Source organism: Macaca mulatta, chromosome 10 (genome assembly GCF_049350105.2).
Source record: "Macaca mulatta isolate MMU2019108-1 chromosome 10, T2T-MMU8v2.0, whole genome shotgun sequence".
NCBI lineage: Eukaryota > Metazoa > Chordata > Mammalia > Primates > Cercopithecidae > Macaca > Macaca mulatta.
In genome coordinates, this window is record NC_133415.1 from 115,679,440 (window position 1) to 115,796,392 (window position 116,953).

Genomic DNA, 116,953 nt, shown 5'->3' on the forward strand with positions numbered 1-116,953 from the left:
ACGTGCGCCCCATTACAGCCGCAGGAATGAAGACGTTGTCAAAACAGCTACCTGGACCCACAGTGCCCAGGCCATCCGCTTTATCCGCGTAAAATGCGCAGCGCATGGCCGGGCGCCGTGGCTCATACCTGTAATCCCAGTACTTTGGGAGGCTGAGGCGGGTGGATCAGGAGGTCAGGAGATCGAGACCAGCCTGGCCAACATGGTGAAACCCTGTCTCTACTAAAAATACAAAAATTAGCTGGGCGTCGAGGTGTGCGCCTGTAATCCCAGCTACTCAGGAGGCTGAGGCAGCAGAATCACTTGAACCCAGGAGGCGGAGGTTGCAGTGACTCAAGATCGCGCCACTGCACTCCAACCTGGGCGACAGAGTGAGACTCCATCTCAAAAAAGAAAAAAGCACAGCGCGATGGTAGTGGTGCATTCCCAGCGCTGGGCTCAACCCCACTGCCCCTGTCACCACGGGTCCTGTGTAGCAGTCAGCACACTGCCCCTCCCCCACCTGCAGCCACTAATCTCCTTCCTGTGTCCAGGAGTTTGCCTAGGCTGGGCCTTCCCTCTTAATGGAACCATGCAATATGTGGTCTTTAAGAGATTTATTTTTGCAATCTTGAAATAATTCCTGTACTTAACCTCTCACCCACATTCCCATCTCACACAGTAGTTGTCTGTTCTCTGTCTAGACATTAGGACACTTAAAGGCCTGTGACTTGCACATCGTCTTCTAAGCCAGGTTTTAATCTTTCGCTCATTTCATCACAGTTTAGACACAGGTCAATATATTACAATGATTCAGCGATGGGCTATGAAAGTTCAACCATGCAAAGCTAAACTCACACATGTATACGTGAAAATAATATATCAGTTTTGGGCAAAACATCAGGTTTCAGAAAACAATATCAAGGAGGAAAGCATGGACTTAAAACTCTCAGGGACATGGCAACAGAAGTCGTCTAAAGTAAAACAGAGAGAGGGAAGGCTAAGAGAGTGAGCAGAGCATCATTGAGCTATGGGGCTGTTTCAAGCAGTGTGATTTGAAGTCCCCTGGCAGTGGAAGGATGTGGAGAAAGACATTTTAAGAAGTAATGATTGCCAGGTGAGGTGGCTCACACCTGTAATCCCAGCACTTTGGGAGGCCGAAGCGGGCAGATCCCTTGAGGTCAGGAGTTCGATATCAGCTTGGCCAACATGGTGAAACCCCATCTCTACTAAAAATATAAAAAATTAGCCGGTTGTGGTGGCATGTGCCTGTAATCCCAGCTACTCAGGAGGCTGAGGCAGAAGAATTGCTGGAACCCGGGAGGTGGAGGTTTCAGTGAGTAGAGATTGCACCGCTGCACTCCAGCCTAGGAGACAGAGCAAGACTCTGTCTCAAAAAAAAACAAAAAAAAAGTAATGATTGAAAAGTTTTTTAAAACTACAAACCTACAGACCCAAGAAGTTTAACATATCTCAAACACAAGAAACACGAAGGAACTACACCAAGACGGAAAGCATTTATTTATTTATTTATTTATTGAGATGGAGTCTTGCTCTGTCTCCCAGGCTGGAGTGCAATGGCATGATCTCAACTCAGCACAACCTCTGCCTCCTGGGTTCGGGTGATTCTCCTGCCTCAGCCTCCCACGCAGCTGGGATTACAGGCATGTGCCACCATGCCTGGACAATTTTTTGTATTTTTAGTAGAGACAGGATTTTGCCATGTTGGTCAGACTGGTCTCGAACTCCTGACTTCAGGTGATCTGCCCACCTTGGTCTCCCAAATGCTGGGATTACAGGCATAAGCCACTGTGTCTGGCCTCAAATTGCTTTAAATCAGTGAAAAACCTTAAAAGCAGCTACACACACACACACACACACACACACACACACACACGAGACATTGTGTACAAAGGAACAAAGATGAGAATGATTGCAGGCCGGGCGCAGTGACTCACGCCTGTAATCCCAGCACTTTGGGAGGCTGAGGCCAGTGGATCATGAGGTCAGGAGATGGAGACCATCCTGACAAACATGGTGAAACCACGTCTCTACTAAAAATTAAAAAAAAATTAGCTGGGCATGGTGGCACATGCCTGTAATCCCAGCTAACTCGGGAGGCTGAGGCACGAGAATCACTTGAACCTGGGAGGTGGAGGTTGCCATGAGCCAAGATCACACCACTGCACTCCAGCCTTGCAACAGAGTAAGACTCCTTCTAAAAAAAAAAAGAATGATTGCAGACATTTTTTCAGGAATAATGTGAGTCGGAACACGGTGGAATCACAGCTTTGAAGTACTGAGGGAAAGGGAAAGTTCACTGACGCTGTCAGGCATCTACATTCACAAGCTCTGTGTCTGTGAATCCAACCAAGGGTCGAAATCCTCAGAACAGAAAATTCCTTCTGTACTGAAAAGCGCAGACTGCTCCTCCCTGTCATTGTTCCTGAAACAATATGGTATAACGAGTATTTATTTAGCACCTACGTTGCATCAGGTATTATAAGTAATCTCGGTATGTATATATTTTAGAAACAGGGTCTCACTCTGTCTCCCAGACTGGAGCGCAGTAGTGCAGTTACAGCTCACTGCAGCCTCGACCTCCTGAGCTCAACCAATCCTCCTGCATGACTCTCCTGAGTAGCTGGGAGCACAGGCACACACAGCCATACCCTGCTAATTTTTATTTTATTTTATTTTTTGTAGACATGGGATCTTACTATGTTGCCCAGACTGGTCTTGAACTCCTGGCCTCAAGTGATCCTCCCACCTCAGCCTACCAAAATTACGGAGATTACAGGTGTGAGTCATCATGCTCACCCCTACAGATGATTTAAAGTGTATGGAAGAATGTGCATAGGTTATATGGAAACACGATGACATTTTACATAAGGGGCTTGAACATTCATGGATTTTGGTATCCATGGGGGTACTGGAACCCATCCCCCAGGGCTACTGAGGGATAACTGTAATTCTGTACCCAGCAAAGATATTTTTCAAAAACAAAGGCAAAATAAAGACTTTTTTGAACTTACAAAAGCCAAAATAATCCATCACTAGCAGACTTGCACTACGGGACATGTTCAGGAAGTCCTTCAGACAAAAGAAAGGTGAGACTGGATAGAAGTCGCGGTCTCCACAAAAGAATGAAGAGACTGGACGAGTTAAAGCTATTTATTATGAGCCTTAGCACAACCACTGCAATACAACAACAAAGAGTGATGGCTAATAAGCCGATAAAGGAGAGAAAATGGAATCAGACTCTCAAAGGGGCAGAAAGTGAGATATGACTGTGCCACTGCGCACCAGCCGGAACAACAGAGACTTCACCTCTAAAGTAAATAAATACATGATACAAAATTTTAAAATGCAAGAGACAGGAAAAAGAAAAATAGAACAAAGAGCACATGGGACAAATAGAGAATAAATAGCAAGATAGCAGATTTAAATCCAATTTAAAAATCACATAAGATGTAAAAGGTTTAAACACATCAATGAGAAAGCAGAGACCAGAATGGATAAAAATCAGACCTTGGAGGCCGGGCGCGGCGGCTCACGCCTGTGATCTCAGCAGTCTGAGAGGCTGAGGCGGGCGGATCACGAGGTCAGGAGGTCGAGACCATCCTGGTTAACATGGTGAAACCCTGTCTCTACTGAAAAATATAAAAAATTAGCCAGGCATGGTGGTGGGTGCCTGTAGTCCCAGCTACTTGGGAGGCTGAGGCAGGAGAATGGTGTGAACCCAGGAGGCAGAGCTTGCAGTGAGCCGAGATCACACCACTGCACTCCAGCCTGGGTGACAGAGCAAGACTCCGTCTCAAAAAAAAAAAAAAAAACAAACAGCCAGACCTTGAAGTGCCCGTAAGAAACTCATTTTAAAGAGACAAATAGTGAAAGGATGGAAAATGCATACCTCCCTAGCACTGTCGAAAGGCAGCTGGAATAGGCATATAAATACTAAAGTCAATTTCAAGGAGGCAGGTCTGAAAAAAAAAGAAAAAAAAATACTGAAGTAGATTTCAGAGCCAAGAATTTTGCCTGAGATACTGGTCATTTCACAGTGAAATGGGGGGCAGAACATTTTCCTAATTAAATGCATCTAATTAGAAAGCTTAAAAATACATGGAGCAGGGCCGTGCGCGGTGGCTCACTCCTGTAATCCCAGCACTTTGGGAGGCCGAGGCGGGTGGATCACTTGATGTCAGGAGTTCGAGACCAGCCTGGCCAACATGGTGAAACCCTGTCTCTACTAAAAATACAAAAATTGGCCAGGCGTGGTGGTGGGTCTCTGTAATCCCAACTATTCGGGAGGCTGAGGCAGGAGAATCGCTTGAACCTGGGAGGCAGAGGTTGCAGTGAGCGGATATCGCACCACTGCACTCCAGCCTGGGCGACAGAACGAGACTCCATCTCAAAGAAAAAAAAAGAAAAAAAAGAAGCCGAAGGCTGGTTCTTTGAGAGAATCAATAAGATCTATCAACCTCTGGTCAGACTGAGAGCAGGAAAAAAGAGAAAAACAAATGACCAGAACCAGGAATAGGCAGTGACAGCACTAAAGATTCTAAATATATTGGATGCGTGGTGGCTCATGCCTATGCTCCCAGCACTTTGGGAGGCCAGGGTGCACAGGTCACTTAAGCTCAGAAGTTTAAAACCAGCCTGGGCAACATGGCAAAACTCCATCTCCACAAAAAATACCAACAATTAGCCAGGAGTGGTGGTGCATGTCTGTGGTTCCAGCTACTTGGGAGGCTGAGGTGGGAAGATCACCTGAGCCCGGGAGGCGGAAGCTGCAGTGAGCTGTGATCGTGCCACTGCACTCCAGCCGAGGTGACACAGTGAGACCCTGTCTCACAAATAAAATGAAGAAAAAAGGCTTCTGTAAATATTGAAAATATATTAAGAGGCTGTTATGAACAACTTTATGGCAATAAAATCAACAACTTAGACAAAATGGGCAAATTCCTTAAAATACATAAATTACAAGAGCTCACTCAAGAATAAATAGATAACTTTGATTTCTCTCTATCTGTTGATAAAATTGAATTGGTAATTAAGGATCTTCTCAGAGAGAAAACTCCCCTAACAGATGTGTTCATGAGTGAATCCTGCTAAACGTTTCAGGAAGCAGTAACACCAATTCTACCCAAACTCTTCCCAGAAACTGAACATGAGGGGTACTTTCCAGTGCATTCTATGAAACAAACATAACTCATATCAAAACCAGACAAAACAAAACTACAGAGCAATATCTGACAGGAACAAAGATGCAAAAGTTATTTTTATTTTTATTTATTACTTTAAAAAAAAATGTTTCAAGAGACAGGGTCTTGCTCTGTCACCCAGACTAGAGTGCAGTGGTGTGATCGTGGCTCACCTCAGCCTCAATCTCATGGGCTCAGGCGATCCTCCCACCTCAGCCTCCTCAGTAGCTGGGACCACAGGCATGTCAGAATACCTGGCAATTAAACAAATTTTTCTGTAGAGACAAGAGCCTTGCTATGTTGCCCAGTCTGATCTCAAATTCCTGGGCTCAAGCGATCCTTCCACCTCAGCCTCCCAAAGTGTTGGGATTACAGTTGTGAGCTACCATGCCCAAGCTGGAGTTCAGTGGCATGATCTTGGCACACTGCAACCTCCTTTTCCTGGTTCCAGCGATTCTCCTGCCTCAGCCTCCCGAGTAGCTGCGACTACAGGCACCCGCCACCACACCCGGCTAATTTTTGTTTTTTTTTTGTTTTGTTTTTTTTTTTTTGAGACGGAGTCTCACTCTGTTGCCCAGGCTGGAGTGCCGTGGCTGGATCTCAGCTCACTGCAAGCTCCGCCTCCCGGGTTCACGCCATTCTCCTGCCTCAGCCTCCTGAGTAGCTGGGACTACAGGTGCTCGCCACCTCGCCCGGCTAGTTTTTTGTATTTTTTTAGTAGAGACGGGGTTTCACCGTGTTAGCCAGGATGCTCTCGATCTCCTGACCTCATGATCCGCCCGTCTCGGCCTCCCAAAGTGCTGGGATTACAGGCTTGAGCCACCGCGCCTGGCAATTTTTGTATTTTTAGTAGAGGCAGGGTTTCAGCATATTGACCAGGGTGATCTTGAACTCCTGACCTTGTGATCCGCCTGCCTTGGCCTCCCAAAGTGCTGGGATTACAGGCATGAGCCACCACACCCAGCCCCAAATTCTTTTAAAATAATGTTAGCCCTGTAATCCCTGCACTTTGGGAGGCTAAGATGGATGGATCATTGGAGGCCAGGAGTTCGAGACCAGCCTGGCCAACGTGGTGAAATCTTGTCTCTACAAAAAAATACAAAAATTAGCCGGACATGGTGGCAGGCACCTGTAATCCCAGCTACTGGGGAGGCTGAGGCAAAAAAATGCTTGAACCCAGGAGGCAGAAGTTGCAGTGAGCCAAGATCACACGACTGCACTCCAGCCTGGGCAACAGAGCGAGACTCTGTCTCAAATAAATAAACAAGTTTGCCAAGTGTGCCAGCAGGCACCTGTCATACCGGCTGCTCAGGAGACTGAGATGAAAAGATCTCCTGAGTCAGGGAGTTCAAGGCTGCAGCGTGCTGTGATAGCATCTGTGAATAGACACTGCACTTCGGCTTGGACAGCATAGTGAGACCTCACATCTAAAACCTTTTTTTAAGTTTCAAAGATTTTAGCATTACTTTTTTTTTTTTTTTTTGAGACAGAGTCTTGCACTGTTGTCCAAGCTGGAGTGCAATGGCATGATCTTGTCTCACTGCAACCTCCGCCTCCTGGGTTCAAGCAATTCTCCTGCCTCAGCCTCCCGAGTAGCTGGGAGTGTGGGCACCCGCCACCATGCCCAGCTAATTTTTTGTATTTTTAGTAGAGACGGGGTTTCACTATGTTGGCCAGGCTGGTCTTGAACTCCTGACCTTGTAATCCGCTGGCCTCAGGCTCCCGAAGTGCTGAGATTACAGGTGTGAGCCACTGCATCCGGCCAGCATTAAAATATTTTATGTTATGACTGTCATTGTCTGTTTTCTGTAGCTCAAAATGAATGACTAAGCCTGGGTAACTTATAAAGAAAAAGAAAGTGTTTGTTTTCAGTTCTGGAGGCTGGGAAGCTCAAGGTCGAGGGGGCACACCCGGTGAGAACTTCTTGGTGCTGGGGCTCTGCAGAGTCACGAGGTGGCACAGGTGTCCCACGGCGAGCGGGCCCACGAGGAATCTGTCAGCGGTGGCCCAGGTGCCCCACGGCGAGCGGGCCCACGAGGAATCTGTCAGCAGTGGCCCAGGTGCCCCACGGCGAGCGGGCCCACGAGGAATCTGTCAGCGGTGGCCCAGGTGCCCCACGGCGAGCGGGCCCACGAGGAATATGTCAGCCTACACTTGGCACATGGCCCAGCAATGGCGGGCACTCATCCCAGAGAAATAAAATTTACATCTCCTCACACACTCACCCACAGATGTTCATAGCAGCTTTATTTGTAAGAGCCAAGAACTCGAAACAACCAATAGGTGAACAGTCAAACGAACGAACTCATCCTTACCACAGAGCTGTACTCGGCAATAAGAAGGACTGGGCACTGACACGCACAGCTCGGATGGGTCTTAAGGGCACGGAGCTGTGTGAAAAAAACACACAGTCTCAGAAGACCACATACAGTAGACGTCATGGGCTGAACCGTGAGGCCCCCCAGGTCATATATTCACGCCCTAGTCCCCAGTTCCCCAGTACCCCAGAATGTGGCTGTTTGTTTTTTGTTTTGTTTGTTTGTTTTTGAGATGGGGTCTCGCTCTGCCGCCCAGGCTGGAGTGCAGTGGCGCGATTCTCGGCTCACTGCAACCTCTACCTCCCAGGTTCAAGCGATTCTCCTGCCTCAGCCTCCCAAGTAGCTGGGATTACGGGCACCCACCACCACACTCAGCTAATTTTTGTACTTTTAGTAGAGACGGGGTTTCACCACGTTGATCAGGCTGGTCTCGATCTCTTGACCTCGTGATCTACCCGCCTTGGCCTCTCAAAGTGCTGGGAGTACAGGCGTGAGCCACGGTGCCCGGCCTGTGGCAGTATTTGGAGACAGGGCCTTCAAAGAGGTGATTAAGTTAAAACGAGGACGTGAGGGTGAGACCTAATCTGATATGACTGGGGTCCTTATTAAAAAGAGGCAGGAGGGATTCATTAAAAAGCCACGTGAGGATACAGTGGAAAGGCAGCCATCTGCGACCAGAAAGGGAGGCCTCGAGGAAGCCAGAGCTGCCACACTTAGAGCTTGCACTTCCAGCCTTCAGAACTGTGGGAAAATAAATTTCTCGTTTTTATTTTTTTTAATTAAAAACCTTTTTTATTTTTTTAAATATTTTTGAGGTGGAGTCTCCCTCTGTCACCCCGGCTGGAGGGCATTAGTGCGATCTTGGCTCACTGCAACTTCTGCCTCCCAGATTCGTGCAGTTCTCTTGCCTCAGCCTCCTGAGTAGCTGGGATTACAGGCGCCCGCCACCACACCCAGCTAATTTCTGTATTTTTAGTAGAGATAGGTTTTCACTATGTTGGCCAGGCTGCTCTCAAACTCCTGGCCTCAAGTGATCCACCCACCTTGGCCTCCCAAAGTGCTGGAATTACAGGCGTGAGCCACTGCGCCCGGCCACATTTCTTTTTAAAGCCACCCAGTGTGTGGTGGTTTGTTATGGCAGCCCCAGGAAACTTACACAGTATAATTCCATGTATATAATGGTATTGAAATAACAAAATTATAGAAATTGATAACAAATTTATGGTTGCCAAGGGGAAGGAATGGGGGATAGAAACATGGGTTGACCCTAAGGAGTAGCATGAAGGACTCTGTGGTGAGGGAGAGCTGGGTCTTGGCTGTGGCTGCGTGAATCTGCACATGTGGAAATGCCACAGAACTGGACACATGCAGCTTACCCATATCTGTTTCCAGGTGTTTTTTTTTTTTTTCTGGGGCGTCTTGCTCTGTCGCCCAGCCTGGAATTCAGTGGCGCAACCTCGGTTCACTGCAATCTCCGTCTCCCAGGTTCAGGCGATCCTCCTTCTTCAGCCTCCAGAGTAGCTGGGATTACAAGCGTCTGCTACCACACTCGGCTAATTTTTGTATTTTTAGTAGAGATGGGGTTTTGCCATGTTGACAAGGCTGGTCTCTAACCCCTGACGTCAGGTGATCCACCCGCCTCGGCCTCCCAAAGTGCTGGGATTACAGGTGTGAGCCACCGTGCTCACCCTCCAGTTTTGATATTGGGCTATAGTTATGTAAACTGTAACCACTGAGGGACACTGAGTGAGAGCTTCATGGGACCTCTCTGTACTATTTTTGCAACTTCCTGTGAATCTACAATTATTTCAAATTAAAAATTTTTTAATTCAGTTGTATTTCTATACAATAGCAACAATCAGAAACTGAATTTTTAAGAGATGGCATTTACCATGGTATTAAAAAAATATGAAAAAAGTTAGAAATAGGGCCAGGCACGGTGGTTCACGTCTGTAATCCCAGCACTTTGGGAGGCCAAGGTGGGTGGGTCACCAGAGGTCAGGAGTCGGAGACCAGCCTGACCAACATGGTGAAACCCCATCTATACTAAAAATACAAAAATTAGCCGAGGCTGGTGGCAGGCACCTGTAATTCCAGCTACTCAGGAGGCTGAAGCAGGAGAATTGCTTAAACCTGGGAGGCAGAGGTTACAGTGAGCCAAGATCGTGCCACTGCCGTCCAGCCTCAGTGACAAAGTGAGACTCAGTCTCAAAAAAAAAAAAAAAGCTTAGAAATAAATTTGACAGGCCGGGCGCGGTGGCTCAAGCCTGTAATCCCAGCACTTTGGGAGGCCGAGACGGGCGGATCACGAGTTCAGGAGATCGAGACCATCCTGGCTAACACGGTGAAACCCCGTCTCTACTAAAATACAAAAAAAAATTAGCCGGGCGAGGTGGCGGCGCCTGTAGTCCCAGCTACTCGGGAGGCTGAGGCAGGAGAATGGCGTGAACCCGGGAGGCGGGGCTTGCAGTGAGCTGAGATCCGGCCACTGCACTCCAGCCTGGGCAACAGAGCCAGACTCCGTCTCAAAAAAAAAAAAAAAAAAAAAAAAGAAATAAATTTGACAAAAGATGTAAAAGACCTGTACACTGATAACTACAAAATACTGTTGAAATAAATTAAAAAGATGGACAAATATAGAGTATACTATGTTCATGGATTAGAAGGTTTGATAGTGTTAAGATGTATGTTATTCCCAAAATTGATGTATGCAGTTCCAATAAAAATCCAGCAGTGTCTTAGTCCATTTGTGCTGTCATAACAATACACCTTAGACTAGGTCACTTATAAACAACAGAAATGTATTGCTCCTAGTTCTGGAAGCTGGAAAGTTCCAGATCAAGGCACCAGCATATATGATGACTGGTTAGGGCCTGTTCCGCTCAGATGGTGCCTTCCTGTTGCATCCTCACGTACCAGAGAGAGAAAATCAGCTCCCTCAGGCCTGTTGTCAAAGGGCACTAATCCCATTCATGATGGCTCTCCCATCATGACCTAGTCACCTCCTAAAGATCCCTCTTCTTAGTTTTTATTTTTGTTTTTGAGATGGAGTCTCAATTTATTGCCTAGGCTGGAGTGCAATGGTGTGATCTCGGCTCACTGCAACCTCTGCCTCCCAGGTTCAAGCAATTCTCCTGCCTCAGCCTCCTGAGTAGCTGGGATTACAGGCGCGTGCCACAACACCCGGCTAATTTTTTTGTACTTTTAGTAGAGACAGGGTTTCTCCATGTTGGTCAGGCTGGTCTCGAACTCCTAACCTCAGGTGATCCTCCCACCTCGGCTTCCCAAAGGGCTGGGATTACAGGCATGAGCCACCGCGCCCAGCCATTGTTTTAAAGACCCCTTTTCTTTTTTTTTTTTTTTTTGAGATGGAGTCTCGCTCTGTCGCCCAGGCTGGAGTGCAGTGGCGCGATCTTGGCTCATGGCAACCTCTGCCTCCAGGGTTCATGCCATTCTCCTGCCTCAGCCTCCTGAGTAACTGGGACTACAGGCGCCCACCACCATGCCCGGCTAATTTTTTGTATTTTTAATAGAGACGGGGTTTCACCGTGTCAGCCAGGATGGTCTCGATCTCCTGAGCTTGTGATCTGCCTGCCTCGACCTCCCAAAGTGCTGGGATTACAGGCGTGAGCCACCGCGCCCGGCCTAGACCCCTCTTCTTAATGCCACCACAGTGGAGATTAGGTTTCAGTGTGAATCTTGGAGGGATACAAACTCAGACCATAGCAAGCAGGGTGTTTTTTTGTTTTATTTTTTTCTTTTTTTAATTCTTGGAAGGTTGCGCAGGGCAGGGTCACCAGACCGGCTGGCAACTGCTCCCCCTTCCTCCCATCCTCTTGTAGCTTCTTGGACTCCTGGGCCAGTTGCTGTTTCTGTGATGTGGAGTGATCAAAGCTGGTTCTGGGTTTTCTGGAGCTGGATCTTTGATTGCCTTTGATTTAAAAGCATTCGTGACCCCGTTTCCCTCGGGAAAGAGGCGCTGATAATTCATGCGAATGGCCACCGATGGGCAGAATTCACCAAGTGCCTCTGGAACCAAGGCTGCCATTGAACATTCTAGTAAAAGCGGGTGATGCTTTCGCCCAAGTGCCCTGGATAACCTGGGAAAAGAAAATGGTGAGTCAGTGCTTTATTTATTTTTAATTAATTAATTAATTTTTTTGAGGCAGAGTCTTGCTCTGTCACCCAGGCTGGAGTGCAGTGGTGTGATCTCGGCTCACTGCCACCTCCACCTCCTGGGTTCACGCGATTCTCCTACCTCAGCCACCCGAGTAGCTGGGATTACAGGCACATGCCACGATGCCTGCCTATGTTTTGTATTTTTCTGGTAGAGACAGGGTTTCGCCATGTTGGCCAGGCTGGTCTCGAGCTCCTGACCTCAAGTGATCTGCCCCCCTCGGCCTCCCAAAGTTCTGGGATTACAGATGTAAGTCACCGTGCCCAGCCCGAATTCTTTTTTCTTTTTTTTTTTTTTTAGATGGAGTCTCTGTCACCCAGGCTGGAGTACGGTGGCACGATCTCGGTTCACTGCAACATCCGCCTCCTAGGTTCAAGTGATTTTTCCGCCTCAGCCTCCCGAGTAGCTGGGATTACAGGCACGTGCCACCACGCTGGCTAATTTTTTTAGTAGAGACGGGGTTTGGGGTTTCATCATGTTAGCCAGGATGGTCTCGATCTCCTGACCTCGTGATCCACCCACCTCAGCCTCCCAAAGTGCTGGGATTACAGGCGCGAGCCACCGCGCCTGGCCTTTTTAATTAATTAATTAATTAATTTATTTATTTATTTATTTATTTTAAATAGAGACAAGGTCCATCGTGTTGCCCAGGCTGGTCTCCAGCAAGCTCAGGGGATTCACCTCCTCCCCAACAGGGCTCCCCCAGGCGTGAGCCACCGCGCCCGCCTTATTTATTTACTTGTCTGTATTTTTAATCTCCAAGGTGGATATATTTAAAGGTTTCACAACTATGTCCAGGTTTTAAGCTTATGGGAAGTAAATGGGGACACTTTTTTCCTAAGAAGAATTTCTTTAAAACCAAGCACATTGCTAAAGAACAACATTAGATCTGGCAAACAATAATTGGCAACAAAATAAGTTTATTATTCTGCCCAAGCCAGCCCCCGATGCTGTTTCTTAACCAAGATACAAACTAATTTTGCTGTAGCAAGTGTGGATCGATTTTATCAAAACATGTCTTTGGTTAGATGTCTAGTTTCCATTTAATGTTTTGAAAACTCATTTGACAGCCAGTCAAGTCCCTCATCCACACCAGCTCTGTGTTGCACAAGTGGCTTGAACATACCATGTCCTATTAGGAAGAGACTGAAGAGCTGGCTCATCTGTCGTCGCACTGATGGCCCCAGCGCTGGGCAAACCCTGTTTGTTTGCGGAGAGCAGTGGCGCTGCGTCTCCACACTCACCTGCCCGAAGCCTTTTCTGCAGCACATCTGCCACTTCCCGAATTCTTTCATGATCGTTGCTGTCTACCAGCAAAAGAAGACCCTGGGTATTCTGGAAGTAATGCTTCCAGAGAGGCCTCATTATATCTTGACCACCAACATCCCACACTGTGAAACAAGTGTTCTCTTTTTGAGTCAGAGTCTCGGTCTGTCAACCAGCCTGGAGCGCAACGGTGTGATCTCAGCTCACTGCAACCTCCACCTCCTGGGTTCAAGCAATTCTGCTGCCTTGGCCTCCCAAGTAGCTGGGATTACAGGAGCCCACCACCACACCTGGCTAATTTTTGTATATTTAATAGAGATGGGGTTCCACCGTATTGGCCAGGCTGGTCTTGAATTCCTGACCTCGTGATCTGCCTGCCTTGGCCTCCCAAAGTGCTGGGATTATAGGCTGAGCCGCCGCGCCCAGCCCAAAACAAGTGTTCTTATATTTTACTGCTTCCATGTTAAAACCAATGGCAAGAACTGTGGTGAGTACCTGCTCTAACTTCAGTTTATACATAATGTGAAGGCAGCATCCAATGAAACCATCCAAATGTGCACGTGCTTCTTGCTGAAGAGGTGGGAGAAGTGAGAGGAGATGGTGGGGACCATAGGTTCGTGGCACTTGTGATGGGCAGAAGCAGAGGGGTTGGGGGCGGCCCTGTACTTTCTTCTTGCATGCTTCCAGGCAAATTGAACAAGGGGGAAGAGAAAGAGCTGAGGAAGAAGGAGGGAGGCAGGGATGTCACTGGCCCATGTGCTGGTGAAGCTGTAGACAGGAATTAGCAGGACAAGGACCTGCTGGTGATGGACACAGCAGCTCCAGCTCTCGGTGCTTTAAATTCCTGGCTTGGAGTCTGAAAAGGAACCTGAAAGCCTCTATGACTGTCTTAAAATAAGTCCTTATCTCCTGTAGCCACGCGGCTGAGATTTCTGCAAAACAAACCTGAAGCCTAGTCTCCTGGACGATTTAATTACAGCATAATCTACAGTTTCGACTTTGCAGTGCCTCTTTTGTTAAATTTAAGGGAAGTTGGGAAAGAACTGGAACCTGATGTTGGAATGGGGGCATGTGGGAAGATCCCAGTGAAGCTGAGGACCACAAGCCCCGCAAGTCTGTTGGGATCTGCCCGTAAACTCCACAAGTCTTCTTTGAAGGCCCATGCGGCTCTTCCACCACTGCCTGGGGAGCTGAGACTCCTTTGCCTGAAGACCCTCAAGTGTCTTCCCTAGGGAGCTGCCCTGTAAGGCGCCACCATCCTGCCCAGGACCCACCACCACCTCTGTTTTCCTTCTAGACCTAGATCCAGACTGGAGTTCCAGCAGGCCCCAAAAGAGAAGGTGTGAAGTGTGGCCCACAAATGCTTCCCTACCAAAACCTGGGGAAAATATGTGGAAATGGATGTTGAGAGTGTGGGATCTGGGTGGAAGGAATATAAGCTTGCATAAGTGAGACAGGGACTCAGATACGAGATTCTGGATTTGATGTGTTGGAGTGAACGGCTGGGAGTGACCACCCCTCCTGCCCCCACTTTCTTGATCAATCACCAAAACTGTTGCCCCACAGGTAGCCTACCCTAAACTAAGTGAAATCCAGAACTTTCCTCGTATACTGGAGAGGACAGTGGAACGCTAGGATGGATTTGTCACGCAAGACCAGCTTGATGTCCTTGGGGCTTGGAGGTCACCCCTTCACCAGGATTCTGAGGAGTGAATTCACGGGGTAGCCCCACACCCTCACCCGGACCCTCACCCGCACCCTCACCTGGACCTTCACCCGCACCTGCACCCTCACCCTCACCCGCACCCTCACCCACACTCGCACCCGATCTGTCACCCACACCTTCACTCGCACCCTCACCCACACTCGCACCCGATCTGTCACCTGCACCCACACCTGATCCCTCACCCACACCATCACCCGCACCCGCACCTCACCCTCACCCTCACCCACACCTTCACCCACACCCTCACCCACACTCGCACCCGATCTGTCACCCGCACCCGCACCCTCACCCTCACCTGCACCCTCACTCGCCCCCCGGGAAGAGCTCCATGATCATTCTTTTCTGTAGGCCAAAAACTGCGGTGGGAACTGCTGCCATGCAGCTGGACTCCCAATGCAGTGGGGATGGTGGAGCTCCGGGCTGGCGGGAGCCATGCCACCGACGTGATTCCCAGCACAGCAGTGAGGGGCAGCAGAGGCGCAGTCATCTGACCCACATAGTTCCCACGTTGCCTGATGGGTGCAGCTTCCCTACAACTGAAAAAAATGGACATCCTGCCAAAGGCGTCCCCGTTTTGTGCTGGCAGAAAGGCTATAGGTTCGAGAGCAGGAGTCCTTCGCTCTGACTGGAAGCCCCAACACAGAGTTCCGGGCCCTCGGCCAAGTTCCAGACTCTGGACAGACCCAGGCCCCTGGAATGGAGGAGAGACTGCCGTCTCCCAGAGGAAGGGGCCCTGCTAAATGCCAAAAATACGCAGCTAATTTTCCCACCACCCCTTCCCAAATGGATCTTCCTCTGTTTATCAGGAGTCTGTGCAACGGGGATGGGAAATAATCAGGCCTTCTAGGAATTTCTAGACCCTGGATCTGAAAGGAGGCCCAGATGCCAGGCAGAGCTGTGGTTTACGGAGGCGGGTGATGGAGTTGGTTCAGGTTTTCCTCTGAGTAAGCCCACTGAGCCTCCCAGCCTCCTGTGGAACAGACGTACTCAGCCAGTGGCAGGGTCCCCACATGGGTACCCTGAGCCCATGAGTGAGGTCGGCTGGAAGCAGCAGAGCAGCTGGAGGAGGAGCAAACCCCAGGCCACAGCGTGCTCCTGGAGGGACCCTGATTTTGTCAAAATTTAGATGCAGAGAGAGAAAAAGATTAAGGAAAATACCAAAATAACGACAGCGGTGACTGCTGGGTCTGACGTTTTGGGCAGGCTTGGTTCTTCTCCCTTTTGCTGTGTCCCACAGGAAGAGAGACCCAGCGTGTGGGGACCCGCACCCAGCCAGTCTCGCCCTGGCTCAGCCTGTTTACTGGCCCTGCCCTGCCACCGAGGGCTGAGCTCACTGTCCGTCTGGGCATGTCTGTTGTGGTCTTGTCTTTTCTGCCCTTCTAGTTAGGCCCCCCGAGCTCAGCCACAGCCACGGCCCCCACTGCCGCCTCCTCCCTGGGACTCACTGACGCCTGATGTGAGGGCTGGGCAGGGAAGGTGCTTGCTGCTTTGGGTGTTACCGCCTGTTGGAGGCCCCCGTGCCGAGTTCTCGAGTGAGATGGCTCTTTCCATTTTCCCCGACAGCTGCCTCGGCCTCCCTGCTGGAATAGGGAGCCACAGTTCAGTGACCCTGTGGTGACTTGTGGGCCTGTGGGTGTGCCAGGGCTCCGGGGCCTGGGCCTTTCCCTGCTTCGTGTGACCGACCGGGCCGCGGATGAGCCCAGAGGCAGACTGGAGCTGAGTCTTCCTCGCCACTTTTCCGCTCAGTGAGCCCTTTGGCTGCACGGGTCACGGTCTGGAGCTGTTGGAGAAGGCTGGTCAGCGCTGTTGCTGTCCCACCAGACACTTGGCCAAGGGGGCTGCACTGGTCTGCACGGGAACGTCCCACCAGCGTCTGCTCATGGCTGGGCTGTGGACCCGTAGGCTTGTTCAGAAGCCAAGCGCAGGCCAGGCGCCAGCTCACGGAGCCTGTCCCTGCAGCCACGCTGTGTGCAGGCACGTGGGGCACCATGTCTCCTCTATGGGCACTGCTGGGTCTGGGCCGCCAACCCCGCCTGCCCACCTGTGTCCTCAGCAGCAGCCCACGCCTGGCAGAGCCACCAGGCGCACTCTGTGCTGCAGCCCACGCCCGGCAGAGTCCGCGGGCGCACGCTCCGCTGTGGCCTGGATGGGCTGGGGCTTCGGGGCTCACTCCTCAACCATGAGACCCCTTCACCACAGCTGAGGCTGTCGCGGTGGTCTCGGGCTCCCACTCTGAAAGCCCCAGGAGAGGGTCTGAAGGGGGCGAGTCCCTCCTCCCGACCTTCCTGCCCATCGTCTCCAGAGCTGCATGGCACTGAGTCCCCACAGGCAGCGAGAGAGTTGCCCCGTGACGGAAGGATGTGGGGACCCGCACCCAGCCAGTCTCACCCTGGGCTCAGCATGAGTTCAGGGAGGGGTCCAAAGGGCACTCCTGCCCACGCCCAGGCAAACCATCAACAAGAAACTGGGTGGCCAGGGCGTCCGTGCACGACCCCAAACTTCTCGGCGTTAGAAAAAGGGTGATGAAGACCCGAGACAGAAACTTCCTGTGGCTGTTTATTCTACTGCGAGTAACAAAACCTATGTCGTTCCATGTTCTCATGTACAGTGATATAAGCCTCCGCAATATAAAATACAATTTACAGGAATCTCTATCAAGTAAACTAAAGAAACACACTTGATTTTTACATTTGTGTATTTAAATTAGAAAAATTTGCTTTATATGTTAAACAAACAAACAAAAAAACCCTTCACATCGTACTAGATGTTGGAAAGTGACACCTACTTTAATGTAATTTAACCTATGGACACTTGGCTTTCAACACCAAACATCTCAAACTGATACGTTCTCGATGTTTTCTTAACTTAAGAAATCTGTGCTATAAAGTGAAAAATCTGTAGTGACGTACAATGGAATAACAGACTCCAAAGGACAAGTGAAGTTCTTTAATTTTATATCTGTAAAAGTAACTTTATGAAAATATAAAAAATTATCAAAGTGTATTTGTACAAATAAATTAGCCAGATGTTTTTTACTTCACACTTCAGAAGTACTCAAAAAATACACAAGCAAGAGACTGTTTCACAGTGAACAGCTTCCTATCTCATTTGCAGTTCTTGAGCTAATAATCACTATTTCTCATCTCAGACTTTATACGAGTATTGTTCCACTTTCAAGGACAAACTTTTAAATGTATCATCTGACAAATACCAGTTTGAGGCTGACTGCACTTTTCTCGGGACACAGAACTGCTCAGAAGGTGAAACTGGACGAACAAAACGTTCCGATTATTCAGATCAAGGACTCCTCCCCGCCCCCAAAGTACACTTAATTGGTTTGTTACTTTTTTTTAGGCTGGTCAAACTTAACGTTTTTCAATAAATTGTTATTTAAAATGCAACAATTATACTAGGACAGATGTTGCTTTAAATCATGTTTTTGAAAAAATTGATAAGGTGACATACAAAAGCTGAGCTCGCTAAGAAATGTGTGTTTGTTTCCCAGTTGAAAATTGCAATTCAAATTTTATGACAAAAGAAAGATGCATTTGTAAGTTTTGTGTTTCTCAAGACTCCAGATACAAGCTACTAACACTTCTCCCCAGCCGCAGGGTGGACGCCTGCGGGTCACACCCACACCGGCCTCCGGGACAGCGGCTAAGACCTGTAAAAGCAGCTTCTGGAAACACAAACAGATGAGATGTCAGTGAAGGTATGGCTCTAGGGTCCAATGAAATTCCCTTAAAATTTACAATAGTCAAGTTATTGGAAAATGTAACTTTATGATCTGAAAAAGCAATATGCTCTGTAGGCAATTTCCCATTTCTTTAACTTTAAATGGAAATATTAAAGTTTAGTTTTTTTTAAAAAAGCATCAGAAGTGTAAAGATGTGAAATCTAGTAAGAAACCATTTACACAAAATTACAGTAATTTTTAAGTCCAGAATATTCTATCCTGAATCTAAGATCGTGGCTATTTCAAAAGCTATTTGTTCAACGCATGTTACGAACGTGGCTTTAAAAAGGGTCTCTGCCCGGCCGGGGCGTCTAGGCCTGCGAGGCGGTACCGGCGGCGTCGGAGGCCCTCGAGGCCTCGGGCTTCGGGTCCCGAGCGCTCTCTTTGCTCTTGCTCCGGTCTTTGCGGTCGCGGCCCCGCTCCCTGTCCCTGGCCTTGTCTCGGTCCCGCTCTCTGCTCCGGGACCGGTCCCGGTCGCGCCTCCGGTCTCGCTCGCGCTCTCGGTTCCTGCTCCGCTCCCGGCTGCGGTCCCACTCCTTGCCCCGGTCGGCCTCGCGCTCTCGGTCACGGTTGGCGCTCCTCTCCCGGTTTCTGTCCCAGTCCCGGCTGGAGTCCTTGTCCCGGTGTCGGTCCCACTCCCGGGCCCGGTCCCAGTCCCGCTCTCGGCTCCAGTTTCGGCCGCGCTCGCGCTCTCTCCTCCTGTCCTCGGACGCCCGGCCCTGGGCGTCGGGCTCCTCCAGCGGCTTCTCTTTGGGGCCCGCGTCAAAGCGCTCCCTCTGCCTCCCTTCGAAAGTCTGGTTTCTGTATTCGTGGCCTTTGCCCTCTCGGAAGTCGGGCGATGCCCACTGTCCGTCGGCCTCGGGGCCCTGTCCGGGCGCACCGGAGGAGAGCGCGGAGGGCGGGCCGGCCTCCTCCCAGCGGTCCTTCCGGTGCTGCGGGGGGTGGCTGGGGAGCTCCAGCAGGGGCCTGGGGCCCGGCTTCATCACCTGCGGGGCTTGGCCCTGGAAGTGAAATCGCGACGGGGTCTGCTCGTTTTTTTCAGAAAAGGGCGCAGACCCCCGTAGTCCACCAAACTGCAGCGGTGCTGGCGCCCTTTGGTTTGTGAATCTTGGTGGTGAATGGACCCTCTGGTCTTCGAACTGCTGAGGCTGAATGCCCCTGGGACCTGGCATAAAGTTAGGGACCTGGCCTCTGGGTCCTTCGAACTGGTTGGGATGAGGGCCCCGGGTAGCTTCAAACTGACTAGGATGGGGCCCTCTTGGGCCCACGAAATGGCCAGGGGGTGGTCCTCTCTGACCTCCAAACTGAGAGGGAGGGGGGCCGCCTCGGGGGCCTTTCAGCTGGGACAGCAGCGGCCTTCTCTGGCCTCCGAACTGGAAAGGCGCGCCGCCTCTGCCTCCCAGAAACGGGGCTTGCTCTGTCCCTTCAAACTGGGCGGGGGTGCCCGAGACCTCGTTATACGGGGCGTCCTGGAACTCCCTCTTCTCCCCATGGGGATCCTTGCGTTCTTCAAATTGGGATGGTGCCACTCCTCGTGGTCCACCAAGGTAAGAGGGTGAGGGGCCTCTGCTGTCCCCATAAGGAGGTGGCCCATGTTGCCCCGAGAATAAGGAAGGGATGGGCCCCTTCTGGGCTCCAAATCTGGCTGGCGGAGGCCCTCGTGGCCCATCGTTAGAGGCGATACTCTCTTCTGGAAACGGAGGGGCTGGCCCCCTTGGTCCCGGGAAATTGGGGCCATGAAGCCCTGACATCCCCAAAGCATGAGGTCCAGGTTCACGCTGACCTTGAAACTGGGGCTGAGCACCCCCCACTTTCTGTCCTGGTGTGGGGAGCGGGGTGGTGCCCTCGCCGGGTCTGGCCTGTGGCTCTCTGTCCCCCTCTGTTTCAACTGCAGGGCTGCTGCTCCTTCCAGCAGAAAGAAGATTTCTTGGGTCCTCATACTGAGCTGAGCCAAGAGCCTTGTCCTGCGACGCGAACCCCGGGCTGGTGAAAGGGTCCCGCTCACCGTCGTGCTGCAGCGGGAAGCTGGGCTGCAGGGCACCACAGGGTGGTGTGGGCAGCAGCACCCTCCGGGCAGGCCTGGCCGAGCTGTCTCCAGCCATGGCAGGGCGGGTGCCCTCCCCAGGCTCTGCCTTCCAGTCGTCCTGCTCGGACCCCGCTGGGGGCTTTTCACCTGAAGCCCAGGGGGAAGAGGCTGGCTCCTTTTCCTCCAGGACTGGCACGGGTGCCTGGCCCACAAGGCTGCCCCTGCAAGCATCTCTCTCAGGCAGGGCACCCTGGGCACCACGTGCCGAAAGCCTGGAGAGAGGCTCCCCCTCCCCGTCACCGGTCTCGGCGGCCAGGCGCCTTGCCTGCCGTGGGTCTCTGTGGTTTGATGCCTGGCTGGCGGGGGGCAGGGAGGTGGGCTTGTCTGCGGGCTGCTGCTCTTGCTGGAACAGCTCCGCCTTGGGCAAGGATGACTTTGGTGGTGGAGACATCAAGGCGTCCGACACTGAGAAGTGGGCCATGGAGACCCCGACTGCGGCCCTCTGCTGCCTGAGAGCTTCTTCCTGCTCCTCCAGCTGTCTCTTCTGCTCCTCGATCTGTTTGTTCAGCTCTTCTAGCATCTTCTGTTGTTCCACCAAGGAGGGCGTGGCGGCCCCAGCCACCGGCTCAGCAGGCCTGTCCACGGAGTTCCTTCTCACGTCGGCACACATCCTGTTGGGCAAGTCATCAACGGTCACTTTTGCTTCTTCTAAGATGGTCTCATCCTCGGGGTCGTAGGCCACCTCTTCCCGCTCGGCTGGAGCTGCTTCAGGAGCCCTTTCCACCTCATGGCGCCGGCCTCGCTCCACAAGCTGAGTGTCGAAAGCCCTCTCGGGGTCATACTCCTCCTCGGGGTCGTATGGCCTGTCATCCTCCTCTTCCTCTAGAGCCTTATCTTTTGAGAACTGACCGAACTGCTGGACGATCGGATCTAACAGCGGAGGCGCCGGCACCCCGTCCTCTGCTGTGGTTTTGGGCTCCTGGGGGAGACCTGCGGTGGACCCAGGCGGCTCCCGGACAGAGGGGTCGAATGATTTCTTCTTTCCAAAGAGAGTCTGCAGGATGTGCTCCAGTGGTGACGCTGTTTTGGAAGCAGAGGAAGCGGCGGAGGAAGCTGCCGTGGAGGCTGCTGCTGCTGTTGTGGCTGCTGTGGCTGGGCTGGTGGCTGCAGGTTTGAGGGATGACAACACTTTTAGCACCGGCGGTTCTGGAAGAGGGGGCGGAGGGGGAGGCGACCCAGGGGGTGTGCTGCTGACAGCCGTGTCTGCAGAGTAGAGCTGATACTTGGAGGGCTTCTTTTCGGACTGCGGGGCTGTGGTTACTTTTGGATAGGCCGGAACGTCCACTTCTTCTTGTTGAAGTCGGGTTCGCTTTTCATCCATCTTGTCTAACTCTCCAGTGTTTGCGGGACGTTTTATTTTTTGGCAGATTACTAATCCAAGAATTATATTCGGACGTGGTGACTCAAGACCTGAAAAACAAAATATTTGCAAATTTTAGAATCTAAATCCAACTTTCACCCTTTAGAGGTGAATTTTATTAAGGGCTTTCATGGGGAACGTTTAACAGACAGAAATAAGCCATTCTGTGGCAAAATAAAATCAAGTGTCAAGATAGTTGCAAAAGCCTGGATGATTCTGCCCCAGGAACGCATCGTCCCAGGAACGCACCATCCCGAGAACGCACCAAGCCAGTCTTCCCGGAGCCATGTGAAGGGGGCGACTAACCCCTCGTCACCAACCACGGAACTGAAGGCCCAATTCACGAGGGAATTCATCCCAATCGTCGGAATTTGTTACATATTTTAAAGAAATTATCTGTAATGCTAGAGCAGAAGTGTGGAGGGGAGGGAGGCTGTGGTGGGAACCTACAGGGGTGGAAAGGGCATTGTCCCAGGTGCCCTTAACACAACAGCTCAGCTATGCTCTTTTTCCCCTCGTGCCACTGCCAGGAAGGTAACAGCCCTTTTTTTTTTTTTTTTTGAGATGGAGTCTCGCTCTGTTGCCGCAACCTCGGCTCACTATAACCTCTGCCTCCCGGGTTCAAGCGAATTCTCCTGTCTCAGCCTCCTGAGTAGCTGGGATTACAGGCACACACCACCATGCCTTGCTAATTTTTGTGTGTTTAGTAGATAAGGGGTTTCACCATGTTGGCCAAGCTGGTCTTGAACTCCTGACCTCAGGTGATCCACCCGCCTCGGCCTCCCAAAGTGCTGGGCTTACAGGCATGAACCACGACACCTGGCCCCCTTTTTGTCTTTAACTTAGGAGTTGCAACACATAATTACTCTAAATATACTAATATTAAATGTTTGATTAGGTGCCAATTCAACTCAATTCAGAATTATCAATAAAGCACAAGCATGAGGTCATCCATTAGTCTCTGGTGTCAGAATTACAACTACACAGGAAAAACGGCATTAAATGAAATGGCTAAAATAAATGCTTTGGACTGGGCATGGTGGCTCACGCCTGTAATTCCAGTACTTTGGGAGGCCAAGGCAGGTGGATCATGAGGTCAAGAGTTCAAGACCAGCCTGGCCAACATGGTGAAATCCTGTCTCTACAAAGAATACAAAAATTGGGCCAGATGCGGTGGCTTACACCTGTAATCCCAGCACTTTGGGAGGCCAAGGTGGGCAGATCATGCGGTCAAGAGATCAAGACCATCCTGGCCAACATGGTGAAACCCTGTCTCTACTACAAATACAAAAATTAGCTGGGTATGGTGGTGCACACCTGTAGTCCCAGCTACTCAGGAGGCTGAGGCAGGAGAATCGCTTGAACCCGGGAGGCGGAGGCTGCAGTGAGCCAAGATCACGCCATTGCACTCCAGCCCGGGCAACACAGTGAGACTCGGTCTCAAAAAAACAAAACAAAAAACAAAAAGTAGCCAGGCGTGGTGGCGTGTGCGTGTAGTCCCAGCTACTCAGGACACTGAGGCAGGTGAATTGCTTGAACCTTGGAGGCGGAGATTGCAGTGAGCCGTGATCGTGCCACTGAACTCCAGCCTGGGTGACAGAGTGAGACTCCGTCTTGGAAAAAAAAAAATGTTTTAGGTTTAGAAAGAAATTCAGTGAGCATTCACATATCAAAGACTGCCTGAGGCTTGCGTCCTGGTAAACACAGGACACGGTGCTCACATAAAGCCCAGAGGTGCTCAGCAAATGGGTGGCAAAGAGCAGAGCAGGTGAACGACGCGCACTGGGGATTTTAGGGCACAGTATTAGTTAAAAAAAAATTCTTCAAAGAGAACTATTCCCAACGTTGTAAGTTGTGGTAACTTAGATCAGGAGTACTAATATTCCAGTAACAACCCTCCCCACACTCATAATCAATCAAGAATGCCAAAGGGGAATAGAAAAACCCACATCCCAAAACAGCAGCTGAGGGAAAAATGATACACATGGGCAGAGCATTTCGGCAGCGTAACAATATATGAAACTAAACCGTAAAAACTCAATGTACAGATAATTTAACATTACTGTGGTATACAAAAGGTGCTCACGTTACAGCTTTTTTTCCCTTACAATGACAACCAGTACGATTTCCCGTGCCTCTGGTGATGTTAAAGACCATCACAGATCGCTTCAGGTTGTTTGGACAGGCACCACCCTGTAGTTCTAAACACATTTGTTGTTAATCTCCCTAAATTCCACTAAGGAATTGATGGACAGGCTGAGCACAGAGGGTGGTGGGTGTCCATCTCACCCTTAAGGGAGGAATACCAGGCCTGCCAGACTGAGTTGGGACCAGCCTGCTCATGGGATGCTCCCTCCCTCCTGGCGAGAGGGCCAAAGGCCTCTTCCTTCACAGGCTGCCTGGCAGAGCTGAGACTCGAGCGCGGCGAGCGGGGTGAGGTATCCCAGCACCTCACCTCCACCTCCTCTTCATTCTGTTCCCCGGATGGTAGCATGGTGCCAGTGAAAGGGCTGGGTGGGCACAGAAGGAGGGAAGCAGGAAAGCCAGCCAGGCCACACCGAAGGGCACAGCTGAGCTCTGCTGCTCAGCAAATATGAAGGGCAACCTGTCAAGTTCACGTTCTGATTAACATGAGTTAAACATATTTTTAAATAGTACTTCTCTCACCACAATAGCTATCTTTTTACTGAATAAGCCGTTACATAGCTTACTCAAATCCACTTTTCGGGTATGGACAGTTGTGAAATTGGCTATTATGGCCTTCCCGGACCATACATCTGCAGAGCCCACCACGCCCTGGTGGGAAGGGCACTGAGGCTCAGGCTGAGTTCCTGTAAGCCAGGCCCTCTCCCTGTGAACCTGACACGGGGAACAGACACAGGCCTGGGCTAGGCTTCGGGAGGGACCCCAGGCAGTAGGGCTTGTGGGGCCTCGTGTGGGGAAGTCACCTGGGGGAGCCTAGTGCTGACTCATTGACACAGAGGGGACATGCCGCCCAAGGGAGACTCTCAGCTTCTAAAGGGCTGTCAGGGTGGCGGAATGATGTACAAAATCACTGTTACGTAGTCCCGTCTTGTGGTGTGTCACTCCAACTCAAACTTTTAATGGCTAACTTGCTTGTTAATGAAAAAAATAATTAGTATATCCCAGCTCTGGCAAGATTCTTTAGTCTTGAAAACAGCAACCATCTGGAGATTGGCATCAAACACGCAGCTGGCACGTGTAAATGCTCCCAGCTCTTGGTGCTATCTGCAGACACTGGTGACTGAATAAAGCTGCAGAGTCAGATGGGTGTTCATTCTGAATTTCCCCGCCATTTAAAATTTAAATTGGGCTGTCCAAAAAGGCACACCCGTTGTGAAACAAACTTGTCACCCACTCCTGTTTGTTACTATGGTTGCATGAACATGTAAAACGTGGCCGGCACCCGCTCCTGTTTGTTACTACGGTCGCGTGAATATGTGAAGAGTGGCCAGCACCTTGGAAATCACTCTTCACGGAAGCAGCAGTGCCGTTCAGCTGACCGGACCTTGGGAGCCATCTTCCCTGGAGGAGAGGGTGCCTGGCAGTGCCTGACATGTCCAGACGACCAGTAAGGTCAAAAGGTCACAGAGCCCCCACCTCAGGAGGGGCAATGAAGGTTGCCCAGGGGCTGTTCCCAGGCTCACCCCTCCCCTCGGCAACTGCCCCGTGGTGTGTGTGAACCCTGGGAGGGAGTGTGCCCCGGGAAGGTGCAGAGACTGAGGCCTGCGTGAAGCAGGCACCAGCCAGGCCGCAGGCGGCACAGGGCACGGCAGGCTTACCCACCCACCTCCCTCCTGAGGGCTACTGAGGCCCTCAGTTCATAAAGCAGGTGGCCAGGAGCAACCAGGGCCCGGGGCCCGGAGATGCAAGCTGTGGCTAAACGTGCCCCTGCACTTCCACTGAAGGGTACTGATCAGGCCTGGAACAAGGGTGTGGACGTTCCCCCAACACCCTCTGAAAGGCCAGAGGACGAAATGGTTTTCTTCTGGGCGTATCATGTGCAAGCAAACGGGCCTTTTTAGCACCACGTCTGTGTCCTTTGCATATTCACGAAGGAGGCGTCTGGACTCAGTGGTCAGAATCAGACCACACGCACAGGAAAAGAACGCAAGACACTGAAGACAGAGGGTGTATTCGAAAAGCTGTGTGGGCCAAGACCAAAACCAGGATCTGTGTCCAGGTGTGTCGGCAATAGGGACTGGGGGACAAGGCAGCTGACGAAGGAAACCACCTGCTTCGGAGGGTGCAGGAAGCGCCCTTGGTACTGAACCTGAGGCTGCAGGAAGACACGCCCTCTTACTAATGAACCACCTGAAACCTGACTCCTCCCAACCCCAAACTATCACAATGAGGCCTTTACCCCTAAACTCACCCACCGAGCACATCCTACTATCAGTTCTTAAAATGAAAACTCTCTCAATGGTCTGCTTCTGTCAAAACAAAATGTTCACACCTGCTGGAACAGAAACTGTGTGGAAGTTAATCAACAAGGGTTCTGAGTATGACTTGGATAGAAAGACTTGGCAATTAAGGTGGGAAGAAGTGACTTCCCCCAGCCCACCAAACACACCCACTCACACACACACAGACCCTCCCTCGTTCCAACTGGGAATCCCTACGACCTGCACAAAGCCGCTGGGTCCAGCACGCCTCAGGTGAGAGAGCGATGTCCATCTTCTTCTGGGTGCCGGGGTGCTGAGAAGGGCCCCAGGGCAGCACCAGCCTGCACCGCGTCAGCTCTAGCCCCTGCCAGGCGGGCTGCAGGGCTGGGGGCACCACCAGGGTGTGCTGCGCTGGCTTATGGAAAGCAAAGGGGGGCCTAGGAGAGGTGACCAGGAGCCACCAAATGGTTCCAATTCAAACAAACAAGGACCAGTTTCCACGAAATATGTTTATTGATTTAGGAGGAGAAGGCAGTACATTCCATTCAATACTGATTACAATTTCCATGCAAAGCTACTGTTACATACACACATGAAAACTGAAGAAATGCTTACCTGACAATATTTCAAGTCAGAATTTCTCAGCTAATTTAGAAAGCAGTTAAAAGTAAATACAGAAGGACACTATGGATTCATTCTTCCCAGAAGAGCTTTCTAATGTATAAAGACCTCAGAGAAAGGAGCCCTTTCCATTGGAGCAGCTACAGAGGGCGGTGTTCCTCCGGCCCTGTACTTGGGGGGAACAGACTGTGCACCCATGTTTATGGACCGAGGTCACTCGACAGGCATTTCAGACCAAGGCTCCAAGGCCTGCGGCTTCACGTGGAAATGACGGGGGCTGGGCATGGTTTATAGGCAGGCATCTTGGCTGTGGTCCAGTCCTGTAAGGGCCCCACACAGAACCCTCCACGATGAGCTTTCAACCCGACTCATCTCCCTTCCATGAACAAGGCCCTGAGACAGGCCCAGACTCTGCCACCCCAAGTCCCTGCGGGGGGCCCTGTTGGTAGAGCTGGAACTGAGTGGGGTAAATATCTAGGTGGAGAAGGTCACCCGGACCCAGGCCTCCCAGTTGCCCCCCAGTGATGCTGAGTTACGGAGAGTGCCTCCACTGCAGGGCAGAAGGGCAGAGGAAGAAAACCTGGTGTTTTTGTGGACAAATCATTAAGACATGCAAGGACAAATGTCCTCGGGGAGATCCAGCTACTGCTGTGAACTGCACGGCTCCCGAGGGTGCTGCAGGGGCAGCTCCACTCTCACTGCCCAAGAAGGGCCAAGTGTTGACGGGGCGGGTGACTTGGTTTCCCCTGAGGGCACAGCTGGGCACCTTCAGTCCTTCACTTGCTTAGATGTGAACAGCAAGCACCAACGGGGCTGGGACTAGACACCACGCTGTCAGAACCCATTAGGCCCCATGTGTGGGAGGCAGGACACCTGCAATTGTGTGGTATAAACTGAGGCACATGGATGAGTCGGTCACTCTTTTCTGTGTGAATCTCTACCCCCAACAGGACCTTCTCCTTAACACCCCCAGGGGAAGATGCTCCCACATCAGTGCCCTGATGCAGATGGGCAGCTCAAGGCTGGGGCGCCAGGTCTCCTTCAGGCCTGTGCTGCATGTGCTGCAGAGAACTGAGGCTCTGGAATGGCACTGGGCCCTGCAGACCCTCGCCCAGCACTTCCAGGGGCATGACTCTAGGCCACGCAGCACACACTCACCCCTGACCACAGCTCTGTGGAGTCACCACCATCAGTGCCCTCAGGTGTGGCCTGTGCTGTCCAAGGGCTTCTGGGCAGAGACTAGCTCCATGAGGACAGGGTCCGCTGAGACAGGAAACGTGCCAAGACCTAGCCTTACACACACACACACACACACACACGCACTACACATTTACACCACAAAGCCAGGACACACACATACATGTTTATATCTAGAAAACGCCAAGTCAAGTAATCAGTACGTGAAGTGGGCCAAGTACCCAATGGCCTGGCCTGGGGAAAAGGCTGTTTAGTGACCATGGAAGTGTGTGAAATTTCACGCACACATATTCATGTCAACAAGGACATCAGGAGAATTCAACATTATACTGAAGCCTTAAGTTAAAACATTTCTGAAGTGTATGGAAAAGTTTCACTCGCTGTTACTTCTCTAAAGTCCCTTGCCCTGTGTTACTTTACCCAGACGCCTCTGCTCTTTATGGTGCGTCAAAGTCCCCGGAGCGTTTGTGTGTCCCCGTCAGGTGGCGTTGTGGCCTCAGCGAGTGCCTTGGTGGGCGAGTGTGACGTTTCCCCAGCTGGTCGCGGAGCTGACAGTGTGGGTGGTTGGCACCATCGCACTCAACAGACAAGGTGAGTGACCCCAGCCCAGCCCTCCTTGTCCCGGTGCCATCCGGGAGGTGCCGGGAGACCTGTCCTCTCCCTCTGCCCCAGGGCTGCACCTGCCCAGCCAGCCCTTGCTGTGGGGAGAACGGGGGTGCCGCTCCTCTGGTGGCCTCCCTGGGCCCCATCACTGCCCAGTGTGGGGAACCCCATCCGAGGCCCTCCCTGGGCCCTGTCCCTGCCCAGTGTGGGGAACCCTGTGCCCGGCATGTGCCAGGGCTCGCTCAACACCCTACAACCTGTGCTCACCTGACAGCTCCAAGTTTGGAGATGGAGTAGGGAGAGGAGCTCAAAAAAGGACGAAATATCGCTTCAATTTTTTTTTTTTTTTTGAGACGGAGTCTCGCTCTGTCACCGGGGCTGGAGCGCAGTGGCCGGATCTCAGCTCACTGCAAGCTCCGCCTCCCGGGTTCACGCCATTCTCCTGCCTCAGCCTCCTGTGTAGCTGGGACTACAGGCGCCCGCCACCTCGCCCGGCTAGTTTTTTGTATTTTTTTAGTAGAGACGGGGTTTCACCGTGTTCGCCAGGATGGTCTCGATCTCCTGACCTCGTGATCCGCCCGTCTCGGCCTCCCAAAGTGCTGGGATTACAGGCTTGAGCCACCGCGCCCGGCCCGCTTCAATTTTTTTAAAAAGGGGAGGCTCGCTATCTATGAATTCACGTTTCTGTAAATAAAAAGTGCTCTTTTCACCCCAGCAGTGAGGCGCTGAGGCGCCGCAGTGTCTGCACTGACTGCACACACACTGCTGCTGCACTTGCAACTGACCAGGGGGTCTTCACAGGTGCCGGAGAGGTCAGCTTCTCGGTCTTCACCTCCAGGAGGGCCGGGCTTTTCCTCTCCCTGGTCACGTGGAGCTGGCCAGAGCTCTTCACAAGCATCACCTAGAACCTCTACCAGGGTCCTTTCTGCCACCCATTAGGTGGCATCTCTTTGTCCCAAGTAGGATTTGAGGGGACACACTAAAGCACTTTGCTTTTAAAAATGTATCTGGCACTAAAATAATTTAATGCATCATGCCAGCAAATATTTAACCCTGAAATTACTGATACCAACCAATCCCTTTATGGACATACAATTCCACAACAGAGGCACAGGCTGAGCCCACTCCAGCTGTGAAATGGGCTCCAGTAGGAACATAGGCTGTGCCTGGGGTGACAGAAGCCTCGCCCAAGATGTGGAGTGGCCCCTACAGGACCCAGCTAGCTAGGGTGCGGCGTGAGGAGTGTGGGTGGGAGCACCCTGCACAGCTGTGGCAGGAACACCTGCCGAGGCCTGGTGACAGGGACAGAGGGCACTGAGGCACAGGGTCTAGACAGCACCTGCCTTTATGACGAAGCACTTAAGAGGACACTGTGTGATTCACGCACCCACTTTTAGAGAACACTGATCCTCTGAGGACTGCATGGCCAAGGAGACACTGCAGTTGGGCAGCGGATACTCATCCCTAACTGAAGTCACATCAGCTTTTGCTAAGGGGCTATGAAAGAGCTGGTCACTGACAGAGCATGTGGCCCCTGGAACCACCCTCAACCCTTGACAAAGAAGATATATTTTAGGCTATTTGTAAATAATCGTTTAAGTACAGTACTTCCCAAGGAATGTGCAAACACAAAGTAGCTGGCCAAAGATGAATGAAGCTATTACAATTTGAGCCACAGATTTGAAAGTAATTCTTTCTAGAAATAGTTTTCTATGTCATTATTTTTAAATCTCCTGGAAATCCATCCCTGTTAGAGAAGTCACCCCTGATGGAGCCACTTCCTGGTGTGTGCTGGCTCCTGAGTCTATCTGGAGGAAAGAACAAGGCAGCTGGGAGTGTCACCTCCCTTTCTGGCTGAGCCTCGGGCTCCCGGGCACTGCGTCTTCTCTGACCTGAGGCCCGGATGAGCTGGTTGCAAGCTGTGGGTTTTTCCCTCTCTAAAAAACTCTTCTAAGACAATTTATGCTGTGAATAGGGGGCACTTCTAGTGCCACAGTCCTACGCCCTCAAAGATCAATCCTATTGCTAACCGCTGAGTCTGTGCTCCTAACTCCTGCTCCCAAAGAGCCCTGGGCTGGTCAGGACCCAGCGGGGCACGTCAGTGGGAGGAGGGGTGCAGGTGCAGGTGGGCCTCACCTCCACCCAGAAAGCCAGCGCTTACCTGGTCCCTCAAAGGGCAAGAGTTTGGATGGAACAGGGTCCTGGGCGCTCAGTGGGATCAGGTAGAGGTCCTTGACGTGCCTGTTGTTATTAGCTACAACACCAAAGCGGCCACGGCTGCTAAAATAGGAGTAGAGAGAGATATAGGCGACCTCCTCTTCCTCTGTGGCGGGGTGGAAGCGGATCAGACAGAGCTCCTGCAATGGAAGAGTGGGAAGCACTCATAAAGAAAATGCGGCTCAAGCATCACACGCCCGATTCACATCCTGCTTTCAACAGGAAACCTTGTAAAATCTCTCCTACTCACAGCCATGATCTCACAGAGCTCCTGTCTCAGTGAGGCAATTCACGTGACATGTAAGCCCAGCAGTGTCTGGAGCAGAGCTGGCTTTTCCTACATGCATGATGGCCCCGGTCACGAGGAACCAGCTGCATGATCTGCAATGGCTGGCTGTGCACCTCCCCAGAGGAGGGTTAAACTAGACGACAGGATCTAGCCCTTTTGTGAACCTGACGAAGACTAGAGCTTCCCCAGAGAAAAACCACAGACACACACAGCTGTAGCTAAATCTCAGGGGTCCCAGAAAACCAAGACCGTTTAAGAGCCCGGGTTGAGTGCCCTGAGCCTGATCACCCCCGCAAAAGACACCACCTGCTCCTTCAATCATTAAAAAAACAAGAAAATAAAGCTTATATATTTCTTACTAAAATTTAACTGCACATACATTATAATAAATTAGAAACAACCTCCTACCACTGTATACTCAAACACCTTCACATAGTAATACAACTGTATAAACTTTTTTTTTTTTGACAGTCTTGCTCTCCCAGGCTGGAGTGCAGTGGTGTGATCTCAGCTCACTGCAAAACTTAATTTTTAATATTCACCTGGAAATAGGCTAACATTTTAAGTGTTAACCCATCAAAATAAGAGGTTAAAAAAAGATGTGTTTAAATAAACACGATTTTCCATGGTTGCCGAATTTATACTATAAGCAGATACCTTAGACACAGAAGACTTGAGTTTGCCAACATAATCCCAAACTGTCTTCGGTGCAATCCTCCCACCAATGTGGATCGTGTCAGGCAAATCCTAAACAGAAAGCACTGGAGTAAATCACTTTGAACTGCAGTAGTCACAAAAAGATGAATGCAGTCATTTGAAGGCACATACTATCCAAGATTCAAGAAGACCACCACTATTCCAAGGAAAACAGTCATTCTTGTATTAAATGTTGTATTAAATCCAGGATTACAAGTTACCAAATCCGAGGGGGGGATGATGCCAACCTTCTGCCAAACAGATTATGTTTAGAAATCACTGCCCAACACTTCTATGCTGTCTTTATGTACATACACAGAGAGTAACGATTCACGTATGAGCCAGGGTGACTCCTTGCATTAAAGTCATAAATTCCAGTGCTGTTTTCTGGTTAATTCTAGAACTAAAAGGCCTGCCATGGGGTCATATGCGCCACCCCACAAGTGGCCAGGTGTGTGTAGAGCTGGCTCCGAACACCTGGCTGTGCTGGTGGCTGTGCGCACAGCCATCTGGTCAGTGCCCCAGCGAAACTGGTCACTGACAGGCCAGACTACAGGCTCACATTTCTGACCCTTTCCAAACTGCTGAACCTGTGGACTCATCATAGCCATCACCACTTTGCATTTAGAGGCATTTCTGTAACCAGATAGTCAGTTGCAAGGGTGTCAGGCATTTCTGTTTCTCTCCTACTTCTTGAAAGTCATGTGTTTGACTCTAGTTTAGAAACTCCTATGAAAGACACACACACACGCACACACATTTTCTTGGTTCTAACCTCACTGAGGTAATCAAAACACCCAGAGACAGGATACGCCTTAGTGACAAATTTTGCCACACTCTGCATGTTAATAAATCCTTTCCAAATGGTGCTGAGTCGAGACAAAAAGAGGGTCGTGTCTCCCTCTGGAGGGGACCGTGATTCTGAGGTGCTGTAAAACAAAACCATGAAAAAAAAGTCAATGTCCCTCTGTGAAATGAGAATTTCAAAAGTAGATTTTTTTTTTTTTTTTTTTTTTGAGACAGGATCTCATTCTGTCGTGCAGGCTGGAGTGCAGTGGGGCAACACGGCTGGCTGCAGTCTCCACCTCCCAGGCTCAGGTGATCCTCCCACCTCAGCCTTTCAAGTAGCTGGGACTACAGGCGTGCATTATCTCGCCTGGCTAATTTTTGTCCTTTTTGTAGAGATGGGGTTTTGCCATGTTGCTCAGGCTGGTTTCAAACTCCTGGGCTCAGGCACACCTCCCACCTCTGCCCTGCAACATGCTGGGGTGACAGGTGTGAGCCACTGTGCCTGGCTTCAAGAGTACAAAGACTTTATATGTAAAAGCAAAAGTGAACTCTTGTAAGTTTTACGTTTTTGGTAGCTTACTTTTGCCAATTACTTACTTTAATTATAATGATACAGACATTTTGGTTAAAGAAAAATAAAGTGAATAGACAACAAAACTGGATGAGCACAAATCTAAATGTAAATTTCCAAGATCTCTACTTCCAAAAGGACAATAAGGCACCCTACAACTGGAACGTTCTAAAAGATGAGAGTGAAGTTGTATTCCAGCTTAAATTTCTGAGTTCAACTATTTAGTCACCAGTTATCTTTCCTTTTGTTAATCTAAAAAAAGTCTGGCTTGTTGAGACCACACCTGAAGTACCCACCTGATATTTGGTGACGGAGTAACTGACAAGTATCTTGGGTCAGGAGATGAGGACGGCTTAGCTAGTATGGACTTGGGCACCATCACAGAAGTCAAGACAGGCTTCGGCACGTCCTGTCTGGCTTCCACCACGTGGGTGCTGTCTGGGCGGGCTGCTGCGGAGGCCACGGCTGTGCATGAACTGCTTGGAGCGGTCCTGGGGTCCCGGCCGGACACTGTGACGGTGGTGACCAACCCGCTCCCACAGGAGGCTGGGCAGGGGGACAGGTCTTCCAGCGGGGAGGGCTCGGGATGACCATCTCCTAGAGGCCCAGGGAAGTATGTTCTGTCCGCGTTTGGATGAGAAGCACTTTCCAGGCCTGGCTCAGAGGCAACTTCAGGCAGAGCCTCCGGCATCACCTCATCAGCTGGATCAGGAGCTGGGTCAGGGGCAGAGCTGTCAGGTTTCGATTTTAAGTCTTCTTTCTTAACAGAAGCTGACAATTTTTGTTTTTTTGGAGCTGGCTCATCTTCTGCAGAGGGAACCTGGCCTGAAGAAGGCAAGGAAAGGCTCTGTGAGAAACCCAGCCGGCACACAACTGTTTCTCACACCAAGCCGAAAGCAACACTCTAAAGGCAGGGCAGGAAATCATTCTGGCCTTTCTGCATGTTTAAGCTTGGCTTAAGTGTAGTTGCTTTTAGAAGGATTCAGTGATATTTAACAAAATCAAGTTTAGTCTCAGCTTCAAGGCTCCATCCCCCAAACTGTGCTCACCTGTGCAAATTTTACAGTTGAGATCGAAGAGGTGTGCGCGGTGCTGACTGGTGGTGTCTTTCAACATGCAGCTGAAGACATCGAGGAGCGGCGCTGTGCTCTTCTCAGGGACAGCACGTGCTGACTCCTGCTGTTCCTAAAAGAAAAAGAAAAAAGGTGAGGTCATTTCTTCTCCAAACTCAGCTCCAAATTAACAACACCCAAGAAAAGTGGTCTCATGGGATTGAGACCCACGGGGGAGAAAAAAGGACCACCGAGTACAAGGACTGAGGAATGCCACAATGATATACACCGAATACAAGGACTGAGGAATGCCACAATGACATACACCTGCTGTAAGCTCAGTGTCCTGCCCAATAATTTAAGACAACCTCAAAACATATGGGATGGATTAATCTATCTTGGTGAACACAAAAGCTCCCAAATGCTTACCTCTGAATCTGACACTGGTGGAGAGTCCTCCAGATCGGGGATGGCCTCCTGCCTGGGGGCCGTCTTCTTGCTTTCATTGTGCAGTTTAGTTCTGGACTCCATCACCTGAAATGAAAAAGACACAACAGAGCTTAAGCCTTGTTTTCTAGGAGGAAAGCATTGCTCATGCAGCCGTCTATGAATTTGTTTCTGTTAAACTCGAGTCCCGGGTGCCTCCGCAGGTGCCCTCTGCACTCACAGATCTCGTCGGCCTCTCTTTCCACGTGGAAAGCTCTTTAGATACAAGTTCTTCTGGCTTCAGTCTCACGAGTTTTGCCAAAGAGATTTCCTCACGCAGAACACGGTGGAAGAGTCCCTATAAACAAATATTTTTCATTTACTCAAACACTATTCCTGTATCCGTCAGTACAGAGAGCTTATGGAGAACAGAGCTGCCCAGAAGTTTAGCGGGCACAGGACAAACGCCCTCAGGGCCCACTTGCGTGTGGCACTGGGCAGACCTCTCTAACTCCCCAAATGGCCTTGTGAGAGTGCGCCCTGGGTCATCCCTGCTGTGAGCAAATGGGGGCCCAGAGAGCACAAGTCATAAGGTTAAACAGTGGGTCTCACGGCCCATGCTGCACTGGCTCTGCTAAAAAAACAACACATAACACCTCACGAAAAACAACTACGTACACAAGGTGGACACAAGTCAAAAAGGTAGTGTCAGGGACAAAGGAAGGAAGAAATCATTTTTGTTTGTGGCTGTTCAATGGTGAGATGCAAAGTCAGGGTCTTTCAATATTCTAAAATTCTAAACAGGGAGGGGTTTGGAGGCCGATGGAGAGAGAACACCAGAAGGCTGTAAGCCTGGCGGCGAGAGGCCACCAGGCAGGCAGCCTATCCCTCCCAGCTGGAGTTTCTGGCCCTGTCGCATGGGCCGAGCACCGCCCACCCCACACTGCAGTGAGGAAGGACTGATTCCACAACCTGGGCATGAGCAGCCCCTGCTCCAAGTGGTGAGAACTCACTAAAGCAGCCCAAACCGTCAGGTTCACTCAGCTGGTGAGCAATATGAGAAAATAAGGTGGAAAAGGCTGTCTGAGGCCGTAATATGGACACCCTCATATACTGGGACAAAGAATTGGGACTTTGGCTGGGCACGGTGGCTCACACCTGTAATCCCAGCACTTTGGGAGGCCGAGGCAGGTGGATCACGAGGTCAAGAGATCGAGACCATCCCGGCTAACACGGTGAAACCCCATCTCTACTAAAAATATAAAAAACTAGCCAGGCAAGGTGGTGGGCGCCTGTAGTCCCAGCTACTTGGGAGGCTGAGGCAGGAGAATGGCGGGAACCTGGGAGGCGGAGCTTGCAGTGAGCTGAGATCCGGCCACTGCACTCCAGCCTGGGTGACAGAGCGAGACTCCGTCTCAAAAAAAAAAAAAATTGGACTTTATTTTGGAGCCAGTGAAGCGACTGGCTTGTAATTTTAGAGGCAATGTTTAGAGGAGGCTAATCTGGTGATAAAACGTGGACTTCAGGGAAGCCAATAAGCAGACAGGACCCCAGTTAAGGCAGGGAAGGGAAGGACCTTCCAGGACCCTCAACACCAATACGGCAATACATGGGCTGGCGGAAGGGTCACAAAGGAGAAGGAGTTGTCTCAGCTTTCCTGGAAAGGACACAAACATCTCAAAATACTGTTTGGTTTATCCCTTTAGCATCCAGTGAACAGAACAGGAATACTCCAATGCACCGACACCAGGCACACACCTGATTTTTAGGGTCCTTCAGGTTGAACATGATGCTGCGGTATTTACTCTTGTAGCGATTATCTGTAACTTGAAACAAGTTAAACATCTCCTTCTCAATATGGAGGGCGATTTTTCCTACTTCGTTTTCTGTCATGATCAGGTCATCGCTGTCATTGACTCTGAACAGAATAAAAAAAGGAACTACGTAAGACACCTGCGTATATTAAACCTTTTGAACAGTGAGGCAATCCTGCAGCCACACTGTAATGAAAGCCCTTCCATTTTAATGGGTAAGAAATCAAGCAGAACAGCCCACCTTTTCCACAAAATCTCTTTTAAGGAGCGTCTGATATTTTGCCGAATTTGTGAATTTGGCTGCGATGGGGCAGCACTCATAGCCCCGAGGCGTCCTGGGGCTGGCGAGGCCGTTGGAACAGAAGGTACCACTGGCTTCCTTACGGCTCCCACCAAGGCAGCAGAGCCGGGGAACTTCTTGGAGGCAGCTGCAGGTGCCGGTCCTGCCTGCCTGGCAACTGAAGCACCACTCGATGGGGTAGCGGAGAGCCATGGCCTCTTGGGGATGGTGCCCTTGAAACCTGAGGGTGGCTTTTTAATGGCTGGTGTGGCTGCTGCCACATTAGCAAAAGAAGATTTCTTTGGCACGAGGTTTCTAGGTGCAGGCTGCTTGCCCACCGCAGAGCCCGGAGGGGCTGTTTTCTTTGAGGCTGCCGTGGCTGCCGCTTTCTCCTCGGACCTCCTGTCTTCCTTCGTGGCTACAAAGGAGAACACAGGCGCTGAGTGAGGGAGGACACCGCGGGGTGCTGTCACCTGACTCTAAACCTGTAAGTGCCCACCTGGCATTACTGAATAGGATACACATAGAGAAAAGGATTTGTAAAATCTTAACATTCAGAGGAGTGTAAGGGAAGACCGCCAGCAGCATTTATGACGGTGACTACATTTTATTTCAGAAAGAAAAATGCTTTATTACATCTTTTACCTTCAACCAGCAAACTCTGGTTATTAAAGGCTTGACTTGAGCACTAGCTAAGCTTCAAAACTGAAGGACAATCTCACACTATCAATTTTAAAAAGGCAGATTTAGAACAGCACATCATTAATTCAACTGCAAGCTTTTTTGTAAACTTCAGTGAAAAAGATCGTTTAGAAGGGTAAAACAGGTTCTCTTAGCCTGGTGGGTGGGGTTGACACATCTCACTTCATTGTCCTTCCAGACTGGAGTCCATTGGAGGTGATGCCATTAATAAAAATAAGGAAAGCTGGCATACACCTGCACCACGGGAAGAGCAGCCACACCTTTACACGAAGAGTGAGAAGCTGAGAACGCAGCAGTGCTGTTACAGGAGTGTTTCCATTCAAAACCCTCATGCTGTAATTCCATTAAGTATTAATCCAAACAAGGATTATAATTAAAAGCTCAAAGATGTCAAACTCCCTCAATTTGCACAAAAAGCCTTCTATGCCAGTGGAGAATCAATCACTTTATAACCCCGTGTGAGACTGTCAGAGCGCAAAGGCCCTCGAGCAGGGGACAGACGGCGTGCCAGTGGACAGGGCTCACTGGGGTGCACCGCAAGACAGGGCAGGGATCCAGCTAGTGGGGACAAAGGAGTGAAGCGCCTGGGGAATAGGGGGCCCCCGTGAGGGCCCCAGGACAGCAGAGGCCGTCTCAGCTCCACGGCAAGTGCCTGGGAGCTACCTTGGGTGATCAAGTAAACAAGGCCCCTCCTAGGGAAACGCTTTTCCAACGATCTGTGCAGCAGCAAGCCTCCCAAACTCCCAAAGGCCTAATGGGAGAACGTGACAGATGCTCTCAAGAGCGCTTCGGTTTTACCCAGGGATTGAAAACAAAACCGCGCTCCTCCACCGTCGTCTTACTGACTGCTTTCAATAAATGAGGGAAGTCTGAAAGCTCAGGAAAGAGCCAAGACTCTACAAATAGGCCTGATTCAACAGCCTGCCCCAGCTTGGTCCTGCAGGACGCCCTGCATGTGCTGCCAGGCTTGGCCATGTTGGCAGCGGGTGCCAGTCCTCCCCAGCAGCCAATCCATCAAGCAGCAGCCTCAGGGCTGTGAGTCTTCCCAACTTCCCAGATAAGTACAATTCCTTCCATGTTACAAAACTTGCAACAGTACGACATGGATCCAAAATATGGTGTCACTGTTAACAGATACCCCGACTTCCAAACAATGGTGTCACTGTTAACATATATTCACCCCGACTTTCAAGAGTTCCATGTGTTCTTTCCTAACCATCATTTTAATGGTAACTAAGTAAAGGCAAATCCTGTATTTTCATCTTAGAGCCCGTCGAACCTCATGGCCCCTGCCTACCCCTTGCTAGACGTGGTCCAGCCACAGGATGCCCTGCTTGGCAACGCTGCCAGGCCCTGCCTTGCTCACCCACAACTGCACCCCAAAACACTCATTCCTGTTGGAGCTGGATCTTCAAAGTGCACTATAAAGCAATGGTAATGTCTAACAAAACAGGAACAAAGGTGACAGCTAGTTTTTACCTGTCCTGGAAACTTTGCTTTTAATTCTACATGTACTATTTCATCAGATCAGGTCTATACACCAAAGTAGTCACTACCTTAGTGTTTGCAAATCTGTTTGTAACAACTCAGTTTAACTCAGACTTAGCTCACAGGTCTGCAGCATCTTGCCTGCAGGGTTCCAATAGGTCAGTCAGGCTAAATAAAAATCAGTGGAGGCCCTTTTTCTTGGGGGAAGCAGTGAGGGGGTGGGGTGGGGATGGAATGAAAAGGCACAGCAGGCCTAGGGCCCTGGAGGCACACAGGCAGGAAGCTGACACCAGGCAGGCACCCAGAACCAAGCCCTGGTCTCCAGAGGCGGCAAACACCTGCCAGGAAGCCAGCCCGAATCATGATTCAAACTGAAACCTCAAACCAATTCAGTGCCTGCACTAGAAAACTGTGGAGTGTTTTAATATCACGTTTAAAGAACTCTAAAAAGCTGGCTTAAGGCATTTCCAGAAACCTCAACAAAATGCCTTGGCTGTCACACAGAACGCCTGTGTGCTGTGACCTGAACGATATCTTTAGTGATGTTTAACGTTCACCTTGTTTCAAGTTAGGGTTATATGCTAACTTTAAAAACATTAACTCCATTTCTCCAGATCCTAAGTGTTGGAATGAGATGTCCATGGCCACGCTCAGTGTCTCTGCTCGTGTAACTAGAGTACTGTCTCCCTCACTTAGGGAAAACCCAAGTTGAGACACAAATTTTAGGGCATTCCCAATACACGGGATTAAAACCACCCATTACTCAAGAGTGGGGACAGCAGATGAACGTAATTTATTTGAAAAGCAGGAGATACCTTTCCTTAACCATTGCTATTTTAGAAAATTAACTGCTCCCTTTGTCATCCCTCACCTGTGCTTTAAAGAGCATGGAAATGGGCAGTCAGGTGACTGAACGGCAGAATGTTCCAAGCTGGGCCTCCGGGAGCAGTGTCCTGCAACACACAAAGCCCCATTCCTGCTCGGAAGGGACATGTTCCATCCAGCGACTGCTCCAGGGACCCGAGCACACAGCCATTCCACACCAGGTGGGACAGCATGGCTGGTGCTCAACTTGAGTCAGCTGCTGACGAAATGGGGAAACTCACTTTTTAGTAGAGCTAAAATTCGATTTGCAAGTTCATCCAAATTCACTTTTAACTATTATGGTGTATAGCATTAGAGAGGGGCAAACAGCAACTCCAAGCAACCTGGGAAAAAACCCACTGCAGATAAACAGGGCCCTGTCAGGGCATGAGCCTCCCCTACACGCTGCTGGGTTCCCTGAGGGCAGCAGTGGTGGTGACCTGGTCACACCACACAGCACTGATGCCTGAGAGCTACCAGTTCCCTGCCCCTCCCCACACCTCTCTGCCCCTTGGTTGCAGCGCTGTCTCCTTTAGCTCCCATATTCTGGGGGCCTGCCTAGGCCACTGGCCCAGATGAAACTGTTGCTGCCGGGTCTGGGTTTCAGCCAACTGCAGAATGAAGCAGGTCGTCGTCGTGCACATGGATCAGCAGCACACTCTAATTGGCCAATTTCCCCCAAAGCAGAAGGCTGGCTGGTTTGGGTGCTACTGTGCCGCTGGCCACTGGGTGGCACCAGGGCCTGAGCAGAGACGGGGAGGAGAAAACCAGGCCCCCACCGGAGGATGGTGCTATTCGGCTCCTCTCTGTAGAACCCATCCAATTGCCCCAGTGGAAGTTTTAGCAGGACAGGGATTAAAATATGGGGCAAGAGACCCAAGTCTGCTCAGTTCTGGCCTGTGCAGAGGCCCACGTGTAGCGACCTTATGTGCTGGATGGCTCCTCACAGGGAAAGGAACTGGTTATAGAAATCACTAAAAGCCACCACTCGCCCTCGCATAGGTGTTAACGACGAAGTGGCCTGCCCTGTCACAGTACTGCTGGCTGGTTTAGGGAAGCTGGGGCACTCAGACCTCCAACCGGCCTCCCGCGGTGTCCTGACGCTGCCTATCACCGTCCGCTACAGCTCTAAGGGCTGTTCCTATGCTATGCACCTGAAAATACACTCAAGAGACACAGGGAAGGACCCGTGGAAGTAAATTCTGTAAACTGTGACGTCAGGCCTATTTCCAGCCCTCAGTGAGGCGTGTGTACAACAATGTTTTACACATTTTCCCGCTTTACCTGTTTCTTCACTACCAAGATTGCCCCCAGTGGGAACAATCAAGGTGACAGTGGCAAGAGAAAATGTTCTGCTTTTGCTCTTCTCAACGTGCTAAAATGTGTTCAAATGAATTAGCCTCTTACAAGTAGTTACTAGCTTGCTTTCATGTTGGGGGGAAATGGTTAATTCCCAAATAAAGCAGGCAGACTACATCCCAGACGCTCCTCAGAGGAGACCATCACTACAGCCAGGACACCCTTGCAGGGTCCACAGCTAGACTGCCATGCTTTGGAATACTCAAAGCTTTCCTTGGTCAGTTTTCTTACTAATACCACTATTTGAGTGCCTTCCAACTTAATGGAGAGGTCATTCTCCTTAAGAAACTCGTGTGAGGGCCACGTAGACAGATGGACGTTCCACTCAACTGCAATTTCAGTTGTGCCCAGCTGCACATGGTGTGTGCCTGGCTGCCAAACCCATTCGGGAGCAGAGCTGCTGCTCTTCCCAAGATCTCCCACACCAGTAATTTAACCTTTATCTAAATTGTTTACTACTTAAACCAACATGTTAGGGGCAGGTTAAATTAGTCCACAACCCTCCCCCGTAATCCCTCCAGTCCCAAAGGGCCATACTCAGTATAAAGCCCCTAGCTGACAGCACCAAGCAGGTCAGTTGAGGATAAAGTCAGTTACCTTACGCTCTTCTTGCCGAACTCTTCCAGGTTTGCGGCAAATGAAAGTTGCCACAACCTTCATTTAAATAAGTGCAAAAATTCTTGTCAATCTTCTAAGTTACTTCTCTAACTTTTAGAAGCTAAGAATATAACGTGTATGCTGATGTGTTAGCAGACAAAAAAAGAAAAAGAAACCCAGTATTATTCCACAACTTCATAGAAATCGACCTGAAACTTGGGTACCACACTGGAGGAATCGTAGCAGGTGTCTTCAGAGCTGACCTCTACACTCTGTGACACCGATAATGCCAAGGAGGCTTTCCTGAGCATTCATCTTTAGACTATCAGAGTAGATCCATAGCTCCAAAAGGTCCTATGAAGGTCACTGAAGAGGTGGTGAATTCAGGGGGACTGATCCTGCTGGAAACTTCCATCCCTGCACCCCACCTGCCCAAGGTGGGTGAAGCATAAGCACAAAGGGGGCAGCTGAGGGACCGACAGGGGCGCCACAGGGCGGTGACGACGTGGGGCTTCACCGTGCAGGCTCACGGTTACGGAGGTGTGAAACCTTTCCCTGGTGTAATTTTCTCAACAGCAGGCTGCTTTTTAAGTTTATAAAAAGTAAAACACTTAAAAATACCAAAAGAATGTTACTACTGACAGCCCAAGAAACTTCCAGTTATATGGATAACAGAAAAAACAACTCTCAAGCTATAGCCTTTCTCAGTCCAGATTCTGATTTTTCTAATTGGGAGGAAGAGATTGGTGGACACGTAGAGTCTGATGACTCTCTCAGCCTCATTTTATTGCCGCTGACAACTCTGGAGGAGACAGACAAAAAAGAGCTCACGGGACCAGTGAACAAGCCACCCTCCTCTCCCGGCTTTAAATTCCTGCAAAACACTCTTAGATTCTAGAATCCCCCATGTATTGTTTTATTATTGAAAACTGAAAATGGATCCTCTTAGGATTTCAGTGACATGTGCTTCTGGAGCTCACACCATGAGTTATCGTTGTGAACGGTGTTCTCCGTCCATTTCACGCCACCAGGGCCATCTCTGTGGCAGCACGTGGGAACAAGAGGCAGTGCTTCCACCTGGGCACCATGCTTAACACAGCATCTGGATTTGGGTTTACAAACTGGCAAGGTTTTCCATTTTAACTCCAATGGTTAGATGAAATGAACTGTAGAATCTGCTTTGCAGTCAAAATCTGTTCAGATCCTCAGTGTTTAAGTCACTTAATGAGCCATTTAGGGAGTCCAAAATACTAGGAATTATACCCATAAATACCAGAATTCTATCTCAAAATTCTGGTCAGTCAGGTACATCTCAAAAAAATTTCCAACTGACTTCATGCCTGGACAATAATGGGAGGTGAACAGTGGAAATAAAGAGAAAAAAATGGAACAAGAATTTATAAAAACACAAAAGAAACATCATGATCTTTGAGAAGTTATGTGCCAAATGTTTACATAAGCTAAAGAAACTGTATATATAAGAAACAATTTTTAAAAACAAATGGGAGGAACAAGTTGAGGCTGTGAAGGACCTCCTGATACCTTAGTAGGGGGCATAGCCTCCTTCCAGCAGCAGCAGAACGTCTGTGCACACGAGACCTCGCCTGTTGCACAGGAGCCCCCAGGTCAACCGAGTACCATGGGAAGGACAGGAGGGTGCCTAGGTGCACTCTGGGGAGCAGCAGTGGCAGCTCCACCACGTGGGTCTTCTGACGGCATGTACGGTGAGGCAAGTGTGAATCAACTCATGGGACAGACCCACACCAGCCTCTCACTTCCAACCTCACCCCCTACCAGGGAGGGCGAGCTCTGTGGCCAGCAAGGGAGGTAGGGCGGGGGCCTCAAAGGCGGACAGTGGTGGCAGGCTCCCCAGTAGCTGTCGAGCCCGTGAAAGTGCAGAGGTTGTTTAGGAGACAGACAGAGACATGGTACCTGCTCTCACCAATGCCTCTAACTCTGCTCCAATCAATCACATTTTGGGAAGACGACATTTCTGGGATAACAAAACGAGCAGAAAGCTACTAGCTCAAAAGTGTGTCGTCCCCATTCACACCCTGTATAAATTCTGGAAATCCACCAATTTTAACTTGAGGTGATGTGTTGGGAAGGCTAACAGGCAATTTCCCCCACTTCCTGTCCCTGGAGCAAATCAGCTTCCCAGAGGAGCTGATCTGTGGCAAAGGAGGGAAGAAGGAGAAAAGGTCAGAGGACCCCGCTATGGGCAGAGCAGCAGCCTCCTGGTCGACCTCTCCCCACTCACAGTGCAGGAGGCAGGCAGGAAGCAATAACCCAGGGCTGAGAGCCCCTCCTTTCCCCATCTTCCCACCAATGCTCCCTTCCCGCAATGTACTCGGACTCTTCCAGCTACACGTGTGGAGTCTCTGGCAGCTTTTCAATTCTGGTTGACACAGATGGAAATTAATCAAGCTGAAATTATCACTGTTCTACTGTAGAGGTGCTAGAAGCTGATGAACATTTGAGACATTTGCTAGCATAAAATTCTCAGCTCAAACAATGTAAGGTATCTCAAGATTCATTATAATGCATCAATAGCATGGTTCAATTTATGTGCGGCTCAATTTCTTAGGTCTAGGCTGTTTACGTGATCAAAACGAATGACATATTTTTCTTTTATTCAGTTATTCATGCTCAATAACTGCATATTTTTCGCCAGGCACAGTGGCTCACACCTCCAATTCTAGCACTTTGGGAGGCCGAGTTGGGCGGATCACATGAGGCCGGGAGTTCAAGACCAGTCCGGCCAACATAGTGAAACCCTATCTCTATTAAAAATACAAAAATTAGTCAGGCATGGTGTCAAGGGCCTGTAATCTCAGCTACTTGGGAGGCTGAGGCAGGAGAATCGTTTGAACCTGGAGGCGGAGGTTGCAGTGAGCCGAGATCGCGCCACTGTACTCCAGCCTGGGCGACAGAGCGAGACTCTCTCTCTCTCTCTCTCTCTCTCACACACACACACACACACACACACAAGCATATTTTTGTAAAGCACACCAGACCTAGTACAGGTCTGCCCACCTGCATAAGTGCCATCCCTTAGGGAATCTGCTCAAAGTCTGACGACGGGGAAAGCAGGGCACTCTGTGATCGTCTCTGAATTGAGGCTATTTAACCTTTCAGTGCTTTTTTTAAAAAGCACAAAATGCACTATAGACAGAAGACGTTAAAGAATGAACTGAAAATAGTTTTATAGCAGAAAACTGAGAAACAAGAAAACATTAAAGTTGCACCACAGAATCTGAGGTTTCAAAGATCTGTTTGAAATATCTTCGCCTCATCAATTTGAAATTTGGGGCAGGATATGATCTTAACACTCTAAACATTTGAGAGATGAGGGCAAGAAAGCCAGTCACATGTAGAATACCAAGTCCAAGCCACGCGTCCTGCGGTCAGGACAGTGTTCTAGGTGTGAACTCACTTACCGTGGGGCCTATGAAGCAGCAATGCGTGGCCTTCGAAGTTCGAATGTGTTCATGCAGGTGTGTAGCATGTGAATCGGACATGAAAAAAAAAATCCCCTATCTGCCCAGTCAAAAATAAATGTACACCTGAAAAGCATACGTAAGTTGAGCATCGGATGCAACACTAACTTGCAAAGATTCCCACAACATAAAAAAGAAGTGATGCTTTCATGTGCTGGCTGTGGATAATGTGGAAAAACTGAAGCGTATACAGCGCCGTCGTCAAACAACTGATGGTGCAGACGGGTGGATGTGGAGTGCTGGGCAGTGTGGCTATGCAATCAGACTGGCATGAAGAGAATACGAATACTTACCAGAGCCTGACAGTGAAAATAGAGATTAAAAAATCAATCATCAAGGTGAACATTCACCAGTGAGGTTTGTACAGCTTTGGAAAACAGTGACAGCAAGTCCCGACAGACTAGGGATGGACACAGGGCAGCAGGAGGCATCCTGGACATGGGCTCTGCTTCCCGCTGATGGTGCAGCCGGTGTCTGTGATCAGCTTAACACACAGCTGCAACTCCCAGTCCTGGACAGGCCCAGGGGATGGCTATCCAGAAAGAACGGGAGGGGTCCAGGAGGCCAACCCCTAGGTGATACATACATTTATACAACAGTGACGGCGAGGGAGCAGCAGTCTTTTCTGGCTTTACTGCATTGTAATTGTGATCGCTCGCCCACGACGGCGTGCTGCTCTCACAAGCTGCTTCCTTCCCGAGTGCTTCACTCCGCGCAGGGACCACCACTGCCTTCTTCACTGTGGTCTCTTTTTTTTCTGGAGCTGGTCTCTTGTGCACAGAAGAGATTTTAATACCTGCCTGGATAATCAGTAAAACCCCAAATCATTAAGAAGGTAAGAAATTACATCTTCACTTCATTTCACTAAGAAATGAAGGTGGGGACCCAATGTCTTCTTGAGGCCATCTGAAGACCCTGCACCCATCCTGTGCCTGCTTGGCAGCCGTTCAACACACTTGCGTATCCAGTGGGCCCGCAGTGTCCCCGGGTAAAACTGAGGACTTCAGGCACTTGCGCTCCATGAAGGGCGCCTGGCATGGAGTCACCTGCAACCCTGATGAGGTGCCAGGTTGCCAAGATGACAGGCAGGAGGAGAAGCCACTGGACAGGCTGCCAAGACAGGAGGAGTGCGGCAATGAACCAAATGAGCCAAATGAGTGGAAAGGCCTGCGCGGGAGGCTGCCCAATGCCAAGGGTTCAAAAGGACCAGCCTTAAAAATTAAGTCATTCGGCCGGGCGCGGTGGCTCAAGCCTGTAATCCCAGCACTTTGGGAGGCCGAGGCGGGTGGATCACGAGGTCAGGAGATCGAGACTATCCTGCCTAACACGGTGAAACCCCGTCTCTACTAAAAATACAAAAAAATTAGCCGGGCGTGGTAGCGGGCGCCTGTAGTCCCAGCTACTTGGGAGGCTGAGTCGGGAGAATGGCGTGAACCCAGGGGGCGGAGCTTGCAGTGAGCCGAGATCGCGCCACTGCACTCCAGCCTGGGAGACACAGCAAGACTCCATCTCAAAAAAAAAAAAAAAAATTAAGTCATTCGGCCGGGCGCGGTGGCTCAAGCCTGTAATCCCAGCACTTTGGGAGGCCAAGAAGGGCGGATCACGAGGTCAGGAGATCGAGACCATCCTGGCTAACACAGTGAAACCCCGTCTCTACTAAAAAAATACAAAAAACTAGCCGGGTGAGGTGGCGGGCGCCTGTAGTCCCAGCTACTCGGGAGGCTGAGGCAGGAGAATGGTCTAAACCCGGGAGGCGGAGCTTGCAGTGAGCTGAGATCTGGCCACTGCACCCCAGCCTGGGCGACAGAGCAAGACTCTGTCTCAAAAAAAAAAAAAAAAAAAAAAAAATTAAGTCATTCAAAGGCTAAGGAATCAATTTGAAAATAATCAAGAAAACTCCTCAAACAGTGCTAGTTATGCTTTGCCGGTCACAAACATAACAGGGGCAGTGACACAGCCACAGCCACCTGAGCCTCAGAAGGGGCTTCAAGTCTAAGACAAGAGTCTGTGATTTCTGAACATCCTTGATTCTTTCCAAATCACATGGAGTACAAACATGAGACAATTCTGAGAGCCGGGTCTTAAATGAAGCCCATGGCCTTGCCCCAAACCCACCTCCCACTCCTGCCTGCCTGCAAGTCTACGCTTTACAAACTCCACCGGGTGGTTACCGACTCTTCTCGCAAGACAGCAGGATGTGTCCTGAAGTCTTATGCCCCCCGTGCAGTGCCACTGTCAGCATTTGCTTTACTGCACTTGTATTAACCCCTCAGCTAACGGGCAGAAAAGAGAAAACTGGTGGGAAGGTGGAAGACAAAGGTCAAGGCGACACCACGTGTGCGCCTCCTACACCTGCCACCCCCACGCACGCGGTCGACAAACCAACAGGTCTGCAACAAATGCTCTCGCGCCCATGCATCCACCGCCCGGGCGGTGGTCCCGGTTCACTCACCTGAACACCACATTTTGGAAGACTGGGCTTCTCTGGCTTCATCTTCATCTTTTCTTTAGGCTTTGGCTTCTGTTCTTTACCTGAGCTTAGAAACTTCATTGTCGCTGCGGCATGTTTGAGGATACAGTCATTACTGCAGTACACGGAGTCGGGCTGCGCCACCTGACAGCACCCGGGACCAATACATTTTGAGGCACCAGGCGTCTCTATCACCTGCAGAGCGAAACAGATGACTTCAAACAATGTACTTGCCAATTTTAAGCAGTTAAGTGTGTGTCTTGTAAAATCACCACTTACAGTACCAAGGCCAGAGTTTTAAAATGAGATACTAGTAGTACTTTTAATATGAAGAAACATTTATTTTGTTTATTCAAGCTATGAAAATCCCCTTGCTCCAGGTAAGGCATTCACACTGTCACTGCCCGTCATGCCCCGCAGGGGGCAGGAGTCTGAGGAGACCCCTGGACTCCCGCCCTCAGTTAGGTGCACCTCCGAGGGTGGGCGGGGCCCGCGGGGCCCACGGGACCTCACATCCACAAAGAGGCTCAGCTAGAGGACCCTCATGCAGGGCTTTTGCTCTAACTGGGATGACTGCAAGTCAAATGGGTCAAACTTAATCAGGTAAAAACCCTTAAAAGAGGAACTGGGTCTTTTGTGAAGAGAGAAAACTTCAGAGCTGGTTTTGAAGTAAGCTTCCCTGCTTTGAGAGGGTTACCTGTAGCTAGGATCTGAGGGCAAGGTTGCCAAGTAAAATACAGGATGCCAATGAAATCTGAATGTCAGATAAAAAATGAGTAATTTTTCAGTGTAAGTATGCTCCCCAAGGCCAGGCGTGGTGGCTCACGCCTGTAATCCCAGCACTTTGGGAGGCCGAGGCGGGCGGATCACGAGGTCAGAAGATCGAGACCATCCTGGCTAACAGGGTGAAACCCCGTCTCTACTAAAAATACAAAAAATTAGCCAGGCGTGGTGGCGGGCGCCTGTAGTCCCAGCTACTCGGAAGGCTGAGGCAGGAGAATGGCGTGAACCCGGGAGGCGGAGCTTGCAGTGAGCCCAGATCGCGCCATTGCACTCCAGCCTGGGGACAGAGCGAGACTCCGTCTCAAAAAAAAAAACAAAAAAAAAAACAAAAAAAGTATGCCCCCCAAATTGCATGACACATACTTTTTTTGTGTGAGACAGGGTCTTGCTCTGTTGCCCAGGCCGGAGAGCAGTGGCACAATCATAGCTCACTGCAGCCTTGATGTCCTGAGCTCAATTGATCCACCTCAGCCTTCCCAGTAGCTGGGACTACAGGCACATACCACCACGCCCAGCTAATTATTTTTTTGTAGAGATGGGGGTCTCACTACATTGCCCAGGCTGGTCTTGAACTCTTGGCCTCAAGTGATCCTCCCATCTTGACTTCTCAAAGTGCTGGGATTACAGGTGTGAGCCACAACACCCAGACAGACACACTTATCTAGTAAAAACAGTGTGAGGGAATCCCCCGCCAAGCCTCTCGAGACCACAGCCCCTGCTGCACCGTGACTGCAGTCCTGTAAGACCTGAGCAGCAGGCCCAGGCTTCCTATGGAAATGGAGGCATAAACGTGGGCTCCTTCAAGCCAGGACTGCAGTCACTCACCACGCAGCAGGAGGACACTCACGTACCACAGGCAGCGCGACTGCTGCTGTTTACAGAGTCTGTCTCCATGATCAGGCCTCAGCACACATGAACGTGTCCTTCACACATACATAAGCAAAACCTTATTTCTCAAATTAAATATTTAACAGAATTGGTTTTCCTCCACAGAATCTCAGTTTAACTGAGAATACAATTTAGGTTTGTGCAGGGTTATGTCAAGCACATTGACAATTAAAAAAAAAAAATGTTGGGCGTGGTGGTGTGTGCTTGTAGTCCCAGCTACTTGGGAGGCTAAGGTGCGAGGATCACTCAAGCCCACTGCAGTGAGCTGGGACTGTGCCACTGAACTCCAGCCTGGGCAACAGAGCGAAGCCTCAACTGCACAAAAAATAGAATCAATACATTTAAAAAGAAAGACATAAAATCACTGACTTTTCTCATGAATTCCCATTTCCACTCATCTCTGAATGCCTAGATGTGGTCCCTGACAGCGCTGCAGCATGAGCCTTCAGCCCTTCCATGCCTCCAGGGCACGCTCCTATGTGCACAGCCCGGCCTTCCCACATCCTCACGTTGCAGCTAACCCAGTGCAAGAGTGTGAAGGCAGAGATGCTTCTAGACACATCAATCTCCAATACCTGCCAGAGGACAGGTAGCTGGGTGGGGACATGTCCGGGACCCGGGAAGGCCCAGAGTGAAAACACACCAAGTCAGACCTGCCCTGTGGGGACTGGAATGGAGACTGCAAACACAAGACAGCATCAGAAGCCAACAGCGTGTGGGAAATGTCATAAACACCAGGGGGAGAGAATTAAGTCAACACAGCCACAAGACAAACCACACTCTCAACACAAACACCCCGAGGAGCCAGCACCAGAACCAGGAGGAAGCCGGAGATGGCAGGTGACCCAGGAGTACCGCCACTCCCATCGTTCAGAAACAATTCCACTAGTGCACACAAAACATATAAGCAACATCCAAATCCTCAAAGATGGGCTGATTTCAAAAATTAAGTCATTAATAGTAGAGGAGGTAGACGGGGTAATAATAAAAATAGAAAGGCCTCACCCAGGTGGAGTGAGGCAGGAACCCAGGAGAGGCACTGCCCCACATGGGTGCAGCTCCCGTCCTGGGAGGAATTCCTATCGAGAGCGAGAGCGAGGAAACCCACGAGGCCGACCGCTGAATGCTTGTCTCAGCGGACACTTACAGGTTGGAAGATCTTGAGTTTCTTCTTGCCACTTGGATTTGCAGCTTTCTCAATTCTACCCTTTATCCCTTGGTCTTCGCTAGACTTCTGCTCTATTGTTCCTATACTCGTACAATCGGTGCCATCAGCATCTCCAGGTCTCAATTTAGCTTCTTGCTGATCTGTGGTTTCTGAATTAGTCTCATCCTGCACTTGCAGAATGGTGCAGTTTGGGCAGATATAGTCTTCCCCATTCCTTTCCAAAAGCCTCCCTCGAGCCTCAGAAATGCCCACACAATCGCCATGAAACCATTCTTCACAGCGGTCACAGCAAATCATAAACCTGAAATTATAAAATAACGGTATTAGTAATGGGAAGTGACAAGCACTTTTCAACATATTAATAAGCCAATTGGTTTTAACATTATGAAAAAATGCAAATATACAAAGTAGAGAATAAGAACGTCCTCATGCCTTTCCCTTAATTTTAACATTCAATCAAATTTGGTTCACCATTTTTTAAGAGTAGGGCATTTTAGGAGCGAACTCCAAGGCATTCCACCACAAATACCTCAGCAAGTCTCCCCTCAAAACTGCACCAATGCCTTTATCCCAGCACCAAGCCAACAGGCTGCCTATCACCATCTGACATCCAGTCCTAGCAGAGGTCTTTTGAGCTACCCCAAATGTTTGTACTAGGCTAGTTGCAGTCTGCACATGGCCCTCTGTTAAGTCTCCCAAGGGACAGTCTAGAGGAACGGTCTCAGACAGACAGTCGCCCGAGTGACAGACGCATTCTCCTCCGTGCCGTCTACACAGAGCCACTGGCTGCATGTGGCTCACGTGACTGGGGTGGGGAGCTATTCATCTCCTCACTTGACTGGAAACAGTCATGTGTGGCTGGTGGCAACCAGGGTGGAGAGGTGGCTCTAGGAAGTCCTTAGCCACTCTATGTTTCTTTTTTGACAATGACTTGTTCATCGTTTCCAACTTAACAAATGGCTCATCCAGCCCAGCTCTATAGCCCTTTAAAATGAAAACAAATGGAAAATTCTGTTTGTAACCCTGGGATTTCTGTGGGAGCCGAGGCAGCGTGCCCACACATGACCTACCTGTTGTTGTGAGGCTGACGGCAAATGCAATATAGGGCATTGGGGTCATAACCCTCACATTCAGGCTTCGATCTGCCCGAGTCTCCAGGCTCCTCCTCTTTGACGTCCTGAGCCGCCTTTCCCTCCAACTTACTCTCTCTGTCGTCTTTCCCAGCCTGGGACGCAGTCCCCTGATCATTCTCGGGCTCCTGCTTACTGGGCAGGACACCCTCCACAGTGTCACTGGCCTCGGAGCCCACAGTTTCAGCAGGACCCTCCTCCCGGCGCTTCTTCCGCAGGCGACTCTGGATCCCTTTCAGGGGCCTCTCGGTGGGCTCCTGTTCCCGCTTCCTGCGAAGGCGATTCTGAAGCTCTTTCAAGGTCAGGCCATCGCTGTCACTATCGGAGGTGTCGTCATGGTCATCCCCTCCTTTCACCTTTTCAGAAGAGGCTGGTCGTTCCTTCACAGGCGTGGAAGCAGACTGGGTGCCGCTTCTGGTCTCAGAAGCACTTTCCACGCTGCCCTCGGAGGCTGTCTCAGCATCTGTGGCGGGACAGGACGTGGGCTCACCAGAATCCTCCAGGGAGACGGGCGCACTCCTCCTGCCGCGGCGCCGCGCAATGGTCAGGAACTGCTCCACACGCTCAGTGCGCTTGGGCTGCCTCCCACTGCGCCGCAGGGACAGGCCCAGCTGCTGCTGTGGGGGCGGTGGCTCTAGTGGGTCAGCCTCTGCATCCCCTGCACCCTCTCGCTTGGCGATAGTGGTCCTTCGAAAACCCCATGTTTTCCTGAACTCTTTGCTGGTGGGTTTGATGGCCTTAGGTGCCTCCTCGTTGCTCGGGTCACCTTTGTCATCCATACCTAGTGGAAAAGTGTAAGCACATCATGACCAACCGACCACCGAACAAAAGATGACATTGCCGCCAAACACAAAGCAAGTCCTTCTGACCAGTGTTTCCTAATGTGTGCTATGTGAGATGATTCGAGATGATTCGTAAAGATAATTTTAATAAACAACTAATGTTTAGACAAAAATACAGCTAGCAAATCAAATGTACAATTTCATCATTTAACTGCTTAGGAAAAGGCTTCACAAGCCAGGTAGCAGGGATAAATATGAAATAATGGACAGTACAGTGGGGTAGCTCAGAGGCGGCACGAGTTCCTCAGTACCTCTGCAGGCAGATGGGCTGCTCTGACCACAAGCACAGTGAACAAGACGCTGTGCCAGTTTGGACGTGGCCTGCAAGGGGACCCAAGTCTGTTCTGGACTTTGCAAGCATGGGCTGGCCACTACCATGCTGAAAAGAGGGTATGAAGAAGCTGAGTCCCGACTTTCAGCTCCCCAACCAGGGGCTGGGGCCAGGAAGGATGCTCTCACTATCTGGGACCCTGCGTGCCAGCCCTGCTGCCAAGGGAATGGCCCTCATTGACCCTCACGGGCACAAGGTGAGAGAACTGCCCGACTCCCAACCCACAGACTGTGTCATATGAAACAAAGCTTGTCTTAGTCTACTGAGCTTTGGAGATATTGTTAGCAGCAACATACAACTGGGGCACTTAGAAAATATGGTCAAGGCGATCACTTTATGAGATGGAGTCTTGCTCTGTCCCCAGGCTGGAGTGAGCCCCCATGCCAGGCCAATACATTACTTTTCTGTATTCTTTTTCACTTTCATTCTAATACATTATTAAAGAATCTTATTTGTGAAACTTTTAGTCTTGTTGAAACGACAAAAATCTGAAAAAGATAGTATATACTTTGAGAATTCTTTTCCAAGCTGTCCAAGTTTTAATTATATGTAAATGCTAATGATGTCTCTGATTTTATGCCATGTTCCATCCTGGGGGAAGGACAGGCATAAAATGAAAGCCTTAAAAAATATACAAAATGGGGCCGGGCCTGGTGGCTCAAGCCTATTATCCCAGCACTTTGGGAGGCCGAGGCAGGTGGATCACTGGAGGTTAGGAGTTCGAGACCAGCCTGGCCAAGATGGTGAAACCCCGTCCCTACTAAAAATACAAAAACGAGTCGGGCATGGTGGTGGGCGCCTGTAATCCCACATACTTGGGAGGCTGAGGCAGGAGAATCGCTTGCACCCGGGAGGCTGAGGTTGCAGTGAGCCGCGATCACGCCACTGCACTCCAGCCTGGGCGATAGAGCAAGACTCAGTCTCAAAAAAAAAAAAAAGAAAAAAAATACAAAATGGAAAATTACTTGCAACCTGTGTTGTTCTTTTTGCTTCCCTCTAAATGCTGTCACTTCTCATTTCCTATGATGCTGCCTGGCCATGGCCTCCATGCTCTGTAAATGTGACCCACACCCCCAGGTCACTCCACAGAAGCCTTGGAGATAAGGGACCCATCACTTCTCTGCTCGCCTGAGCTGACCCCATTGTTAAAGGACACAGCTAAACTCGATCAGGGTGCCAGCAGCGACTCCAAGTCAGGGTGCAAACTCTGGAGGCTGCTGTGTGAGGGGGGCACTAGAGATGGTGGTAAACAGAAAGGGGGCTTCCTTCACCAGCCAGGTGACTCCAGGCAAGTCACAAGGAACTGCTCTGATCCAGGAGGCAACGCTGACCTCAAAGGTTAAGGGCAAAGCAGAGAATACTGCTTACAAATATATATGGTAGAGCAATTATTAAACCACATCAGTTAAAATGGCTTATTCATTCTCATTGGAAATTTTACATTTAGGGAAAGTTTTTCTGCTTGTGCAAGCCAAAATATTTGCAAGAAATGTGACAGTCATCTCAAAAGAGGGTCAAGCCCATGTTTTCATGCAACACTTGGAGTTTCTATTGAAGATGGAGTTTGAAGGGCTCGCACCAGCCTTTGCCCAGAAGGGCACAAAGCTGCAGTCCCCTCTGCCTCTGGGCCTATGAAGTTCCAACCCAGCTGAAAAGGGCTGGTGCCTCCATGCTGGTAGCTTTCTATGGGAAGAGCTCTAGTTTATAAAACTGGATTCTCATTAAAGAGAGAACAGACTATTTGCATATGACCTATGTACAACCTCTCAAGTATTTAAATCACCTCTAGAGTACATCATAGAAACAGTTGCTGTACTACACTGTTTCATAAAATTTTTATTTTTTATTGTTATTTATTGTTTGCCCCCCAAATATTTTCAATCGGCAGCTGGTGGAATCCATAGATGCAGAATCTGCTGCTACAGAGACTGCTGATACAAATGGCTGAGTGTATTTCAAATAAATACAAGTACTACATTCCATCAGTTTCTTTACAAATGCCATTTTATAAATAGCAAACACAGACTCATTCAGTTAAAATTTTGTTGCTACTGACAGTATTGATACCTTACCTGCTCCAACACTGAAAGCTTGGACACTTTTCCCTGAAATCCTAAATACGACCAAAAAACCCTGGCAGACGAAACCTCTTGGTCCAAGCAGACAGCCAGGCTCACAACAACACTGTTGTCAGCCACTGTTCACGAGTAACAGGCTTCGTATTTTCAACAACTCGGATTATCTAGAGGCTGTTCCCATGGAGTAAGCTCCTAAAAGAAAATAAGAAAATATTTTACATATCTTAAGTAAATTACGTACCAACAACAATTAAAAGGGAGCGCTGAATTCTCGAGTAACCTATTATTTGAGTTATACCGTGTGACCCACAAAGACAGCTAGGGGGTTGAAAACAAGCATGCGAGCAGTGTCCTTAAGGACTTCTACCCAGGACAGCAGATGCTACCAACCCCCGAGAGAAAGGGGTTGGGGCAGCGCAAGAAGGAGTGGAGTCCTAGGCCTGCCCCAGAGAGACAGGCAGAGGCACAGCCAGACCAGGGCCAGAGATGAGTTGCCAAGCATCAGCTTCTTTTCCATTTGGAGCCTATGTCCGAGATGGACCCCACTCAATAAAATCCACCACAAAACAGAAGAACAAGAACAAAAAGTGAAAAGACTGAATAACGAAATTATATACGAATGTAATTATTGAAAATTCTTTTTTTTTTTTTTTTTTGAGACGGAGTCTCGCTCTGTCGCCCAAGCTGGAGTGCAGTGGCCGGATCTCAGCTCACTGCAAGCTCCGCCGCCCGAGTTTACGCCATTCTCCTGCCTCAGCCTCCCGAGTAGCTGGGACTACAGGCGCCCGCCACCTCGCCCGGCTAGTTTTTTGTATTTTTTAGTAGAGACGGGGTTTCACCGTGTTAGCCAGGATGGTCTTGATCTTCTGACCTCGTGATCCGCCCGTCTCGGCCTCCCAAAGTGCTGGGATTACAGGCTTGAGCCACCGCGCCCAGCCTGAAAATTCTTAATATCGTAGCTGTATTATTTTAATTAAAAACTCAAGAAAAATTTTAGAAGACTAATGTTTGACTTACTAAAATCAGCACGATACAGTTCACCACGTGTATTTAAAAAACACTTCTCCTGTATCCTCTTTCAAATAGTCATATCAAAACACTCAAAGGTTCCAGGTGCCTGGTTTCTAGCTAGCTCCCTGCCCCAAAGCCCACACTCCCAAGCCGAGCCCCCGCTCTCACCTCTTCCTCAGCCTCAAGACCAACTGCCTTCCCTCTGTGGTCTCCCTGGCAACCTCAGAACAAGGGACAAACATTCCAACTCCCCTCCTTTTAAAGGGACAGTGACAACTGGGCACAGTATTTCGCATCTGAGATCCCAGCTGCTTGGGAGGACTGCTTGAGCCCAGGAGTTCAAGACCAGCCCAGGCAACATGTCAGCATGTAGACACCATCTCTACAAAAAATAAAAATAAGACAAGGATCACGTAGACATTCCCTCTGATGAGCCAAATGGCATCTTCATAGTCACTATCTCTTCAATGTGGTACAACTATCATACTCAAAACAACTACTTCAAGAATTCAGAAATGACTGTTCAGAAAACACTGGAAATAAACTTATATTTCGCAACACTGAGCATTTAATTTATTTTATTTCACTTTTTAAAGAGTTGGCATCTTGCTTCATTGCCCAGGCTGGAGTGCAGTGGCCCGATCATGGCTCACTACAGTCTCAAACTCCTGGGCTCAAGTGATCCTCCCAGCTTAGTCTCATGAGCAACTGGGACTATGGATGCGTGCCACTATGCCCAGCTAATTTTTGAAAAAATTTCTTTTAGAGACAGGGTTTTGCTATGTTATCCAGGCCGGTCCTGAACTCCTAGCCTCAAGCAATCCTCCTGCCTCAGCCTCCAGAGTTTTGGGGATTACAGGCACGAGCCACTGTGCCCAGCCAACACTGAACATTTATAAAAGCAAACAAATTAAGAAGTTCTCAGGAATGAAAACTGATTTCTAAAAATTCAATTTACGTTAATCTGCAAAATAAACACGCTACTAGATTTGAGTTCTGAGTAATCAGAAAAACGTAGTTATTTCTGTTAAGTAGAATTCAATGAAGGATATACCTTCAGAAAAGATCAGATCACTTTCCTTTACAAAACTGATTTATTTTCATAATGTCTTCAATAAAGAAAACGTACTATAACATTTCAGTCAGCTTGTAAAATAAAAACATGTATATCAAGGCACAAGCAAAAAACACCGTGTTCTAACATAACTTGTGGGTGTGCGGAATTAGTGTGTGATTCTACACACCACACAGCACATCGCAGAGGGAATGTGCTCAGAAAACTGCAACCACATTGTATCAGTAACGACTTTTCCCCAGAAAGAAAACTGTGTGTATCCTTGAAACTGGGAAGTGAACAAACGACACGTTAAAACAGAATGTACCAAATTTAGTATTTCTCTACATTTCTAAGCACATCTTTTCCCCCAGCTGAAAACTGCTTCATTTCCTATTAACTGGAAGTAGCTGATGAGTGGTGATTCAAGCAGAGGACACACACTGATTTCCGAATGCTTGAGTGGTGGCTCTCAAACCTTTTGCCTCAAGACACCTTTACCCTTACAAGTTGAGAACACCAAAGAGCTGTTGTTTATGTGGAATATATTGCTATTTTCAAAATTCTAAATATGTATTAAAAACAAACCTATTAATACATTAACAGTATCTTTAATGAAAGTTACTTCTAAAACAAAAACGTACAGGAAGGGTGGCCCTGTTGTATATTTTTGCGAATCTCTGGCTTAACAGAAGATAGCTCCACGTTCATGTCTACTTCTGCCTTCAATCTGCTCCCACAGAGTGTTTCAGCTAAAACACGGCATCAAAATCTCGCCTCACGCAGACAAGTCTTTAGAATGGAGTATTGTAACCATGTTCACATAACTGTGGATGTGCACTGATACTACACCAACTCTCGCCAAGTAGCAGTTTCTTACTCGAAAATTGACTGCTGTGTTTACTCTGAACACGTCCTTGCACTCTGGACCCATGTGCATGCTGGTCACCTGGATGACACGGGTTCAAGTTGCAGACAGAGATTCTCAATGTCCACACATCTCATCAGATAGCATAAAACAAACATTTCTTTTTTCTGCTGCCCAGGCTGGAGTGCAGTGGTGCAAGCAAGACTCACTGCAGCCTCAGCACCTCCCCCACCCACACTGCCACCAGGCTCAAGTGGTCTTCCCACCTCACCCTCCCCAGTAGCTGGGACTACAGGTCATGCCACCATGCCCGGTTAATGTTTACATTTTTTTTGTAGAGACAGGGTCTTACTATGTTGCTGATGCTGGTCTCGAACTCCTGGGATCAAGCATTTATCCACCTCCGCCTTCCAGAGTGCTGGGATTACAGGTGTGAGTCACCTCACCTGGCTGATAATGTCAGGTCCAATCTCCACGAAGACTTTAGTTACTAGAAAGCCATCAAGTTTACGATGGCAGATACAAGTTTTCTAAACTTCCAATTTTCACCCCAAAGCTCAAATTTTATCCTTAGCAACAAATACTGTTCGTTCTTTCTTTGAGACATCCTTCGTTTTGGACAAAACGCCTGCCACATGCCAAGTCTGAAAACTGTCCTCCGTCTGTTGTTGTCAGCTCCCAGCTCAATCCCCTAGGGCTGTGCGTGGACACTACCCACGTGGGGATGCAGCAGGAGCTTTATATGTGACTTGACATTTAATCACACAGAAAGTTAAAAAGATGTATGTTTGGGGGTTCCAAATGAATAAAATTAATATTTACTGCATCATCAGGGACATTATTTGGGAAAATTGGCATATTCTAAACATTTGGTGCCCATGCACGGTGCTGAAGAGGCTCCAATCTGCCCTGTGCCACTGGCGCAAATGTCAAACTCAACAGAACAGGCCTGTACTATTAAATGACTATTATGCAGAAGTCATCTTCACCTCTTAGCCCCAGAAAAGTCTTCAAGGACTTCCCCCTCAGGGGTCCATGGAACACAGAGAACTGTGGCAACATGCCATTTCTACCAGTTTAGGAGTACACTGGGTATGTGCAAAGCAATAATACATATCTATGCTTCAGACATCAGAAGAGACTTTAAACATTTCCCTCCACAAGTGTTCTATAACTACCTGTTAATCTCCCCTCAGATTCCCCAACTCACCAAAACAGGAAGCAGCCAAAAGTGAAATTTCTTAAAAACCAAATAAAAATATCCTCCCGAAAGGTCAGCTCTATGTTACTTTAAAAAGCCCAACTACAACTATTACAAAAGCATGGGTGTGCAACCACCGCAAATCTGTGCACTCAACTTGTACTACTCTAAAATCTGCTTGGAGTAATCAACTCAAGCATGCCCACTTCCAGGTTGGGGTGCAGCCACATGATCAGGGCGCACTGCAGCCTCCACCACACAAGTTCAAACGATCCTTCCAATCCTTCCGCCTCCACCTGAGGAGCTGGGACACCACAGATGTGAGCCACGGTGCCCAGCCCCCACCTAAAGATTTTCAGTTCCAAAAACCTGAGGCTAGTTTCTGAGTAATTAATCTCCAAGACACTTTAACATATGACATATGACCATAATTAAGTTTCTATTTTCATAACATCACACCTCCAAGAAAAGAGCTCTGACTTCTAAGCAGAAAGATAAAACAAAAATGCATATTTTACCTCGCCTGGTGGCAAACATTCTGTTTCTTCAAACCTCATATTCCCCTGAAACAATACTCAAAACAATTTTAACCCACCAGTCAGAAATTATAACGCTACAGTAAAACCTCACTATTCTAAACTTCATTATTTTGTTAACTCTCACAGGGTAGAGGCCAAAGTTTCCGTTTATTTCTATTTTGCCTATTAAGGGCCTCCTGGCTCATCAATCTGTTTATTATGCAGATGAGGAGGGAAAGAGAAGACACTAACTAAAAGTTCTTTAAACTACCACAAATGAAGGAAAGATTACCCAATAAAAGACTCTTGATAGCTCAGTTTTCACTAATAGAACAGTCACTAGGAGGATATACCTAAAAACTAGACATCCCCAAATGCGATGTGTTCTCCAGTCACCAGCAGCAGCCGTTGCTGTACCACGACGGCCCACTCAAAGCTTCACCAGCTTGCAGCAGGAAACTGTGCCGCACTCACCAAACCGGGAGAGAGAGAGATCTGGGCCCACAAGGAAACGGAGAAGCCCAACTTTCATTTACTTCAGTATCTATGCAGACTCTGACTCAATTGCAGAGATTACATTTAAATCCTTCAGAAGGCAAATTCAAAGTTTTGCTGCTTACCAAGTAACACTGTCATTATAAAAATTATTCTGGGCCGGGTGCGGTGGCTCATGCCTGCACTTTGGGAGGCTGAGGCAGGTGGATCACCTGAGGTCAGGAGTTTGAGACCAGCCTGGCCAACATGATGAAACCCCCATCTCTACTAAAAACACAAAAATTAGCAGGGTGTGGTGGCGGGTGCCTGTAATCCCAGCTACCTGGGAGGCTGAGGTAGGAGAATCACTTAAACCGGGGAGGCGGGGGTTGCACTGAGCTGAGATTGTGCCACTGTACTCCAGCCTGGGCAACAAGAGCAAAACTCCCTCTCAAAAAAAAAAAGCAGCAAGGGTGCCACAACACAATATGTTTTTCACAAGGAAAATACAGAGAAAAATCCAGAAACAACCTATATTGTTGTTTTACATTTCTTGGGTATTTGTGTTTTTATAGATACACGGAGACAAAAAGCAAAACTTGTTACTGAAAAACCTGCTGAGGACTAACGCTTTGGTCAGCCCTGGGCTACAGCCAGGCTGCCAAGCTCCCAAGCTCCCCGGTGTGAGCTTGCAACAATTCTGCCATTTCCCTCTATCCACTTTCTCGTGCAAAACACAGGCTTGTGACCTTGGTGGGCAACTCAGGTGGGAAATTTCAACTCTCCAAATGAATGCCAGGAACCAGAAACAGTCACATAAAATCATTTATCGAGGTTAAGGAGAAGTGAGGTTTATTGTTCTCTAGTTAATGGCTGGACATAAAGTCTCCTAAACTACTACCTTTGATGGGCTCCTCTTGCCTCTCAGCAAAAAAGAAAATATGGTTTCAAACACTAAGATACAGCCCCAATTCTATATACCAGGATTCCGGCTGCCTAATAAAAGGTTACCGCCCGGGCCTTGGTGAGGACCACAAGGCACAGGTTCTTGTCCCCATGAAGAAATCCACCTCATGCCACATGTGTGGCAGTGTGAGCTCTCTGGAGACCATGCGGGATAGGGTGCGCTTCGGGAGGTCATCCCCGCAGGGTACTGCGTGGGCTGCTTCCCCTCAAGCGCATCTGTTTATTACGGGTTTAAATCACTGTTCCTTTATGTCTTCCTTGGTCCACACCCTTAGAGACCTGTGCAATTCCATGGCCCCAAGCACAGCCTACTCTTGCCTCCCACCCAACCCCTGATTTTCACTGCTGCAGGAGTTGCTGCTGAGGATTCAGCAAGCGGATGTACAGGGCACTTTGAGGGAGGTGTGTACTGGAACAGCTTTACAGGTGACAGCGAAGACTGATTCCACACTTGCCAAGTGGCAAGCACGTGGTTGAACCACTAAAAACTGTTCAAAGACACAGCTTATCTTCCTAGAAGTCATCAATTTCCCCAAGTGTTTACAGCCAACTATTTTACAACTCCTAGAGAAGTGGTTCTCAAAAAGGGTGGTCCAGGGGTCCTTTTGGGAGGCCCCCAGGATCAAAGCAGTCTGCACAACACTAACATTCCGTGCTGTTTCCACAGTCACTCTGAGTATATGCTAGAGCATTTCAGAAGCTGAACGAAGATGACACCAAGTTTGAATTCGGAAGGAGATGTGCAAATCCAGCAGCTGTCAGTTAAGCCAAAGAGATTTGTGAAAACAAAACAAAACCATCTTTCTCATTAAATTGTTTTGGTCATTGAAAACAGGTTCCACAAAACGTTACTTATGTTAATATATAATGGTTTACAATTTTACTTATTTATTTTGAGATGGTGTCTTGCTCTCACTCAGGTTGGAGTGCAGTGGCACCATCTTGGCTCACTGCAACCTCCGCCTCCTAGGTTCAAAGGATTCTCCTGCCTCAGTCTCCAGAATAGCTGGGGTTACCGGCGTGTGCCACCACACCCAGTTATTTTTTGTGTGTTTTTAGTAAAGAAAGGGTTTCACCATGTTGGCCATGCTGGTCTTGAACTCCCGACCTCAGGTGATCCGCCCACTTGGGCCTCCCAAAGTGCTAGTATTACAGGCACCAGCCACCATGCCAGGCTGGTTTACAATTTTAAATAGAAGGCACTTAAGCATTTAAATGACTCATTTTTAAATGTCAAACATGGTGACTATCAACAGATATAACAAAAGCTCTTTGGAGTCTTCCACGCTTTTTAGGAGTGTAAAGCAGTCCTGGGTCCAGCCAGTCTGGGATCCACTGACACAGAGCAGCGCCTTCCACTGCTGGAGCCAGAAAGGCTGCTCCCCGACTCACAAGAGCAACCCCGAGGCCGTTCCGGTTCAGTCACGATCCTCATCGCAGTGACAGGTACTGCTTTCACATTCGGTTGTTCCAGACACCCCGTCTATTCTCATTCAGTTTCGTGTGATTACTGACAAGGCCAAGTGAGATGATGTCCACCTAAGTTCAGGTGGAGAGAATGCGGTTTCTTCTTTAAAACCCCTTCTCTCACATGAATTTGCTTCTCAAATTGGAGCTGCAGCCAATTTTTTTGTTGTTGTTGAGATGGGGTCTCTGCCACCCAGGCTAGAGGGCAGTGGAGCGAATGATCAGGGCTCACTGCAGCCTCAATCTCCCTGGGCTCAGGTTATCCTTCTACCTCAGCCTCCCTGGTAGCTGCGACTACAAGCATGCACTACAGTGCCCGGCTATTTGTATATATATAAATTTATAAATTAATGTTGTACATCTATATATTACATACATAATATAAATTATATGTAAATATATAAAAATACATAAATTATAAATAAGTTATACATATATGTATAAATTATATATATGAATATATATATATATATATATATTCCCCCCCCCAACCAATAACAGGGTTTTGCCATGTTGCCCGGTCTGATCTCGAACTCCTGGGCTCAAGTGATCATCACGCCTCAGTCTTTCAAAGTGCGTCAGCCCTCACACCCAGCCTGGAATTCCAACTCATGAAGGTCACAGCCTAAGGGGCAAAATTACTGCTTGGGGACCTTGTAAACTCAAAAGTCAAGAATTAACTTTGTATTTCAGCTGGAATCTTCCTTTCTTTCCCCGGGATTGAGAGGCCAATGTCTAGTTCTGTTTTAGGGGGTAGGAGGACGGTCCCAGCTGAAGACAAAGAGGAGTTTTGACATAAAAGGGTTTTTTTTTTTTTCTGTATCCATTTTTACATGTACAGCTGGATTCGACAGAGTCAAACATGTATGACAAGCAACTTCCCAGGCCCCCAATCACTGCTGCATGGGTAGGAAGAAGTGAGCAGAAAGGTGTTTTACTACTCAAACATGTGAAAGGGAAAACATTATCTTTTAGTTACAGTCTAGCAAATCCAAAGAGGCCAGGCTAGTGTCTACCTGGCCTGTGTCTCCAGGGTCTTGGGAGTATCTCTGGGGCCCACTCCCCTTGGTGCAGGTTCCGCGTTCCCAGTCCTGACAGCTGCAGCCAGCAGTGCCCACCCCCACCCAGACATTTACAAACAGGACAAGTCCTCAGTTAAGCAGATGGGAGGTTGGGGGGCTCAAGGGGGAACCTGTCTATGAATGCAGGGTTAGACCCCAGCTGCAAATGGTAACAGCGGCAGTGGGGCAGCAGGGGGGAAGGGGCCCACAGGGTACCAGGCAGTGCATCTGTCTACAAATGCAGGGGCCACAGGGTACCAGGCAGTGCATCTATCTACAAATGCGGGGGCCACAGGGTACCAGGCAGTGCATCTGTCTACAAATGCGGGGCCCACAGTGTACCAGGCAGTGCTTCTAAGGGCTGCACTTTCCTGTCTGTGAAATGGGGATGGTAATGACCTCACAGCTTCCTACAAGGTTTTCTGAAGCGACATGTCAAGTGCCAAATCATCTGTGGCAAGTGTGCAACAGATGGTAGGTGTCACCTGAGAAAGTGACACAGCCTGTGCTGGCGAGGGTTTGGAGAAATGCCCTCTTAGGTGAGTCTATTTGTCCGACATATTTGCCAACAGCCCCATATGGGCTTGGCACAGGGAAGAGAGCAGGAGACATACTGTTTTCATGGAGGGCAGGGAGTGCTTCACGGTGACCCAGAAGAAATAAGCAGGAAGTACACACAAACTTACGAGGTTTTTTTTCTCAGAAAGGTGACAAACTGAATACAAACTAACACACTACTTTGAAAAATCAAGAAACATCTATATAGTGAAATTCTTTTTTTGGGGGGGGTGAGGGGTAGACAGAGTCTTGCTTTGTCACCCAGGCTGGAGAGCAGTAGCACAATCACAGCTCACTACAGCCTGGAACTCCTGGCTTCAAGAGATCCTCTGGCCTCAGCCTCCCAAAGTGCTGGAACTACAAGAGTGCATCTGCACGCTTGGCCTAAGGGAATTCTTTTTTTTTTTTTTTTTGAGACGGAGTCTGGCTCTGTCACCCCGGCTGGTGGGCAGTGGCCGGATCTCAGCTCACTGCAAGCTCCGCCTCCCGGGTTCACACCATTCTTCTGCCTCAGCCTCCTGAGTAGCTGGGACTACAGGCGCCCGCCACAATGCCTGGCTAGTTTTTTGTATTTTTTTTTAAGTAGAGACGGGGTTTCACCATGTTAGCCAGGATGGTCTCGATCTCCTGACCTCGTGATCTGCCCGCCTTGGCCTCCCAAAGTGCTGGGATTATAGGCTTGAGCCACCACGCCCAGCCGGGAATTCTTTTTTTTTTTTTGAGACAGACTGTCACCCAGGCTGGAGTGCAGTGGTGCGGTCTTGGCTTACTGCAACCTGGACCTCCCAGGTTCAAGCGATTCTTCCACCTCGGCCTCTCAAGTAGCTGGGATTACAGGCAGGTGCCACCAAACCCAGCTAATTTTTGTATTTTTAATTAGAGACAGGGTTTCACCATGTTGGCCAGGCTGGTCTCGAACTTCTGACAAGTGTCTTGGCCTCCCAAAATGCTGGGACACCAGGCATGAGCCACCATGCCCGGCCGGGAATTCTTTAAGGGTGATGAATCATCACATGCACAGCCGTGAGAAAAACTCCCTGGCACGTGATTGAGAGCCGGGGACAAGCTGGCCAGGGCAGTGGCCACAGCCTCCAATACATCCCGTTCACCAGTGCAAAACAGCTGTAATGTGGAGCTTTTCAGGACAGTGCCCTTTCTGGTGTTTTTACTATTTTTACATAATGTTTAAGTTTCCCGTATGTGTATTATTTTTGGAACCAAACACATTAAGGTATCTTCATTTCGGAAAAAAAGTTGATCTTATTAAAAAGGTATATTAAATACCACTTAAATGTCTCTATCAGTATATGCAAAACAAAACCACGGCATCAAAATGTGATACCCAAGGAGAGAAATGCCTCCTTTACAATTTAACACACAATTATTACCACCTATTAAGTTTTATGGTCATGGTTACAGAATTCTTATCAAAATATGTACAATTACCTATTCACATAACAACTTACCCTCAAAATTACTACTCAAAAAATAAAATGAGGCCTACACAACACAGACTGTCTCACAGATGAGTGTCTACACATACATGAAATAAGCAAATCGGACTTTGTTCTTTGACCTCCTCTTTCCCAATTAGTACATTTCCATTAACTGTTTATCATAGAACCTTTGTAATGCAGTTAACGTACATCATTTGATAGTAGCCATAAAGAGGCTGATCTTAGTATCCACCACTGTAAGGGACCCCATCATTTAAATAAGAAAGGTAAGTGAGAGACTCTGTTTACAGAGAATTTCCTAGTGGTCTTCTAAGCCTGCCAGACAGAGATGAGACCTCTCAGGCAAGTGGAGAGTGCAGGGACCACGGATAGTAGGGAGTCACCTGTTAAACACATTCAATCTTTGCTCTTCAAGAGCCAAACAAGCCACTTGGTATCATGGGACAGGTATACAAAAAGGAAAAATGTGCCTTGTTTACAGAGATTCCAAACAATGAAGACGTGGCACAGCTTAAAAATAAACACCAAAAAGAAGCACCCCACTGGGCTCCACAGAACTGACCTTAAGAAATTATGACCCTAAGGCTGTAGAAAAACTCACAGTATCAACAGCAGAACCTGCCAACTTCACCGCGAAACAAAACGGGAGCCAATGCCCATTCCAATCATTCCCTCCTCACATGAAGAAACTCCACCACCCTTCAAGGCCCAACTGATGATACACACGTCCTAGACAAGCCATTGTGATGCTCACACATACACATGCAACATGGGCTGGGCTGTCTGGTAACCATGGGTACAGCTGGGCAGTCAATCACAAATTATCTTATTTGTGTCCTGTCTTCTCATCACAGCACAATTTGCTCTGCTTGACATAGTCTGAATTCAGCCACCTACTAATAAGGGTCAGCCTCTGGTGGAAAGCCTGAAGAAAATTCAAGATATACGCTTTTCCAAAACAAGATAAGCAGTATCGTACTCATGAAACTTGTTGAAACAAGTCTACAAGAACAGACACCTCCTCCCCATGTACACAGCAAGTAGGAAACCAAGTGTGCATTAGGCAGGGACTTTCACAACAGGGCTGTGTCTGTCTTCCTGGGTGACACTTCTGAGATGTCTATACTGTATTTAAAATAGAAAAATAGTGGAATAGTCACAGACACACATACAGACACAAACACCAACCCAAAGGGCCACTAACGAGCCCTAGGGTCCAGGGTAAATGGGTTGGCAACACCTGATTTAAAGGAAGGAGGTGGAATAATCTCTCAAGTTCCCCACTGAACTTGTCTCCAGGAGGACTGGGACAGGGGCCACCTTGGTCACTGCTGTATCCCTCGTGCTAACACAGTATGCAATGAATGTCCATTAATAAAACGACTGTATTTACTCCTTAAAACGCACTGCTAAGGACCTTTTCACTGCTGAGAACTGTATTTCAACCAAGTCATACGTGGCCCTAAGGAAACCATGCAAAACGAGGTATAGCTAGGCTATGTGAATATACCGAAAAGGCGTTCCCATCTGCCTTTCCCTTCTCTAAGTCCCTGAGTACACTAAGCTCAAATCTCATTCCATCAGCAGGCAGATGACATGGATATCGATGGCCCAGGCACAAGTTAAAGAGTATTTTCAATAACTGGTAACTCTGTAAGCTACTACTACCTATGGCCCAAACTCTAAACTTAAATATTAAGGTGCTTTATTCACAGCAGAAAAGCCGGCCCTGACCTCCACTGTCTCAGAACCGCGAGGAGGAGCCCCGGACGCCGCAGCGGAGGCAGTACGGGCACCCCACCCGCCGAGCGCAGGAACTGGCCTTTTCGGCTTCCAGGGTCACTGGAAGGCAAAATGTGTCACAGATACGGCCAGTACACACCAACGCAACAAACGATTCCACAAAAAAACTGAAAACCAGCGCGGGGAGGTAAGGACACATTCTTTAGGAAGCGAAACCCCGCTCTTCGCGCTTCCCGCAGCGCCAGCCGCCCCGCAGTGCCGGAATCCCCCGAAGGCACGCCAGAAGCTAAGCCGGCCACGGGGTGGCCGCACCCACGGCCCGGGAGAAAGCGCCAAGGCTCCCGGGGATGCTTAGGGAAATCAGCTGCGCAGCCCCCCGAGCCCAGGGCCGCACTCGCCCAGGCCAGTCTTGCGCTCCTCCCCGCGAGCAGCCTCCCCGACTTCCACCCTCGAAACCGTTCCTGCCGCGACCACAGAGTGCTCGCCAGTCGCCTCAACCTCACGCAGCCCACCAGGGCCGGCGTCTGAGGCCCGCGCCCCCTGCCCGGGGCTGGTCTCACCGGCCCCGCCCGCCCGCTCGCTCCCTTCCGCGGCCGCCATCTTCTCGGCGGGAGCGGCCTGTGAGGGATCCGCGGCTCTCACCGGCCGGGCTCCGATGCCGGCCCCGCCCCGCTCCCAAGGGCGGCCCAAGAGGCAGCCGGCTCCTCTACCCGGCGCCCGGGACGCCACTTACCGCAGGCCGCAGGCCTGTAGGGTCTCGCAGCCATTTCCCCGAACGCCGCGGAGTGGGCGGCCGGCCACCGAGACGGCGCGGGGCTAGAGCGGCGCCCCCGCGCGGCAGGCGGAGGACGAGGCCGGCCACCGAGACGCTGCGGGGCTAGAGCGGCGCCCCAGGCTGGGAAGCCTAACCCCGTACTGCGCGCATGCGCCCGCCTTCCCTACCTGCACTTCGGGTGCGTCCTTTGGGTCTGCACTGACGATGACGTGGTTGCATCCTTTGTGGATGCCTTACTTCCCCGACCCCAAGGGTGAAAGCTGGAGCGCTGCCCTTGCGGGGATCCCTCGGAACAGCTCGGGCAGGGCAAAGGCGGAACGTGGATGCTAGCCCTGAGGGACTGCACTCCGCCAGGATTTCGCTCTTAAGACCGATAAACCCTTCAAGTCGGTGGGGATAGGAAGCTCCTGGGCTAAATTTGTAAGAGGTGTGGGGGGCGGGGACAGAGGATAATGGAAGAAAAGGCCCAAGTTTTCTCTTTCAGATTGTATTTCTCAAACCGCAAGCCCCTGACGGCCTCCGCTGGGAGTGGCAGGGAGCGGCGGGGTCCAGGCGTGGGCGGGGTTTCTCTCCAACTTGAAGACCCTACCCAGCTGCCTCCCCACCCCAAGCTCGGCGCCAGAAACCAAGAGCGTGGGGTGGGGGGAGCCGAAGGAGCACAGCGAGGAAAGGAGGCGGGCACACTGGACCTCTAGGCCCATGCACCTTGGCGGTGTCCCACCATGTCAATCCTACACTCAGAACTACTGACCAGTAGCTAGAACTCAAAAAGAATGCATGGATATGTTTGCCCACAGGGGTTGGAGGGAACGATTAGACATTTACAATCAGGACAGGGGAAAGTGAGGTATGGTAGATGTTAACCTTCCATGTGGATTTTCTTCAATTCGCTCAATAGTAACTAGTGTGACACCCCATCACCTGTCTGTCCCCAGATACTGCAGGAAAGAGACTAGGAGGGGGCAGGAGGGGCAGCTGCTGCCTTGAGGCACCATGGGCACTGGCCACTTGCTCCGAGGGCAGGGACTTGTAGGGGGAGGTGGCCCCATTGCTTTCGCTTCTGTGAACCACTAGTGATAAGGCTACCTGGAAGCATGCACCATCTAGCCTTTGGCGTCGGCCCTGGTCAAGAGCAAAAGGGGCCCAGAGTGCCGTAAAGCTGCCCCTAATACAGAGAGGCTTCTGCGATGCTTCCGTGGATGAACCAGGGGGCTTTGAGGCAGGTGTGCTTTTTAAAATACTACCTCTGAAGATTACAGGGTCTGCCAGTTTCTGAGGCGGACTTAGTTTTCTTCAAAGGAATACAACGCAGCTTATTTCTGCTGGTGTGGCCCATTAGGACCACATTAATGGAATCTGGCAGGGATGGCCTTGACCGTCTTCCATCTTGAGTGTGTCTTCAGGTTGCAAAGAGGGGTTTTTGCCCTCAGACACGGGGTAGTGGGAAGCTTAGACGGGGTTGAGACCACCTTTAACAAGCACTGTGGTCTTGGGCGAGCTCTCTGTTAAAGGAGGGCTCACATGCTGAGGTCCAGGTGAAGACCACATGAGGCCTCCCTACAAGAGGCTCTCTCTGAATCCTACTGGTATGGGGGAACCTCAGCCCACTCTCTTTTGCTGAGGATCTTTAAACCAGCCTCAATTTATTTCTGCAAGACGGTGAGATTTTAAGAGATTTTAACTCTTGGGTGCAGTTTCAGGTTGGGCACTCAGGAGAGATAGATGGAAAGGCACTAAGGGAATAGAAAGAGTGGACAAGGCGGCTCAGGGACAAGAGAACCAAGAGAAAGAAAAAGGCAGGAATACATGAGTAAACGGAACGCTCACCGCAGTGCTCAGCGATACGCAGAATGCCTGCCTTCCTGCAAGTCCAGAGGATACTGGAACCTGCCTCTCGTTCTCATCTTCCCCGCCACCCAGAAGCTGGCTCAGCTGTGGAGGCCTGGCCAGACTATCCACTCTGGCCTTCCCCACCTACAAGGTGATGAAGTCAGCCTCTCCCAGCTTACCTGCCGTCACTACACCTGGGAGCTGCCCTCCCTGGTGAGAAAGGCATTTGGAGAATCTACAGTCTGGGTATTTGAATTTGAACTCCACTAGCAAAAGAATGCTTTTTCCTAACCGAATTTATGTAAAAAGTAAAACCCAAAGGAGAAAACAAAGTCTTCAGTTGTTTCGATAAATTGTTCCTTAAATATTCCCAATCCACAAACAAAACCCCACAAGTAGCACCGATTTACAACAGGATGTGGCCCCGAAAGCAGGAAGGGGGCCAAGAGCGCTCCAGCAGGAAGTTTAATAGGTGGTCCATGGAAAAAAAACACGATGGGTGCATCACAAATAGGTGTAGACAGTACACTTTTGTAACGTGTAGACACCAGTTTCTGCAACACACACGCCACGCAAAGTTTAAGGAAAGTTTTTGAAAGTACAATCCGGAAAACTCAGCAATTCTTTAAAAAAAAAAAAAAATTGCTTTCCGCGGTTATAAGCCTCCTCCATTGGGACTCGGGGTCCGCAGCAGAATACCCTGATCCCAAAATAAAAATACTATGACAAAAATACTCCAGCAGGCAGCCGGCTTTACTTGGTTTAAAGTCGGATTTCGCTTAGTGCCGTGAAAGCGAAGGAGCGCCAGCGCTTCCTGGCTGCGCACCGTTCTCTCGGCGGAGAGTTCCCGCCCTCTCCAGAACCGGAAGCCGGACAGCGTCAGGACGTTTCATTCTTCTCACTTGGGATTCAGAGCCGCTAAGCACAGGGCCCCCGCCGAGGCCACCGGGCAGCGTCCAGGTCTCCCCTTTGCGAGGGGAGCAGCGGCGGAGGGGCACGGGGAGGGGCGACGGCGCGGCGCGCTTGGGCCTCGGCGCTGAGCTCCTCCTCTGCTCGCTCTGGAGGACGCCCGCAGGATTCTTGCAGACTTCCGCCGAGGCAGGATGGAGGCCTGCAGTGATGCATCCTGGGCCCGCGACCCGCGCGGCCGGAACATAGTTCTTTCTGGCCGGAGACCGACCTGGGCCTGAGTCGTGTCTGCGCCAGGCGCCCCACGCCGTGCTCCAGGGACTCAGTGCCCGGCGCGCTGGGGCTGTATCGCTAGCCACTTGGGGCAGGAAAAAGGAATCACAAAATACAACCCTCTCCTTTACCCAGGAGGAGAACGTGGATTCCCGGTGGCGGGGAATATATATATGTGTGTGTATATATATATGCATATATGTGTGTGTATATATATGCATATATATATATATGCCTACTGTTTTCTTATTGCTAACAACTTCAGCCACTGTGTGCTGTGTGTGTGTTGTTGTTGTTGTTTTGGAGAAACTGAATTTTCATTACTTTTACATTGTATAAGGCCAGCTAACTTTAACAGTTAACTTTAGATAAATCAAGTCACCAATGCTAAAAGGTGTCACAATCAGATCGGCCACTACTTCCCCTCAAAGCAAACAGTAAAGCACTGCCTTTGGCTCCTTTAAAGAATATTAGCCAGATTTGCCGGGCGCAGTGGCTTACGCCTGTAATCTCAGCACTTTGTGAGGCCGAGGCGGGCGGATCACCTGAGCTCCTGAGGTCAGGAGTTCAAGACCAGCCTGACCAACATGGTGAAACCCCATCTCTACTAAAAATAGAAAAATTAGCCGCGCGTGGTGGCGGCGCCTGTAATCCCAGCTACTCAGGAGGATAAGGCAGGAGAATTTCTTGAACCCACTGCACTCCAGCCTGGGAGACTCTGTCTCAAAACAAAACAAAAAAAAACAAAAAAAAAACAAAAAAAAACAAAAAAACCCAGATCTTTGTCTACCAAAGGGCAAATGCCACGTTTGTGCATCACTGAGCAACAGCACTGCCAGAAAAGGCAACTTCACTAGAATTCACCCACTCAGTGAATTCCGCTGAATGCTGTTTTGAGACAACCAACACAGAGGGGGAGTATGGAGGACAGTGGGTGGTAAGTTAAGGGGAACTGACAGGATGGAAAAGGGCCAGGAAACAAAAGAATTCAAGGAAAAACAGAAACAGAAGTTACACTTCGTGTTCCAACCCCGAAGACCTCTAGAAAGCCGTGGGATGTGATGGAGCTACATGTTCTATGCAGCATATGAGAATCATACCAATTTTCTGTCTTTTAGGCAAAAGAATAAATGTGAAATACGAAAAAGGGAGGGAAATGAGATGGGAGGAGGGCATCATCCCCCTTAAATGCTGTACCAAATTACTATACATACTGCATTTTTGTAATTAGCATTACGGACAGTGTCTTATCATTTGAATGTTACTAGAAACCTGTGCTATGACTTTTAACTAGAAAAACAAGGGATGAATCTTTCTTTGATCACATTAGCCTCTGTACGTTACTCAAGGCAGCTGCAATGAACTTACAACAATATCCACAAACAAGGCAAAAGGAACTTCTCATGGTAGGGAACTGAATCTGGATGTGTTACTCTCTCTTTTGTCATTTTCCAGATATCTTTAGAAAGAATGAGCTGCAGTTTGTGGTGTTGCTTTCCTTGAGACAAGGTCTCACTCTGTCGCCAGGCTGGAGTGCAGTAGTGTGATATTGGCTGTCTGCAACCTCCGCCTCCCAGGCTCAAGCAACCCTTCTGCCTCAGCCTCCTGAGTAGCTAGCTGGGACTACAGGCGCAGCACGCCTGTGACCGCACCTGGCTAATTTTTGTATTTTTTGTAGAGATGGGGTTTCACTATGTTGCCCAGGCTGGTCTCGGACTCCAGGGATCCACCCGCCTCGGCCTCCCAAAGTGCTGGGATTACAGGCATGAGCCACAACGCCTGGCCCGAGCTGCAGTAGTTCTATATCCTCTGCTAAGGAGAGAACACATTAATGCAGAACCATGCTCATTACTCCTTCCTCTGAGAATGTTTCATGTTTCTCTTAGTTGTCTAAGTTTTCCCTATGAGGTCAGTGAAAAGTAAATAAAGACAACTTTGGAATAAATTAATATTTTAGTAAGTATAAGGCAAAAAACTATTTATTTTTGAGTGGTTTTATCTCAACCGTCTTTAAAGGAACACAGCAAACAAGAAAGCCAAAAAAACGCTTTCACAGATTCTGACAGAGTAAGAGTAAAGTGGTTGTACCCAAATAGGGTACTTGCCCTTACAGGCTATTCACACCACGGAATATAGACCACGGAGAAAGGGGAAACGAACCCATGGATGGCTGAATACCTGCACCTGCTGGTGAGCACTAGGAAGAAGGTGCAGGGATGTCCATGAGGTCAGAGGCAGCCATCAGTTCCAGACGCAATGGGCCCTGGCCCCATTCCTGTGCCTTCTGCCTAACCTCAATGCCTCCAGAGTATGGGACCTCACGGGGAGGGATAGGGCTACAATTGTGCAGACTACAATTATAGACTTTTTTCTTAAATGAAAACACTTTAAGAAGTGAAAGAGGCCGGGCGTGGTGGCTCAAGCCTGTAATCCCAGCACTTTGGGAGGCCGAGGCGGGTGGATCACGAGGTCAGGAGATCGAGACTATCCTGGCTAACACGGTGAAACCCCGTCTCTACTAAAAATACAAAAAACTAGCCGGGCGTGGTGGCGGGCGCCTGTAGTCTCAGCTACTTGGGAGGCTGAGGCGGGAGAATGGCGTGAACCCGGGAGGCGGAGCTTGCAGTGAGCCGAGATCACGCCACTGCACTCCAGCCTGGGAGACACAGCGAGACTCCGTCTCAAAAAAAAAAAAAAAAAAAAAAAAAAAAAAAAGAAGTGAAAGAGACTTCAGTAACCTTCCAGAATTTGTCCAGATAGGATTAACTGTATAAATTAATTCCTGTTCTTGCTTAGTTCACAAAAACAAAATGGTAAAACTGAGAGTGTGTTTGGAGAAAATACCAACAATAGCAACAAAGGCTGAGCTATCAGCAGTTTCCAAAAGATACCCCAATGGGAACTTGAGATTTTTTCCCTTCTTTTAAGAAACAGCAGGGAGGTCTTGCTTTGTTGACCTGGCTAGTCTCAGACTCCTGGCCTCGAGGAATCCTCTTGTCTCAGCCTCCCCAAAGTGCTGGGATTATAGGTGTGAGCCACCCTGCCTCTTTCATTCCAATAGGAAAGTATTTAAAGAGTAAATGTAGAGCCAGGCACGGTGGCCCACGCCTGTAATCTCAACACTTTGGGAGGCCCAGGAGGGAGGATAACTGGAGCCCAGGAGTTGAAGGCCAGCCTGGGAAACACAGGAACTCTATGCCTACTTCTACCTGCCCATCAGACATGTGATCACAATAGCTGCATGCATACAAAGAACTTAAGACACAGAAAGAACTATCCACATGTATGTGTGTATATTTATATATATATTTTGTTAATTTTCATTAAAAAAAATCCCAAACCAATAACTGTCTATCAAATCCTAACCAGCCAGGTTCAAAGTGCATAATCAAACTCAAATGAAATAGTACATACATGATGCTTTGACCATGTACATTGCTACTCAAAACACTCTTTGGCCTTTCCCACTGGTCTGCAATGGCAGGACTGTATCACCTTCCCTCCCGCCATGTGTGTTTCAGGTAACAGTATGCTAGATAGCTTATGTCTCAACCTCAGCAGCAGTTAAAGGTTAAAAAAAAAAAAAAATCAAGAAAAGATTATTCTTGCTCTCACCCAAACAAACTTACAAAATATTCAGTGCTTTCTGACTGAGTGGTATAATCTAGAAAGGGAAATAAAATCAGGCAAATAGAGGGAAGGGGAAGGGCAACTGTATCAAACAATCGCCAGTTAAAGATGCTCTACAGGGTCTGGGTTCACCAAACACATGGTGTCAGAATATGTGCAGCAGGGCAGGGGTGGTGGCTCATGCCTCTCATCCCAGCACTTTGGGAGGCCGAGGCAGGCGGATCACCTGAGGTCTGGAGTTCGAGACCAGCCTGACCACCATGAAGAAACCCTATCTCTACTAAAAATACAAAATTAGCCAAGCGTGGTGGCACATGTCTGTAATCCCAGCTACTCAGGAGGCTGAGGCAGGAGAATCGCTTAAACTGGGAGGCGGAGGTTGTGGTGAGCCAAGATCGCGCCACTGCACTCCAGCCTGGGCAACAAGAGCGAAATTCTGTCTCAAAAAAAAAAAAAAAAATAATAATAATAATAATAATATGTGCAGCAGACTACAGGAAAATTCTTCCTTACCCCTTTCCAACATGTCTAAGAATAATTGTTTAAAATACTGTGAAAAGTGAAGTCTATGAAAATTGAGGTCTGCATGTTTCCTTCCTACTTGTGCCAATCATTCTGAGCATCAACAACGGATGGGTTTATCAACTATCCTGAAAAATAAGGTGGTTTGATTTGCCCAATCTCTTTGAAAGCCTGAAGTCTCCAGTATGTAGGGGTTTGATTTTATGCTTTTGGGTTTTCAGAGTAAAACAAAACATCCATGGGAATAATGTGGTTTTGAAACACGGCTGATATCCTGGTTTTTTAAACATTCTATGATTTGAGTACAGGAAACACTCTACGTAATTACACCTGTAATCCCAGCACACTGGGAGGCCGAGGCAGGAGGATTGCTTGCGCCCAGAAGTTTGAAAACAGCCTGGGCAACATAGTGAGAACTCTCCTCTACAAAAAATAAATGAAATTAGCTGGGTGTGGTGGCTTCCGCTTGTAGTCCCAGCTACTCAAGAGGCTAACATGGGATGATTAGCTGGGAGGTGTAAGTGTAGGTTGCAGTGAGCTGTTATCACACCACTGCACTCCAGCCTAGGCAAACTGCTTTCCCCCTTTTAAAAACTCACTAATGTTCTTTTACAACTAATATACCTTTAGCACTCCTCTTTCTGTTCATCTCTTTCAATATGAAAGAACTCAAGTTCAAAGCCACCACCTCAGCTTGCAAGACACTGGAAGCTCTGAACACGTGGTTGCCCCTCAGCTGACGGTAAGGGCCAAGCCTGTGGTTTCTCTAGTCCACAGGCCCACCTCTGTCACAGGAAAGCTCAGGCAGTTGTGACTGTGATTTCAGCAGGCTGAAATCCTTGTCACTGTCCCAGATGTCAACCGGTGTAGCCCTGCACCCTCTCGAGCTGTCCCAGGACCCACCTACCTCTTTCCTGCTCTCCTGCACCCTTGGTGACCCTCCATGCTGGTGTCTTCAGAGCTCTGGCCCAGGCTCTCCTCCTCTCCCTCCACCCATACCTTCTCCACGGAGACTTCATGCACACCTGGCTGTAGGTGCCTTTATCTCTGCCTGGATCCAGGCACCATCATTCACCTGCTCCCCTGGCATCTCCACGTGAATGCCTCAAATGCACTTCAAAACCTATCTAACACAAGCAAAATGAGCTTAGGACTTCTGACCTCCCTACTACATACATCCAGACTCTTCTCTGGCGTTCCCTATCCAGAGGATGGTCCCACCACTCTATACATTCATAGGCCAGAAGCTGAGAAATGATCCTTGACCCCCCTCCCTGCTCCTCAGTCTCACCTGCTGCTGCAGCATTTGGTGGCATCTAGCTCACTGCTCACTTCTCAGTACATATGTGTGTGGCCCGAATGGCTTCTGAACGCCTTCAATATACTACGCTGTCTTCACCTCACCCCTGTTCAACACACTCCAATGTTTCCCATTCCCATCACATCACTCAACTTCTTGCTCTCTCACCAAAAACTATCAAAAGGCGAGTTGTGGCAGCTTCACCCTGGACTTCCCTGCTGGAAACTGCTAACATAGCTTCTTGAAACTCAACACCCTGTGGCTTCAAGGAGCACCTTTGAAGCCCCTGGTTCTTGTCAGACCCCCCTGGTCATCTTCTTGCTACCGTTCATAGGCAACTTCTTCCTCAGCGAATACAGCTTGCAGCTCTGCATTCCGGACTTGATCCACTCCTTGTCTCCACAGACTTCCTCTGAATACTGTACCCATCAACTCTCAGCTCTCACCCTGCTCTTCCCCTTGAGCTTTAGATGTGTCCTACAGGCACCTCCAATTCAATGAGGCCCACGCTGAATGCACCACCTTTCCCTCGTTGTTGCACCTCCTTCTTCCTCATGATCATTCTCAGTTGGTGCCACCACCTCATCAGCTGTGCTACTCACCTGCATCACTCTGGTCTTCCTTCTTAGCTCCCACAAATTAGCAGTCCCACCAAGGACTGCTCATTTCCCCCCTGACTGAAGGTCTCTTTCCATTTTTGCTAGTATTGCTTCTAGTTAAGATCCTCATAATCATTCTCTCATTTATTCCTTCATCACTCAACAAATAAATATTTATGGAGCTCCTATTACGAACTAGACTTCAGCCATAATCAACTCGCATGAAGCTTACCATTTTACGGTGAATCATGACATCCCATCAGGTGGTAACCACACGGACCGTGTGCTAAGAGCCACCAACAGGTAATTTAGGATTGTGTGCAAGTATAAAGGAAAGGCACTCAATCCAGCTTTGTTTAAGGAAGACTTCCCCAAGAAAGCCTCGTCTCTACTGAGGAGGTGAGCAGGAGTTAGCCTAGGGAAGTGTTTTACACGCAGGGCCCAGACTGTGAGAGCACAGCGATAACAAAGCTTGCTGACATGAGAAAACCTCCAGTCGGCTGGGATGGCTGGAGCAGAGAGTAAGATCAGGAGTGCAGACTTACAGCTGCGCTAACTTTACGTAGGCAATTTGGGAGTCCCCAAGGGATGTTAGGAGGCTAGAGTCAATGAGTGATGGCTTTTGGAGAGATCATCCTGTCTGCTATGTGAGAGGTAGTGACAGGACTTCTGGAACTCAACAGGAGTTATGGAGACGCCCTGGCAGTCCAAAAAGCAAAGATGATGGTTTCCATTTATGGTGGAAGAGGCTGGGAAACAACACAAAGGAGCCAGTTTCTAGAGAGGATTAAGGAGGGGACTCAAGTAGGACTTGGTAACTGGCTGGCTGCTGGGAGGAGAGGTATTAACCTGTGACCCACAGGCAAGCACTGAGAAAGCCTCTTTGACCTGGAATGTTAAGGAATGTCCCCTGAAGGCGCTAGCACTCAAGCTTTCTGCTCACACATCCCCTTGCACACCTGCATCCCCTTGCAACTTTTTCGTTGACGTTCAGGCTGGGCGTGGTGGCTAATGCCCGTAAACCCAGCACTTCGGAGGCCGAGGTGGGAGGATGGCTTGAGCCCAGAAGATCGAGACCAGCCTAGGCAAGAAGGCAAGACCCCGTCTCTAAAAAACTTAAAAAATAAAAATAGGCCGGGCGCAGTGGTTTAATCCCAGCACCCTGGGAGGCCAAGGTGGGTGATCATTTGAGGTCAGGAGTTCGAGACCAGCCTGGCCAACATGGTGAAACCCCGCCTGTTCTAAAAACACAAAATAATCAGCTGGGCGTGGTGGCGGGTGCCTGTAGTTCCAGCTACTCGGGAGGCTGAGGCAGGAGAATCACTTGAACCCAGGAGGCAGAGGTTGCAGTGAGCGGATATCGTGACAGTGCACTCCAGCCTGGGCAACAAAGTGAGACTCCTTCTCAAAAAATAAATAAAATAAAATAAAAATAGGCCGGGCGCCGGGGCTCGCGCCTGTAATTCCTAGCACTTTGGGAGGCTGAGGCGGGCGGATCACGAGGTCAAGAGATCGAGACCAGCCTGACGAACAAGGTGAAACCCCATCTCTACTAAAAATACAAAAATTAGCTGGGCGTGGTGGCGCGCGCCTGTAGTCCCAACTACTCGAGAGGCTGAGACAGGAGAATCGCTTGAACCCGGGAGGTGGAAGTTGCAGTAAGCCGAGATGACGCCACTGCGCTCCAGCCTGGCGACAGAGTGAGACTCCGTCTAAAATAAACAAATACATAAATACCAAGAACTGTTGACCAGAGGGTTAGGTAGTTGCAAATGATGTAATTACTGGCTTGTACTGCCTCTGTGTATGAAGCATAATGTTGTCAAGACTTTAGACCTGTAGATTTAGCTCCTTCGATTAACGGAAAATGTCCAAAACCAGTCTTCCTCCAAACTATTTGCCGAACTGGACTTACTGTCGCTGAGTAGACAGACGGACATAGCTTACACGTTATTCAGCTCACTTGTAAGCAAACACACGAAACCACCTCACCCCCGACTGCTACTTCAGAAAGAAGCCGTCCCGTGAATTCCTCGCAGATGAAATCAGGGGCTGCCCCTCAAAGACTCTATTTCTTCCTTCGGCTCTATTACATACTTTAAGTTACTTCCCAGCAACAGAAACATGGGACCCTGCGATGACAGAGTTTGCATTCCTCCCGAGCGGACAGGCAATAAGCAAGCAAACGCGCAAATACCCAAGTGCGGCCTCAACCCGCGCTCCTGCCCGGCGGTCTCCAGTGACCGAGTACCCCCGGCCCTGCCCCGCGCCGCCGCCGGGACTCCGCCCCGCAAGCATGTGGGGTCTCCTTTGTCCCGCGCGCCCTGGCCGCGACCCGCCCTTCGGCGCAGCCCCTGGGAGGCGCCCTGAGAGCAGGGCCCTTCTGATTCCCCACCTGGCCTCGAGTAAGGACGCGCTCAATAACATCTCGAGTAAAGCCGAGGAACTCGCTTCAACGAGCAAAGAGCACAGCTCTCGCCCAGCCCGGTCTCGGGTCCGCGGTCTCTCCCTGGGCCTCAGGGACACCAGCCCTGGAAGGCCGCCGGTCGGGAGGGGACTCCTTCCCCGTCTCAGGGGCGGCCGCGGACACCCGGCGCCTTTCCCCCGCCCCACTCCGTCCAGCCTCACGCAAACGACAGGAAAAGAGCTGGGACCTTCGCCTCCGACTCAGTGTAGACGTCGCCATCCCGGCTCCAGGTTTCCGCACTCCAACGCCTCCGCAGCAGCCATCTTGCCAGAGGCGGCCGACGCCTTTTGACTCTCGCGCCAACCCGTAGCGCGACGACTCCGCGAGGGGAGTTCTGCGCAAGGACGGAAACTAGGTCCCGCGCTTCCGGGAGGCCGTCCGCCCCGCCTCCTCGCGGGGGCGCTTCATTGGTCATCGGCTCGCGCTCTCGCGCTCTCGTGCTGTCGCGAGAGGTGCTGAGGGGCGGCCGCCGGTGCGCCTGCCCTCCCGCTCCCCGCCCCCGCCCCCGCCCCCGCCTCCGCCTCCGCCGCGGCCCCCGCCTCCGCCTCCTTCTACTCGGGCGCCCCAGCCGCCGCCACCCCTCCCCGGCCCAGGAGAGGCTGCGGAATCGCGGCCGCCCAGACCGCGCAGCGTTGGAGGCAGGTTCCGCACGGTAAGATGGCGGCGGCGGCGGGCCCGGGCGGCCGGGCCGAGCGTCTCCCGGGACCGGGGCGGGCGGGCAGGCGGGATGCGGCTGGGGTGCGCGCCGCCCGCGTTTTGGGGGCCTTGGAAGCGCCGGCGCTGGCAGGTGCGGAGCTGGGGCGTGCAGTGAGTCCCGCTCCGGATGGCCGCCCCGCGCCGGTGCCCAGGGGGCAGTCAGGGCTCAGCCTCCAGGCGCGCGGCCTCAGGCGCCGGTGTTCAGGGGCGGTCCTTGCCAGCCTGAGGGGCGGCGGTAGCTGTCTCTGTGGAGGAGCGACGTCTGTAACGAGGTCTTTTAAACAAAATCTGCTGCTTTAAAGCAGAAACCGAGCGGGTGAGGACGTAAAGTGTGGCATGGAAAGTAGGGTTTTCTTCTGTTGAATCTTGTTATGCTGGAGTCTGAGACTACCGAGCTCTTCCTGCTAACAACAGGACGGGCCAGTTCTACAAAGTTGTTGCTTTTCATGGGCGCATGTAACTGCCCGGAGTGGAAGCGCTGTGAGTGCCCAACACCGAATGGGCTGAGAGAAAAAGGTGCCTTTTAACCTTAGGGACCTCTTAACCTTGGTCCTAGGGCCGTGCGCGGTGGCAGAGGTCGAAGTGGGCGGATCTCTTGAGCCCGCGAGTTCGAGACCAGCCGGGGCAACAGCGAGACTCCCGTCTCTGCTAAAAATAAAAAAATTAGCCAGGCGGGGTGGTGCGCTCCTGTTGTCCCAGCTCCTCGGGAGGCTGAGGTGGGAGGATCGCTTGAGCCCAGGAGGTCGAGGCTGCAGTGAGCCATGATCGCGCCACTGCCCTCCAGCCTGTCTCAAAAAAAGAAAAAAGAAAGAGAAAATGGGTCCTTAAGTTACTTTTAATTGTCGTGAATAAAAATTTGGTCTCAGTGAGTTTTGCAATTGATTATGAGAGAATGGGTGTTCGTGTGTGACAGCGATTGACTCCTGGTTTCTCCTCCACTTTACCTGCCACTCCGCAGCAAGTTTTCTTCTGCTGGTGCCACTTTCTCTGCTTGACCTTCAAGGATGGCATCCTCTAAGTAATGACGATTCTCATTCCCTATCTACACTCACTCTATGGTCTTTGCTGAATTCTTGGTTTTAAATATCCCTGTGCTCCCACCCCCCCCCCCCGTTTCACTAATTCATGTTTTCAGCAGTGAGCTCAGGATCTGTAATCCAGGCACCTGCTTGATTTCTCCAGCCGCATGTCTAATAGTCACGTCAAACTTGCCCTGCTCCTCAAACCTGTTCTTCTTCCAGTCCTTCCTCCTTATTTGTGGTCCCATCTTGCAGGGCCTCTCATGCTTGAAACCTGTGACCATCTTCGATTCTTCCCTTTCTTTTGTCCGGTAATCTTCTGTCCAGCAGCAGCCATTGACTCTGCGGCCAAAGCATCTTGATCTCACCTTGCTCCCCATCTCTTCTGACGATGTTCTCTCTCACTTGGGTGTCTCCCTAATGGACCTGCTGCTCAGCTCTCACCACCCTGCATTCATCCCATTTTCAGCCAAGAGACCAAAGTTTTTTAATTTATTGAAACACCTCAGCAGTACTTTGTATAAAGTAGCATCGTATAACATATGTATCAGTGACAAAACAGAAAGACCGAGCGGACTGTGGCGTGCCCCGCCTGTCTCAGGCACCTGCTCATTCTCCCATAGCTGCAACAACTGCCTCGGGCTTCAGTCATTTGCCCTTCCCACAGATACCCCTCCTGAGTGTCAGCTTTCATGCCCTTGTTTTAAAAACAAAATAGGTTTGCCACATATTTGTTGCTAAAGCACATATCATGTATTTTGTCTTCTTGTTCCTAATAAAACTCAGGCCACATTTTGCCTCTCCCTCATCTCTCTTTTTTCATTCAGATTGTTTTATGAGAGTCATCCATGTGACTTTGTGTGATGTTCATTTATTTTAACTGCTTTATGAAATTCTCTTGTGTGAATACATGACCACTGTCCCTTCTCAGCAATGCTGAAATCTAAGCATCTCTAAAACCAAAGTTTCTGGTTTTGTTTTTAACCTGTTTGGTGGCCAAAACCTCACCAGGTGAAGTTTAATAGCCTCTACTACTTAGTATGGATACTTAACACATTACACTGAAGAAATAATGTCTGATGATGGGGAGCTCCCCCAAACTCCAGTGAGGCTGTTATATGGTAAATTGTGCCAAATAGTCGTTGTACATTGAAGAATTCTGAATTCCAAAACCCATCTGCCCAAGGGTTTTAAACACACAGTTGTTCTGTGTGCCACAGTCCCTTGGTCCATGCTGCTGTTGAAGGAACGCTCAGGTGGGTGACTTCCACATTTCTGCCGCTTTGAACAGTGCTTCTATGAACAGCGTTGTCTGTGTTTGGTGCATCCTGAGTTTTTCTAGAATATAAATGTATTAAAAATAGAATTCCTGGGTTGTGAGGAGCACACATATTCAGCTTCATAAGGAATGCCAGATTGTTTTCGTAGTATAGTCCATTCTCCTGATAATGCAGTAGAAAAGTTCAAGTGAACTTCTTCTTTGCTAAGCACTGGCGTTCTCATTCCGGTGGGTGTCCCATGGCAGCGTTCTCTTTCAGTGCATGCTCAGTGTGGGATTCTCTAGCTCACAGCTCTCCAGCGCTACCCTTTGCACCTGGAGGAGCATCTAAACCCCTCCCTCAGCTGTTATTTTTTTCCTGTAGAAATAAATCAGAATGAGTTATGCAGAAAAACCCGATGAAATCACGAAAGATGAGTGGATGGAAAAGCTCAATAACTTGCATGTCCAGAGAGCAGACATGAACCGCCTCATCATGAACTACCTGGTCACAGGTAATGGCTTACAGCAAGGATGTTGTTGCGCGAATGTGATTCTCCCTTTTTGAACACATAAGGAGTGCTGTAGCCGTGAGGTTTGATGACGTAGTTATTTGTGTTCAGACATTATAAAAACACAATGCTAACCTGATAAGTTTGTAAATTATCATGTGAAAGATAACCTTTTCTGAAGATGAGATTATTCCAGGTCTCTGAGCCCTAACACAAACCCATTTCTCAGCCTTTGACAGTTTTATAGTTAGTCAAGATAACTGAGACTGTTGTGAAGTAAGTATATTTAAAGCCAAATTGTTAATCTCCTCTGGCCAGTCTGCTTGAGTATGGTGGCCTGTTTCCAGAAGGTATGCCCAACTCAGGACGAGAATGGGGAAGGGCAGAAGTGTGCAGAGGGAAATAAGACTCAGGCTGTTCTTGATGTTGGCTGGAGGAAGGGCAGTGCTTTATATGGTGAGAAAATAGATGTTTTTAAAAGGCATGACATGAAAAATCTCCCTCCTGTTAGTCCCCATTTCGTACTCCCAAATTAATCTCTGTGAAAATTTTTTAGGCCAAACATGGTGGCTCATGCTTGTAATCCTAGCACTTTGAGAGACAGAGGAAGATTACTTGAGCCTAGAAGTTGGAGATCAGCCTGGGCAACATAGTAAGACCTTGTCTCTACAAAAACAATTTTTTAATTAGCTGGGTATGGTGGCTTGTGCCTGTAGTCCCAGCTACTTGGGAGGCTGAGGTGGGAGGATCACTTAAGCCCGGGAGGTGGAGGTTGCAGTGAGCCAAGACTGTGTCACTGCCGTCCAGCCTGGGAGAGTGAGTGGGACCCCATCTCAAAAAAAAAATTTTTTGAAAGGTGATGAGGAAATTTAGGCCTATAATTATGTCAGGGGCAGGGGAAGGGGCACACATGCTAGCTTTAAAAAATTGTAGACACTCTTAAGAGGTGGGAGTCACCAGGCCACTGCAGGTGGAGCTGGCCATGGAGGGCTCCTGTGCTGTGGAGGCTGAGCCGGCTGTGGAGGCTGGGCCGGCTGTGGAGGCTGGGCCGGCTGTGGGGGCTGAGCCAGTGTGACTTGCCTAATCTGGCACCAGAGCTGCAGCTGCTGGCATCTGGACCTATTATCTGTCCTCTCAAAGGAGCCCACACCAACACACTAGGTCAGCAGCCATTCTGACCCCTTTGCTAACAGGTTAGAGTTTTTGGATGGGATAACAAGGTATATTCTTCTCATTTTCTGTATGTATTTTGAGAGCATGACTTGTAAATTACAAAGATACTAATACCGGGTTCCTGAGAAAGTGTGGTTCACATTAGAGGTGATTAATTGAGGCAGTTGGAGTTTCTGGAGATACAAAGTCTTTGCCTTAATTCCTTGCTCACTTTCCTAGCAGTGAAGATGGTTTTTCTTTTCAGAGGGCTTTAAGGAAGCAGCGGAGAAGTTTCGAATGGAATCTGGGATCGAACCTAGTGTGGATCTGGAAACACTTGATGAACGAATCAAGATCCGGGAGATGATACTGAAAGGTCAGATTCAGGAGGCCATCGCCTTGATCAACAGCCTCCACCCAGAGCTCTTGGACACAAACCGGTATCTTTACTTCCATTTGCAGGTAAGTTTCAGGAGAGAGCAATCTGGTTTGTGGATACTTGATAAGTTAAAGTTATTTGCAATGATCGAGAAATAACTAGGCTAATTTGCTTTAATGTTATTTTAATGCATGTGCGGGGGAGGGGTTTGAGTTTGCTCTTTTATGTAGTTCAGAAGCTATTTTTTGTTTTAAAAATGCGAATTTGATAACTCAGAGATGCAAGAAGTCTTCCCTCTGTGATGTACTTTTGATGGGGACCCTGGTACCACCTGCCCTGAGTCCCTGTCTTGGGTGTGTGTGGGTCAAGCTTGTCTGTCTCTGCCTCCAGCAACAGCATTTGATCGAGCTGATCCGCCAGCGGGAGACAGAGGCGGCGCTGGAGTTTGCGCAGACTCAGCTGGCGGAGCAGGGCGAGGAGAGCCGAGAGTGCCTCACAGAGATGGAGCGTACGCTGGCACTGCTGGCCTTTGACAGTCCCGAGGAGTCGCCCTTCGGAGACCTCCTCCACACCATGCAGAGGCAGAAGGTGGGGCCCACCAGAGGGAAGCTTTCTTCCACTCCCAGCGTGCTCCGAGAGGGCTTCGCAAAGACACCAAGTGTGTGGCTTTGTGGTGTGGACTGAGGTGGCTTCTGTGCCTGGGATGCTAAGTGGTTCCCTCATGACTTTTTTTTTGGAGATGAAGTCTTGCTCTGTCGCCCAGGCTGGAGTGCAGTGACGAGATCTCGGTTCACTGCAACCCCCGCCTCCTGTGTTCAAGCGGTTCTCCTGCCTCTACCTCCCTAGTAACTGAACTACAGGAGTGCGCCACCACGCCCAGCTAATTTTTGTATTTTTAGTAGAGACGGGGTTTCACCATATTGGCCAGGCTGCTCTCAAACTCCTGACCTCAGGTGATCCAGCCTCCCAGAGTGCTGAGATTACAGGTGTGAGCCACCGTGCCTGGCCCATCTCTGGCTTTTAATCTTTTGTCAAACTAGGGGCAACAGACTTGGTGTCCGTTGCAGAGTATTCACACCCTTTGCTGATTTCTCATGTTTATCTGAACCTTCTTCCTGTTTAGGTCCCAAGTATTTTTCATTTAAAATCCTGTTTTCTGAAACTTTTCTCTCCTCACTGCTGTTTTTGTCTGGCAGAACATGACAGCTCCTCATCTTCCCAGACCCAGGTCCCTCTTCCCCCAGGTCCTCTCCTAGGGCCCTGTCCTCCCTACACTGTCTTGGAAGGATGGCCTGTCCTAGAGTCCACTTGAGATGTTTTCTTGAGGCTTGTGAGGAGGGTGCTGGTATGTCCTGCTACGCTGGTCTTGCCTCTCCACAGTCCCCTCAGCACTTTGTTCAAGCCTTGCTCATGGCACTTAACTGCCATCGAGGCTGGATGTGACATTTGCCGACCAGACTGTGAGCTTCTCCAGGCAAGGACTATGTGTTTCATGTCCCGAGAGCGTCTTGCAGTTAAGGGCTTAATCTTTGTTTAAACTGCATATTTTTAATAGACTCTACTGGTGCTCTGCGTGTGTGGTGGTTTTTATCTGATGTATTTACATTCTAGGTGTGGAGTGAAGTTAACCAAGCTGTCCTAGATTATGAAAATCGCGAGTCAACACCCAAACTGGCAAAATTACTGAAACTACTACTTTGGGCTCAGAACGAGCTGGACCAGAAGAAAGTAAAATATCCCAAAATGACAGACCTCAGCAAGGGCGTGATCGAGGAACCCAAGTAACGCCTGCGCTTGTGTGGTGGACCCAGCACCACCCCTGCGTCGTGGGACTTGCCTCAGATCAGCCTGCGACTGCAAGATTCTCACTGCAGTAGAGAACTCTTTTTCTCCCTTGTACTTTTTTTTGACCTGGCATCTTTTTTATAGGGAAAAATGGCCTTTGTAGGCAGTGGAAAACTTGCAAGGAAAGCTGCCGTCTCTTTGGCAGTCTGATGCAGAGCCTGCACTCTGGCACTCGCTGAAGAATCTGGAAGGCTGCGGTTTGCTCTTCCAGCGTTCCGGCGGCCTCTGACTGCTGAAGGATTTGGTTGGCCACGGAGGGCTGTGCTGTTAGGCTGCATCCCACTCAAAATACAGGAAAAGCACGAATCATGATTCTGCTTTCTGTTAGCTTAGGCAGACATTGGGCCTTCACCTACAAGTTTTTCCTTACCCCAATGGTTTTTTGTGTGTTTTTTTTTTCTTCCATAGGAAAGAATATATAAATTTGTAAATCCTAATTCAAAGACGGCGTGTGTGTGAGGGCATTGAGTTTGATCTGTTTTCCCTTTGGTCTGGGTTGTGTGGCTTTTGGGAGATGCGTGTGAGGGGCTATGTGTTTTTTAATTTTTTAAATATATATTTTGGTGCTGTGTATGGTGAAAGACTTGTTCATAGTGGATCAATGAACCATCTCTTCTGGGCAGTTTTGTTGAAAATAAAGGTTTCTCTTTGATTTCAAGAATGACCAAAATGGCCTCTAAAAGGTGTTAATCATCTCAAATGACCTTTTGTCTTTGGGGCATTCTTCCCCTGTGTTAGTGGCAGTGGCTTTTTCTGGTACCTGCAGCTAGAAAGGCCACTTGGCCCTGTGCTGAGTGAGCAGCCTTCATTAGAACGAGGCAGCCCTTGGGCAGTGGGGACGCAGGGCCCCAGCTGGTGTGTGCGACTCTTGGCAGAAGGAACGCGTGTTCAGCCTCAGTGATCTGCCCTTCAGCATCTCGGCAGCATCTCATCTTCCATCGTCAGCCGGCTCTGTGGATGTCCTGCTTCTGTTCACTCACAGAACTGTCCCCTGCTCCATGGTGGGCAGGAGGGAAGTGGTGCAGGGCCGTGTGCATTGCCTGCGAGTCGGGACAGTTGATGGGCACATGGCCATGTAGCTCTGGGCGCAGATGTGTTTGGATTCGTTGCAGCAGACCACGGGCACTGTTGATCCCACTGAGCAGTGCTAAGTGTTGGTTTTGTGGATGTTCATGGAATTGCTGACCCATCCAAGGGCGTCCTTTGGAGCCAGTGGAGCCTGCAGGTGCATCTGAGGGGTGAAATGCTGCTAGCACTTGAATCTGGGATCTTGCCTTATTTTCAAGGAGCAAGGCATCTTGACAAGCGCAGTCTGGGTGTGGTAGCCAGCTCGCCAGTGCCTGAGCCGGTCAGGTCGTCTGCCTCTGAGGAATCATCCTCACTGAGCTCCTGCATCCCTTGAGTGTTGATCACGAGGTGTCCATAGCATTGTTCTCATCTCTGAATGATGCTTCCTTCTCCGTTGAAGCCTGTCGAAGTTGTGTTTTCAAGCCCTCTACTTCTCTTTCCAGTAGGTGGGAGCTTTTGGCAGTATTTACTTTTACCTAGATGGCTTGTGTAGTCCAGTAAGAGATGCAAAGGTAAAATTGCTGCAGTTGTTACAGAAACCTGGTGGCCTCCAGACCGACTCATTGGCTGCCCTTTGGATTTTGTGAGGATGCAGTACTGGGGAGGTGGTGCTTCCCTACCCCCTAGAAATGCCGCCTTCCAGCTACCGCTCTCCCAGACGTGACCTTTGCAATTATTTCCTCTGAGGTTTGAGGATGAAGAGAAGTTGGAGAGAAAGAGAGTAACTAATAGGTGATGAAATATAGCGGAAGCTAGAAGAAAACTGTTAGGTGAGAGAGATACATCTGCATGTTTTCTTCAACAACAGCAGATGATTCAGCATATTCCTAATTACCTTTTACTATTCATGTATATAAGATAATTTACTTGCATAATATATAATCAATTTGACATATTCTTAAAACTAGAGGGTGTGAGAAGCACAGCAATGGGAAGTCTCTCTACAAACTGGGGGACACGAGTGGGGTCATCACATGCCTGGACTGTCACTCTGGCTGTCACGTGAAGTGCTCGTGTTGATTGCCAGTTCAGCCAGTGGGTAGCTGATACGCCGGTGCCAGCACCCAGCGTGAGCAGCCGTCGGGGAGCCTGGGAAGTCTGCGAAGTGACTGCCTGCCGTCCCTTCTGTGAGGGACACATCTGATTTTCTCGCGATCTGTTAGTGGACTGGAGATCTTCCAAGGAAGTGCTTTGCACGCTTTCTCTTTCTGCTCCTTTTTACAGTCTTTGTCTTTGCAGCAAGCAAATGAAATTAAGCCACTTTGGGATAATGAGCATTCAGTATAATTCTACTTTGTCTCATTTTGGATCTCACTGTTGTGTTTATAAAAATATAGTCACATTTTACAGAGTAGTTTATTCTTTTCATACTTTCTGGTGGAGAGTGCCTTGAAATAAAATGTGAGAATATTCTGGTACTCTGTGTTCCTGATGCATGAAGTTGGGTGAGGAATAACCCCTAGTCTGGAATCTTTGTGAAGCATAGGGTTATTGCAAGGCAAATGGGAACTAACAAATCTTGCCATTTGAATCAGGGTCTCCAGTTTCTAGAAAAGGCAGACACTGGTTGGGACCAAAGTCTCCATGGTGTGTGACTGAAGACTGGTGGTCGTGTGTGTGAGGAGTCCCCGGAAGCCTCGGGGAGGCGGAGCTGCTCTTTCCATTCCATCAGGATAGGATCTGAAAACATGTAGAGAAGATGAGTTGAGGACAGCTTTTCTAAGGCAATGTGATGTCTTTGCTTTCTTGTTTCTATTTCTGTATGTTGTTAGTTTGGAAGAGTGGAGGAGCTAGGGGCTTCAGAAAGAATCTTACACATGTGTTGAAGACATCGATGTCTTAGGGAGCGTGGAGCTGCATTCCCTTCTGGGCTATTACTGCTAAATCTGAGTGTGAACAGACCGGGCGGAAAGCATGGTGGCCAAGTGGTCTGTGTGCTTCCCCGCTGATGGAGAACGTTGCGTTGTTCACAATAGGGCCTCACGGGTGTGGACACACAGCAGACCCATGGTTGGTGCAGCTGCCTGTTGCCATCTGTCTTCAGTAACTGCTGCTCTGTTGACTGTTCTATTCTGATACTATGCGTGTTATTTTTTATAACAGGTGTGTTTTTGTTTCAGAAATATGTATTGCTTTTCTCATATTCTTTGCAAATTGTATTGTCAACATTGGTCATTTAAAGTCCTGTATGAACCATAACCTGCTGTGGTACCTTTGTACATGTTTGATTCTGTATTCTTTATTCCAGCGTGGCATATGTGCCCCCCAGTATCTTCTGAGAAGTGCAGAATAGGTTGCTTCTACTGCCTGTTCTTAATGTAACAGTAAAAGTTTTCACATTTTTCTCAGAACTGTTATCTGGAAGCTCTCTTTTTTCCTAAGGATATTTTAATAACAAATACTAATGCATTTGTATTGAAAGTTGGTATCTTGGAATGGAAGGACAGAAGAAAGCTCGCCTCATGGAACTGTAGTTGGCTCTCCCCCCGCTCTGACAGTGCCGCGCCTTTTAGTTTGTGAATCTGTACTTGTGTGTGTTTAATTTGAAACCTATCAGCTGCTGTCTAGACTGGGGCACTTAATGTTTCATAACTAGTTTCCTTGGTATGAAGGAAATGGAACTTTTGAGCTACCCATTGCATGATTTTAAACGGATTTGAATAGCCTAAGTAATTATTCTTTTTTTTTCTTGCTTAATTAAAATTTCCAAGCATATTAAAAACAGAGGGAATATGCCAGCACACCCCAGTATCCACCAGTCAGCCTGACACCTACCACCGCCTGCCTGAGCCCCAGGCAGGAGATAACCACAGGTGTCTGTTCCTGGGTGGCTACCATGCTTTCAGGTCCATGAGTGCTTTCATGAGTGGAAGGCAGTTTTAGGGTTCTTGGAAAGGACTCAGACGGACCACTTCAAGGGCCTGAGGTGAAATTCAGAAACTGCCTGTGCACAGAAGCTGAGCAGTGGGCATCATGGAGCGAGGCGTCAAGCACTTGGATGTTTGTTGGGTATCAGAGAACAGGGAAGGCCTCTCCTCACCTGCTGCTCCTCCCTGTGTGGCAGTGGCATGTCACAGTGTTCTGCCAGTCCGTTAGCCTCACGGGTCAGAAGGCAGCACGGTAGTTCTTGGTGGACGTGGGCGTCACCAGGAATGCTTTAGCGTGAGCTCCCACACTACAGTCTGGAGGCTCACACCATCCTTGCACACGTGACCTTCCTGTCTTGGATATTCTGCCTTATTTTGGAATGCCATCCTTGCCTGTAATTTTTCACTTCTGTAAAAGTAGAACATGGGGTTTGAATGGGCCTTTGGTATAACTAGCTATGGCAAGAATCTTCTAAGAGATGTGCTCCTTGGAGGTACAATGTCCTGAGCTTGTTTGCCTTTTCCAGAAGCCACAGAATGGCTTTGGAGAGAAACAGGCCAGTGCTACAGAGCCACCGGCACGAGGCACCTGGTGCGCAGGAGCTGAAGTGCAGCCTGTGGTTAATTGGTAATAATCATGTCCCCGCGTCTGTGCATTGGGGGCTGTTTCTCTCATTTCACACCCCAGTATCCACCAGTCAGCCTGGTGCATGTGTGTGGGGAATATTTAAAGTGAAGTGACATTCTGATTTGTCTGCAACATTTCAGTGTCGCCTAGTTGGAAGGCCAGGTTTACGGGTCCAGATTGTCCGTAGTACAGAAGACCATTTGTCAGGTGAAGCCCGTAGACCCATAGGCACAGCTATAACCAAAAGAATTCACAAAAGGAGTAGCAACCGAAGGTGAGTGGGTTTCCTCCACAGGTTTTCCCACGTTTTTAAATGCAGGTCACGTTGCAGGCTCTTCCACCGGCTGTCCACCCAAACAAGGCAGTTGCTCACCCCACAGGCTCACTTTGGAGATGAAGAGTGCTGGGTGCAGCAGTGCCTCCTGTGTGGGTCTCTGTGTATTTGAGATGGAATTGATGAGCTTGGGAACCAGGGAGAAGCGGTGGAGTTGCTGTTGCCTTGAGCTGCCCTGTCAGGCAGGGTCTCTGCCTGGCTGTGACTTCTGCTTCCTGGAGACACATCCGCAGGCGTTCCTCACACAGACGAGCTTTTCTCCCTCCTGTGGATCACGGTGTGTGACTGACAGCTTTGATAATTTTCCCAGCTGGCTTTGAAAGTGAAGCAGGCTGACCCGTCACCAAGGATTCTCTGCCACAGAGCGTCTTGGAGGATCGGGAAGAGGTGCTGGCGGTCACAGCAGCCCAGGGTTCGTCCCTGCTCGTTTATAGATTTGTGTGCCCATCCAGTCCTCACTGGGCCCTCCAGTTTTAGAAATGTTGAACACTAGTGCTTGTAAGATTCGAACAGTGAGTTTACGGTGCTGAAAAAAATGAACTGCTCCAGAACCTTGAGGAATGATTCTCTGTATAGCACCCACATTGCACTGAGTCCATTTATCGTCATCACAGAATTCATCTTCTGGTTTCGAGCACCATCTTCTGGTTTCAAGCACACAGTTCCTCGTCTTATTCCAGTCTGCTGTTGACAGGATTAACTCAGCCCGAAAGGTGCCCCTACTTTTGAGGCAGTTCCTGCATGTGATATCCAGTGCCGCGTTCTCCCCTCTTGCTGCTGCCTGTCAGTCATGGCGGAGGAAAGTGTCATCTGTCAGTCTCCTTTTTACGGACTCCTTGTCTTGAGAATTGTAGTTGGGCTGGAAGGGTGCAGGGCTAAGTGGGGTGCAGGGAGGAGCCCCAGGCCCAGGGCTGGCTTGTCTTGGTTTATAAAAGGCTGTGCTGGGCTCTCCTGGGGCCTCTGCAGGGGTGAGTGTAGGCAGAGGCCGAAAAACGGGAGCCACGCATGTAGTGAGGCATAAATTTGCTTTAAAAAAAAAAACTCTAGCATCGTCTCCCCTTAGCGGCACTTGAATAAACAAGTGGAAGTTAGGTGGGCCAGACCAACGAGAGGGAGGAACGCAGCCCTCCAGAAGCAGAGGCCAGTGGGTGCTGGCTGTGACTGCCCTGTCCACAAGGTCACCCACTGTCCTTGAAAACCCAGGTGTTGACTGTCTACTGTCCGTATGTAATTTTTCACCTTAGGCCTCAAAGGTGCTTGGGTGCGGGGCAGCTCTCAGAATCAGCCAGAAGCCTGGAGAGCCTCCATCTGGCCACCACCAACACCCAGCTTTATAATGTCCCTGTGAGATGAACCCTTCGCCCACCCACCCATCCCTGCACGGCCCGTTCCTTCAGCTCATCCAGCCTTCACTCAGGTGTCCAAGGGTGCCTCCTTAGCCCAACCTACTTGAAGTAACACCCCTTCCCTACCCCTTTCACTTCTTTGATTTTTGTCTACCGGCCCCAGAACATCAGCTCCAGGAGGAAGGGGACTTTGGGTAACCAGATGGCAAATGTCTGCTGCAGCGTGATCACAGATCTTGGTAGGAAATCACCATCACAGAGTGAATGGAAGCGAATCACTGCAAAGAGGATGCTGTTGACAGTGATACGTTCAGCGACAGTTTCCAAACTTTCTGACTGTGGGCGAGGGCTGTTTGGGGCGATAAACCTCTCTCTGCCACCATCTTTTCACCCTACCCTACATCAGGATGGATGAAAGCATGGCCTTGTGCTTGTGTCTTTAAAATCTGTTCGGCACTAGGCTCTGGGAGCAGGCTCTGCAGTGCAGTGGGTTGGGCTGTTGGAGACCTGAGGGCTGGGGGGTGGGGGGAAGGAGTCCTGTTGTAAGCGCAGGGCCCCACCTTAGGTGTGTCTTCCTCGGCCCCTGGGTGGTGGCTGCTGCGTGGAGGATGGACTGAGGTGGGCCCTAGTGGAAGTGGGGGTGACGCCTGAGGAGCAGGCCCTGCCGCCTCCTGGGGAAAGGCTACAGGGTCGAGGCCTTCCCCTGCCGGCTTCGTCCTCGGCAGGGCAGCAGGAGCATGCAGAGTGGGGGCCCCACCCCATCACCCCTGCGCCTGAGCCCAGAGCCTGGCCTGTGATCACCCCATCACCCCTGCGCCTGAGCCCAGAGCCTGGCCTGTGATAGGTGCTCAGGGCACCTTTTGTCCAGGATCCCAGGGGCCAATGACAACCTCACAGGCATCTGCTTGAAGACACTGGCCAGCGCTGGATTTGCCCAGCTCTCCCAGGCTTGGTCCAAGAGCTCAGGAGTGGACCCATCCCTGCCCCGAGAGATCCATTTTAAAAGTCAGTCACCCTGGACTTTTACTCTCTTTACACTTGGTTAAGACTTTATTCCTGGCTGGGCGTGGTGGCTCACACCTGTAATCCCAGCACTTTGGGAGGCCGAGGCGGGCGATCACGAGGTCAGGAGATCGAGACCATCCTGGCTAACACGGTGAAACCCCGTCTCTACTAAAAATACAGAAAAATTAGCCGGGCCTGGTGGCGGCGCTACTCAGGAGGCTGAGGCAGGAGAATGGCGTGAACCCGGGAGGCGGAGCTTGCAGTGAGCCAGGATCGCACCACCGCACTCCAGCCTGGGCCACAGAACAAGACTCCATCTCAAAAAAAAAACCAAAAAAAAAAGACTTTGATCGGTGAGGTAGGGACTGCCATCACCCCCTATTTTATAGACAGAGGACAGACGGCTCCATGGCTCCCTGTGGTGTCCAAAGGATGGGCTGGCACCTCTGGGACCAGACTCACCACCAGGGCCTTTCTCTGAAGCCCCAGTCTGAGCGGCCTGCTGCTGGGAACCCCCCCTGCTCCGACACTAACTTCAGCTGGGGCTGAGCCAGGGTGCGTCAGACCAGCCAGGGCGACCGTCGGCCCCGCTCCTATGGGGCAGCAGGGAGGGACGTCAGCAGGGTGGGGCGGGCGCCAGAGTGGTATGCCCCGCCCTGCCCCGCCTGCCCGCCCTGGTGGCCGTCTGGGGGCGACAAGTCCTGGGAGAACCAGACGGAAGCGCCGCTGGGACTGACACGTGGACTTGGGCGGTGCTGCCCTGGTGGGTCGGCCCGGGCTGGGAGGCAGCCCCAGGACACAGCTGTGCCCACGCCGTCTGAGCACCCCAAGCCCGATGCAGCCAACCCCAGATGAGGCCCGGAGGGACAGGGCCGGGGACAGCCAGTGGTCCAGGTGTGGCGGGGGTGAGGGGAGCGGGGGAGTGGGGGGGGGGGGAGCAGTCGGGGTGGGGCTGTGGGGAGGGAGCTGAGATGCTGCTGGGTGGGACTATGCTAGGCAGGGAGCGCTGAGCTGTGCAGGCTCCTCTGGCTTTGGGGCTTCCTGTATTCCTTTTGGGAGGTGGAAGGAGGTGAGTGCCCTGTCCTTCCTCCCTGCCATCAGATTCCAGGACCGGACCTGGCAAGTGCCCTATGGCAGCCAGTGTTCCTGGGGCTCTTCCAGGCAGGTCTGTGTTCCCCAGGCCAGGGGCATTGTCCTGGATGGTCAGGAGGCATAGCCCCCGCCAGATGGGCCCACCCTGTGTGTGCATGACCCCGACAGGCAGGTGCCAAGACAGTCAGGAGGCTGGGTATGGGGCACGAGCTGGAGCCTGCAGCTGGACGGGGGGTCCTGCCACCATGTGCCAGCTGTGTGCTGGGGACGAGCTCCCCGCTGGCTTCAGCGCTCAGAGCATTTGGTGGTGGGGAGAAGCAGGGCCTGGGCAGGTTGCCTGGCCACCAGCACTGCTGCCGGTAGGAGGCTCCCTGGGCAGGTGATGCCTCAGAAACCGGGTGAGATGGTGACCGCGGGCCGTTGGCCAGCTGGGGAGGGCCTCTGCCAGGGCTCCTGAGAGCAGCCCCCACACTGCTGAACCCCCTTGCTCTGGGTCTTGGGCTGAGCCCTCAAGTGGCTGGACCCTGGGCCTAGACTCAGGCCCTGTGGGTTCCAGAGCAGACTCCCGCACTGAGTCCCCAGAGTACCTACCCTGACCACGGCAAGGTAGTGGCACCTTCTGGCCTCACCAGTTCCCAGCTCTATGAGGGCTGAGGACCCTGGAAGTGCTGGGAAGAGTTGCAGGAAGGCCCAAAGGGGCAGTGCCACCATCGGACATTGGCACCCAGATGAAGGGAGCGCTGGCTGCGTGGGAAAAGCTGGCAGCCCAGATCACAGCCCGAGAGTCTCCCTGCCAGGCGCCAGTTAGAGGGGCGGGCCTGCCCCTTGCTCTCTTCCTCTTCCCCCACCCACGTTCATCCAGGCCTGCCAGGCAGGGCCAGCTCCCCGGGGCTTCGGGGCCTCCTCACTGGTGGTTTGAGTGGCTCCGCCTTCACTGCGTCCCTCCCGGGCTCGATGTTTCAAAAAGAGCCCTTGCCACAGCTCTGGCAACTTCCTTTGCAGGCCCTTACTGGGTAGCGCCAAGGATTCTGGAGGGGCCTGTGGGTCAAGGCTGCCACGCCCACGCCTTTTCCTAGCCCTCTGCGGGGGCAAGAGCCCTCCCTCCTGCAGCCACATCACGGAGGCTGGGCCAGGCGAGAACAGAGCTGGAGAGGTGGCACCCACACTCGAGTGTCCTCTCCAGCTTGCTGCTCTCTTGGCCTGGCCCCGGCACAGTTCCCTTTTCTGAATCAGGGGCCATGTGACCACCTGTTTGCTCAGCCGTGGATGCTGCTTCTGCACAGGGGCGATTTGCTCTAGAAAGTTCACAGGAAGCAGCCTGCTGGGCTCAGGGAGTGCAGAGTGGTGGGAGGAAGCTGCTCAGGCTGCCCAAAGCTTTCCGGTTCTTGGCACCCCCCGCCTCCCGCGCCCTCAGCAGGACGGAGGATTCCTGGCTTGAGGTCCTAGTGAGCCCTCAGGCAGCTGACTGTATGGGTCAACCTCTCCAGCCTGACATCCTTGTCTTCCCAGCGGCTGTGGAGGGTGCCCTTGTGCCCCCCTGGCCAGCACCACCTGCCCAGCTCAGAGAAGGGGCTGTGGCTGCCGCCTGCAGCATAGGGCAGATTGCCTGCCTGGAAGGGCTGTTCTTGACTTCCTCCTTCCAAGGAGGCCAGGGAGTGGCTCTGTGTTCTCAGCACTGTGCTGGCCTCGATGGGGGTGAGAATCAGTGCCACTGAGCTTTCTGCCATTTCTAGCTGACAGCCAGACAGTGCGGGGCAGGTACCACCTGGACACAGGTCCCTCTCCTTCCCCCCCCCCCGCCACTTTTTTTTTTCAAGACGGAATCTCTGTTACCCAGGCTGGAGTGCAATGGTGCAGTCTTGGCTCACTGCAACCTTGACCTCCTGGGCTCATGTGATCCTCCTACTTCAGCCTCCCAGCTGGGCCACAGGTGCACACCACCACACTCAGCCACTCAGCTAATTGTTTTTTTGTTTGTTTTGTTTCGTTTTTTTGTTTTTGTTTTTTTGAGATGGAGTCTCACTAGATGGAGTCTCACTCTATCGCCCAGGCTGAAGTTCAGTGGTTTGATCTCGGCTCACTGCAACCTCTGCCTCCCAGGTTCAAGTGATTCTCCTGCCTCAGCCTCTGGAGTAGCTGGGATTACAGGCACCTGCCACCACGCCTGGCTAATTTTTGTATTTTTAGTAGAGACGGAGTTTCACCATGTGGGCCAGGCTGGTCTTGAACTCCTGACCTTGTGATCCACCCTCCCTCAGCCTCCCCAAGTGCTGGGATTACAGATGTGAGCCACCATGCCCAGCCCTGGCTAATTTTTAAAGTTGTGTTTTTCTTTTTGTGGAGCCGGGGACCTCCCTATGTTTCCCAGGCTGGTCTTGAACTCTGGGGCTCGAGTGATCTGCCCACCTTCGCCTCCCAAAGTGCTGGGATTACAGGCATAAGCCACCGTACCTGTCCCTAAAGCTCCTTTTTAAAGGCACCTTTGGACTGTGTGACTTTTAGTGGAAAGTTAGTGGGGGGGCCCCCATGTCCCTTCTGCAAGCCTCCTGCGTTAAGTCAATGAAAACTGTTTACAGAGAGCCTGGGGCCAGATAAATAACAGGGCTGCGGGTATCAACCATGCCAGGGCAGGGCGTGGAGGCCAGGGCCGTGCTGGGTTAGGCGGGCTGGCAGCGAGGACTGTGTCCTTCTGTGGTAACCCAGGGAGCAGACCTGGTCCCCAGACCCAGGCCACAGCCAGATATGGGGCAAGCCAGTTGTCCCCAGAGTGGAAGCTGGCTGCAAATGATGCTGGCAAAACCACACTCACAGCCAAGTTCCAGGACAGACAGCACTTCCTCCCACATGACCTTCTCCAGACTTCAGGGGTTAATTGTTGGCCCTGATGTGGGGAGGGGCTGGAGCAGGACAGCCTCTGGCAGAGCGGGAGGTGTTGGAGCGAGCTGTTCTTGCCTCTAAGATCTCACTGGGCCTCCCTCACCGGGACTGGGAGTGTGAGCTGGCCGGCCTGGCTCTGACCTCAGGCATGGTCAAGGTCAAGCTCATGGTCAAGACCGCCAAATGCCTGACTTGGTGGTCTTTTCTGCTGTGGGAAGCGTCCAGGCACAGACTTCCAGAGAGCACCAGGAAGGCCAGATACCTGCCCCTCCGTCCACGGCACACCCTCGTCCACTCTGGCAGGTTCTTGGGAGCACACCCCCGAGTGCAGCCGGCTGCCCGCACGGGCAGACCGGACCTTTTGGGAAGGGTGGGGTGAGACTCTCCAGTGTCCGACTCGTCTGCTGGTCACCCTCTGCCCTGTTCTCTTTGAGGCCCATGCGGCCTCCTCCTCCTGGATGTCCCCCTATCCCTGGCTATGCTGGCTCTTGGCTCCTGGCTACGCCTCCTCGGCTGACTCCTGCCATTCTCTTGGGTGACTTTGAAGTCCACAGGGGCTGTCCATATGGCACCCTGGCCCTCACCCTTGACCTTCTCCTCTCTTTGGCCTGCTGGTCCTCAGTCCTGCCCTTCATCAAGACTCCCAGCACTAATACCTCGAACCCCTTTGGTTCGCTGGCCAGGACTCAGGCCCCAGGCTTGGAGCCCTGGCTGGACCCTGGCATCAGCTTCCCCTCCCCACTGTGCAGACCCGGCCTCCCAGGGGTGACCAGCACCCAGCGTGCCATCAGGACCTGGCCCCTACCCCTACCTCACAGTGGCTGTTTGTCCTTGTTGCCCTCCTGACAGCCTGTACTCTCAGGGGGCCATCCTCACCTGCTTCACAAAAATCGGAAGTGGCCAGTGGGAAATCCTCTAATTCCCCTCCCCCCGCTCGAGGCAGGGATGGGGGAATCCTGCCTCCCAGGCCCTTCCCTCCTCTGTGAGAGTCGCTGCTGATCCAGTGCTGACCCTGCCCAACCCCTCTCTCCAGCATCTGACTCAGCAAGTTCCAAACCCTCTCCCCATCTGGGGCCCCACTCAGTGCCCCCATCCATCTCAGGGCACAGAGAGAAGTCTGCGTATCTAGCGGACTGTCCACGTCCAGCCCTGTGTGCTGCTCTGAGTCCTGCTGACCCCCATGGCCCTGCAGCCTGTGCACCTCTCCTCACACACCTGCACACCCCAGCAGCCTCCCAGCTCACCCCCAACGGGTGCCTTTGGCTCAGCCACAGGACCCAGGGATGGAGCTTCCCTATAACTCTCTTTAATCAGGGACAACAGCAGCCAAGGAGCCTCATTTGCACAGGAGCCAGGAGCCATGTGCAGAATTCAGAGGCCCTGGCTGGGAAGGCCTCACCCCTGCCCAGCTTCCTTCAAGGGGCCAACCATCCCCCTGGCACTGTGTCCTCTCCTGGCCACCCAGCCCCACCTGCCTTGAGGTTCTCAGTGAAGACCTCCTGTGCTGCCTCAGCCCTGCCGCTCTGGGGGCCCCTTACCCACCACACCCCACCCCTACAGTCAGTGGGCTCTCAGCCATCATTCCTGCCTGGTGCCTGTCTGGTGCTTGCCTGGGCCGAGGGAGGCTTGAGAATGTGGCACCACGTACTACTGGTCCTTGGCTTTGGGGGCCTGGTGGCCTGGTCGCCCATCGTGGGGAATAAGCGGAGCCCAGCCCAGGCACCTTTTGTGGGGATGAGTTGTTGCTGTGACCTGCCTGAGTGCTGGCCACTCGGCTGCTCCCAGCCGTCACTGTGCCTCATTTCTGGCTGCCTGTGTCCTCCCAGGGGTCAGCAGACAGGTGTGATTAGGCGTTTGAATGCTTGCCAAGTTGCCTTCCATCGAAGCTGTCTCCATTCAGTCCCACATCCCCCAGCTCTGGGGGAGGTCTCTGAGTGATGAACTCGAAGCAGCAGGGCTGTGGGGCCTCCCCAGGGCCTGACCATCTCCTCTCCCTCAGGCCCGAGTGCCAGGCATGGACAGGGACGCTGCTGCTGGGCACGTGCCTGCTCTACTGCGCCCGCTCCAGCATGCCCATCTGCACTGTCTCCATGAGCCAGGACTTCGGCTGGAATAAGAAGGAGGCCGGCATCGTACTCAGCAGCTTCTTCTGGGGCTACTGCCTGACGCAGGTTGTGGGCGGCCACCTCGGGGACCGGTAACTGCCCCTTCCCCGTCTCCAGGCTGGTGGGGGCTGCTCCCCTGGGGCCTCCAGAGGCCAGTGGGCTGGCTGTGCTGTGGGCGGCCACCTCGGGGACCGGTAACTGCCCCTTCCCCGTCTCCAGGCTGGTGGGGGCTGCTCCCCTGGGGCCTCCAGAGGCCAGTGGGCTGGCTGTGCTGTGGGCGGCCACCTCGGGGACCGGTAACTGCCCCTTCCCCGTCTCCAGGCTGGTGGGGGCTGCTCCCCTGGGGCCTCCAGAGGCTGTGCTGCTGCACACAGAGGATGCAACTCCTGGGGAAGGAGCTTGGTGGATACATTTGGGCAGAAGACACACCCAGGGGAAGATGGGAGCTGGGAGGGGAGAGGCCAGGCGTGGCAAGGCCGCAGAGGAGGCAGGCGGCTCCCCTGGAGTACCTGGTCTCCTCACGAGGCAGCTCTGGGGTCATGAGCAGGCCCTGTAGAGGCAGATAAGCCAGGCCCATCTCCGAGCACCCACTCGAGGGCAGCCCTGAGTCAGGGTGGTGCTCCTTGGTCCTGCGCAGCCACATCCTCACCGCCTTCTGTCTCCCCTCCAGGATTGGGGGTGAGAAGGTCATCCTGCTGTCAGCCTCTGCCTGGGGCTCCATCACAGCCGTCACCCCGCTGCTCGCTCAGCTGAGCAGTGCCCACCTGGCCTTCATGACCTTCTCACGCATCCTCATGGGCTTGCTCCAAGGTAAGGGGCACTCAGGCGCTTCCCTCACGCTCTCTGGCACCAGGTGGGGAGACAAGGGGAGTGTGCACGGATGTGTGTGCAGGTGCACGCGTGCATGCAGGTGGTGTACAAGTGTGTGTGTATGGGTATGCCTGCGTGCATGCGTACACCAGTGTGTGTGCGTGTGCAAGTGCATATGTCCCTGCAGACACGTGTGTGCAAGCAGTATGCACGTATGTGTGTGCTTGTGCTTGTGTGTACATATGTGTGCATGCACACGTGTGAGTGTGCACGTGTGTGTGCAGGTAGTGTGCATGCCCATATGCGTGTGTACGTGCGTGAGCGTGCCCGTATGCAGGTGTATGTGTGGCCATGCATGTGCCTTCTGTAAGTGCACACTCTGCAGTGACACACAGGGTCACAGGGGACACCTGCGTAGTGAACTTGCTCCTGCGCCTGAATTTTGTTACCAAACACCTTAGTTCAGTGGTGGATTCCAGCTGCAAGGGACCTGCTGTGGGACTCTGGGTTTTGTGAATTTTGGTCACATGTATGCCGATGATGCCTCCAATACTAGGGCCTTGGAGCGCCTTAATTGTCAGGAGAACAAGATGAGTGAGGGGCCAAGGGGGCTTTGGGGGCCCCTACTTGTCTGAGGTCCCCTGGAGAAACAGCTAGGCCTCCAGCCTGCAGGGGCCTGCCTGCCCCACCCCAGCCTGCCTGGCTGCCCCATCCATTGGCAGTTCCCGGCCGGGCTACTCCTCCCCCAGTGTCCTGGGCCATCCAGACTCCCCACTGAGGACTCCCCCTACCTTCCTGAGCCGGCCTCAGGTTCAGATCCCTGGCCATGGCTCCCCTAGAACCTCTGCCCTACCTCTCCCCCAAGTCCAGAGACTTTGGGGAGTTCACTCCCAGATCTCTTTCTCCTCCCTCTCCACACCCTCACTCCCCAAGGTGACGCCTGGAAGGTGCTGCCTGGGACTCTCTCTGTAACAGAGGAAGGGGGTCTGCCCAGGAGAGAGGCCACTGTCATGGTCACAGGGTCTCACATGAGAACAAGGGCCCTACCACCAGTGCCCACCGGGCCCTGTGCATGGCCCACCTTCAGAAGAGGGTGCAGTGAGTGCGACTGAGGACTTAGGATTGTGTGTTTACTGTGAGACCCCATCCCAGAGCCAGACCCTCCAGCATCACCACCTCCCCAGGCACTGCCCAGGTCCCACTGCAGGAGCTGGAGGAGGAGGGGAGGAACGAACGAATCGCAACCACCTGGAGGGGAGGACAGGCCTGTCGGGGGGTGGGGGCCCTCATCTTTGTTTACTGGAGGGTCTTTGGGGTGAGGGAGGAGGGTCCCAAGGCTGAAGCTGTGAAGAAAACAGTGGCACTGCCTCAGACTGGGCTGACCAATGCCTCCTAGGTGTCACTGAGAAGACCCTCGGCCCTGGGGCAGGCAGCTGTCCTCGTGGGCAGCTCTGAGGACCCAGCAGGCAGCCAGACCCTGTGGGCTCGCTGCTGGCTCCAGCTGCGCTTCCTCTGCGGGGGTCAGCTTGTTATGCTATGATGATTTGGCACCTGTGGCACATTCCGTTTTCTAGAAAACTTCAAAGTCTGGCACGTCTCAATGTCAGATGTCATCCTGTGCCCACAAGCCTACTCTGGGGGTCTGGGGGGCAGCAATGGCGGCCGCATGGTAACCATGGGCACCACCTGCGGCTGGCTTTGCCGTGTTTGTGCACACTGTCCTCGGGCAGAGTAGAGACGCCGGGTGTCCCAAGACTTGTGGCTCTTGCTGTGGGGTATCGGACTTCTGGAGGAAACCCCATGGAGCCCTGCCAGGCGGCCCCCAGCCTCCCTTGAGGGAGTGAGGGATGGGCCCTGCCTCTGAGCCATGAGCCTGTGAGTGAGCGCTCTGTGATTAGAAGTTACAGGCACTAGCCAGGCAGGCGCTTCCTGTGTGTGGCCGTCTGTTTGACGATGCCCTCCTGCAGGGTAGCATCAGTGCCTTGTAGACAGGGCCCATGGGTTTGGGGGACAAGCTTCTGTTGTCACGGTGGCTCCGTGGTGCCTCCCCTCACAGGGCCAGGCTCAGGGCCCTCTGGCTGTGGGGCCGCATGGGGTGGTAAGGTGGTTTCCAAACTTCTAAAGCGGCCGAGAACACTTGGTCCAAAAGAAATCCCGGGAGGAAGCTCAGTTAATACAACAGGGAAAGGCAGGTTTCGTGGGGGAAGTATGTGTCTGTGCACGCGTGCGGCAGGTTTCTGTGCATGCAGGTGTGTATCTTCGTGCGTATGCGTGTATCTGCGTCAGTGTGAGCACCGTGCAGCACTGCCGAGAAGTGGTGTGCTGGTGGACCCGTGCGTGTGCAGGTGCGTGTGCACATGCCGCGTGTGTGTGTGTTGGTGCCAGGACTCTGTAGAGCACAGCTGGAGGCCGGCGGTGAGAGTGTGCACATGTGCGTGTGCGTGTGCGTGGGGTGGGAGGGCTGGCTTCAAAGTAGGGGTGTTTCCCGCAGCTATGCGGGTGGCACGACCCTGAGCGAGCCTCGCCCAAAAGGAGTCTGTTTCCTCAGTGGCACAAAAAACCCTGCCCTGCTGGTCCCTTGGGTGGGCGAGGTGAGCGAGAGGGACAGGTGGACGTCCTCTGGAATCACAGCCCAAACCTGAGCAGATGGGCCGGGATGAGCCTCCCTGGCTGGACCCCGAGAGACTCTCCCTCCACTCGTTGCAGGGGTTTACTTCCCCGCCCTGACCAGCCTGCTGTCGCAGAAGGTGCGGGACAGTGAGCGAGCCTTCACCTACAGCACCGTGGGCGCCGGCTCCCAGTTTGGGTAAGTCCTGGCCTCAGACAGGGCCCAGGAGAGGCCACCAGATGAGCCCCTTGCCAAGTGGCCCCTGGTCTGGGTGTCGGATGGGCCACATGGGCCTGCAGGGCCACCATGGGTGAGGTGGGTCCGGCAGGCGCCTTTTGGGCTCTGTAGCCCAAGGCTGTGCTCTGCAGGTGCCAGCCCCGGGCACCTCGCTTGCTTTGTGCGTATTTCTGCCTTTCTGGAGTGGCTGGCAGGTGATGAGGCTGGGACTTGGGGACAGGGGTTGGGGGAGTGGCCATATCCTCTCATTTTCTTTCATCTGTGCTAACGAAGCCAGATGCCATCCCCACCCTCTGCCGGCCCCCACCCCCGACAGGAGAGTCTGTGAGCCCTGGAGCACAGGAGAGTCTGTGAGCCCTGGGTGGGCTATCAGCTGGCTGGAGGGCGGCTTGTCCTCATCCACAAGGCAGTAACCCTGTGCCCATCGGTCCTCCTTCCCAGTGCCCACTCCTTGGGCAGCTCCAGACCCTCTAGCGATGCTGGCAACCTGGATCAAGGCCAGGCCTGGGGTGGGAGACCTTCCCAATGGTTGTAGCAGGGTGGATAAGTGCAGGAGCTGACAGGGGCTTCCCAATCGCTGGGCTCGGGCCCTCATGTTACTGTTGCTGAGGTTCAGAGTGCGGAGGTGGCCCCTGTAGGTGGGGCCAGGAGCAGCCCCAGGCAGGCCCAGGGTGACCAGATTCATGAAATAAAAACAGACTGCCCAGAGGAACGTGAATTTCAGATAAACCAGAGGGGATATACTTCTACTAAAAGAATGAATCCTCACTTCTCCAAAACCTGGTTTCTTTGGGTGTCCTGCGGTTTTTCTGCACGCAGGTGGGGAACAGAGAGAGGGTCAAGCGTGGACTGGAAGGGGCAGGAAGAGTGCTACCCCAGCCCGCCCTGGCGCCCAAGGCCAAGCCCTGCTGCCGCAGGAGCTGTGTCCACCCCACAGAGGCTCAGCGGGAGGAAAGAGGCCCCATCTGGATGCCAGGCCCGGCTTTGGGTCTCTCTCTTCCTCCTTTTGCCAAGATATTAACTGTTCCCGCAGGTGCCAGCGGAGGGGTCTCTGCGGCAGATGGGGGCTGGGCTACCAGCCAGGTTGCACCCAGAAGGAGCCTCTGAGGAGCTATTTGGGACAATGAGATCATGGGGACAGGGGATGGGGGCTGTTGGATTTGGCCGTCGTGGTATTTTTGCATCTAGAAATCTTTGTGAATTTTATCCTCAATGAGGTTTGAAGCACAAAATCCGTGTGGAGTTTCACTGTAGTATAGTCTCATCACCGTCTCCTCCTCGGTGCCGTTTTTAGTTGAAAAGGATCCACATGACAAATTGTAGGCCAATGTGAAGGCCTAGAAGCAAGATGTGAAAAACAACATGAGTTCCACAGCAGCCGCCCGACTGGCCCCACTGGCCCCGAGTGTCCGGAGTCCTTAACCAAACAGGCCGGGATGGGGGCTCTGAGCTGCCGCTCTGAAGGCCATGAAAACACCCTTTTCCAGGGGCTCAGCCTGCACCAAGGTGGGGTTTCTGAGAGGCCCCTCCTCGCCCGAGGGGTGCCGCTGAGGGGCCTGGCCACGCTCCCCCTGTCTTTGCAGGACGCTGCTGACCGGGGCAGTGGGCTCCCTGCTCCTGGAATGGTATGGCTGGCAGAGCGTCTTCTATTTCTCCGGCGGCCTCACCTTGCTTTGGGTGTGGTACGTGTACAGGTACCTGCTGAGTGGAAAAGGTAACGCAGGCCGGGCGGGCTAGTTCCGGGCACCCACGGCTGCCCAGTGCCTCCTCCCTTGGTGGCAGCCACTGAGCAGCCTGGAGCAGGAGCCCGGAGACAGCGGCCTTGACCTCTCAAAGAATCCACCAGTGAGGCAGAGTGCTCAGGTGCTGAGCTGTCAGCGGCTCTGCCACCTAATTCGGTCTAGAAGGTTCCATCTAGGGCTAAGGCAGACACCCAGGGAGACCTGCTGGCCAGGTCAAGGCAGGGTGCAGGAGCAGCCGAGTCTTTGGGTGGCCAGGAGGGGGCTCTGGAGGAGGCTGTGGGGAGGGTCGTTCAGAGCGCGGTTAGGTGCCTGGTAGGGAAGGCCACGGGAGGCCAGCGCCCGTGTGCAGCCTGAGGGGTGAGCGGGAGGCCGGCGCCCGTGTGCAGCCTGAGGGGTGAGCGGGAGGCCGGCGCCCGTGTGCAGCCTGAGGTGTGGACGAGGGCTGCTGACCCTCTGGAACCACCCCCAATACCCAATCCTTTGGAAATAGATGGCACCTCCCGCCCTGATAGCCATCACTTTGAAACCATTGCTCCCTCAGATCTCGTCCTGGCCTTGGGAGTCCTGGCCCAAGGCCTGCCGGTGTCCAGGCACAACAGAGTCCCCTGGAGACGGCTCTTCCGGAAGCCTGCTGTCTGGTGAGCTGGGACCTGTGCCGCCCCTTGGAGCAGTGGCAGGGCTGGTGACCATGGGGGTGTGAACCTGGCTGGATCTGACAGCCCCCAAGCCAGCAGGGCCTAGGGCTCAGAGAGGTGGGACTCTAGCCCCCAGGGGAGGTCTCTCAGGGTGGGTCCCACAGGCCCGGCCAGCTTGCGCAGCACCAGAGTCATGGTCCACCGTTGGGCCCCGCAGGGCAGCCGTCATCTCCCAGCTCTCTGCAGCCTGCTCCTTCTTCGTCCTCATCTCCTGGCTGCCCACCTTCTTCAAGGAGACCTTCCCCGACGCCAAGGTGAGTGGGGGGCTCCTACAGGGTGAAGGAGCGCCCAGAAGGCACGAGGCTTGAGCTGCACCAGGCACCGCGGGTCCTTGGCCTGCAGATGGTGGAACCCTCGGCTCCTCCTGGGCTCCGAGGGTCCTGGCACCGCCAGGCTTTTCCTCTGGAGAGGACCCAGTCCACGCTCGGGGCAGGTTTCTGTGTTTGAGGCTGGAAACGATGTGGGCGCTCGGTGCCTTCCGGCTGTGGCTGCAGCCCTCCCAGCCCTCACCGGTGACCTGCTGGCCTGCAGAGCCCGACTTCAGGGCCCGAGGAGGCCGGTGCAGGACCCGGGATGTGGACAGAGGGGTCACCTGCGGTCAGTACGGTTCCTTCTCTGAGGTTGTCTTGCTGCCCCCCCGGGTGGTGGTCGACTCCAGAGCTGCACATTCCCAGGAGCAGGGCTGGCCCTGCGGAGAACTTTCCTGGGCAGCGGGCATGTGGGGGCTGTCCAGCCTGAGTATCCTCTTCCAGATGGCCGGGTGCTAGCCCTGGCCCCCTCTGAGGCCACACTCCCCCCTGCAGGGTTGGATCTTCAACGTGGTGCCTTGGTTGGTGGCGATTCCTGCCAGTCTATTCAGCGGGTTTCTCTCTGATCATCTCATCAATCAGGGTGAGCCCTGGGGCGGGGACCGGGGCCGGGGGCCACACCCTGATTCGCCTCACTTTCAAGGGGCAAGATGCTCTTCTCCTGGGGGTGCAGCTTCAACACATGGAGAGCTGGGACAGAGGGGCACTTCTTTCTAGGCTCGGCCTCCTCCTTAAAGGGTGGGGTTAGACTGTGGTGAGAGGGTCTGGTCTCACGGTGACCGTGGAGCTCGCCCCTGGGGGCCAGATGCAGCCCCTGACCCTCTGGGAAGGCACCTGGTGGGGCCAGAGGTTGCAAACATCCTTGAACCTTTGGAAGAGCTTCTGTCTTTGTTCCATGTGCTCCAGACCCACGCTGGGATGAGCCCCAAGTGGGCTGCGTGTTTCTTCCCCTAGCGCAGTGTCCTCACAGACAGGTGCAGGCAGGTGCACACGCGTGCCCACATGCTCTCTCCACACACGTATGCCTATTCCTAGAACATTCGTGTTTTTCCTAATTGCAAAAGGAATACACACGCGTTGTGGAAAAGTTAGAAAATCTGGAGCAGCAGAGGAAGTGGGGCCACTCGCCTGTTTCCACCTCTGTAACTGCTGTGTGACTGTTCTGTGTTTCTGCCCAGACCCCCGCCTTGGGAAGCTTCCAAGGGCACAGGCGCTGCCTCATAGCTGTGCCACACACACGTGTGTGCACACGTTTTTGCCCACAGCACAGGATAGCTGTCTTGAGCCCTAAGCCTCCTCCTCCCCTGCTGCCCCTCTGCAGCTGTTCAGGATGGGACCCCTCTGGGCGCTGTCTGGGGTGTCAGCATGAAAGGCCTAATGGGAGCCCCTTCCTCGGCCTCCCCCTGTAGGTTACACAGCCGACCCTCCCCTGTAGGTTACAGAGCCGTCCCTCCCCTGCAGGTTACACCACGGCCGTCCCTCCCCCTGCAGGTTACACCACGGCCGTCCCTCCCCTGCAGGTTACACCACGGCCGTCCCTCCCCTGCAGGTTACACGGCCGTCCCTCCCCTGCTGCAGGTTACACGGCCGTCCCTCCCCTGCAGGTTACACGGCCGACCCTCCCCTGCAGGTTACAGAGCCGTCCCTCCCCTGCAGGTTACACGGCCGACCCTCCCCTGCAGGTTACACGGCCGTCCCTCCCCTGCAGGTTACACGGCCGTCCCTCCCCTGCAGGTTACACGGCCGTCCCTCCCCTGCAGGTTACACGGCCGTCCCTCCCCTGCAGGTTACACGGCCGTCCCTCCCCTGCAGGTTACACGGCCGTCCCTCCCCTGTAGGTTACACGGCCGTCCCTCCCCTGCAGGTTACAGAGCCATCACAGTGCGGAAGTTCATGCAGGTAGGAGAATCATTCCAGTCATTCTTTCTGGATATCCCTGCTTTGTTCAGGGTCTCCCAGGACCACAGGCTTGTGTCCCCAAGTACCCTGATGTCTGGGACCAGGCAAATGCCAGGCCTCTCCACGTGTCCAGCCCCGGGGTCCAGAGGGGGCTGTTTAGACAGCTGTTGGGGGGCAGGCTGGGGTCAGCATCCTGTGCCCCTCTGGGCCCAGGCCTGGGCTTGCCCATGTCGAATAGGGCCTCTCCGTGGAGCGGGGCTGATTCTTGGGGAGCCTCCTCCCAGATCTCCTCTAGGGGTCCTGGTCCGAGAGAAGTTTTCGGTCCCAGCTGACCTGACCCTTGTGCAGTGTGCCCAGGGCAGCTGTCGGGCGGCCGAGTCAGGAGAGGGCCCAGCTGCAGGCAGGCCGGGTGCCTGCCCGTCACAGTGGTGCTTTCCTGCAGGGCATGGGCCTTGGCCTCTCAAGCGTCTTTGCTCTGTGCCTGGGCCACACCTCCAGCTTCTGTGAGTCTGTGGTGTTTGCATCAGCCTCCATCGGCCTCCAGACCTTCAACCACAGGTGAGGGCGGACTGCTCCATCCACCAGAGCCACCATGCTGCCCGCATGCCCCAGGGCCGCGCATGTGAAGAGGGGTCTCTGCCGCCTCTCTCTGAGTGTCTTCCTCACACTTCACCCCCTTCCCAAGCTGCTGGGCAGCTACTGCATCGAAGACTCAATAGGAACCAGCGCTTCCCATCAGTGAGCAGCACGTGTGCGTGATTGGTGCGAACGTGCTTTCCCCACAGTGCTTTACTCTCAGGAGACGCTTCCTGCACCAGGTCCTCCATGAAGACGGGCGGCTGGGGCTTGGCTTGGCGTGGTGTGCAGGGCTGGAGTGTTTTGGCCAGGGAGCAGGCCTGAGTGTCTCCCAGCCCCTCCCGTGGCTCCACTAGACCTTGTTTCCCCGCTTCCCCCTTGACAGCCCTGGGCCGCAAGCTCGGTGGTGGCCAGGGCCGCTCACCACCCTCTTTCCTCCCCGCAGTGGCATTTCCGTTAACATCCAGGACTTGGCCCCGTCCTGTGCCGGCTTTCTGTTTGGTGAGGACCTTGCCCACCCCAGCTTTGCCTCTCCCTGGGCCTCCGGGTGGGTGGGCCTTGGGAGATCCCAGAGGGCTTTCGCTGACCGTCCGTATTCTCTCTCGCTCCGGCCTGTTCACAGGTGTGGCCAACACAGCTGGGGCCTTGGCAGGTGAGGGGCGGGGCTCTGTGCCCAGGAGTTTGCCTGTCTGTGGGGTTTGAGCCCACCGAGGTGCTGCAGGGTGGGGGTGTGCTTCCCTTCAGAGGGGGTCCCGGTGTCAGGGGAGGGCACAGACCCCAGAGCAGGCCCAGGAGAGGAGGATGTGGCTGCCTTCCAGGTTCCACTGGACTTTGCTGACAGCAGGTGGCTCAAGGGTCGCCATCTGCCCTGACTCACAAATACGTTCCAATCCTGGTAGCCCAGGGTCCCCGGGACACAGCCTGGCCCTGCTGAGTGCCTTGGATGGTGGGGGCTCCTTCTTCAGCTCAGCCTCGCCTGGGTCGGCCTGTGGTTCCCATTTCCCCTTCAGCGGGACAAGGGGGACTCATTACCAGGCCATTTCCTGGATGGCCTTTGAGATCTCTGCTCCTCCAACACCCTCCAAGTCTGAGCCTGACCCACAGCTGGGACACCGAATTCAGCCCTGGGAACCATGGGGGCTTCTATCAGGCGCTAGACCCCCAGCCCTTCCCCGGCACTACCCTGGGACCTAGGGTGGGCGTGGGGCCTGGGCTGCCTGGGAATGCTCAGCCCGCCTGGGCCTCTCTTGGGCAGGTGTTGTGGGTGTGTGTCTGGGCGGCTACTTGATCGAGACCACGGGCTCCTGGACCTGCCTGTTCAACCTTGTGGCCATCATCAGCAGCCTGGGGCTGTGCACCTTCCTGGTATTTGGACAGGCCCAGAGGGTGGACCTGAGCTCCACCCACGAGGACCTCTAGCTTCCAACCCCACAGCCTCTCCGAGGACCCAGGCACCAGCAGCCCCGGGACAGAGGGGACTCAGTGTGTGGGACTTGGTCACTCCATGTCAGACACATGAGCAGAGAGGAACGCAAACCACTGTAGACCCTGAAGCTCCTTAAGGAGAGTCCACACCAGCTGGCCGGAGGGTGGGGTGGGCCTGGGTCCAGACCAGGCTCGCTGCTCTCTGGGCCTCAGTTTCCCCACCTGCCAGCGGGCTCGGCCCTGTCTTCCTCACAGGCTGGTGTGGCCGTTAGGGTGAGTGGAGTTATTGTTAGTAGGCGCAGCCTCATTCCCACCACGATCTGTTCCGCGTGGTCCCGCCAAGCCTCCCACAGTGCCGTGGGTCCTGCCAAGCCTCCCGTGGCTGCTGTGGGTCCCGCCAAGCCTCCTGCAGCCGCCATGCTCTCCGCAAGCCTCCTGCAGCGCCCGCCTGCCAATGTGAGGCCGGCACCAGGCTGCAGCCTCCCCAACCCCAGCCCACTTTGCTGTGTCTCTGGCGGACCCGCCCTGTGCGCTGTAGGATGCTTAAAGGCATCCCTGGCCTCCACCCACCCCTTGCCAGCAGCACCTACCCTCCCTCCTCCCAGTCAGACAACAGCCAGAAATGTCTCCAGACTCTGCTCAGCCTCCCCAGGTAGCCACCCTCGAGACACGACTTCAGAGTCACTGCGTCTCCCAGCAGCCTGACAGAGACTCCCAGGGCGTGGGTGGGTGGCGGGTTAGAGACCCTGGCCCATCTCTGGGACCCTGGCGCCGCTCTCTCCTCCTGTGGATCCCTCCACACTAGCAGTGTTCTCAGTGGGCAGATGCCTGGGCACCCCTTGGGCCCTGCCCAGCATTGCCGTGGCACAGGCTCTCGAACCCGCATGGCTTTCCCAGGCCTGGTGATTCTGCTCTCCAGGGACGGTTGGCACCTTCCTCGGGGGTGGGCCCCATGCACCAGAACACACAGACCCACCTTTCTGGCTTCCTTCCTTCCTCCCTTCCCTTCCTCCCTTCCTTCCTTCCCTTCCTTCCTTCCCTTCCTTTCCTTCCTTCCCTTCCTTCGCTTCCTCCCTTCCCTTCCTCCCCTTCCTCCCTTCCCTTCCTCCCTTCCTTCCTTCCCTTCCTTCCTTCCTTCCTTTCCTTCCTTCCCTTCCTCCCTTCCCTTCCCCCCTTCCTTCCTTCCCTTCCTTCCTTCCTTCCTTTCCTTCCCTTCCCTTTCTTCTTCTCTCTCTCTCCCTCCCTCCCTCCCTCTCTCTCTCTCCTTTCTCTTTCTTTTTTTTTTTTAGACGGAGTCTCGCTCTGTCGCCCAGGCTGGAGTGAGTGGCGCCATCTCTGCTCACTGCAAGCTCCGCCTCCCGTGTTCACGCCATTCTCCTGCTTCATCCTGCCTCAGCCTCCCATGTAGCTGGGACTACAGGCGCCGCCATTACGCCCGGCTAATTTTGTTTTGTATTTTTTAGTAGAGACGGGATTTCACAGTGTTAGTCAGGATGGCCTTGTTCTCCTGACCGCGTGATCCGCCCGCCTCGGCCTCCCAAAGTGCTGGGATTACAGGCGTGAGCCACCGCGCCCGGCCTCTGGCGTTTTTTCAACCTCCCTTTTCATTGCCTGACGAGCTGGTGGTTTCATGAGTTAATGATACATCTTGCAAGGTGTACACGTAAAGAAAAAAACCTAAAAATGTGGAAAAGCACGCCAAAGCCTTATTTAAATAGCAACTATTAAACTATTCAAAAAGAAGACTGTTGCTTTATTTAACACCTTTGTTTTTTAAGAGTGAACACCATGTTAAAGACTTTTTATAACTAATTCTTGAGGAAACCTGTAACACGTTGGAACCAGGTCAAAGGAGAACCCCAGGAACAGACTCGTAGGCTGGGAGTGTTGAAATGAGTGTGCCAGCAGAGCCAGGCTGGGTTTTGGGGTTCCTTTGCCGGCAGGGGTCCTGAGTGTCTCAGATGACAGCGATGTGCCCTGCTATCAGCTGTCCACCCAGCTTTCCCAAGATGTGGGGCCCCCATGGAGTCAGACAGCCCAGGTGTGCTGTGGAAAGACAAGGTGGAATTTTGCACTTGAGCACAAATGTTCCCCTACAATCTCCCCAGTTTCCGTCAGCCCTAGCCCTGTGGCACCATCAGTTTCCGTCAGCCCTAGCCCTGTGGCACCATCAGTTTCCGTCAGACCTAACCCTGTGGCACCATCAGTTTCAGTCAGCCCTAGCCCTGTGGCACCATCAGTTTCCGTCAGCCCTAGCCCTGTGGCACCATCAGTTTCAGTCAGCCCTAGCCCTGTGGCACCATCAGTTTCGGTCAGCCCTAGCCCTGTGGCACCATCAGTTTCCGTCAGCCCTAGCCCTGTGGCACCATCAGGTTCGGTCAGCCCTAGCCCTGTGGCACCATCAGGTTCGGTCAGCCCTAGCCCTGTGGCACCATGGGTACAGCCCAGAGCATCACCCCCACAGAGGCTTGGGGACGGCCCTGCTGGACGCCGCTGGGGGGTCTCGGGGGAGGAGGGGCTTCCAGAAGCCTGGCAGTTGCTGTCTGGAGACCGGGAAGCCACGCCCAGGAAACTACCTTCGGCTGAGTTCAGAGATGGGGTCCGTGCATTGTGAATGAATTCCTCTCTCTCTCCTCCTCCTCTTGCCTACATCCACATAACATAAAATTCACCATTTTAGCCATTTTTAAGTGCACGGTTCTGTGGCATTAGGTACATTTCTGTTGTGCAGCCACTGCCACCCTCCGCCTTCAGAACTTTCTCATCTTCCCAAACCGAAGCTCTGTGCTCATTAAACGCTAGCTCCCCGTTGCTCTCTCCCAGCCCCGGCAGCCCCATTCCACTTTGTGTCTCGACTTGAAGTGTGGCTGCTCTGGGGACCAGTGCGAGTGGAGGGCTGCTGGGTTTGCCTGCGTCTGGCTTATTTCACTCAGCAGAGCGTCCTCCGGTTTTGTTCGTTTTGCAGCAAGTGTCAGCATTTTTCTCATTTTTAAGGCTGAATAAAATACTGTGTGGATAAGCCATGTTTTGTGTATCTGTTCACCCACTGATGGACCTATGAGCATGAGTGTGCACTTAGCACCTTTTATTTTTATTTTATTTATTTTTTGGAGACAGAGGCTCACTCTATCCCCCAGGTTGGAATGCAGTGGCTTGATCTCGGCTCACTGCAAACACTACCTCTCAGGTTCAAGAGATTCTCCTGCCTCAGCCTCCCAAGTAGCTGGGATTACAGGTGCCTGTCACCACGCCAGGCTAATGTTTGTATTTTTAGTAGAGATGGGGTTTCACTATGTTGGCCAGGCTGGCTGCAAACTCCTGACCTCAGGTGATCCACCTGCCTCGGCCTCCCAAAGTACCAGGATTGCAGGCGTGAGCCACCACGCCTGGCCCCAGCCAACTTTTATTATTATTATTTTTTTTGGAGACAGGGTCTTGCTCCATCACCCAGGCTGGAACGCAGTGGCACAATCACAGCTCACTGCAGCCTCAACTTCCCTGACTCCAGTCGATCGTCCCACCTCAGCCTCCCAAGCAGCTGGAACCACAGGTGCACACCACCACGCCCAGCTCTTGCTGTGTTGCCCAGGCTGGCCTTGAACTCCTGGGCTCAAGTGATCCTGTCACCATGGCTTCCCAGAGTGTTGAGATTACAGGCATGAACCACGGTGCCCAACCAGTTAGCACCGTCTAACATCCACGGCCAGCTGTAAAATCTCTGAGAGCCAGGAGGCAGCCCTGCCCAGGGAACTGGAATGGAGAACCCGGAAGGGATACAGGACTAGGTGGGCAGTGCGGGCCGCCCCTTGGGCTGCACAGTCCTGCAGGACCAAGGTTCCTAGGCCCTCTGGATTCTGTCAAATTTCTGTCACTTCCTTGCAGAGTGGAGGCCGGGGGAGGCTGTCATGTGGGATGTGGGGGCACAGGCCCAGGCACAGCAGGCAGTCCCATCCCCTTCCCGCCCAGCGGCTTCTGGTGCCACTTCCCAGGCCTTTTGTCAGGCGGATGTTGGGACCCGAGACGGTCGGGAGTCCGGGAGTTTGTGGGTGGTTTGCCTGTTCTCCAGCTCCAGCAGAGGGGATGGTGGGGTCTGCACGTTGCTGTCGCTGCAGACAGGCCCGGATGCCCTCCGCACCCTGTGGGGCAGCTCTGCGGCATCTTGGTGCAGGAGCTGTGGGAGCCCCGTGGTCTGGAGTAAGATGCACCATGGGATGGAGGCTCCTCGGCCGCAGAGTGAGTGCTGGTGGCAGAGCCTGCTCATCCATTCACCCATGTGCTGGCTCCTTCTTCCATGAGCTGTGCGGCCACAGCTGCTGACTCTGCTTCGGCCAGGTCAGCTCCAGGCTTGGGTGGCAGTCCTGCCACGGGCTGGGGCAGAGGGGCTGGGACGTGGGAGGGAATGAGAGGGAACCTGCCTGGGAAGGCTGGGGAGGAGCGTCCAGGCCCTGCGGTCATTTGCGGAGGGAGCGTCAGGGCCTGCTTGGGTGGATTCTGAGCCTGGAGGCCTCTGTGCAGGTCAGCACAGGACAGCCTGGGGCAGGAGACCCCCAGCCGCACACAGGCTCCTGGTCCTGGTGCTTGGTGCCTGCCGCCTGGGACCTTGCTAGAAGGCAGGACGTGCTGTCAGTGCCGCATCAGACCCGGCTCCCGAAGCCCACCCACCTCAGATCCTGAGGCTGGCCCACGAGGAGCTCCCATTTCTGAGTCTGGATTTTCTGAAGCCCCAGGCAGTTCTTGTGCCACCCCCAGGGTGACCCAGGCCCTCACTACTGTTCTGGGGCCCGACAAACCACTCTGCTGCTAGGTTGGAGCCCTGCGGGCAGCTGAAAGCCAAGAGGACGCAGCAGGCCCACAGCACCTCTCCTCGGCGCCCTCGTGCCCTGGAAGCAGGGGCTCTGGCCGGCTGGGGCTGCGTGTGGGAGCATGTATGTGTCCGTGTGTGCATTTATGAGTGTGTGACCCTGTGTCTGAGTGTGTGTGGGAGCGTGTCTGTGTATGAGTGTGTAGCCCTGTGTTTGAGTGTGGGAGCTTGTGTCTGTGTGTGTGTGGCCCTGTGTCTGAGTGTGTGTGTGGGAGCGTGCGTGTCGGTGTATGAGTGTGTGGCCCTGTGTCTGAGTGTGTGTGGGAGTGTATAGTGTCTGTGTATTTATGAGTGTGTAGCCCTGTGTCTGAGTGTGTGTGGGAGTGTATAGTGTCTGTGTATTTATGAGTGTGTAGCCCTGTGTTTTGAGTGTGGGTGAGCACGCACGTGTGTGCACGCATCCGAGTGTGCATGTGCCTGAGTGTGCGAGTTGCCGCATGTGCGTGTGCACGTGAACATGCGCGTCTGTGTGTTCATGTCTGAGTGTGCACCTGCCCGTGCGCCACAACCTCAGGACCCGGCCGCGGTGGTCATTCCCGGTCGGGCCGACAGAGGGCGCCGTCGGACAGGCCTGTGCCCACTCTCCGCGCTCCCAGCACAGCCGTCTCCTGCCCGGGACCCCGCGTGGGGAGGCGCCCGCGTGGGGAGGCGCCGGCCGCTCTGCTGGCAGAGGAGGGACGGCTTGGAAGGGAGACCTAGGAGGTGGAGGAACAGCCTGGGGGACGGCAGGGGGCAAAGTGACGTCCAGTTTGGGATGGGAGGAGGGAGAGGGTGAGGCCCACGAGCGGGACGTGGCGGGGGACAGGCGTGGGCACTGGATCCTCGCAGGACTGCTGGGGGTGCCGCAGGGGCCGGATGCACCGAGGGCGAGAATTTCACCATCGCCTCCGTCCCCAGCCTGGGTGCCCGGCGTGTCCTTCCCCTGGGCGCCCGGCGCGTCCTTCCCCTGGGTGCCCGGCGTGTCCTGCCTCCCCCTTAAAGGACAAGGGGCAGAATCCTGGCCCAGGGCAGAGCTACAGGCCGTCCTCGCCGCCCTCCCCATGCCCAGCTCGCCCCCGTGCCCTTCCCCTCACAGAGCACAGGCTCAGCAGGGCCGGGCAGGGCTGCAGTGTGGACAGACGGCTCGGGTGGGAGTTCCGTGGCGGGGGCTGCAGTCCCGGCCCCATCCAGGACGATCAGCGTCTAAGGAGCGGCTCCGGGTCCGCGGCGCTGGGGAGGCTGGCGAGGCACAGGGCTGTGGGTGCAGCACCGGCTCCGGACCACGGGCTGGGGCGGGGTCACGCGCGGGCGGGGCCGGCTCTGGTGGTCCCGGAGCCGCAGTGCCACCCCCAGCTCTGCGCTTGCTCTTTCCCACCGGACTTTGCACGAAGATTTCGAGTCCCTGTGACGGGAAGTCCTGTTGGAAATGTTGACTATTGTGATGACCGGTCTGGAGAACTGGGAAACACAGAGGCCTGTCGAGGGGAGAACGAGTTTCCCGGCGGGCTGCAGTGGAGCCGCGACTGCCCCTGCCGGCCTCGCAGCCCACAAGCCCCAGAGGCCTCACCCTGGTCACTTCCCCGGTTCTCCCCAAGCCTACTGCCCTGAGTCCTCCCACCCCACCCCCTGCACGTCCCTCCAGGGCTGGGGCTGTGCCTGCCCTCCTGCCCTCCTGCCCTAGCTCCCTGACCCCCAGGTCCTGTCCCCAGGCTCCTGACAGCCCCACGCCGGCCTCCCCAGGGCTCTCCTACTCACATCCCCTCCTGGTCACTGTAAGACGCCTTGCCCTTCCCTTCCCTTCCCCTCCCCTCCCCTCCCCCCTCCCCTCCCCTCCCCCCTCCCCTCCCCCTCCCCTCCCCATTCCCCCTCCCCTCCCCCCTCCCCTCCCCCTCCCCACTCCCCTCCCCTCCCCTCCCCTTCTCTTCCCTTCCCTG

The 116,953-nt window shown here is 51.9% G+C and overlaps 3 protein-coding genes across 8 annotated transcripts; 2 read left to right on the forward strand and 1 right to left on the reverse strand.

The window, feature by feature from the left end:
- Positions 1-17,213: 17,213 nt before the first annotated feature.
- Positions 17,214-79,985, reverse strand: DIDO1 (death inducer-obliterator 1). Of its 5 annotated transcripts, none has more exons than XM_077952158.1 (17): positions 79,884-79,985; positions 56,193-56,406; positions 55,008-55,205; positions 51,703-52,543; positions 50,612-50,933; positions 47,776-47,988; positions 45,910-46,123; positions 36,775-37,231; positions 36,478-36,637; positions 34,961-35,077; positions 34,723-34,827; positions 34,291-34,426; positions 33,538-34,066; positions 32,657-32,810; positions 31,843-31,932; positions 30,841-31,036; positions 17,214-21,902 (listed from the first exon to the last, which is right to left on the reverse strand). In XM_077952158.1, exons 4-17 carry the CDS (start codon positions 52,539-52,541, stop codon positions 18,718-18,720), a joined length of 6,717 nt encoding a protein of 2,238 aa, XP_077808284.1. In that variant the 5' UTR covers positions 52,542-52,543; positions 55,008-55,205; positions 56,193-56,406; positions 79,884-79,985; the 3' UTR covers positions 17,214-18,717. The 5 variants fall into 5 exon arrangements, with proteins under 5 accessions (XP_077808284.1, XP_015004111.3, XP_015004110.3 ...); XM_015148625.3 differs by lacking the exon at positions 79,884-79,985 and adding an exon at positions 68,125-68,198; XM_015148624.3 differs by lacking the exon at positions 56,193-56,406.
- Positions 79,986-80,230: 245 nt separating this feature from the next.
- On the forward strand, positions 80,231-89,953 carry GID8 (GID complex subunit 8 homolog). The gene is given in 5 exon segments (NM_001260739.1): positions 80,231-80,348; positions 83,055-83,184; positions 84,599-84,795; positions 85,103-85,300; positions 86,324-89,953. Coding segments are annotated over 4 exon segments (687 nt in total). The 5' UTR covers positions 80,231-80,348; positions 83,055-83,066; the 3' UTR covers positions 86,498-89,953.
- Positions 89,954-94,354: 4,401 nt separating this feature from the next.
- SLC17A9 (solute carrier family 17 member 9) lies at positions 94,355-111,919 on the forward strand. Of its 2 annotated transcripts, none has more exons than XM_028828696.2 (13): positions 94,355-94,699; positions 99,774-99,971; positions 100,550-100,689; positions 103,396-103,495; positions 105,118-105,248; positions 105,818-105,914; positions 106,129-106,225; positions 106,775-106,862; positions 108,144-108,178; positions 108,621-108,736; positions 109,200-109,255; positions 109,377-109,406; positions 110,010-111,919. In XM_028828696.2, exons 1-13 carry the CDS (start codon positions 94,641-94,643, stop codon positions 110,171-110,173), a joined length of 1,311 nt encoding a protein of 436 aa, XP_028684529.1. In that variant the 5' UTR covers positions 94,355-94,640; the 3' UTR covers positions 110,174-111,919. The 2 variants fall into 2 exon arrangements, with proteins under 2 accessions (XP_028684529.1, XP_028684530.2); XM_028828697.2 differs by having other exon boundaries at positions 94,368-94,699; positions 108,118-108,178.
- Positions 111,920-116,953: the final 5,034 nt, after the last annotated feature.

What these genes read in the sequence shown, in the direction of transcription:
- SLC17A9 (XM_028828696.2), top strand. Translation starts at nt 94,641, where the DNA reads ATGCAGCCAACCCCAGATGAGGCCCGGAGGGACAGGGCCGGGGACAGC. An exon ending in GGCGCCGGCTCCCAGTTTGG is followed by an intron (nt 103,496 to 105,117) that starts GTAAGTCCTGGC and finishes CTGTCTTTGCAG; the next exon opens with GACGCTGCTGACCGGGGCAG. An exon ending in AGACCTTCCCCGACGCCAAG is followed by an intron (nt 106,226 to 106,774) that starts GTGAGTGGGGGG and finishes TCCCCCCTGCAG; the next exon opens with GGTTGGATCTTCAACGTGGT.
- DIDO1 (XM_015148624.3), bottom strand. Translation starts at nt 52,541, where the DNA reads ATGGATGACAAAGGTGACCCGAGCAACGAGGAGGCACCTAAGGCCATC. An exon ending in GCCGTCACTGTTGTATAAAT is followed by an intron (nt 37,232 to 45,909) that starts GTATGTATCACC and finishes TCTCCTTTGTAG; the next exon opens with CCACGAAGGAAGACAGGAGG. An exon ending in GTTTTGATTACCTCAGTGAG is followed by an intron (nt 31,933 to 32,656) that starts GTTAGAACCAAG and finishes CTTTCTGTTTAG; the next exon opens with GATTTGCCTGACACGATCCA.